At 45.5% G+C, this 144,179-nt stretch overlaps 1 protein-coding gene and 2 pseudogenes across 1 annotated transcript; all 3 read right to left on the reverse strand.

Moving 5' to 3' along the window:
• Nucleotides 1-21,528: 21,528 nt before the first annotated feature.
• On the reverse strand, nt 21,529-83,962 carry LOC123038231 (WAT1-related protein At5g64700-like; annotated as a pseudogene).
• A 5,615-nt stretch (nt 83,963-89,577) lies between these two features.
• LOC123038232 (WAT1-related protein At5g64700-like) lies at nt 89,578-95,298 on the reverse strand (annotated as a pseudogene).
• Nucleotides 95,299-141,816: 46,518 nt separating this feature from the next.
• Nucleotides 141,817-143,119, reverse strand: LOC123186529 (uncharacterized). Its single transcript, XM_044598281.1, has one exon. It carries the CDS (start codon nt 143,005-143,007, stop codon nt 142,060-142,062), a length of 948 nt encoding a protein of 315 aa, XP_044454216.1. The 5' UTR covers nt 143,008-143,119; the 3' UTR covers nt 141,817-142,059.
• Nucleotides 143,120-144,179: the final 1,060 nt, after the last annotated feature.

The raw sequence follows: 144,179 nt of genomic DNA on the forward strand, positions 1-144,179 counted from the left end.
GCCAGAGGGCATCCAAACAACCAGGCCAGCCGTTTTCAGCCTGTCCTCTCTCCTCATGCAAAATGGGCCCCTTTTCCCAGGCCCGAGCTATGCAGCACAGGCCACCCCTTCTACCCCATTTAGTGGGAGATGAGCTGGACTTGCTCGTGGACAGAAGTTGGGGCACATCCTCAAAAAAGAAGAAGGACAGAAGTTGGCGCATGACACCAAGCGCTAAATCCGATGAGATATGGAAGTTGTTTGACTTTTGAACAAGCCCTTAGAGCAAGTACAATAGAGCTAAGTCAGCAGGCTATAAGGAATAAACTAGTATATTTGTGCTTAATTGAAGGAAAGAGAAGAGGAGAGATAAGGTAAGCGGGCTCTTTGTGAAGAGCCAGCTCTACCACGTGTGCTCCTAGGCACATTGTGAGAATGAAAAGTGGGCCACATAACAAAAAAGTAGTACACTCTTTTAATCTACTATTGTACATGTTGGCTATAAGATGGACTATAGATGACATGGCACTGGCTTATAGCCAGCAGCTGGCTATACTATTAACCATGCTTTTATGTGATAGAGGATTTATAGCATGCATAGATGGGGGCACGCGGGTTGTAGGCCGCACAATTGCGTCAAGTTCCGAAAATGGTAAATGTGTTCAGGCACTAGTAGAAAAGAGGGCGTTGGTTCAGGCCGGGTCAGCCCATTAGTCCCGATTCAGTCCAGAACCAGGACCCATGGGGGCATTGGTCCCGGTTCGTGAGCCCAGGGGCCTGCCGGGCCTCGTGGGGGCATTGGTCCTGGTTCGTCTGGCCTCTTTGGTCCCGGTTGGTGGGACGAACCGGGACCAATGGGCCTCGCTCCTAGCCCACCACCATTGGTCCCGGTTGGTGGCTTGAACCGGGACCACAGGCTTCCCTTTAGTCCCGGTTCATGCCACGAACCGGGACCAATGAGGTGCCTATATATACCCCTCACCCGCGAGCAGAGCACTCCAGTGCTCTGTTTTTCTCTGGCCGGTGAGGGGAGGGCTTTGTGGTGCTCTAGATCACCTCCTATGCAAATGAGGTGTTCGATGAAATGCCCGAGCCACACTAGTTAAGCTTTCTCCTCTTGAATCTCGATCTCAAAGCTTCATTTTTATCGAGATTTGTTTAGGTTTAGCGGCCCGTCACATCCCATTCCCGTCTTCACCGCCGTCGATCGCCCACGCCGATCTCGTCGCCGGCACCACCGTAGTGAGCCTCTTGTTCTTATCTTCTTTCTGAAAGAAAAAAAAATTCTTACTTCAGATAGATACTTGTCTGATTTTCTTACTTTTATTATTGCTTTTTATTATATAGTGCGATGGTTTTGGTATCCAACCCCGTCGGCCCTCGTCCTGGCTATGATTCGGATGTGGTATATATTATCTTTTTATAACTATTTGGTTCATTTATTGTTTATGACAATTATGCCGACCAACGTGACATATATTTTATTTATGTAGGAGGTAGTTGAACCGGAAATTCCAACCGACCCTATTGTCGAGAGGTTACATTTAGTTGAAGAAGAAAACAATTACTTGAAGGAAAAAAATAAAAAAATCGAGGAGGAGAATATGATATTGGAGTTGCATGTTGCGGATGTCGTCGATGATCACAAGATCAAGATGGATGCAATGCGGTTGAAGATGAGAAAGATTAGAAAATATGCCATTCATACCGAGGCTTGGTATCATTATGCCGTTGGATCAATTGTTACCTTGGTTGCGATTATGATCGCATTTGTTTTCGCATTGAAATGTTTTACATAGTTTCAATGTATGGTTTAATTAATTAGATGATCTAGAGAGCTATATGTTGTTATATGATATTAGTTTCAATATATCCACCTGCTGTCATGTTTGTGTAATAATTGCCATGTTGTAATATTTGCAGAAACAATGGAGTACGGACGAGACGAGGAAGCAGAAGAGGTGTTGGGGGACATAATCTTAGCCGAAGGTGATGTCTTCTCGTATCTTAACGACAATGATGGTCTGGAAGAACAGGGTGAAGAAGAAGTAGGCTACGGTGATCGAAGAATGGAGGAGGAAAGACATGATTATGATGGCTCTGGTGACCCAATGCTGGTGCAAGAAGGAGCCCGTGGTGACGGCTCCGGTGACCGAACAGAGTCCGGCCAGGTAAATATATTAGTTAAGCCTGTGATGACTAGCTAATTGATGCATTCATTGTTTTGGTATGTACACATATTAATTAACTCTTGTTTAATTCTTCTTTTTTCTAGCCCACCGGATCGAGCACAACTTCGGTAAAGAGATGAGGCCCGAAGAAAAAGTTGCGCTCAAATGAAAGGTTTGAGATCACAGCAATCGCGCGCGATGGCATGCCGATTGAACCCATCCGGACAAAGGAAGCATTTGCTGCTCAGTGCGGAGTTCTTGTTAGGGACAAGATCCCGATCAGCATCTAGCAATGGTATAAGCCTAAGAACGAAGACCCTGAGGTGTCTTATGTCAATGATATGCAGAAAGATGATTTTTGGACTGAGCTGAAGGCAAATTTTACCCTACCGCCAGAGGAGGATCCGGAGAAGTCAGTTAAAGAGCAATTAATCAAGTCTCATGCTCTTAAGAAGATGGCAGACCTATTCAGGAGGTGGAAGAATGAGCTGAAAACGTTTGTCGACAAAGAAGAGACACCAGAATTCATCGGCAGATATGAGAAGATCAGAGATCACTGGCCCGCATTTGTGGCCTACAAGACATCGAAAAAGAGTATGAAGATGTCGGTGACAAACAAGAAAAATGCTGCGAAGAAGAAGCTTCACCATCGCACGGGGTCAGGTGGCTACCTCAAAGCCCGGCCTAAGTGGGCCAAGGCTGAGAATGATCTGCTTGATAAAGGGATCGAACCAGAGACAATGAACTAGCCAGACCATTGCCGGACTTGGTTCTTCGGGGCTGGCGGAACCTTGGACCCTGTATCAGGGAAATGCATTTGGACGGACGAGCAAATGAACATACCAGTCAAGAGGCTTAAGCACTATATCGATGCAGCGCAGTAAGGGACGTTCGTTCCAGACAGAGAGAACGACGAGCTCACAATGGCCCTCGGGAATCCTGAGCACCCTGGACGGACAAGAGGCACGCCAGGCTCCGTTCCGTGGAAGGCTGGTTTTCCGGACGCAGGCAGTTACAAATGCCAGGAGAGGAGGAAAAAAGTGGAGCATGCCCAAATTCAGATGCTGCACGAAAGGGTTCAAGCGCTAGAGGAACGAGAAGTAGCTCGCAGCAAGCGACCTGCCGAAACTACCCCCGAAGCTACCCCGCCATCTCAACGGAGAAGCAGCGTGGCTTCCACCGAGCTGCTTCAGCTGGAGCATGTCTTGACGGCTCCTGCTAGCTACCCCGTGGATGCTATCACTGAGTCTCAACATTGCCACCTTATGACGCAATGGCAGAACTTCAAAGTTAAGGCGGCTGTCGGCTCTGTTCGACCTCCTGAACCCGGCGCAACTTTTCACTGTAGTCCGATTCCAGAAGGATGTGCCAGGGTGACGGTGGACGAAATAATGAAGGGATTTGAGGACCTCCATCTTGACTACCCTACCGATGAAGGGGAGACTCGGCTGGGTTCTTGTCTATTGACTCCATGCCTATGGCGGAAGGAGCTCATCAAGCTTCTGAACTGGACGCCTCCGCCTCCTCCTCCTCCTTCGGTGAGTCAGGGCACTCCGCCTCCTCCTCCGCCTCTTCCTCCGGCGAGTGATCAGGGCACTCAGCCTCCTTCTCCGGCGCGTGGCGGCACTCCGCCTCCTTCTCCGCCTGCGCCGGCGCGCCCGAGCAGCCAGCCTCCTCCTTCTCCGCCTCATCAACAAGGGCGGAAGAGACCCGCCGCCGCTCTGGCTGCTCCGGCACGTCGTAGTCCTTCTCCTCCGCCTCGTAAGCAAGGAAAGAAGATAGCCACAGCCGCTCCGTCTGCTCTGCCGGCGTCTAGCAGTACAACCAGAGGCGGGAGGCATACAGATTCGGTCCTTCTCTGAAGACTCCAGAGAAGTTACCATACAAGAGGACCCTGGAGGAGAACGCGAAGATTGCGCGAGCCAAAGTGACAAACTTCTTTGAAGGGGTGAAAACAAAGAAATATCCACCTCCGGAGGAGAAGGTGGATCCAGCCGGTGAAAGCGAAGTGCACTCTGGCTGCCCTGAAAAAACCAGCAAAGTCTCCGCCAAAAGGCAACTATGAGCGGATTATTGCAAAGTCATTTTTCGAAGCGGAGCGGTCGGGAAGTATTGTCAGTGATCAAAGGTTAAAAGAACGATGAGCCGGGAAAAAAATTTCCCAGCTCGGCGAACAAGTGAACCAATCGTGCCCCCCGCTCAAGGTGTACATTATGATTTCTTGGAGGTGGAGGAACACAAATATGAGTATGGGAAGCCTCTCGTCAAAGATGAAAGATCTCTAACAACGATGATGCGAAGATTCCATGATTGGTACATGAAAACCTGTAGAGAGTCTAGGGGGAGTAATACTTTGACGCTGAGAGTTAGAGAGGAGCATGACCTCGTTGGAATTAAACTGTTGAATGTTCCATTTGAGGAGTTCTTCCAGTTTTTCAATCAAAAGGCCCTCGATAAAGCAACGGTCACTTGCTACTGTCTGCAAGTAGTACTACTTCTATCATTAAGTCTCTCTCTACAGGTCAGCTCTTTCATTGCATGTATTTACAATTATCCTCACTATATTATGCAGATTGAAGATCGCCGAGTTGAAGAAAAGACAAATCACTACTAGGAAAAGGGCTATAGATAGGATTGATACTAATGGCGCACCATGGAAGCAGTGCGCCACTACTATATACTAATGGCGCACCGGTTGGTGATGCGCCATTATTGTGGAAGACACTAATGGCGCACCAGAAACAGGGTGCGCCACTAGTATTAAATTATTTTTTTCCATTTTTCCATACATACTAATGGCGCATCAGGTCGAAGTGCGCCATTACTAGTTCTAAGTAGTAATGGCGCACCAAGCAGACAGTGCGCCATTACTGTAAAAAAAATTATTCTTTTTTTTGCAAAACTACTAATGGCGCATCGTTTCACAGTGCGCCATTACTAGTTTAAACTAGTAATGGCGCACTATTACCCGGTGCGCCATTAGTATATATATATATATATATATATATATATATATATATATATATATATATATATACTTTTTTGCAAAACTACTAATGGCGCACCACCTGCAGGTGCGCCATTAGTAACCAGGGTTACTAATGGCGCATTTACTGGTGGTGCGCCATTAGTAACCTGGGACCCCAACAAGATATTTTGGACAGCCCCACACCTACCCACTCACTTTCCCCACTTCATTCCCTCCACCTCCTTCTCCAAGCTTTCGGCCATCTCCTCCTCCTCACCTCATTTCCACCATAGATTCATCAAAATTAAGTGGTGAAATTACCTTTTTTGATAGGTAAGTAAGGGGAAAGCTATCTTCATGATGTAGATCTACTTTTTTTCTCCCTAGCTCGCTCCAACAACGTGCACATGCACTTTTTGTGGCCTAGCTAGATCTATGTATGTTTGTGGTGTTGCATGTGTTTGTGGTGTTGCATATATGTTTGTGTTTGAAGGTACCGGTATTTGAAATGCGATAGTTGCCAATATTTTGCCAGAATGTTTTGATTCATTTCCGTTTCGGCGAGAATTTTGGCACTATGCATTCTTTTTGGTCCTATTTTTAGGGAAGGTCATGCCAAATTTTTTCTTGGTTCTAAAATATCGTTTTGCTCTACCCCGCAGGCGACCATGGTCCGCACGATGACTGAAGGCATCGTGAATAGGTTTTTGAGCTCCGCGAAGGCCGAGATGCTTCAAAAGAACGAGACGGAGATAAGATGTCCGTGTCGAAGATGCAAGCTGAAGAGCCTTATTGCGGACCCGGATTCCGGGCAGGTGCGGGACCACCTGCTCTTGCGTGGTTTCATGGATGGCTATCGGTGGCAAGGTGATGAAGATGACTATGAAGTCGTCCATGGGGGCCGGGCAAGAAATGAGGAAGGGCAACAAGACAAGTACCACCGCGGCGAGGGCGGGCGAGAAGACGAAGAATCTCCAGGACATGATCACGACGGTGATGCTGTACACAGTCATCATGTAGAAGATGTCGTACATGATGATGAGGAAGATCAAGACGAAGGGCATGATCATGAAGATGAAGATGCCGGAGCAGACGACGATGGAGGCTGGGTGCAGGACCCTCATATTCAAGAGCTGCTTCTCAAGCAGACGGATAACGCAAGAGCTGCCGCCCGAGAGAAAGCCAAGCTGGATCAACTGGAGATAGACGCGGTTACTCCATTGTATGAAGGATGCAGGCCCGAGGATACCCGCCTGAAAGTAACGCTCATGGCTCTGGAGATGAAGGTAAAACACAAAATGACCGACGCATGCTTCGACGAGAACATGTCATTCTGGCACGAACGTCTTCCCAAGGGGAACAAGTGCCCGACCAGTTTCGAGGAGGCGAAGAAAATCGTGTGTCCTCTGGATTTACCGCACGTGAAATACCATGTGTGCATGAACAATTGTATCATTTATCGGGACGAGCACGCGGAGTCTACCATATGTCCGGTGTGCGGCGTCACTCGATACAAGAAGAGGAAGAAAGCTCCTCGAAAATCGGTGTGGTACTTTCCGATCACTCCTCGTCTGCAGCGGTATTTCGCGGACCCTAAGGTAGCAAAGCTCCTGCGTTGGCACGCGGATAGGGAGGAGAAGAAGCGGGAAGATGACGGAAATGATCCGGAGATAAATAAAAAAGACAAGATGCTGAGTCACCCTAAGGATGCGAGCCAGTGGCAAGCGTTGAACTTCGAATACCCAGAATTTGGGAAGGATCCAAGGAACATCGTGCTGGGCGCGAGCACCGATGGAGTCAATCCGTTTGGCAGCCAGAGAAGCACACATAGCACCTGGCCTGTGTTTGTGTGGATGTACAACCTTCCCCCTGGTTGTGCATGAAGAGGAAGTACATTCACATGAGTATGCTAATTGAAGGGCCGAAACAACCAGGGAACGACATCAATCTGTATCTGGGGCTGCTGAAGGAGGAGCTAGACACGCTGTGGAAAACGCCAGCCAATACGTGGGACGCCGCAGAGAAAGAATATTTCCCTATGAGAGCCGCACTGCTCACGACGGTGCACGACTATCTCGGTTACGGATATCTCGCGGGGCAGGTAGTCCACGGATTTTCTGGATGCGTAAGGTGCATGGATGACACAACGTATCGCCAGCTAGATAGAGATCCCGGGTCTTCGAAAACCGTGTTCATGGGACATCGAAGGTGGCTTCGCGACGATGACCCGTGGAGGAAACGCAAGGATCTGTTCGATGGTGAAACCGAACCCCGAAAACGCCCGTGTACGAGGAGCGGCGAGGAAATAGACGAGCTGTTGAAAAATTGGAAAGACTGCCCACTGCCGGGAAAGAAGCAAAAGGCGCCAGAGCCGGGAAAGAAGCGAAAGGCGCCAGAGCCGCTGCTGAAGGTATGGAAAACGAGGTCTGTTTTCTGGGACTTGCCGTACTGGAAGATCCACCGTGTGCCTCACAGCCTTGATGTCATGCATATCACGAAGAACGTGTGCGAGAGTCTGCTTGGTACCCTGCTCAACATGCCAGAGAGGACCAAAGATGGGCCGAAAGCAAGGGCAGACTTGAAATCAATGGGCATCAGGCAGGAGCTTCACGCTAATGATGATGATGATGATGATGATGATGAGGCGAAGCAGGACACAGAAAGTCGTCGCAAAGGCAAAAAGGCCAAGAAGACCGGAAATGACTACCCTCCCGCGTGCTTCACTCTAAGTCAGGAGGAGATCGAGCAGTTTTTCACCTGCCTCCTAGGAGTAAAACTTCCTTACGGTTACGCGGGGAAGATAAGCAGATACCTAGACCCAGCGAAGCAGAAGTTCAGCGGGATGAAGTCTCACGACTGTCACGTGCTGATGACGCAGATACTTCCAGTTGCAATCCGTGGGATCATGGACGCGCACGTCCGTGAAACGCTATTTGGCCTATGCAACTTTTTCGACGTCATCTCTCGGAAGTCGATTGGCGTGAGGCAACTCAGAAGGCTACAGGAAGAGATCGTGGTGATACTATGCGAGCTTGAGATGTACTTCCCGCCCGCATTCTTCGATGTTATGGTGCATCTGCTGGTCCATATCGTGGAGGATATCATCCAACTCGGGCCGACGTTCCTGCACAGCATGATGCCGTTCGAAAGGATGAATGGTGTCATCAAAGGATACGTTCGCAACATGTCACGTCCAGAGGGAAGTATAGCCAGGGGCTTTCTGACCGAAGAGTGCATCTCCTACTGCACGAATTATCTAGGCATCGAGAACCCCGTTGGTCTGCCCGTCAACAGGCACCTCGGCAGGCTCGCTGGATGGGGTCACCGTGAGGGTCGCCGCGAAATGCATGTCGACTTCGAGGGTCGACTCGCCGACTTTGAAAGAGCAAACCTAGTCGCGCTACAACACATAGACGTGGTCGATCCTTGGGTGGTAGAGCACAAAACCTTTATTGAGAAGACGTACAATGACCGAGGCCAACAGAGGACGGACGGAGATATAATCAAAGAGCACAACTCATGTTTCACGCGTTGGTTCAAGCAGAAGCTTCTGTCGTACCCTTTACATGAGGATTCTTCCGCGGAAGAACAACTCATATTCGCCTTGTCACAGGGCGCCGAGCACAACCTGATGACCTATGAGGCGTACGATATCAACGGCTACACATTCTACACCGAGAACAAGGACATGAAGAGCGATGGTTATCAGAACTCCGGGGTAACGATGGAATCCTACACCGGCAACGACAAGGACAGATACTACGGAAGGATCGAGGAGATCTGGGAGCTGAGCTACGCTGGAGAGAAGGTCCCGATGTTCCGTGTCAGATGGGCCAAGAGCGTCCTAAAAGAAGACCGGTATTTCACCACCATGGTTATACCCGAAGCCAAATCCAAGACCGCGGGCGCAAACGTCACCGCGAAAAATGAGCCATGGGTACTGGCTTCCCAAGTGGACCAATGCTTCTTTATTACCGACCCGTCAAAGCCCAGTCATGTTGTCGTGAGGAGAGGAAAAAGGAAGATCATCGGAATGGATGGAGTAGCCAATGAGCAAGACTTCGACAAGTACGGCGACCCGAAGATCGAACATGACGACGACGATGAAGTAGCAGCACACACCACAAGAAGAAGCAGGACCACCCTACCTAAAGGACGTCCGTTCCACAGAAGAACTCCATTTGCGAAAAAGAAGGGCAAGAAGATTGTGAACAGATAGCTAGCTAAGATCGATTGTATTTAAATCGTAGTCTTCATTTCTCGATTGTATTTCATGGGCACTTTTTGATATCATGAATATTTTTAAATTTCATGGGCACTTTTTGAATTCATGAGGACACTTGATCTCGATCCCCCTCCATCTCGATCTCGATTCCCCCTCCATCTCGATCTCGATCCCCCTCCATCTCGATCCCACCCGCACCCTCCCCCGCTAGCTCCACCGCCGCCGACGACCCACCGCAACCCTCCCCCGCTCCACCGCCGCCGACGAGCACCCGGCCCCCCGCACCCTCCCCCGCTCCACCGCCGCCAACGGGCACCCCCCGCACCCTCCCCCGCTCCACCGCCGCCGCCGATGATATTTTCAAGTAACAAATTTGAACATATTTAAAAAAAATTATTACTGTTTTTATAAAAAAAATTACTATTATGATTTAAACAAGTTTGAACATATTTAAACACAAATAAATATAAAAAACAGCATTTAAAATGCATAAAAAAATATTGGGGAGCCTAGGAATCGAACCCAGGACCTCCTGGTGTGTGTGTTGCATGCTGACCAATCGAGCTAGTGGGTGGGTTCTGTTGTAGATATGGTTAGGTTGTAGATAGGGTTGGTGGGCTAGATTAAAACAAAATTCTAATAGCGCACCGAGGGGTGGTGCGCCATTAGAATAGTCATACTTATGGCGCACGAGGGGGTGGTGCGCCATTAGAAAGCTTCCCCCCACACTAAATCCCCAATCTGTCCCCTGCCTCATCGATCTCACCCGCTGCCCCCCCGTGTTCGCCGTCCCCCTCGCCGCCCCCCTCGCCTCCTTCGCCATCCCCGAGCCGAGCGCCGCCTCCCTTGCCACCTCCCTCGTCGTCCCCGAGCCGAGCGCCGCCTCCCTCGCCGTCCCCGAGCCGAGTGCCCTCGACGTCCTCCCGCCCAAGCGCCCCCTCTCACCGCGGCCCCGCCCGCGCCCTCGATGTGCTCGACGTCCAACACCACGCGGCCTGCCCAGGAGGACCGCCGCCGTCTTCCTCTTCGACTACGAGGACCCGGACGAGCTCGAACACCCAGGAAGACCGCCACCGCTCGACGCCCTCGACCGCGCGGCCTGCCCAGGAGGGCCGCCACCGCTCGACGCCGAATTCACGCCGCCTCGACTAGCTCCGGCTGCCCCGAGTCACCCTCGACCTCCCAAGTGAGCACCCGAGCCACTTCCCCCTCTTCCGCCTCTTTATTTCCTTCTGATGTGTTCTAGGGTTGGGCTTGGAGAAATTTGGACAAGGAAAGGGGGTTGGAGAATTAAGTAGCTAGGGTTTTCCAAATGTTCAAATCTCTGAGCTTGCATTTAGATGCATTTTAGAGGATACTAGTCTCAACTAAGCATCCGCCTAGAGATTCTTTCTTTAAGTAGCTAGGCTCAATTAGTGAATTTTCCAGTGAGTTTGGATTCATGCAACAATATGAAACATTAATTACTATTCTTTCTGGCCACTAATGATAGATGTAACATGTAAGAAGTCCATAATTGATTAATGGATCTGTTAGTTTGATAGTTTTTTTAGTGTTGCACCTTTTCCTTCTACAACTTGCAGATGTGCACACAGTTTTTTGTGTTCAGTTTAGGAGTTGGTCCTTGGGAAGCATAAATAAAACATTATTGGCAAGTGCAGTCTTGTTACTCCTAGGTATCTACAAATGAGTAGATGAATATTTGTTACCAGGAGGGGTTACAATATCTTTCAAACTGATGTTGTTCTCATGATCATGCTTTCTAATGGTTTGATATCACCCAAAGTTTGGCATGGAAACTACAGAGGTACTATGTAGTGTTGTATTACTTCTTCCGGATTCAGGGTGTTTAAATGTGCATTAGTTCTTCTGATAATTAATGGTTAAAGTCCTTTGACAAGAATGTGAACAATAAGAGATGTAACCAATCCCAGAAGTAGAACCATGTATCTTTTCTCTCTACAATTCTCATGCAACAATATGGAACTAATTCTTTAAGTAGTTAATGAGAACACTTGGTCCATATTCATTTGCAGTGAACATACATTTTCACTGTTCTTATAATATTTGCTTGATGTCAGATTATGCTATGAGGATATTAGTCTAAGCCCAGTCTTGGATGCATTGTTTTATCCTGCGGTGGTTAAACAGGTTCTGAAAATTATCTAGTTTGACCTGTACTTGTCCAGCTATCATAATCTATTCTTTGACCATGGCAGTAGCTGGCATTTTGTTATGATAATTTCAGTATATATCTTACTGTCCTTTGCTGATCTCGTTGTATTTTCAATTCACAGGCAACTCTCCGACGAAGTCTCCTCCAGGTAATATATGTCTCATGCTTTCTAAAGAGTACTAGTATACTGACTAAACTATCCACTTGCTATGCTTAGCTACTCTGTTGTCTGAATCGTGACACTTTGCCAGCTGAAACTTGCCTATCACACTGTTGCTGCATTGCTCAACTAAAAACTAAAAACTTAGCTGGTTTGCTGTATCTCCACCAGTTTGGGTTGGTGAATGTGGATGATTTTTTATCCTGTGAACTCATTGTACTGCTACAAGAATTTTGTATAATCATGGTGTAATTTTGTTAACATTCTGGTTTTGTTAGATAGTGGCTACACTAATCTAGAGTGATATAATTTTCCTTCCCATTTGGTATCATCATGTTCAGTGTATACAGTTATAACATCATGTGGGTTTTTTAAGTCTGTTTACAGCTCATGTGGGTTTTAACATCATGTGGGTTGGTGAATGTGGATGATTTTTTTATCCTGTGAACTTGAATGTTGCAATGCTGTTTTCTTCAGAGGCTACTGTCAAAAACTTGAGCTACTGTATTGCAAAGATGATGATCATCTTGCTAGTTTGCTGGGTTTTGTCTCCGACCATTGTGTCGTGATAAATTTGCAGGTACCCCGAGTTGCCCTTGAGTTTGCCGGAATGTCGATTAACTTCCGTTCCGGCAAATTCTGGTACTCCATATGTCCTATTTTCAGCAAAGGTCATGCTAAAATTTTCCGTGAATTTTAGCATGACTTTGCTAAAAATAGGACATATGGGGTACTTGCGACTAATGCATGGGCCGGGGTATCTTAGTACTTAGTTAAGTAGGATCAACTGCCCTGCCATTCTTGCTGCATTAAACCATAGGTGGCAATAGAGCCAAGTTATTAGGCCCAACTTAGAATTCTCCTTAGCATCGATAAACCCTAGATGATAAACCCAACATAGGTGGCAATAGAGCCAAGTGATTAGTGCCAAGTGATTAGGCCCAACCTAGGGTGCCTCGGCATCGATAAACCCTAAATGATGAAAACTTAACTTGGCTGCCCCGGATGCCTCGGTGTCGATGAGAACCTAAATGATGTACGCTTAGGCTTTTAGGGTGCCTCGGCGTCGACAAACCCTAAATGATGAAAGCTTAGGCTTTTAGGGTGCCTCGGTGTCGACAAACCCTAAATGATGAGACCATGATCTTGTTCCTTGACAATAACCAACTTTTTGACCAAACTTTTTTCCTATTTAGAGCGAAACATGGCCCACAACGATGAGGCCGGTGGTTCGGGCGGCAAGCAATTCTGGGAGCTGTCCCAGGAGATGGAGGAACAACCTCACCGCTATGAGGACGCCGCGGAAGACACCGATCCTGATTACACAACCCCTAGTGGCGTCGGGGATGACACCACTGATGGTGCCGCCGAGGATGCCACCACTGATGATGGCGGCGCACACACAGATGGCAGCCAACCGAAGAAGCAAAGGAAGGACCGGCGCCCGAATGCGCTCCGCACCGTCAAGGAGGAATTCACTCAAGTGGACTCCGACGGGAATCCAACGGAGCCCAAACATATAGTCAAGGGGTACTCGGTTCAGCTCGGGTGCATTCTCCGGAGCACCGTCTCGATCAACACCGAGAACCTTAGGCATAAGGACCGAGGGAATTTGCGCAACCTCCTCTTCACGAAGCTGCACGAACGATACAAGTTCCCCGCCGAATTTGAAAACACACGCCTCTCAGGGAATAAAGTGAACAGTGCCGCCCTCACGAAGATGAGCACGGCCCTGTCTACTTGGAAAAGCGCGGTGAAGAGAATGATTGATAAAGGTGATAGTTATGAGAAGATCAAGGCGAAATATCCTTTGATGAGCGAAGATGAGTACAAGGAGTTCAAGATCAAGTGCGAGAGCAGTGCAACCTCCGAATCAAGTCAGTGGGGGAAAGAAATGCGGGAGTTGAACTTAGGGGAACACAAACTCGGTCCCGGCGGTTACAGAGTGGCGGAGCCTATATGGGACAAGGAGGACGCGGAGCGTGCCGAGCAAGGCCTACCGCCCCGCTTCGAGAAATACAGCGGTGACAAGCAGACCAGGAACTATGTCAGGGCCCGGTACAAGGAGGACCCGATAACAAAGGAGCTTACCACGGATCCGAAGACCAGGGCGCTTGAGCTTCTTCTGGTAAGGAATACACCCCCGCGTAATTAGCTCCATATGGTTGCACTCTAATTAATCCCCAATATTTCTAAATGGTTCACGTTCCTTTCGCAGGACACTGAAAGCAGTAGCGCCGGGTCGTCTAAGAGCTCCCCTTTCGACACCCCTTTAAATAGGGCGTTGAACGTAATGAAAAACAAGGATAAGCTCACTAAGCCGACGTCAGCTGGTCGTGTGGCCGGCAAAGGCTTGTCCACAACATGGGGGTCATACTATACCGCTGGTGTGCGGAAGGAGAAAAAGACCAGCTTGGAAAGCCAGACGCGCGAGGTTGAAGAACTCAAGGCACAAGTGGCACGGATTCCGGAGCTTGTCCAAGAGCAAGTGCAACAACAACTTGGAACGACGCTCAACGCCATGGTGCCTACGTTGATTCATGGGCTGACGACGTGGATTGCGGGCGGCCAACAGGGGCCTCCCCCGGTTCCCAGCTTCACGGCCAGCAACTCGCATAGCGCGCAGGCGGCTCCATTGGTGTCTCCGACGGTGGCGCCATTGGTGTCTTCGGCGGAGGCGGTATTCGTGTCTCCGGCGCCGGCACGGGCATTGGAGCTTAATGCACCCGGGTGTACGCCGGCCGGCACCTCGCCAGCAAGCGCCCCCTACGTCAGTTGCATGACCGCCGTTGGCGGTGCCTCGACATTAGCCGAGCTCGACGGCATCACGGTAACTAAGCCTCTCGGCCGATGACTTCATCTCCTTGCCTTTGACTGGGCATCCCTGACGCCCTGTACATGTTTTCGCAGGGCACCGCCGACGTTCCTTGCTCTCTTCTGCACTTCGTGGGCGCCGATTTGGTCGATGTCGCCAAGGGCAGAATCGTCAACCGGGCAACCCCATGTTCCACGGTAATCCGATGCCACCCACAATGTATAGGGTTGAAGTGGTTCGGGTGCTGCCAGGCTGCGACGAGCTGTTACCTCCGATTCGACCCGCTGGGGCCGACGAAGAACATGAGATGACCCTCAGCACCTGCGTAAACTGGCCCCTGCTTTGGCCGAAGAGCCAGATTCGTTTGGGGGCGGGGGACACCACCCCACAGACAAGACCGCCAGTCGTGCCGGTGCCAAGCCATGGCAAGAACGCCGCAACGCTACCGGACCTGCCGGACATCCCTATGGCACAGGATCCGGACAGCCCTATGGCACAGGATCCGGACGACGACGACAACGACGACGGTACATTTACCAAAGTTGATAAGTACTTTGCCGAACATGGGTACACTGACGAGTTCTGCGGGCCTCTTTCTCAAGAACCCAACCAAGACGACCGCGATCTAGCTGGTACGGCGGAGAAATCCAATTGCAACAGGCGTCGTCTGGCGTTCAGTTCTCAGGACACGCCTCCAGCTCCCGCCTTCACCGAGCCTCAGATAGCTGAGGTGCGAAATATTATCAGCCCCAACACGCTCAAGAAGGCGGTCTGTGAGCAGAACTCGGTCCCATTACAGGAGATCAAGAAGAAGGGACGGAAACGAAAGACTAACAAGGGCGCCGGTGCGAGCCAGCCGGCACCGAGTTCGATCCGTGCTCAGGACGGGCCACCTTCACCTAAGGATATCTCGAGGAGGGTGCATGTGGCGGGTAGGGCGATGCTACCGCCAAATATGCTGAATGCTGCAACCGGTGCTATGCGGAGTCTGCACGACAGTGTTCTTTCTTTGGAGAAGCGGCGTCTCAGAGAGAAGGATGTGGCATACCCGGTTTTCGTGGCCAAGGTGCCAGAGGGCAAGGGCTTTGTGGATGGCGACATCGGGGGTACGATCGTCCTGCGGTTTGATGACATCTTTGCTATGTTTAACCTTCATCCGCTGCACTACACCTTCGTTCGGCTGTTTTCGCTGAGTATGGAGATGCGGATCATTAGAGACAAGACCCCGGACATCGTGATAGTCGACCCCTTCTACATGCGTGCCAAGCACTTGAGCAGCGCTGGGGACCGCCAAGTTGCGAGTTCACACCTCGAAGGCGTCATTCTGGCAAACCCAGATAAGGATAACTTCCTTGTGGCTTACTTTCCCGAGTAAGTCATCCCTTAACCGCCCCGTAACATATGATTTCTTAGATTTCGATCGTTCTTTTTTTTCTAACATTCCGTGTTCTGTGCAGTGACACACATTGCACACTCATCCTCTTAAGCCCGAAATATTCCATGGCCACGTATTTAGACCCGAACCGTAACTCCAAGATAGACTACACAAATGTCAAGAAAGTTCTTGATGATGTTCTCCCCGCCTACGCCAAATCTGGAGGCACCTTCACCAGGGCAGTTCGTAAGTACGGCAAGCACATGTTCTCACACAATACGAAGTTCTGCTGCGTCAAGCAGCCGCCTGGCGGTCAGAAGGATGCCTACTACGCCCTCCATCACATGCGGGCGATCGTAAGGGACCATCATCAACTTCTGCTACCAGATAATCTCAAAGATTGGGCCGCGAGCTTGTCGGCAGTCCAGGACGCGGACCTCAGACAAGAATTCTTTCGCATCCAGTCGGAGTTTGCGGACATCATCCATCAAGATGTCCTTCATACCTCGGGGCAGTTCTTCCTCAGATATCAACCGTCCAACAGTGAGATAGATGAAATGCTACAAATGCAGGGTGACAACGACCGCGATTTCATGACCATCACGACAGACGGCGGCTTCATCCACGTTCCTGTCCGATGAGTCGAGTCGAAAGTAGTGATGTGTAGTTCTGAAACATTGATTGGCTCATGTTGTAATTATACTTTAATGAATTCGTATGTCTCTTTGGTTTGGACAGTCGTTCAACTTAGATGTAATCGATGCTATTTATTAGTAGGACCATGAATCGTGCTATTAATGTCTTGCTTTTCTCTTCCGATCCTTTTGTTGCATACTTACATATTGCTTATGTATTGTCTGTTGTTTGGCTTGTGCATAGAGATGCCGTCGTATGTCGTGTACAAGGGTAAGGTTCCCGGAGTCTACGACGACTGGGAGGAGTGTCGGAGACAGGTTCACCATTTCAGCGGTAACAGTTACAAAGGGTACACCACTAGGGCGGAGGCCGAATGTAGATACGCCCGCTATCTAGAGGGAGAGAGGAGGGAGCGTTGGAGGAACCGGATGAAGACCAGTTTGATCGCGATGATGCTCATCGTGATGACCACAGCTCTCTTCTATGTGATGGTAGTTTAGATGATCGATATCGACTTGTAATGTGAAGGCAAACTCGATACTCGCGGTCTTGAGACTTGTAATGTTTTATCTTTGTTCGGTCTTTTGAATTCGGAGACTAATATGATGAATTGTATTCGGAGACTAATCTTCTATTGTATTCGATGAATCTGATGTTGCTGTGTGCTGCTGTCTATATTCTGTCCAATAATATATTTTGTAACCTGTGCAAAAATTAGAAAAGCAAAAAAATAAAACCTAATATTCATACTAATGGCGCACCACACAAGACACTAATGGCGCACTGTGATCATCACACTAATGGCGCATTAACTGCTGGTGCGCCATTAGAATGCCAAAGCACATGGGTACATATGGCCCCCTGGGAGGCATTCTAATGGCGCACTGCAGGCTATACTAATAGCGCACTATGTGGTGCGCCATTAGAACACCAGATACTAATGGCGCACCGGTGGTGCGCCATTAGAATTTAATTCTAATGGCGTGATGCCAGTAGCGCACCGGTAGTGCGCCATTAGAAGGCAAATCTGGTGCGCCACTAGCATGCCTTTTCCTAGTAGTGAATCGGTGATATTGGGTTCATTAACACAAATCTCATAGATGCAACTGAGGTTAAATATCGTGTTGAAGATACCGAGGCCAACTTGCTACGATCGTTGGTAATAAATGAAAACAAAGATATAATACTCTTTCCTTACAACTTCAAGTGAGTGTTACTGTCTTGTGCATATTCGGTTTCCCTTATTAGTCCAGGTTATAGTAATGTAATTGATGAGTTATGCATGCATGCACAACTTCCACTATATTCTCCTAGAGATTAAGCTTGAGCAGGGACTAGTAACCGTCTTAGACTCGAGACAAAAAGATCCCCGAGACTATGCAGACATGACTCAAATGCTCGAGAAGTAAGTTAAATCGATCATTATCCACCATATCAGCAACTTTGTTGATTTCCTGATATCAAGTAATTGTTTTCTTTGTCTGGCAGGGTTTGGAGAAAATTCACCAAAAAAGCTCCAGGACTGCCGAAGAAGCTACAATTTAGACACCCGAAAGTAAGTACTATAGTAACATGTTCCGCGCATCTCCTAGTGATTCAAGCGCTAGTTTCATCAATACCATTTGGCATGCTTGCTTATCAGTTTGATTGACCTCTATTTCTTGTAAAGTGGTTGTGGCAGGAACACGGGAATGATTTCTGTGGATACTACGTTTGTGAGTCCATCCGCCACACGACCTGTGAACAAGGGTACTCTGACGAACAATATGAAGTGCATAAGCAATAATATTCACAATTTTATTTTATTACCATCATTTGTGTTGAGTTTCATTTATTCATATATATATATATATATATATATATATATATATATATATGTATTGACCCCCTTGTTCAAAATAGATGTTTCGGATGCGGGATGAACTCCTAGCACCAGATCGTATGCGAACAATTCAAGAGGAATTGGCAGCATTCTTCCTTGACCACGTGATTGCTGAAGACGGAGAATACTATGTGGACCCTGTGTTCATATATAATTAGGATATTATATTGTAAGAGATAATTATTGTATATATGTAGCCGGTAGTGTCAGATAGATATACGAGAACTTGTTGTTCGACCAATCTCTTGGAGAAGGAGAGGTGGTCGATATCACTTCTCTCTGTATGCATATGTTCATGACGATCTTCTGTTTCCTTCATTTGCTTACTAGCTAGCGTGTCTAGTCCTCTCTATATATATACGTATATATAGCGTCGACCAAGCACGGACATAAGAGAGGACACTTCTCTCTATTAATTATCTAGCTAACACAATATATGAAACACCTAAATTAAACCCCCCAAACCCCCACCCCCCCCCCTTCAAAAAAAAAACAAAAACCTCAGCCCCTGAAATGCTGACGCATGGATGCCTATTGGTCCCGGTTGGTGCCACCAACCGGGACCAAAGGCCCTCCTGCCTGGGCTCGTGGCACCGGCCACGTGGAGGCCCATCTGTCCCGGTTCGTGTAAGAACCGAGACTAAAGGGTTAGTGCATTAGTAACGACCCTTTAGTCCGGTTCACAAACCGGGACCAAAGGCCCTTATCAACCGGGATGAATGGGGGTTTTCTACTGGTGAGGGCTTAATTACTCTATGCATGTAATTTTCATGCAACGTTTGGTAGAGACTGCATGCCCATCGACCCCACCTCCCATGATTTTTCTTTTGACTTCTATATTTGAATCTATTATATCTGAACCAAAAGTTCAATCTATAAGGTTATATATATTACTCCCTCCGTAAACTGATATAAGAGCATTTAGATTACTATTTTAGTTATCTAAACACTCTTATATTAGTTTACAGAGGGAGTATAATATATGAATACTTCTCGCATATGTTGTTTCCAACATCTATAAGGTTATAATCTGACAAGAACTTGTTTGAAAATGTGGTGTAGATGCTTAGGCATCTCTAACACCGACCCGTAAACAACCTCCATCCGTCTGGACTCAGCACTTTGGACCCCAGAGGTCATCCAACGCTCACCCGCATCTGCCCATGGTGCAGTTTGGATCATGATTTCCCCGCAAACTGGACCCAAAATGCGGGGGGTTTGCGGGAGTCTAGACACGAGCAACGTCAGACTCTCACCCCCTGGCCCATCCAAAACGAAGATGGAGCCCGCGCTTTTGTGGCTACCCGGACTGCTTCCACGCTGAAATCCCCAACTATTTTTTCCATCCCCCGTCGCTCTCCACTCAATTCCCACCCTTTTTTCCCACCCTCTCATTCCTTCCACTGTCGATGCATGGAACTAGAGAAGAAACTGTCTGAAATGGGGGTGGCAGATGTGCGAGAAGATCCGAGCATCACGCTCACCCGGAAGATCAGCTCGGCTACGCGACAAATTCACCGCGTCAAAGCGATGTCCGCAAAAGAGGAGAAGCTATGAAGCAGTTGGGCGCCATTGGGCGTGGTGGCTGTGGACGTTGTGGAGGTCACGGCCTTGGACGCGGTGCCCCGATGAGTGAGCCCGTCGTAGAAACGGCACCATGGCCGGAGCATTAGAAGCCTCCGTACTTCTACACCGCCAAGCACCTCGGAACCGCCGCCGGGAAGGTGCCTTACATCATGGATGTAACCGCGGCGCTGCTCTTCTCAGTGTTCTTCATCGCAGCTCGTCCGAGCGTGGACGGGTGCCCGCACGCTGTTCGCTGCAATGCCTAGAGGCGAGGAGCCGCCATATGATGACCCGGACTGGGAGATGCTTGACATCATCCACGAGGGAGGCAGAAGAGGTGGAGGTGGCTATGAGTATGGGCAGGTGGAATCCTCGGATCCCACCTAGTTTGATAACTATACGCAGCAGGAGTCCTATACCAATACGGGAACGCAATAGTCCTACACCCAGAGCAGCGTGGGCACACAACAATAGCATCATTGGACTACAGGACATCAGCAGGTTGAGGAGGTGGATGGTGAGGACGATGATCCAGATGGTACTGCCGACAATCTGAAGAAGAAGGGTAGAGGAGAAAGGTTCAACATGCGGGCGGACGAGTTGTTGTGCGATGCATGGTTAGCCAGTAGCCTCGATTCAATACATGGCATGGAGCAAAAAGGGCACAACTTTTTGGAACAACATTCACACTTGTTTCATGAACACATGCATGTCGTCTCCTACTCTGACGCGGTCATCCGCAACCATGAATCAAAGTCCCTCAACCATCGATGGTATACCATCCAAGAGGGCGTGTCCAAGTATTGTGGGAACTTGAAACATCTCATCGCACGGTGACCTACCGGCGCACAAATCACCGAGCAAGTAAGTTGTTCACTAGCCGGATATGCATAGTATTGTTGATCACTAGTCGGAGATACATACTTTTGTAGCTGGATATGCAAAGTTTATTGATCAATAGCGGGATATGCATAGTTTAGCTGAATATGCATAATTTTGTTGATAAGTAGCCAGATATGCATAGTTTTGTAGCCGAATCACTAGCCAGATATACATAGTTTTGGTGCTCACTACCAAGATATACATTGTTGACAATGTTTAACTTTGTAGCCTTCTCGTGCTTGTTTGGTGTTGAAGAAGTTGGAGAAGAAAACTTTCACTGTCATGCATTGTTGGTTGAAGTTGAATGGGCAACTGAAGTGAAACATTTTTATATCCAAGACCACCACCCAAGTCAGTGAGGAACAAACTAGTGACCCTACCGACTCAGTCCAAGAACCACCGAAGAAGGTTATAAGATGGTTTCGGGAAAAGAAGTGGGAGGAGGCTGCCTATGCGGTGGCGACGACAACTTGATTGGGGAGGAAGGATGGGATTGCCGGTCAGGCTGATGTTCTTTTGGATTCGGGCATGGGAAAACTAAGCATAATTGCCTCTTTTTGGTTGTGATCGGCCATGTGATTCGGTGATGGTATGATCTGTCGCGCTGTGTGGATTGGACTATATTTGAATTTCGAATTTCCCTTTACCAGAGGGCATATACATGATAGTATTGGATGGCCACCTCCCGTATCCTTAAATGTCGGGGAGAATTTGCGGGTCGGCGTTGGAGATGCCCTTAGACACTCGTTTTACAAGCAAAACAAATGAACTTGAAAGTTTTGACTTCTGATCCCTTATTGGGTTGGTCTTTCCATATAAGGTAAGAAATGAAGAAAATACAATAACAAACGCAGCTTGCTGCAACAACATGAAAAACAAAAATGCATCACCGAGAGATACAAATTTTTACCAATAATTACCAATAATGTCATTGTATGACAACATACAAAGTATTATCTTAACAAAACACTAACACCTTGCGCGTCGGTGGGTCCTACTAATACATTGAGCGAACGTTTCATGATGTAGACACATAAGACCAAAATCACCAATTTGTGTGCATGTATTGTGATGTTGAAGATATTGTCCTATATGGTATCACAATTGTACAATCCAATAAGAAAGATACCCTATAAACTAGTGGTTTACTTCACTCGAAAATACTAATGCACCATCACACATCTTAGGATTGGTCAAATCATTTTTTACTACCTCACGTGCTAACCATAAGTGGTATCAACTTCTAATATAAAGCTCACTCGAGACTAGCATCCCAAAAAATCAAGGAACAAATTTTGGAACCTCAAACTTTGAGTCATGGGTAGATTGCGCCTGAAGCTTTTCATTGCTTGGCCCTGATGTCATCTTTGCACGGAGTTCTCTGGCCTTTCCATAGAGGTACATATACAAACCACTGAAAACCAATGCACTGCCTAACAAGCTGCCATGTAATAGCAAAATGTATTACTTATGGAACAAAAGAGTATGCAAGTGTAAATGTTAAAACAATAAATGGTCAAGCTATTGTATTCGATGTATTTCTATTGAAAATGTTAAACTAAGGGCCAATTCGTTTGGGTGGCTTAAAAATAAGTTGCCTCTTCCCAGCTTAAAAAAACAGTCGCCTCCAAAATTTGTTGAGACATATAATTAGTTTAGAAGCCCCAATAAATAAGAGAGATGGCTTATGGGCATATTTGGGAAGCAGGTGGCTTATTTTTTAAGCTGCCAAAAGAACTGATCCCAAATCACAACATTTGTTAAGGTAAATTTTTTACTCTCTTTATTTCAAACCACTAGATGGCTATAGGGTTGCTACTGAGGGAGTCCTGGACTAAGGGGTCATCGGTCTTCCGGCCTATTATCCACGGGCCGGACTGATGGGCTGTGAAGACATAAAGACCGAAGATTGTACCCGTGTCCACATTGGACTCTCCTTGGCGTGGAAGGCAAGCTTGGCGACCAACGATGAAGATTCCTTTTTATGTAATCGACTCTATGTAACCCTAGATCCCTCTGGTGTCTATATAAACTAGAGGGCGTAGTCCGAATAGGACACATTCATTACCATAGTCATACAGGCTAGACTTCTAGGGTTTAGCCATTACGATCTCGTGGTAGATCAACTCTTGTAATATTATATTCATCAAGATTAATCAAGCAGGAAGTAGGGTATTACCTCCATAGAGAGGGCCCGAACCTGGGTAAACATTGTGTCCCTTGTCTCGTGTTACCATCAATCCTAGACGCACATTTGGGACCCCCTACCCAAGATCCGCCGGTTTTGACACCGACATTGGTGCTTTCATTGAGAGTTCCACTATGCCGTCGACGAAAGGTTCGATGGCCCCTTCAATCGTCTATAGTGACGCTGTCCAAGGAGAAACCTTCCTCATAGGACAGATTTTCGTATTCGGCGGCTTCGTACTGCGGGCTAACTCGCTTGGCCATCTGGAGCATATTGATAGATACACCCCTGGCCATCAGGTCAGGTTTGGAAGCTTGAACTACATCGCGGATACCCGTGGAGACTTGATCTTCAATGGATTTGACACCGCGGCGATCGCTCCCCCTCGCCCCGATGAACATGACTTAAATTTGTCATCGGGTCACATCCAGGAGATGGTTCCTATTGCTGGAACGACCTTAGAGCCAGAACAAACTGTGCCATCCGAGGCCATAGAGTCTGCAGCGTTGGAGCCACACACAGACTTGACACCCTGCAATATTTGCATCTACGGAACTCCGGACTCGTCTCCGGCTATAAGTTCCAGACCATGTACGCCTCCGGACACCGAGCTGGATTGGTTATCGATTTTCCAATTCAGCGCCGCAGACATCTTCCAGCACTCACCTTTGGGTGATTTGCTAAACTCTTTTAAAAAAATTCCTTGGAGAAGGGCTCATAGCCGAACTATGTTCGTTCGATCTAGAGGCTGATGATGGGGAATTTTGCTTCCCACCCGCCACCCATTTCATAGCCACTGTCGAGGACTTAACCGACACGCCTGATAATGGCTCCGAAGACATTGACGGTATAGACGACGATGCCGACAAGGAGCAAGGCCAAGACCCGCTAGTCACCAGACGCGGGACAGCCACCCCTTCGTACGATGTGTACATGGTTGATACACTTAAAAAGGCTCGCGACGATGACAAAGGAGATCCAATCGAGAATAAACCTCCTGAGCTATAGTCTAAGTACCGGCGCCCTAAACGCCGCCCCATGTCACATCGCAGCAATGATGGCACTGGAGAAAATAATACCCCGGATGATGCCGAAAACAATGAAGACCCTGTTGGAGCAAGATCTGAACAGGAGGAACAGGAAAATGGGCAAGCCAGCCCCGATGAACAGGCCCTGCCCAGCGACAATTTGGAGGATGAAAACTACCTTCCGCTCTCCGAAGATGAGGTATGCCTCGGCGACGAAGACTTCACCGTACCCGAAGAGCCCCTCGAGCAGGAGTGCTTCAAGCGCAGGCTAATAGCTACTGCAAGGAGCCTGAAAAAGAAGCAGCAGCAGCTTCAAGCTGACCAAGACTTACTCAACGATAGATGGACCGAAGTCCTGGTCACCGAAGAATACAGCCTTAGTGGCTTAGCCAAAATCTACCCGAAGCATAGATTGCTACATCAGTTCGACGATGAGGCATTGGAGCCCGTACCACCATCACACAATGCGGCAGGTCGCTGACAACTCTGTCCAGATAAAGAGGCAACTCAAGCCGAACACCAGACCGCCCACCTCGCCGCAAGGCAGGAATAACGCAGCTCATGATTTTCCAGATGACCTGCAACGGGACTTGGACAATAGAGCAAGACACACAAGACCGATCTACGGATCACAAAGGCATGCCTCGATACGCGACGATGGCTACCTATTCGGACGTGGCAATCCTAGCCACGCCCGATCCGAAAACAGCAAATGGACTCCTTCGGAGTTACGATGCAGTGTGGCCCAACATAGAGGCGCCGCACACCCGCTTTGCTTCACCGACGAAGTAATGGATCATGAATTCCCTGAAGGATTCAAACCCATCAATATCGAATCATACGACGAAACAACCGATCCCGCGGTATGGATTGAAGATTTTATCCTCCACATCCATATGGCCCATGGGGATGACCTCCACACCATTAAATACCTCCCACTAAAGCTAAAAGGGTCAGCTTGGCACTGGTTAAACAGCTTTCTTGAAAATTCCATAGGCAGCTGGGAGGACTTGGAAGAGGCCTTCCTCGATAACTTCCGAGGAACATATGTCCGGCCACCGGATGCTGATGACCTAAGTCACATTGTCCAGCAGCCTGGAGAGTCAGCCAGGAAGCTCTGGACTCGGTTCTTAGTCAAAAAGAACTAAATCGTCGACTGTCCGGACGCGGAAGCCCTTGCGGCTTTCCGACACAGTGTCCGGGACAAATGGCTTGCACGCCACGTCGGCCAAGAAGGACCTAAATCCATGACAGCCTTCACTGCTCTGATGACCCGCTTTTGCGCGGGAGAAGACAGCTGGCTCGCTCATAGAAGCAACAGCGCCAGTGACCCGGGCACTTCCGAAATCCGAGACGGCAACGGCAAGCCATCACGAAGCAAATACAACAGTCGCAATGATAATGAAAGATCATGCAACACAACGGTCAACGCCGGATTCAGCAATACCAAGCCCGGCCAATGGAAGAAGCCATTCAAGGCGAAGCGGGACGAACCATCCAACCTAGACAGGATATTGGACCGACCCTGCCAGATTCACGGCCACCCCAATAAACCAGCTAATCATACAAATAGAAACTGCTGGGTCTTTAAACAGGCCGGCAAGCTCAATGCCGACAACAAGGGGAGGAGGTCGCCAGGCGACAGGGATGACGGAGAGGTTCACCAACGAAATACCGGGGGTCAGAAGCAATTTCCACCCGAGGATCAACTACTCCCGGAGCGAAAATAGCAGTCTGACTTCCGCCACCCACCTCGTACACCTGCAAAATCTGTGCCGCGCATACATCACTACGCACTCAAAACACCATGGGCATTGGCGAAAGCACACTACGGACACGCTTGCAAGCATCCCCGTAAGATTTTTTATCCATTTTCTTTTTATTTCTTCCTTCACTATCTCTTAGAAAAAGGTGACGAACAGGACAAACATCTAAAACTGGCTCTATCGGAGTTCGGATCCGTACACTCACCTAAGGGGCTATTTCCGTCAAGGATTCCCCCCGCCGAGGACTGGCAGCGCAGACGTGCGACAGGAGGTCAAAAATAACTTTTTGTAGACCACACTCCATATTTCGAGCCTGTACTATGCCTGTTCCTCCGCCTCCGACCCCAAGCATGTAAAATAGCCGGGAGGATGGCTTTATATATATATATAATAAATAATCATTGGCATATCGCTTAGCTCTGAGTATCTGAATTAATCATCCATGGTTGATTCACAGACATACCTTGGCATAACCTGCCAGGGGCTCGGTATGGGAATAAATGAGTTGCCAGCAGAAGCCCGAACATCTCTACAGCGTACTTCAGCGTCGCAAGTTTGGCCTTATATGCATCAGCTCCGAATCATTGTCTTGGGTCAATAGTTGGGTTGCTCGGCTCCTGTGCTTGCTACCCTACGTTCTGCTCTATCGGCTAGGGTAGTAAAGGGAGAACTACTGCAATTGTGCTTCCGGTTCATCTGGTTAAGTACCTCAGTAGAGAAAGCCGAAAACTGACTGCCGTGATGCGGCGAGAGCTGGTCAACCACTTGACGACTTATTGGAATCTTTAGCGATTCTCCATGTCACACGAGGAATCTTTTTCAGATCAAATATGTGAGGCACCATATGCCGCATACATACCAGGGGCTATGTCGTAGTCCCACCATAAAACTCCTATGGCTAAGTGAAAGTGTCAACGCCCTATAGTCCGATTGCCTGATTCGCCGCATTATCACCTCCTTCATGGACCTCCGAACACCCCCGTACTTCCTACGAGGGGGGGTGAAGCCGACGACGGGAAAACTTTCAGTTATATTAAAACAGCCGCACATGAGGAATTCAAGCTTTCGAGCAAAACATAAATTAACTATAAAAATTGTCTTTTACAATTATCATACACCTCACTCGAACATTATGTCTTTCGAGCATTGACCCTTTATTAAGCGAGCGGCCTCTAGGACGTCTTCAAAATAATGCTCCAGTTCAGGACGGTCCTTGCCCTTGGGTGGACTCTTAGCCACGACATCGATGGCCTTCATCTTTCCCCAGAATGTCTTGACTCGGGCGAAGGCCATCCGTGCACCTTCAATGCATGCCGATCGCTTCACATCACCGATTCGCGGCACCGCGTCAACAAGTCTTTGTACCAGACCGAAGTAGCTATCTGGAATAGGCTCAGCTAGCCACAACCGGATTATGACATCCTTCATGGCAACGCCGGAGATCCTATGAAGTTCGGCCCATTGGGACATCTGCTCATTGAGCAACAGAGGGCGCTTTGATGCGCCAAACTGCGACCAAAAAAGCTTCTCCGTTGCATACCCATCTTGCGCTTGGTAATACTGCGCCGCATCGGAAGAACTCTTCGGCAAGTTCAAGAACTCGTCCAGAGAACTCCACACTTGGTTAAGCTGAGCATAGTTCGGGTCACCGAACTTAGTTTGCAGTAGAAAGGGCTTTCCAGCCGCAATCTCCCTAGCCTGTCGAACCTCCTCACGGGCTGCTCTGGATTCCGACCGCGCTTCTCTCGCCTCTTGTAAAGCCTTGTCGAGTTCAGCCATTAAGGCTTTATTCTCCTTCTCCAGAAGTTCATAGCGGCCAGTGGCATTTTCCAGTTCGAGCAGCATCGTGGATATCTTCTCCTTGTCCGGGTGCCGTACAGCTTGTTCGGCTTTTAGCTCAGCCGGTGCCTTTTCGGCAGGAGCATTGCAACACCGGGCCTGTTCCTTGGCCCGGGCCAGCTCCGCTCGAAGAACTTCAACGACGACATCACCATCTGCAGCCATGCATATTCCAGCGTCTAAATCTCAGCATCATGCTTATACCACAAAAAAGTATGGGGATTGCCCCGAATACATACCTTGTGACTCGTCAAGACGCATACTGATTAATGCAAGATCATCCCCTGCCACATCAATCTTCCGTTGCAGCTCGGCAATTTCCATAGTCTAGGAAGTGGCCAAGGGGGAACCAACATGTGTTCAAGTTCATCAGGTTAGTCCTCAAATGATCCTTTTCGATCCTTCGTTTGCTTCCTAGTGGAAGACAACCCGAGTCTCAGGGGCTACTACCTATACACAGGCGCATCTTCGCAAATGAAACATAGCTGAAAACATTATGTCACAAACCTCGAAGCCCTTCAGTAGGCTCATGAAGGCTTCATTTAATCCGCTTTTCGTGGACAAAATCTTCTCAATCACTGTACCCATCAAGGTACGATGTTCCCTCGAGACGGATGCTTTTTGCAACATTTCCCGCAATATATCTGGAGTCTCCAGGTCTCCGGAAGCCGCTCTAGGAGCACAACCATCCTTTGGAGGAATCTGTTCACCCGTCTCCAGAATCACTGTTGGCCGCGAGCCAGACAGTCCGGGGCCTTTGTTATCATTAGCCCCAGAATCCCGGATGGTCGGAGATCCACCCTCGGGTACTGCCTCTTTTGTCCCTTGCGTAACTTGTTGATTAAGAGGGACCCTCCACAATGACACTTCAGAGTCATCCGCCTTATTGGGAGAAGAGGTTGGAGGAGGTGTTTCTCTCTCCATCATCTCTGGGAGGAGACTTCCCGAAGAAGAGGATCGCCCAGAAAAACTCTGTGCCGACCTGTAAAAATGCATGAACGCGTTACGCATATCTTCGATAACAGCAACGGAGTGGGACGCTATCAAAGTACTCCAGATTCACTTACGGTTTGGCCGAGGGCTTGTCCCCTTGTTGGAGCTATTCAACGGCGTCACTTTCCAAACCCAAGCCGCTCGACGGTGGCATCTTGCCCTTCTTGGAAGACCGCCCCTCCCAATCTTCGGAGGCGGCCCTTTTCCTCCTGCTTGGAGAAGGGATACTGGATCCTCTCCTGCCTCTGTCCCCAGGCGAGGAAAGGTCAATTTCTCCGGATTCATTGTCCGACTTACCTCCGGAACCAAGGTCATCTTGGGCCTTCTCACTCTCCTCTTTAACCTCCCTTACCGGCGCCTGGTATGGTGCCGAGGCCAGCATCCTTGTTAGCACATGAGTAGCTGAGTCTTCGGGAAGGGGAGCTGGACACCTAATCCATTCCACCTTCTTTATCCAGCCCTGAAAAAGGATGTTTCTATCAGTACCTTGCCACTGGGTATCTGATTATGAGGTATTCAGCAAACAGGTACTTACCGGGGTATCCGGATGGTTATAGTCTAGGTCGACATCTTTGGTGGTGTCCGGCCATTACCTTCGTTTCCCGAAGAATAATCTCCACATTCCTTTGTGCATAGTGCCGAAGAAGTGCTGAAGAGTCTGCGACCCTTCTGAATTGAACTCCCATAGGCGGAGAGGCCGTCGCTGGCATGGCAGGGTCCGGCGAACTAGCATTACTTGAACGACATTGACGATATTGATGTCCCTCTCAATGAAGCTGCGGATGCGACTTTGCAGAGTTCGCACCTCGTTTGTTGATCCCCAGTCCAACCCCTTATTAATCCACGACGCAAGCTGAATTGGGGGGCTGGATCGAAATGCAGGCGCAGCTGCCCACTTGGAGCCACGGGGTTCCGTAATATAGAACCACCCCCGCTGCCTTAAATCAGAAGTTTTGGCGAAGGATCCTTTCAGGCAAACAGTTCTAGTAAGCTTGCTCACTGTAGCACCACCGCACTCAGATTGCTCCCCCTCTATCACTTGCGGCTTCACATCGAAGGTCTTGAGCCACAAGCCGAAGTGCGGAGGAGTGCGTAGGATGGCTTCACACGTGACGATAAACGCCGAGATAAGAAGAATAGAGTCCGGGCCAGATCGTGGAAATCTAGCCCGTAATAGAACATAAGCCCTCGGACGAAGGGGGTAACTGCAAACCGTAACCCGCGGAGGAAGTGGGACACGAAAATGACCCTCTCGCCGGATCTGGGGTGGGAATAACCTGCCCCTCGGCAGGAAGCCGATGATGTATTTCCGCGGTCAGATACCTCACCGCCCGAAGCTTTGTAATATCTCCCTCCATGACAGAAGAAGCTACCCATCGGCTGGATCCGGACATGATTGGGGCTTGTGGCAACCGAAACCGGGGTGTTGGAACTCGGGATAGCAGGGGTTGAGGAAGAAGCAAGCATGAAAGAAAAAGACGGGTTTGTACCCCTATATAAAGGCTGCGAATATCAAACGTCTCCTCCCAGGCCTCAAAAACTTGCATGTTTCCTAGGAGTTATACCCAAGCGACGGTTGGGTTACCCATGTCCGGGTTGACAGGAATCCCTTAAAAAAGTGGAGACATGATCTCCGCTTGGATAAGGCATGCCAATAAAGCCACGTGTTGAGACGTGGGACGGCGGGCCAGCTAAAACGGTTCGAAAATGGTGGCCGAGCAGGCGTAATGTCATATTACCCAAAAGTTGTCAGCGGAGTGAGCTCGTGTAAAACTACATTTTCTCTGCGGTTGTGTATGGAATATGTGACATGTCCGAATACTATCATTACGTCTGAAGAGTATCCTGGAGTTCGGAAAGAAGGGAGCCCGCCTTGCAATGCCGAAGACAATCTGCATGCCGGACTCCTCGTCATTGAAGCCAGGTTCAGGGGCTACTGAGGGAGTCCTAGACTAAGGGGTCCTCGGGCGTCCGGCCTGTTATCCGTGGGCCGGACTGATGGGCTGTAAAGACATGAAGGCCGAAGATTGTACCCGTGTCCGGATTGGACTCTCCTTGGCATGGAAGGCAAGCTTGGCAACCAACGATGAAGATTCCTTTTTATGTAACCAACTCTATGTAACAATAGAACCCTCCGGTGTCTATATAAACCAGAGGGCGTAATCCGGATAGGACACATTCATTACCATAGTCATACAGGCTAGACTTCTATGGTTTATCCATTACGATCTCGTGGTAGATCAACTCTTGTAATACTTATATTCATCAAGATCAATCAAGCAGGAAGTAGGGTATTACTGATACGTCTCCAACGTATCTATAATTTTTTATTGTTCCATGCTATATTATATCCTGTTTTGAACATTATAGGGCTTTATTATACACTTTTATATTATTTTCGAGACTAACCTATTAACCGGAGGCCCAACCCAGAATTGCTATTTTTTTGCCTATTTTAGGGTGTCGCAAGGAAAGAATATCAAACGGATTCCAAACGGAACGAAACCTTTGGGAACGTGATTTTCGGAACGAACATGATCCACGAGACTTGGACCCTACGTCAGGCAACCAACAGGGAAGCCACGAGGTAGGGGGCGCGCCTACCCCCCCCCCCAGGCGCGTCCTCCACCCTCGTGGGCCCCCAGTTGCTCCACCGACGTACTCCTTCCTCCTATATATACCTACGTACCCCCAAACTACCAGATACGGAGCCAAAACCCTAATTCCACTGCCGTAACTTTCTGTATCCATGAGATCCCATCTTGGGGCCTGTTCTGGAGCTCCGCCGGAGGGGGCATCGATCATGCAGGGCTTCTACATCAACACCATAGCCCCTCCGATGAAGCGTGAGTAGTTTACTTCAAACCTACGAGTCCATAGTTATTAGCTAGATGGGTTCTTCTCTCTTTTTGGATCTCAATACAATGTTCTCCGCCTCTCTCGTGGAGATCTATTCGATGTAATCTTGTTTTGCGGTGTGTTTGTTGAGACCGATGAATTGTGGGTTTATGGTAAAGTTTATCTATGAACAATATTTGAATCTTCTCTGAATTCTTTTATGTATGATGGGTTATCTTTGCAAGTCTCTTCGAATTATCAGTTTGGTTTGGCCTAATAGATTGATCTTACTTGCAATGGGAGAAGTGCTTAGCTTTGGGTTCAATCTTGCGGTGTCCTTTCCCAGTGACAGTAGGGGCAACAAGGCACGTATTCTATTGTTGCCATCGAGGATAACAAGATGGGGTTTATATCATATTGCATGAGTTTATCCCTCTACATCATGTCATCTTACTTAAAGCGTTACTCTGTTCTTATGAACTTAATACTCTAGATGCATGTTGGATAGCAGTCGATGTGTGGAGTAATAGTAGTAGATGCAGGCAGGAGTCGGTCTACTTGTCTCGGACGTGATGCCTATATACATGATCATACCTAGATATTCTCATAACTATTCTCAATTCTTTCAATTGCTCAACAGTAATTTGTTCACCAGCCGTAATACTTATGCTCTCGAGAGAAGCCACTAGTGAAACCTGTTGGGGAATGTAGTAATTTCAAGAAATTTCCTACGCACACACAAGATCATGGTGATGCATAGCAACGAGAGGGGAGAGTGTTTTCTACGTACCCTCGTAGACCGGCAACGGAAGTGTTGACACAATGTAGAGGAAGTAGTCGTACGTCTTCCCGATCCAAGTACCGAACGTACGGCACCTCCGAGTTCTGCACATGTTCAGCTCGATGACGATCCCCAGACTTCGATCCATCAAAGTGTCGGGGAAGAGTTCCGTCAGCACAACGGCGTGGTGACGATCTTGATGTTCTACCGTCGCAGGGCTTCGCCTAAGCACCGCTACAATATTATCGAGGAGTATGGTGGAAGGGGGCACCGCACACGGCTAAGAAAACGATCACGTGGATCAACTTGTGTGTCTAGAGGTGCCCCCTGCCCCCGTATATAAAGGAGCAAGGGGGGGGGGGTGCGGCCGGCCCTAGGAGGAGGCGCGCAGGAGGAGTCCTACTCCTACCGGGAGTAGGACTCCCCCCCTTTCCCTAGTTGGATTAGGACTTGGGGGGAAGGAAGAGAGGGGGGAAAGGAAAGGGGGGGGGGCGCCGCCCCCCTCCTTGTCCAATTCGGACTTGGGGGGGAGGGGCGCGCGGCAGCCCCTATGCCTCCTCTCCTCTTTCTCCACTTGGCCCATTAAGGCCCATTAGGTTACCGGGGGGTTCCGGTAACCTCCCGGTACTCCGGTAAAATGCCGTTTTCACTCGGAACACTTCCGATGTCTAAACATAGGCTTCCAATATATCAATCTTTATGTCTCGACCATTTTGAGACTCCTCCTCATGTCCGTGATCACATCCAGGACTCCTAACGAACTTCGGTACATCAAAATATATAAACTCATAATGAAACTGTCATCGTAACGTTAAGCGTGCGGACCCTACGGGTTCGAGAACAATGTAGACATGACCGACACATGTCTCCGGTCAATAACCAATAGCGGAACCTGGATGCTCATATTGGCTCCTACATATTCTACGAAGAACTTTATCGGTCAGACCGCATAACAACATACGTTGTTCCCTTTGTCATCGGTATGTTACTTGCCCGAGATTCGATCGTCGGTATCTCAATACCTAGTTCAATCTCATTACCGGCAAGTCTCTTTACTCGTTTCGTAATACATCATCTCGCAACTAACTCATTAGTTGCAATGCTTGCAAGGCTTATGTGATGTGCATTACCGAGAGGGCCAGAGATACCTTTCCGACAATCGGAGTGACAAATCCTAATCTCGAAATACGCCAACCCAACATGTACCTTTGGAGACACCTGTAGATCTCCTTTATAATCACCCAGTTACGTTGTGACATTTGGTAGCACACAAAGGGTTCCTCCGGCAAACGGGGGTTGCATAATCTCATAGTCATAGGAACATGTATAAGTCATGAAGAAAGCAATAGCAACATACTAAACGATCGGGTGCTAAGCTAATGGAATGGGTCATGTCAATCACATCATTCTCTAATGATGTGATCCCATTAATCAAATGACAACACATGTCTATGGTTAGGAAACATAACCATCTTTGATTAACGAGCTAGTCAAGTAGAGGCATACTAGTGACGTTTAGTTTGTCTATGTATTCACACAAGTATTATGTTTCTGGTTAATACAATTCTAGCATGAATAATAAACATTTATCATGATATAAGGAAATAAATAATAACTTTATTATTGCCTCTAGGGCATATTTCCTTTAGTCTCCCACTTGCACTAGAGTCAATAATCTAGATTACACAGTAATGATTCTAACACCCATGGAGCTTTGGTGCTGATCATGTTTTGCTCGTGGAAGAAGCTTAGTCAAGGGGTCTGCTACATTCAGATCCGTATGTATCTTGCAAATCTCTATGTCTCCCACCTGGACTAGATCCCGGATGGAATTGAAGCGTCTTTTGATGTGCTTGGTTCTCTTGGGAAATCCGGATTCCTTTGCCAAGGCAATTGCACCAGTATTGTCACAAAATATTCTCATTGGACCCGATGCACTAGGTACGACACCTAGATCGGATATGAACTCCTTCATCCAGACTTCTTCGTTTGCTGCTTCTAAAGCAGCTATGTATTCCGCTTCACATATAGATCCCGCCACAACGCTTTATTTAGAACTGCACCAACTGACAGGTCCACCGTTTAATGTAAACACGTATCCGGTTTGTGATTTAGAATCGTCCGGATCAGTGTCAAAGCTTGCATCAATGTAACCATTTATGATGAGCTCTTTGTCACCTCCATATACGAGAAACATATCCTTAGTTCTTTTCAGGTATTTCAGGATGTTCTTGACCGCTGTCCAGTGATCCACTCCTGGATAACTTTGGTATCCCCCTCCTAGACTTATAGCAAGACATACATCAGGTATGGTACACAGCATTGCATACATGATAGAGCCTATGGCTGAAGCATAGGGAACATCTTTCATTTTCTCTCTATCTTCTGCAGTGCTCGGGCATTGAGTCTTACTCAATTTCACACCTTGTAACACAGGCAAGAATCCTTTCTTTGCTTGATCCATTTTGAAATTCTTCAAAATTTTGTCAAGGTATGTGCTTTGTGAAAGTCCAGCTAAGTGTCTTGATCTATCTCTATAGATCTTAATGCCCAATATGTAAGAACCTTCACCGAGGTCTTTCATTGAAAAACTCTTATTCAAGTATCCCTTTATGCTATAGAAATTCTATATCATTTCCGATTAGTAATATGTCATGTACATATAATATCAGAAATGCTACAGAGCTCCCACTCACTTTTTTGTAAATACAGGCTTCTCCAAAAGTCTGTACAAAACCAAATGCTTTGATCACACTATCAAAGCGTTTATTCCAACTCCGAGAGGCTTGCACCAGTCCATAAATGGATCGCTGGAGCTTGCACACTTTGGTAGCTCCCTTTGGATCGACAAAACCTTCTGGCTGCATCATATACAGCTCTTCTTCCAGAAATCCATTCAGGAATGCAGTTTTGACATCCATCTACCAAATTTCATAATCATAAGATGCGGCAATTGCTAACATGATTCGGACAGACTTAAGCATCGCTATGGGTGAGAAGGTCTCATCGTAGTCAATCCCTTGAACTTGTCGAAAACCTTTTGCGACAAGTCGAGCTTTGTAAACAGTAACATTACCGTCAGCGTCAGTCTTCTTCTTGAAGATCCATTTATTCTCAATTGCTTGCCGATCTATGGGCAAGTCAACCAAAGTCCATACTTTGTTCTTATACATGGATCCCATCTCAGATTTCATGGCTTCAAGCCATTTTGCGGAATCTGGGCTCACCATCGCTTCTCCATAGCTCGTAGGTTCATCATGATCTAGTAGCATGACTTCCAGAACAGGATTACCGTACCACTCTGGTGAGGATCTTACTCTAGTTGATCTACGAGGTTCAGTAGTATCTTGTTCTGAAGTTTCATGATCATCATCATTAGCTTCCTCACTAATTGGTGTAGGTGTCACAGAAACCAGTTTCTGTGATGTACTACTTTCCAATAAGGGAGCAGGTACAGTTACCTCATCAAGTTCTACTTTCCTCCCACTCACTTCTTTCGAGAGAAACTCCTTCTCTAGAAAGTTTCCGAATTTAGCAACAAAAGTCTTGCCTTCGGATCTGTGATAGAAGGTGTATCCAATAGTTTCCTTTGGATATCCTATGAAGACACATTTCTCCGATTTGGGTTCGAGCTTATCAGGTTGAAGATTTTTCACATAAGCATCGCAGCCCCAAACATTCAGAAACGACAACTTTGTTTTCTTGCCAAACCACATTTCATAAGGCGTCGTCTCAACAGATTTTGATGGTGCCCTATTTAACGTGAATGCGGCTGTCTCTAAAGCATAACCCCAAAATGATAGCGGTAAATCAGTAAGAGACATCATAGATCGCACCATATCTAGTAAAGTACGATTACGATGTTCGGACACACCATTATGCTGTGGTGTTCCGGGTGGCGTGAGTTGCGAAACTATTCCGCATTGTTTCAAATGTACACCAAACTAGTAACTCAAATATTCCCCTCCATGATCGGATCGTAGGAATTTTATTTCCTTGTTACGACGATTTTCAACTTCACTCTGAAATTCTTTGAACTTTTCAAATGTTTCAGACTTATATTTCATTAAGTAGATATACCCATATCTGCTTAAGTCATCTGTGAAGGTGAGAAAATAACGATGTCCTCCACGAGCCTCAATATTCATCGGACCACATACATCTGTATGTATGATTTCCAACAAATCTGTTGCTCTCTCCATAGTACCGGAGAACGGTGTTTTAGTCATCTTGCCCATGAGGCACGGTTCGCAAGTACCAAGTGATTCATAATCAAGTGGTTCCAAAAGTCCATCAGTATGGAGTTTCTTCATGCGCTTTATACCAATATGACCTAAACGGCAGTGCCACAAATAAGTTGCACTATCATTATCAACTCTGCATCTTTTGGCTTCAACATTATGATATGTGTGTCACTACTATCGAGATTTAATAAGAATAGACCACTCTTCAAGGGTGCATGACCATAAAAGATATTACTCTTATAAATAGAACAACCATTATTCTCTGATTTAAATGAATAACCATCTCGCATCAAACAAGATCTAGATATAATGTTCATGCTTAACGCTGGCACCAAATAACAATTATTTAGGTCTAATACTAATCCCGAAGGTAGATGTAGAGGTAGCGTGCCGACCGCGATCACATCGACTTCGGAACCATTTCCCACGCGCATCGTCACCTCGTCCTTAGCCAATCTTCGCTTAATTCGTAGTCCTTGTTTCGAGTTGCAAATATTAGCAACATAATCAGTATCAAATACCCAGGTGCTACTGCGAGCATTAGTAAGGTACACATCAATAACATGTATATCACATATACCTTTGTTCACCTTGCCATCCTTCTTATCCGCCAAATACTTGGGGCAGTTCCGCTTCCAATGACTAGTCTGCTTGTAGTAGAAGCACTCAGTTTCAGGCTTAGGTCCAGATTTGGGTTTCTTCTCCTGAGTAGCAACTTTCTTGCTGTTCTTTTTGAAGTTCCCCTTCTTCTTCCCTTTGCCCTTTTTCTTGAAACTAGTGGTCCTGTTGACCATCAACACTTGATGCTCCTTTTTGATTTCTACCTCCGCAGCTTTCAGCATCGCGAAGAGCTCGGGAATTGTCTTATTCATCCCTTGCATATTATAGTTCATCACGAAGCTCTTGTAGCTAGCTGGAAGTGATTGGAGAATTCTGTCAACAATGCAATCATCTGGAAGATTAACTCCCAATTAAATCAAGTGATTATTATACCCGGACATTTTGAGTATATGCTCACTGACAGAACTGTTCTCCTCCATCTTGCAGCTATAGAACTTATTGGAGACTTCATATCTCTCAATCCGGGCATTTGCTTGAAATATTAACTTCAACTCCTGGAACATCTCATATGCTCCATGACGTTCAAAACGTCGTTGAAGTCCCGATTCTAAGCCGTAAAGCATGGCACACTGAACTATCGAGTAGTCATCAGCTTTGCTCTGGCAGACATTCATAACATCTGGTGTTGCTCCAGCAGCAGGCCTGGCACCCAGCGGTGCTTCCAGGACGTAATTCTTCTGTGCAGCAATGAGGATAATCCTCAAGTTACGGACCCAGTCCGTGTAATTGCTACCATCATCTTTCAACTTTGCTTTCTCAAGGAACGCATTAAAATTCAACGGAACAACAACACGGGCCATCTATCTACAATCAAACATAAACAAGCAACATACTATCAGGTACTAAGTTCATGATAAATTTAAGTTCAATTAATCATATTACTAAAGAACTCCCACTTAGATAGACATCCCTCTAATCCTCTAAGTGATCACGTGATCCAAATCAACTAAACCATGTCCGGTCATCACGTGAGATGGAGTAGTTTCATTGGTGAACATCACTATGTCGATCATATCTACTATATGATTCACGCTCGACCTTTCGGTCTCCGTGTTCCGAGGCCATATCTGTATATGCTTGGCTCGTCAAGTATAACCGAAGTATTCCGCGTGTGCAACTGTTTTGCACCCGTTATATTTGAACGTAGAGCCTATCACACCCGATCATCACGTGGTGTCTCAGCACGAAGAACTTTCGCAACGGTGCATACTCAGGGAGAACACTTCTTCATAATTAGTGAGAGATCATCTTAAAATGCTACCATCAAAAAAAGCAAGATAAGATGCTTAAAAGATAAACATCACATGCAGTCAATATAAGTGATATGATATGGCCATCATCATCTTGTACTTGTGATCTCCATCTCCGAAGTACCGTCATGATCACCATCGTCACCGGCGCGACACCTTGATCTCCATCATAGCATCGTTGTCGTCTCGCCAATCTTATGCTTCCACGACTATCGCTACCGCTTAGTGATAAAGTAAAGCATTACAACGCGATTGCATTGCATACAATAAAGCGACAACCATATGGCTCCTGCCAGTTGCCGATAACTCGGTTAAAAAACATGATCATCTCATACAATAAAATTTAGCATCATGTCTTGACCATATCACATCACAACATGCCCTGCAAAAACAAGTTAGACGTCCTCTACTTTGTTGTTGCAAGTTTTACGTGGCTTCTATGGGCTTAAGCAAGAAACAATCTTACCTACGCATCAAAACCATCATGATAGTTTGTCAAGTTGGTGCTGTTTTAACCTTCGCAAGGACCGGGCGTAGCCACACTTGGTTCAACTAAAGTTGGAGAAACTGACACCCGCCAGCTACCTGTGTGCAAAGCACGTCCGTAAACCAGTCCCGTGTAAGCATACGCATAATGTCGGTCCAGGCCGCTACATCCAAAAATACCGCCGAACCAAAGTATGACATGCTGGTAAGCAGTATGACTTATGTCACCCACAAATCACTTGTGTTCTACTCATGCATATAACATCAACACATAAAACCTGGCTCGGATGCCACTGTTGGGGAACGTAGTAATTTCAAAAAATTTCCTACGCACACGCAAGATCATGGTGATGCATAGCAACGAGAGGGGAGAGTGTTGTCTACGTACCCTCATTGACCGGCAACGGAAGTGTTGACACAACATAGAGGAAGTAGTCGTACGTATTCCTGATCCGACCGATCCAAGTACCGAACGTACCGCACCTCCAAGTTCAGCACACGTTCAGCTCGATGACGATCCCCGGACTCCGATCCAGGAAAGTGTCGGGGAAGAGTTCCGTCAGCACGACGGCGGGGTGACAATCTTGATGTTCTACCGGCGCAGGGCTTCGCCTAAGCACCGCTACAATATTATCGAGGAGTATGGTGGAAGGGGGCACCGCACACGGCTAAGAAAATGATCACGTGGATCAACTTGTGTGTCTAGAGGTGCCCCCTGGCCCCGTATATAAAGGAGCAAGGGGGGTGCGGCCGGCCCAAGGAGGAGGCGCGCAGGAGGAGTCCTACTCCTACCGGGAGTAGGACTCCCCCCCTTTCCCTAGTTGGATTAGGACTTGGGGGGAAGGAAGAGAGGGGGAAAAGGAAAGGGGGTGCGCCGCCCCCCTCCTTGTCCAATTCGGACTTGGGGGGAAGGGGCGCGCGGCAGACCCTAGGCCTCCTCTTCTCTTTCTCCACTAGGCCCATTAAGGCCCATTAGGTTACCGGGGGGTTCCGGTAACCTCCCGGTACTCCGGTAAAATGCCGTTTTCACTCGGAACACTTCCGATGTCCAAACATAGGCTTCCAATATATCAATCATTATGTCTCAACCATTTCGAGACTCCTCGTCATGTCCGTGATCACATCCGGGACTCCGAACGAACTTTGGTACATCAAAATATATAAACTCATAATGAAACTGTCATCGTAACGTTAAGCGTGCGGACCCTACGGGTTCGAGAATAATGTAGACATGACTGAGACATGTTTCTGGTCAATAACCAATAGCAGAACCTGGATGCTCATATTGGCTCCTACATATTCTACGAAGATCTTTATCGGTCAGACCGCATAACAACATACGTTGTTCCCTTTGTCATCGGTATGTTACTTGCCCGAGATTCGACCGTCGGTATCTCAATACCTAGTTCAGTCTCGTTACCGGCAAGTCTCTTTACTCGTTTCGTAATACATCATCTCGCAACTAACTCATTAGTTGCAATGCTTGCAAGGCTTATGTGATGTGCATTACCGAGAGGGCCCAGAGATACCTTTCTGACAATCGGAGTGACAAATCCTAATCTCGAAATACGCCAACTCAACATGTACCTTTGGAGACACCTGTAGAGCTCCTTTATAATCACCCAGTTACGTTGTGACGTTTGGTAGCACACAAAGTGTTCCTCCGGCAAACGGGGGTTGCATAATATCATAGTCATAGGAACATGTATAAGTCATGAAGAAAGCAATAGCAACATACTAAACGATCGGGTGCTAAGCTAATGGAATGGGTCATGTCAATCACATCATTCTCTAATGATGTGATCCCGTTAATCAAATGACAACACATGTCTATGGTTAGGAAACATAACCATCTTTGATTAACGAGCTAGTCAAGTAGAGGCATACTAGTGACGTTTAGATTGTCTATGTATTCACACAAGTATTATGTTTCTGGTTAATACAATTCTAGCAGGAATAATAAACATTTATAATGATATAATTAAGGAAATAAATAATAACTTTATTATTGCCTCTAGGGCATATTTCCTTCAAAACCTATGGCCCCCGGGTCTATTCTCCATTATATCAATCTTCCAATACTTAGTTATTTTTATTGCTTTCTATTATACTTTGCATCTTTATGATAAAATACCAAAAAAATTATCTTATCATATCTATCAGATCTCACTATCGTAAGTGACCGTGTAGGGATTGACAACCCCTTACCACGTTGGTTGCGAGGATTTATTTGTTTGTGTAGGTGCGAGGGACTCGTGCGTGGCCTGCTACTGGATTGATACCTTGGTTCTGAAAAACTAAGGGAAATACTTATGCTGCTTTACTGCATCACCATTTCCTCTTCAAGGGAAAAGCAATGCAGTGCTCAAGAGGTAGCAAGAAGGATTTCTGGCGCCGTTGCCGGGGAGTCTACACAAAAGTCAACATACCAAGTACCCATCACAAATCCTTATCTCCCGCATTACATTATTTGCCACTTGCCTCTCGTTTTCCTCTCCCCCACTTCACCTGGCTGTTTTATTCGCCCTCTCTCTCTCTATCCTCCCTCTCTTTCTCTATTTGCCTCTTTTTGCTCGTCTCTTGTTTGCTTGTGTGTTGGATTGTGATACGTCTCCAGCGTATCTATAATTTTTGATTGTTCCATGCTATTATATTATCAACCTTGGATGTTTTATATGCATTTATATGCTATTTTATATGATTTTTGGGACTAACCTATTAACCTAGAGCCCAGTGCCAGTTTCTGTTTTTCCCTTGTTTTAGAGTATCGCAGAAAAGGAAAATCAAATAGAGTCCAATTGACCTGAAACTTCACGGAACTTATTTTTGGAAGGAAAGCAACATGGGAGACTTGGAGTTCACGTAAGGGAAGCAACCCCCCTGGGCGCGGCCTCCACCCTCATGGGCCCCTCGTGGCTCCCCTGACGTACTTCTTCCGCCTATATATCTCCATATACCCTAAAACGATCGGGGAGCACAGTAGATCAGGAGTTCCGCCGCCAGAAGCCTCTGTAGCTAGTGAAAGCCAATCTAGACCCGTTCCAGCACCCTGCCGGAGGGGGCAATCCCTCTCCGGTGGCCATCTTCATCATTCCGGCGCTCTCCATGACGAGAAGGGAGTAGTTCTCCCTTGGGGCTGAGGGTATGTACCAGTAGCTATGTGTTTGATCTCTCTCTCTCTCTTGTGTTCTTGAGGTGATACGATCTTGATGTATCGCGAGCTTTGCTATTATAGTTGGATTCTATGATGTTTCTCCCCCTCTATTATCTTGTAATGAATTGAGTTTCCCCTTTGAAGTTATCTTATCGGATTGAGTCTTTAAAGATTTGAGAACACTTGATGTATGTCTTGCCATGGGTATCTGTGGTGACAATGGGATATCACGTGATTTACTTGATGTATGTTTTGGTGATCAACTTGCGGGTTCCACCCATGAACCTATGCATAGGGGTTGGCACACGTTTTCGTCGTGATTCTCCGATAGAAACTTTGGGGCACTCTTTGAGGTCCTATGTGTTGGTTGAATAAATGAATCTGAGATTGTGTGATGCATATCGTATAATCATACCCACGGATACTTGAGGTGACATTGGATTATCTAGGTGAAATTAGGGTTTTGGTTGATTTCTGTCTTAAGGTGTTATTCTAGTATGAACTCTTGGGCTGTTTGTGACACTTATAGGAATAGCCCAACGGATTGATTGGAAAGAATAACTTTGAGGTGGTTTCGTACCCTACCATAATCTCTTCGTTCGTTCTCCGCTATTAGTGACTTCGGAGTGACTCTTTATTGCATGTTGAGAGATAGTTATGTGATCCAATTATGTTATTATTGTTGAGGGAACTTGGACTAGTGAAAGTATGAACCCTAGGCCTTGTTTCAACACATTGCAATACCGTTTACGCTCACTTCTACCATTAGTTACCTTGCTGTTTTTATAATTTCAGATTACAAATACCTTTATCTACCATCCATATTGCACTTGTATCACCATCTCTTCACCGAACTAGTGCACCTATACAATTTACCATTGTATTGGGTGTGTTGGGGACACAAGAGACTCTTTGTTATTTGGCTGCAGGGTTGCTTGAGAGAGACCATCTTCATCCTACGCCTCCTACGGATTGATAAACCTTAGGTCATCCACTTGAGGGAAATTTGCTACTGTCCTACAAACCTCTGCACTTGGAGGACCAACAACGTCTACAAGAAGAAGGTTGTGTAGTAGACATCAGATTGCTTGCTTGTCACGATGGCTCAAGATAACACCAAATTGTGGGACTTCACTAATACCAACAACAATGATTTTATTAGCACTCCCATTGCTCCTCTTACCGACGCTGAATCTTGTGAAATTAATGCTGCTTTGTTGAATCTTGTCATGAAAGATCAATTCGCCGGCCTTCCCAGCGAAGATGCCGCTACCTATCTAAATAGCTTCGTTGATTTATGTGATATGCAAAATAATAAATATGTGGACAATGATATTGTTAAATTGAAGCTATTTCCTTTTTCGCTTAGAGATCGTGCTAAAGCTTGGTTTTCGTCTTTGCCTAAAAATAGTATTGATTCATGGAATAAGTGCAAAGATGCTTTTATCGCTAAGTATTTTCCTCCCGCTAAAATCATCTCTCTTAGAAACGATATCATGAATTTTAAGCAACTTTATCATGAACATGTTGCACAAGCTTGGGAGAGGATGAAAATAATGATATGTAATTGCCCTACACATAGTTTGAATTTGTGGATGATTATACAAAATTTTTATGCCGGATTGAATTTTGCTTCTAGAAATCTTTTAGAATCGGCCGCGGGAGGCACTTTTATGGAAATCACTTTAGGAGAAGCTACTAAACTCCTAGATAATATTATGGTTAATTATTCTCAATGGCACACTAAAAGATCTACTAATAAGAAAGTGCACGCGATAGAAGAAATCAATGTTTTGAGTGGAAAGATGGATGAACTTATGAAATTATTTGCTAATAAAAGTGTTTCTTCTGATCCTAATGATATGCCTTTGTCTACTTTGATTGAGAATAATAATGAATCTATGGATGTGAATTTTTTGGTAGGAATAATTTTGGTAACAACATGTATAGAGGAAACTTTAATCCTAGGTCGTATCCTAGTAATTCCTATAATAATTATGGTAATTCCTACAACAATTTTTATGGAAATTTTAATAAGATACTCTCTGATTTTGAATCTAATATTAAAGAATCTATTACTTCGCAAAAGAATTTCAATGCTTTGATTGAAGAAAAAATGCTTAAGATTGATGAGTTGGCTAGGAACGTTGATAGAATTTCTCTTGATGTTGATTCTTTGAAACTTTGATATATTACACCTAAGCATGATATCAATGAGTCTCTCAAAGCCATGAGAATTTCCATTGATGAGTGCAAATAAAGAACCGCTAGGATGCGTGCTAAGAAAGATTGCTTTATAAAATCGTGGTCTTCTAGTTTCCATGATAATAAAGATGAAGATATAAAAGTTATTGATGTGTCCCCTATTAAACCTTTGTTTTGCAATATGAATCTTGATAATGATGGGACTGAATGTGATCCACCTTTACCTAGAAGACGTTCCAAAAATTCGGAGTCTTTAGATCTTGACGCTAAAATTGTTAAAAGTGGGATTGAAGAAGTCAAAACACTAGATATAGATGAACCCACTATTTTGGATTTCAAGGAATTTAATTATGATAACTGCTCTTTGATAGATTATATTTCCTTGTTGCAATCCGTGCTAAATTCTCCTCATGCTTATAGCCAAAATAAAGCCTTTACCAAACATATCATTGATGCTTTGATGCAATCTTATAAAGAAAAACTTCAGTTGGAAGTTTCTATTCCTACAAAATGAGTGGGAACCTACTATTAAAATTAAAATTAAAGATCATGAATGCCATGCTTTGTGTGATTTGGGCGCTAGTGCTTCCATGATTCCTAAGACTTTGTGTGATTTGCTAGGTTCCCGTGATTTTGATGATTGCTCTTTAAACTTGCATCTTGCAGATTCCACTATTAAGAAACCTATGGGAAGAATTAATGATGTTCTTATTGTTGAAAATAGGAATTATGTGCCCATGGATTTTATTGTTCTTCACATAGATTGCAATCCTTTATGTCCTATTATTCTTGGTAGACCTTTTCTTAGAACGATTGGTGCCATTATTGATATGAAGGAAAGGAATATTAGATTCCAATTTCCATTAAGGAAAGTCATGGAACACTTCCCTAGAAATAAAATTAAATTACCTTATTAATCTATTATGAGAGCCACTTATGGATTTCCTTCCAAAGATGGCAATACCTAGATCTATCTTCGCTTTTATGCCTAGCTAGGGGCGTTAAACGATAGCGCTTGTTGGGAGGCAAACCAATTTTATTTTTATTCCTTGCTTTTTGCACCTTTTTAGTAATAAATAATTTATCTAGACTCTGTTTTTGTTGTGTTTTGTGTGTGTTTAATTAGTGTTTGTGCCAAGTAGAACCGTTGGGAAGACATGGGGAAAGTCTTTTTAATCTTGCTGTAAAAAACAGAAACTTTAGCGCTCATGAGAACTGATGTCATTTTTATTTGGAAAGTGCTATTTAGTTAATTATTTTTGAAGATGAATAATAGGTAAATTCCTCACGTCCAACAATTTATTTTAGAATTTTTGGGGTTCCAGATCTTGCGTTAGCTACAGATTACTACAGACTGTTCTGTTTTTGACAGATTCTGTTTTTCTTGTGTTGTTTGCTTATTTTGATGAATCTATGGCTAGTAAAATAGTTTATAGACCATAGAGAAGTTGGAATACAGTAGGTTTAACACCAATATAAATAAAGAATGAGCTCATTACAGTACCTTGAAGTGGTGTTTTGTTTTCTTTCGCTAACGGAGCTCACGAGATTTTCTAATTTATGTTTTCTGTTGTGAAGTTTTCAAGTTTTGGGTAAAGATTTGATGGATTATGTAACAAGGAGTGGCAAGAGCCTATTCTTGGGGATGCCCATGGAATCCCCAAGATAATCTAAGGACACCTAAAAGCCAAAGCTTGGGGATGCCCCGGAAGGCATCCCCTCTTTCGTCTACTTCTATCGGTAACTTTAATTGGAGCTATATTTTTATTTACCAGATGATATGTGTTTTGCTTGGAGCGTCTTGTATTATTTGAGTCTTTATTTGTTAGTTTTCCACAATCATCCTTGCTGAACACAGATTTTTGAGAGAGACACTCATGATTCTGAGATTGTTAGAATACTCTATGTGCTTCACTTATATCTTTTGAGTTATATAGTTTTTGCTCTAGTGCTTCACTTATATTTTTTAGAGCATGTTGGTAGATTTGTTTTTTAGAAACCATTGTTCTCTCATGCTTCACTTAGATTATTTTGAGAGTCCTACAAAACAACGTGGTAATTTGCTTTAATTATTTAGGCATTCAAGATTAATAATAAAATTTTCTTATGAGTGTGTTGAATACTATGAGAAGTTTGAAACTTGATAATTGTTTTGAGATATGGAGATGGTGATATTAGAGTCATGCTAGTTGAGTAGTTGTGAATTTGAGAAATACTTGTGTTAAAGTTTGTGATTCCCGTAGCATGAACATATGGTGAACCGTTATGTGATGAAGTCGGAGCATGATTTATTTATTGATTGTCTTCCTTATGAGTGGCGGTCGGGACGAGCGATGGTCTTTTCCTACCAATCTATCCCCCTAGGAGCATGCGCGTAATACTTTGATTTGATAACTTGTAGATTTTTGCAGTAAGTATATGAGTTCTTTATGACTAATGTTGAGTCCATGGATCATACACACTCCCACCCTTCCACCGTTGCTAGCCTCTCTAATACCGCACACCTTTCGCCGGTATCATACACCCACCATATACCTTCCTCAAAACAGCCACCATACCTACCTATCATGGCATTTCCATAGCCATTCCGAGATATATTGCCATGCAACTTTCCACCGTTCCGTTTACTATGACACGCTCCATCATTGTCATATTGCTTTGCATGATCATGTAGTTGACATTGTATTTGTGGCAAAGCCGCCATTCATAATTCTTTCATACATGTCCCTCTTGATTCATTGCATATCCCGGTACACCGCCGGAGGCATTCACATAGAGTCATATTTTGTTCTAAGTATTGAGTTGTAATTGTTGAGTTATAAGTAAATAAAAGTGTGATGATCATCATTTTTTAGAGCATTGTCCCAAGTGAGGAAAGAAGATGGAGACTATGATTCCCCCACAAGTCGGGATGAGACTCCGGACGAAAAAAAGAGGCCATAAAAAAGAAGAGAAAAGGCCCAAATAAAAAAATGAGAGAAAAAGAGAGAAGGGACAATGCTACTATCCTTTTACCACACTTGTGCTTCAAAGTAGCACCATGATCTTCATGATAGAGAGTCTTCTATGTTATCACTTTCATATACTAGTGGGAATTTTTCATTATAGAAATTGTCTTGTATATTCCAATGATGGGCTTCCTCAAAATGCCCTAGGTCTTCGTGAGCAAGCGAGTTGGATGCACACCCACTTAGTTCATTTTGTTGAGCTTTTCATACACTTATAGATCTAGTGCATCCGTTGCATGGCAATCCCTACTCACTCACATTAATATCTATTGATGGGCATATCCATAGCCCGTTGATACACCTAGTTGATGTGAGACCATCTTCTCCTTCCTTTTGTCTTCTCCACAACCACCATTCTATTCCACCTATAGTGCTATGTCCATGGCTCACGCTCATGTATTGCGTGAAGATTGAAAAAGTATGAGAACACCAAAAGTATGAAACAATTGCTTGGCTTGTCATTGGGGTTGTGCATGATTTAAATACTTTGTGTAGTGAAGATGGAGCATAGCCAGACTATATGATTTTGTAGGGATAACTTTCTTTGGTCATGTTATTTTGAGAAGACATAATTGCTAGTTAGTATGCTTGAAGTATTATTATTTCTATGTCAATATTAAACTTTTGTCTTGAATCTTTCGGATCTGAATATTCATACCACAATTAAGAGAATTACAGTGAAATTACGCCAAGTAGCATTCCACATCAAAAAATCTGTTTTTATCATTTACCTACTCGAGGACGAGCAGGAATTAAGCTTGGGGATGCTTGATACGTCTCCAACGTATCTATAATTTTTTATTGTTCCATGCTATATTATATCCTGTTTTGAACATCATTGGGCTTTATTATACACTTTTATATTAGTTTTGGGACTAACCTATTAACCGGAGGCCCAGCCTAGAATTGCTGTTTTTCTTTGCCTATTTTAGGGTTTCGCAAGAAAAGAATATCAAATGGAGTCCAAATGGAATGAAACCTTCGGGAACGTGATTTTTGGAATGAACATGATCCAGGATACTTGGACCCTATGTCAAGCAACCAACAAGGAAGCCACGAGGTAGGGGGCGCGCCTACCCCCCAGGCACGCCATCCACCCTCGTGGGCCCTGTTACTCCACCAACGTACTCCTTCCTCCTATATATACCTACGTACCCCCAAACTACCAGATACGGAGCCAAAAACCTAATTCCACCTCCGTAACTTTCCGTATCCATGAGATCCCATCTTGGGGCCTGCTCCGGAGCTCCGCCGAAGCGGGCATCGATCACGGAGGGCTTCTACATCAACACCATACCCCCTCCGATGAAGTGTGAGTAGTTTACTTCAGACCTATGGGTCCATAGTTATTAGCTAGATGGCTTCTTCTCTCTTTTTGGATCTCAATACAATGTTCTCCCCCTCTCTCGTGGAGATCTATTCGATGTAATCTTCTTTTGCGGTGTGTTTGTTGAGACGATGAATTGTGGGTTTATGGTCAAGCTTATCTATGAACAATATTTGAATCTTCTCTGAATTCTTTTATGTATGATTGGTTATCTTTGCAAGTCTCTTCGAATTATCAGTTTGGTTTGGCCTACTAGATTGATCTTTCTTGCAATGGGAGAAGTGCTTAGCTTTGGGTTCAATCTTGCGGTGTCCTTTCCCAGTGACAGTAGGGGCAACAAGGCACGTATTGTATTGTTGCCATCGAGGATAACAAGATGGGGTTTATATCATATTGCATGAGTTTATCCCTCTACATCATGTCATCTTGCTTAAAGCGTTACTCTGTTCTTATGAACTTAATACTCTAGATGCATGCTGGATAGAGGTCGATGTGTGGAGTAATAGTAGCAGATGCAGGCAGGAGTCGGTCTAGTTGTCTCGGACGAGATGCCTATATACATGATCATACCTAGATATTCTCATAACTATGCTCAATTCTGTCAATTGCTCAACAGTAATTTGTTCATCCACCGTCATACTTATGCTCTCGAGAGAAGCCACTAGTGAAACCTATGGCCCCCGGGTCTATTCTCCATTATATCAATCTTCCAATACTTAGTTATTTTTATTGCTTTCTATTATACTTTGCATATTTATCATAAAAATACCAAAAATATTATCTTATCATATCTATCAGATCTCACTCTCGTAAGTGGCCGTGTAGGGATTGACAACCCCTTATCGCGTTGGTTGCGAGGATTTATTTGTTTGTGTAGGTGCGAGGGACTCGCGCATGGCCTCCTACTGGATTGATACCTTGATTCTCAAAAATTGAGGGAAATACTTGCGCTGCTTTACCTCCATAGAGAGGGCCCTAACCTGGGTAAACATCATGTCCCCTGTCTCCTGTTACCATCGATCCTGGACGCACAGTTCGGGACCCCCTACCCGAGATCCACCAGTTTTGACACCGATAGCTACATTTACACAACTCATCAATTATACATAGGGACAGAGCCAGGGAGCATGTTGAGGCCATGCCCCCTTAGCTTTTTCTCTCAAACAACCTCCTATTTATTATCTCAAAATAATTTAATTTCTTGTGTTTGCCCCCTCCAAAAATTTATATATTCCCATTGCCACCCCTTGTATCACATTCCTAGCTTCCTCGTGATTATGCATTCACTAATCATATTGATCACAAGACACGATTACATGTGCATACATCATGATAAGCACAAATATATTTAAGCACCATTTTATTGTAATTTAATAAAGGCACTTTTATATTTGTCACAAGAATGAGCTCGCCCTAGGCTATTGTGTCTTCAGGTCACACTTAATAATTTTGTGTAACTTTTTTTAGATAATGGTAAGTACATTTAGAATACACACACCCCAGGGCAGGGACATTATGTCCGATTACAATACATGCATACATGCATATATACATATAAGAAAAAGAATATGATTTCGAGTATTAGAACGAAATACACGTACCTCACAACCGTGATGGTTTCTCCTAGTAATAATGCCCCAAGAACCATGGTGAAGACAATCGATAATGTGTTGAACATTGGAGGAAAAATAGGGCCACGCTTTTCCACAGCGTATAGATTCAACCAATAATTGGCGGCTGTGCCAAGTGCAGCCTGAAGGAAATATGCCCTAGAGGCAATAATAAAGTTATTATTTATTTCCTTATAATCATGATAAATGTTTATTATTCATGCTAGAATTGTATTTACCGGAAACATAATACATGTGTGAATACATAGACAAACATAGTGTCACTAGTATGCCTCTACTTGACTAGCTCGTTAATCAAAGATGGTTATGTTTCCTAACCATGAACAAAGAGTTGTTATTTGATTAACGAGGTCACATCATTAGTAGAATGATCTGATTGACATGACCCATTCCATTAGCTTAGCACCCGATCGTTTAGTATGTTGCTATTGCTTTCTTCATGACTTATACATGTTCCTATGACTATGAGATTATGCAACTCCCGTTTACCGGAGGAACACTTTGGGTACTACCAAACGTCACAACGTAACTGGGTGATTATAAAGGAGTACTACAGGTGTCTCCAATGGTCGATGTTGGGTTGGCGTATTTCGAGATTAGGATTTGTCACTCCGATTGTCGGAGAGGTATCTCTGGGCCCTCTCGGTAATACACATCACATAAGCCTTGCAAGCATTACAACTAATATGTTAGTTGTGAGATGATGTATTACGGAACGAGTAAAGAGACTTGCCGGTAACGAGATTGAACTAGGTATTGGATACCGACGATCGAATCTCGGGCAAGTAACATACCGATGACAAAGGGAACAACGTATGTTGTTATGCGGTCTGACCGATAAAGATCTTCGTAGAATATGTAGGAGCCAATATGGGCATCCAGGTCCCGCTATTGGTTATTGACCAGAGACATGTCTCGGTCATGTCTACATTGTTCTCGAACCCGTAGGGTCCGCACGCTTAAGGTTACGATGACAGTTATATTATGAGTTTATGCATTTTGATGAACCGAAGGTTGTTCGGAGTCCCGGATGTGATCACGGACATGACGAGGAGTCTCGAAATGGTCGAGACATAAAGATTGATATATTGGAAGCCTATGTTTGGACATCGGAAGTGTTCCGGGTGAAATCGGGATTTTACCGGGTTACCGGGAGGTTACCGGAACCCCCCGGGAACCACATGGGCCTTCATGGGCCTTAGTGGAAAGGAGAAAGGGGCAGCCCAAGGGGGCTGCGCGCCTCCCCCCTTCCCCTAGTCCTATTAGGACTAGGAGAGGTGGCCGGCCACCCCTCTCCCTCTTTCCCCCTTGGGAATCCTAGTTGGAATAGGATTGGAGGGGAGTCCTACTCCCGGTAGGAGTAGGACTCCTCCTGCGCCTCCTCCTCCTGGCCGGCGCACCCTCCCCCCTTGGCTCCTTTATATACTGAGGCAGGGGCACCTCTAAACACACAAGTTAACACAAGTTGATCCACGTGATCGATTCCTTAGCCGTGTGCGGTGCCCCCTGCCACCATATTCCTCGATAATACTGTAGCGGAGTTTAGGCGAAGCCCTGCTGCTGTAGTTCATCAAGATCGTCACCACGCCGTCGTGCTGACGAAACTCTTCCCCGACACTTTGCTGGATCGGAGTCCGGGGATCGTCATCGGGCTGAACGTGTGCTCGAACTCGGAGGTGCCGTAGTTTCGGTGCTTGATCGGTTGGATCGTGAAGACGTACGACTACTTCCTCTACGTCGTGTCATCGCTTCCGCAGTCGGTCTGCGTTGGGTACGTAGACAACACTCTCCCCTCGTTGCTATGCATCACATGATCCTGTGTGCGCGTAGGAAAATTTTTGAAATTACTACGAAACCCTACAGTGGCATCCGAGCCTAGGTTAATGATGTTGATGTTATATGCACGAGTAGAACACAAGTGAGTTGTGGACGATACAAGTCATACTGCCTACCAGCATGTCATATTTTGGTTCGGCGGTATTGTTGGACGAGACGACCCGGACCAACCTTACGCGTACGCTTACGCGAGACCGGTTCCCTCGACGTGCTTTGCACAGAGATGGCTTGCGGGCGACTGCCTCTCCAACTTTAGTTGAACCAAGTATGGCTACGCCCGATCCTTGAGAAGGTTAAAACGGAGTCTATTTGACAAACTACCGTTGTGGTTTTAATGCGTAGGTGAGATTGGTTCTTGCTTAAGCCCTTAGCAGCCACGTAAAACTTGCAACAACAAAGTAGAGGACGTCTAACTTGTTTTTGCAGGGCATGTTGTGATGTGATATGGTCAAAACGTGATGAGATATAAGTTGTTGTATGAGATGATCATGTTTTGTTGAAGTTATCGGCGACTGGCAGAAGCTCTATGGTTGTCTCTTTGTTGCATAAGATGCAAGTGCCAAATAATTGCTTTACTTTATCGCTATGCGATAGCAATAGTTGCAAGAGCAATAGTTGGTGAGACGACCATGTGATGACACATTGATATAGATCAAGATGATGAAGATCATGGTGTCGTGCCGGTGACGATAGAGATCATGACAGTACTTTGGAGATGGAGATCAAAGGCGCAAGATGATCATGGCCATATCATGTCACATATTTTGATTGCATATGATGTTTATCTGTTATGCATCTTATCTTGCTTTGATTGACGGTAGCATTATAAGATGATTTCTCACTAAATTATCAAGAAGTGTTCTCCCTGAGTATGCACCGTTGCCAAAGTTCGTCGTGCCCAGACACCACGTGATGATCGGGTGTGATAAGCTCTACGTCCATCTACAACGGGTGCAAACCAGTTTGCACACGCAGAATACTCAGGTTAAACTTGACGAGCCTAGCATATGCAGATATGGCCTCGGAACACGGAGACCGAAAGGTCGAGCGTGAATCATATAGTAGATATGATCAACATAATGATGTTCACCATTGAAACTACTCCATCTCACGTGATGATCGGACATGGTTTAGTTGATTTGGATCACGTGATCACTTAGAGGATTAGAGGGATGTCTATCTAAGTGGGAGTTCTTAAGTAATATGATTAATTGAACTTAAATTTATCATGAACTTAGTCCTGGTAGTATTTTGCAAATCATGTTGTAGATCAATAGCTCGCGTTGTTGCTTCCCTGTGTTTATTTTGATATGTTCCTAGAGAAAATTGTGTTGAAAAATGTTAGTAGCAATGTTGCGGACTTGATCCGTGATCTGAGGTTAAATCCTCATTGCTGCACAGAAGAATTATGTCCTTAATGCACCGCTAGGTGACGGACCTATTGCCGGAGCAAATGCAGACGTTATGAACGTTTGGCTAGCTCAATATGATGACTACTTGATAGTTTAAGTGCACCATGCTTAACGGCTTAGAATCGGGACTTCAAAGACGTTTTGAACGTCATGGACCATATGAGATGTTCCAGGAATTGAAGTTAATATTTCAAGCAAATACCCGAGTTGAGAGATATGAAGTCTCCAACAAGTTCTATAGCTAAAAGATGGAGGAGAATCGCTCAACTAGTGAGCATGTGCTCAGATTGTCTGGGTACTTCAATCGCTTGAATCAAGTGGGAGTTAATCTTCCAGATAAGATAGTGATTGACAGAATTCTCTAGTCACCATCACCAAGTTAGTAGAACTTCGTGATGAACTATAGTATGCAAGGGATGATGAAAATGATTCCCGAGCTCTTCGTGATGTTGAAATCAATGAAGGTAGAAATCAAGAAAGAGCATCAAGTGTTGATGGTTGACAAGATCACTAGTTTCAAGAAAAGGGAAAGAAAGGGGAACTTCAAGTAGATTGACAAGCAAGTTGTCACTCCCACGAAGAAGCCCAAAGCTGAACCAAAGCCTGAAACTGAGTGCTTACACTGCAAAGGAAATGGTCACTGGAAGCGGAACTACCCTAAATATTTGCTGGATAAGAACGATGGCAAAGTGAAAAAGGGTATATTTGATATACAGGTGTTTGATGTGTGCTTTACTAGTGTTTATAGCAACCCCTCGGTATTTGGTACTGGTTCAGTTGCTAAGAGTAGTAACTCGAAACGGGAGTTGCTGAATAAACAGAAACTAGTTAAGGGTGAAGTGATGATGTGTGTTGAAAGTAGTTTCAAGATTGATATGATCATCATCGCACACTCCCTATTCTTTCGGGATTAGTGTTGAACCTAAATAAATGTTATTTGGTGTTTGCGTTGAGCATGAATATGATTTGATCATGTTTATTGCAATACGGTTATTGATTTAAGTAAGAGAATAAACTGTTGTTCTATTTACATGAATAAAACCTTATATGGTTACACACCCAATGAAAATGGTTCATTGGATCTCGATCGTAGTGATACACATATTCATAATATTGATGCCAAAAGATGCAAAGTTAATAATGATAGTGCAACTTATTTGTGGCACTGCCGTTTGGGTCATATCGGTGTAAAGCGCATGAAGAAACTCCATAAAGATGGATTTTCGGAATCACTTGGTTATGAATCATTTGATGCTTGCGAACCGTGCCTTTTGGGCAAGATGACTAAAACTCCGTTCTTCGGAACAATGGAACGAGTTACTGACTTGTTGGAAATAATACATACCGATGTATGCGATCCAATGAGTGCTGTTGCTCGTGGCAAGCATCGTTGTTTTCTGACCTTCACAAGATGATTTGAGCAGATATGGGTATATCTACTTGATGAAACATAAGTCTGAAATAGTTGAAAGGTTCAAAGAATTTCAGAGTGAAGTGGAAAAATCATCGTAACAAGAAAATAAAGTTTCTGCGATCTGATCGCGGAGACAAATATTTGAGTTACGAGTTTGGTCTTCAATTAAAACAATGTGGAATAGTTTCACAGCTCACGCCACGTGGAACACCACATCGTTATGGTGTGTCCGAACGTCGTAACCGCACTTTATTTGATATGGTGCGATCTATGATATCTCTTTACCACTATCGTTTTGGGGTTATGCATTAGAGACAGCTGCATTCACGTTTTAAAATAGGGCACCATCTAAATCCGTTGAGACGACACTGTATGAACTATGGTTTAGCAGTAAACCTAAGCTGTTGTTTATTAAAGTTTGGGGCTGCGATGCTTATGTGGAAAAGTTTCATCCTGATAAGCTCGAACCCAAATCGGAGAAGTGTGTCTTCATAGAATACCCAAAGGAAATTGTTGGGTACACCTTCTATCACAGATCCGAAAGGCAAGACATTCGTTGCTAAAATGGATCCTTTCCAGAGAAGGAGTTTCTCTCGAAAGAAGTGAGTGGGAGGAGAGTAGAACTTGATGAGGTAATTATACCTTCTCCCTTATTGGAAAGTAGTTCATCACAGAAATCAGTTCCAGTGATTCCTATACCAATAAGTGAGGAAGTTAATGATGATGATCATCAAATTTCAGATCAAGTTACTACCAAACCTCGTAGGTCTTCCAGAGTAAGATCCGCACCAGAGTGGTACGGTAATCATGTTCTGGAAGTCATGTTACTAGACCATGATGAACCTACGAACTATGAAGAAGCGATGGTGAGCCCAGATTCCGCAAAGTGGCTTGAAGCCATGAAATCCGAGATGGGATCCATGTATGAGAACAAAGTATGGACTTTGGTTGACTTGCCCGATGATCGGCAAGCAATTGAGAGTAAATGGATCTTCAAGAGGAAGACGGACGCTGATAGTAGTGTTACTATCTACAAAGCTAGAATTGTCGCAAAAAGGTTTTCGACAAGTTCAAGGTGTTGACTACGATGAGATTTTCTCACTCGTATCTATGCTTAAGTCTGTCCGAATCATGTTAGCAATTGCCGCATTTTATGAAATCTGGCAAATGGATAAACAGAACTGCATTCCTTAATGGATTTATTAAAGAAGAGTTGTATATGATGCAACCAGAAGGTTTTGTCAATCCTAAAGGTACTAACAAAAATGTGCAAGCTCCAGCGATCCATCTATGGACTGGTGCAAGCCTCTCGGAGTTGGAATATACGCTTTGATGAGTTGATCAAAGCATATGGTTTTATACAGACTTTTTGAGAAGCCTGTATTTACAATAAAGTGAGTGGGAGCACTACAGCCTTTTTGATTAGTATATGTGAGTGACATATTGTTGATCAGAAATGATGTAGAATTTTTCTGCAAAGCATAAAGGAGTGTTTTAAAGGAGTTCTTTAAAAGGAAAAGACCTCAGTAAAAGCTACTTACATATTAAGCATCAAGATCTATTGAGATAGATCAAGACGCTTGATAAGATTTTCAATGAGTACATACCTTGGCAAGATTTTGAAATAGTTCAAAATGGAACAGTCAAAGAAAGAGTTCTTGCCTGTGTTGCAAAGATATGAAATTGAGTAAGACTCAAATCCCGACCACAGCAGAAAATAGAAAAAATGAAAAGTCATTCCCTGTGCCTCAGTCATAGGTTCTATAAAGTATGCTATGCTATGTACCAGACCTATTGTATACCTTACTCTGAATATTGGCAAGAGAGTACAATAGTGATCTAGGAGTAGATCACTGGACATTGGTCAAGAATATCCTTAGTAAGGACTAAGGAGATGTTTCTCGATTATGGAGGTGATAAAAGAGTTTGTTGTAAAAGTTACACTAAGTCTCAACCTGGATACATATTGAAAGTGGGAGCAATTAGCTAGAGTAGCTCCGTGCAGAGCATTGTTGACATAAATATTTGCAAAATACTAACGGATCTGAATGTGACAGACCCGTTGACTAAGATTCTCTCACAAGCAAAAACATGATCGCACCTTAGTACTCCTTGGGTGTTAATCACATAGCGATGTGAACTAGATGACTGAATCTATTAAAACCCTTTGGGTGTTGATCACATATCGATGTGAACTATGGGTGTTAATCACATGGTGATGTGAACTATTGCTGTTAAATCACATGGCGATGTGAACTAGATTATTGACTCTAGTGCAAGTGGGAGACTGAAGGAAATATGCCCTAGAGGCAATAATAAAGTTATTATTTATTTCCTTATAATCATGATAAATGTTTATTATTCATGCTAGAATTGTATTTACCGGAAACATAATACATGTGTGAATACATAGACAAACATAGTGTCACTAGTATGCCTCTACTTGACTAGCTCGTTAATCAAAGATGGTTATGTTTCCTAACCATGAACAAAGAGTTGTTATTTGATTAACGAGGTCACATCATTAGTAGAATGATCTGATTGACATGACCCATTCCATTAGCTTAGCACCCGATCGTTTAGTATGTTGCTATTGCTTTCTTCATGACTTATACATGTTCCTATGACTATGAGATTATGCAACTCCCGTTTACCGGAGGAACACTTTGGGTACTACCAAACGTCACAACGTAACTGGGTGATTATAAAGGAGTACTACAGGTGTCTCCAATGGTCGATGTTGGGTTGGCGTATTTCGAGATTAGGATTTGTCACTCCGATTGTTGGAGAGGTATCTCTGGGCCCTCTCGGTAATACACATCACATAAGCCTTGCAAGCATTACAACTAATATGTTAGTTGTGAGATGATGTATTATGGAACGAGTAAAGAGACTTGCCGGTAACGAGATTGAACTAGGTATTGGATACCGACGATCGAATCTCGGGCAAGTAACATACCGATGACAAAGGGAACAACGTATGTTGTTATGCGGTCTGACCGATAAAGATCTTCGTAGAATATGTAGGAGCCAATATGGGCATCCAGGTCCCGCTATTGGTTATTGACCAGAGACATGTCTCGGTCATGTCTACATTGTTCTCGAACCCGTAGGGTCCGCACGCTTAAGGTTACGATGACAGTTATATTATGAGTTTATGCATTTTGATGAACCGAAGGTTGTTCGGAGTCCCGGATGTGATCACGGACATGACGAGGAGTCTCGAAATGGTCGAGACATAAAGATTGATATATTGGAAGCCTATGTTTGGACATCGGAAGTGTTCCGGGTGAAATCGGGATTTTACCGGGTTACCGGGAGGTTACCGGAACCCCCCGGGAACCACATGGGCCTTCATGGGCCTTAGTGGAAAGGAGAAAGGGGCAGCCCAAGGGGGCTGCGCGCCTCCCCCCTTCCCCTAGTCCTATTAGGACTAGGAGAGGTGGCCGGCCACCCCTCTCCCTCTTTCCCCCTTGGGAATCCTAGTTGGAATAGGATTGGAGGGGAGTCCTACTCCCGGTAGGAGTAGGACTCCTCCTGCGCCTCCTCCTCCTGGCCGGCGCACCCTCCCCCCTTGGCTCCTTTATATACTGAGGCAGGGGCACCTCTAAACACACAAGTTAACACAAGTTGATCCACGTGATCGATTCCTTAGCCGTGTGCGGTGCCCCCTGCCACCATATTCCTCGATAATACTGTAGCGGAGTTTAGGCGAAGCCCTGCTGCTGTAGTTCGTCAAGATCGTCACCACGCCGTCGTGCTGACGAAACTCTTCCCCGACACTTTGCTGGATCAGAGTCCGGGGATCGTCATCAGGCTGAACGTGTGCTCGAACTCGGAGGTGCCGTAGTTTCGGTGCTTGATCGGTTGGATCGTGAAGACGTACGACTACTTCCTCTACGTCGTGTCATCGCTTCCGCAGTCGGTCTTTGTTGGGTACGTAGACAACACTCTCCCCTCGTTGCTATGCATCACATGATCCTGTGTGCGCGTAGGAAATTTTTTGAAATTACTACGAAACCCTACACAGCCTACGTTCCAAATCAAGTATGGACACATTATTTTCTATTGGTTTTAACTATCAAGTTAAGATAAAATATAGAAACAAATGCTTTTAATATTCAACATCATGAAGCAGTTGGATCTCAAACCATATAGGAAGTCCTTGCAAGCAAGTTTTACTACTTCGAACTGAGTTAACTTTTAACGGCGATATGCCCATTGGAATCCTCTGAATCAAAGGATTTTCATAGGAAATTTGGAGGATTAGAATCCATAATATTTCCTATGTTCGTTATTTATTCATAGGATTGGATCCTAGTTCTGAATTATTTCTTTGCACCACTTCCCATATGATTTCTAGCATACACTCAAACCTCTTTGAAATAATACTTTGTTTTTCTATGATCTAATAAAACCGAAATCCTATAGGATTGAGATGGTCTTGACATTCCAATACTACATCTTTCCTATTCCCATGTTCTTACAATCCCGTGAATCAAACATTCCCTGATTCTGGTAGCTAGAGTAAAGGTTGAATACAGCACAACTCTAACCAATCTTGTCCTTGAAAGTCTCCTATGACTACAATCAGAACCTATCTTGCTTGTGTCCTTGATTTTTGCTTGGTAAACTAAGATTAGCATCTACATATACTGGACTTACCAGTTAGATTGAACAAAAGTAATGAAAATTCAGGCAATAGCAAGGAATTTTCTAAAATTTAATGTATTCTGGAAAAGACTTACCGAGTAGACAATTGTGAATAGTTGAATGTTCCATCCTACTTGCCAAGAAAGTTTGTCCCTCCTCAAAAATATTCCTATGACACATGTTTGCAATCCACCTAGAACACAGGTCAACATTGATGACCAATGTTTCCATGGGTACACCTTTAAAACTTTCACATGCATTATTATAAATTCTTCATTGTTACCGGTCAAGAACAAGGATAAAAAACTCAAATCCTGTTATGCCTATTACGGGAAATCTGAAGGAAATATGCGCTAGAGGCAATAATAAAGTAGTTATTTTATATTATATTTCCTTATTCATGATAAAGGTTTATTATTCATGCTAGAATAGTATTGATTGGAAACTTAAATACATGTGTGAATACATAAACAAATATCGTGTCCCTAGTAAGCCTCTACTAGACTAGCTCGTTGATCAAAGATGGTTAAGGTTTCCTAACCATAGACATATGTTGTTATTTGATAGCGAGATCACATCATTAGGAGAATGATGTGATGGACAAGACCCATCCGTTAGATTAGCATAATGATCGTTCAGTTTATTGCTATTGCTTTCTTCATGTCAAATACATATTCCTTCGACTATGAGATTATGAAACTCCCGGATACCGGAGGAATACCTTGTGTGCTATCAAACATCACAGCATAACTAGGTGATCATAAAGATGCTCTACAGGTATCTCCGAAGGTGTTTGTTGAGTTGGCAGAGATCGAGATTAGGATTTGTCACTCTGAGTGTCGGAGAGGTATCTCTGGGTCCTCTCGGTAATACCCATCATAAGAAGCCTTGCAAGAAAATAGACTAATGATTTAGTTGCAGGATGATGAATGATGAAACGAGTAAAGAGACTTGCCGGTAACGAGATTGAACTAGGTATGAAGATACAGACGATCGAATCTCGGGCAAGTAACATACCGGCAGACAAAGGGAATAATGTATGTTGTCATAACGGTTCAACCGATAAAGATCTTCATAGAATATGTAGGAGCCAATATGGTCATCCAGGTTTCGCTATTGGTTATTGACCAGAGAGGTGTCTCGGCCATGTCTACATAGTTCTCGAACCCGTAGGGTCCGCACGCTTAACGTTCGATGACGATATTGTATTATATGAGTTATGTGATTTGGTGACCGAATGTTGTTCGGAGTCCCGTATGACATCACTACATTACGCGGAGTCTTGAAATGGTCGAGAGCTAAAGATTGATATATAGGACTATAGTATTCGGACACCGGAAGCATTTCGGAAGGTATCGGTATTTATGGTAGTACCGGAGGGGTTACAGGACACCCCCCGGGGGAATATATGGGCCATATGGGCCATGAGAGGGGAGCACACCAGCCCACAAGGGGTGGCGCGCCCCCCTATGGAAGGAGGCCGATTGGGATAAGGAAAAAGGTGGTTTGGCCCCCCTTCCTTCTCTCTTCCCCATTCCCTTTCTCTTCGGTGAATTATGGAAGGGGGCACCACTTGGGGAAACCCCAAGTAGGATTCAGATCCTACTTGGGGCGCACCCTGGCTGCCTCCCCTCTCCCTCCCACCTATATATATGTGGGGGGCGCCCCTAGCATACCCAAGACAATTGCCTAGCCGAGTGCGGCGCCCCCTCCATCGTTTACACCCTCGGGCATATCTTCATAGTGCCTAGGCGAAGCCCTGCGAGGATCACTTCACCATCACCGTCACCACGCTGTCGTGTTGTCGGAACTCATCTACTACCTCGACAACTTGTTGTAACAAGAAGGCGAGGGACATCACCGAGCTGAACGTGTGCAGAATACGGAGGTGACATGCGTTCGGTACTTGATCGGTTGAAGTACGAAGAAGTTCAACTACATCAACTGTGTTGTTTATCTCTTACGCTTATGGTCTACAAGGGTACGTAGACACACTCTCCCCGTCGTTGCTATGCATCTCCATGGATAGATCATTGCGTGTGCATAGAAAGTTTTGTTTTCCATGCAATGTTTCCCAAACAGTGGTATCAGAGCCAAGTTTATGCGTAGATGATATGCACGAGTAGAACACAAAGAGTTGTGGGCGGTGATAGTCATACTGCTTACCAGCAATGCCTTATTTTGATTCGGCAGTATTGTGTGATGAAGCGGCCCAGACCAACCTTACATGTCCACGCACATGAGACCGGTTCCACTGACAGACATGCAACTAGTTTTGCATAAAGGTGGCTGGCGGGTGTTTGTTTCTCCTACTTTAGTTGAATCAAATTTGACTGTGGCCGGTCCGTGAAGAAGGTTAAACAACAAACATGATGAAATACCGTTGTGGTTTGATGCATAGGTAAGAACAGTTCTTACTAGAAGCCCGTAGCAGCCACGTAAAACTTATAACAACAAAGTAGAGGACGTGTAACTTGTTTTTGCAGGGCATGTTGTGATGTGATATGGTTAAGACATGATGTGATATACGTTATTGCATGAGATGATCATGTTTTGTAAAAGTTATCAGCAACCGACAGGAGCCTTATGGTTGTCTCTTTATTGTATAAAATGTAAACGTCATGTAATTGCTTTACTTTATCACTATGCATTAGCGATAGTTGTAGAAGCAATAGTTGGTGGGACGACCATGACACAACGATGGAGATCAAGGTGTCGAGCCGGTGACGATGGAGATTGATACGTCTCCAACGTATCTATAATTTTTATTGTTCCACGCTATTATATTATCTGTTTTGGATGTTCAATGGGCTTTATTATACACTTCTATATTATTTTGGGGACAAACCTATTAACCGGAGGCCCAGCCCAAATTCCTGTTTTTTTGCCTATTTCAGTGTTTCACAGAAAAAGAATATCAAGTGGAGTCCAAACGGAATGAAACCTTTAGGAGCGTGATTTTTGGAACAAACGTGATCCAGAGGACTTGGAGTGGACGTCAAGAAACTTACGAGGAAACCACGAGGCAGGGGGGCGTGCCCTCCACCCTCGTGGGCCCCTCGTGGCTCCACCGACCTACTTCTTCCTCCTATATATACCTACGTACCCCAAAACCATCGAGGAGCACCACGAAAACCTAATTCCACCACCGCAACCTTCTGTACCCATGAGATCCCATCTTGGGGCCTTTTCCGACGCTCCACCGGAGGGGACATTGATCACGGAGGGCTTCTACATCAACACCATAGCCTCTCCGATGGTGTGTGAGTAGTTTACCTCAGACCTTCGGGTCCATATTTATTAGCTAGATGGCTTCTTCTCTCTCTTTGGATCTCAATACAAAGTTCTCCCCGATTCTCTTGGAGATCTATTCGTCGAGATCCGATGAATTGTGGGTTTATGATCAAGATTATCTATGAACAATATTTGAATCTTCTCTGAATTCTTTTATCTATGATTGGTTATCTTTGCAAGTCTCTTCGAATTATCAGTTTGGTTTGGCCTACTAGATTGATCTTTCTTGCAATGGGAGAAGTGCTTAGCTTTGGGCTCGATCTTGCGGTGCTCGATCCCAGTGACAGTAGGGGAAACGACACGTATTGTATTGTTGCCATCAAGGATAAAAATATGGGGTTTATATCATATTGCATGAGTTTATCCCTCTACATCATGTCATATTGCTTAAAGCGTTACTCCGTTCTTATGAACTTAATACTCTAGATGCATGCTGGATAGCGGTCGATGTGTGGAGTAATAGTAGTAGATGCAGGCAGGAGTCGGTCTACTTGTCACGGACGTAATGCCTATATACATGATCATACCTAGATGTTCTCATAACTATGCTCAAGTTTATCAATTGATCGACAGTAATTTGTTCACCCATCGTAATAATTATGCTATCTTGAGAAAGCCACTAGTGAAACCTATGGCCCCCGGGTCTATTTTCCATCATACAAGTTTCCAATCTATTTTATTTTGCAATCTTTACTTTCAATCTATATCATAAAAATACCAAAAATATTTATCTTATTATTATTATCTCTATCAGATCTCACTCTCGTAAGTGACCGTGAAGGGATTGACAACCCCTTTATCGCGTTGGTTGCTAGGTTCTTATTTGTTTGTGTAGGTACGAGGTGACTCGTGCGTGGTGTCCTACTGGATTGATACCTTGGTTCTCAAAAACCGAGGGAAATACTTACGCTGCTTTGCTGCATCACCCTTTCCTCTTCAAGGGAAAAGCAACGCATGCTCAAGAGGTAGCAGAGATCATGACGATGCCTTGGAGATGGAGATCGAAATCACAAGATAATGATGGCCATATCATGTCACATATTTTGATTGCACGTGATGTTTATCTTTTATGCATCTTATTTTGCTTAGTACGGCGGTAACATTATAAGATGATCCCTTCACTCAATTTTAAGGTAAAAGTGTTCTCCCTGAGTATGCAGCATTGCTATAGTTCATCGTGTTGAGACACCACATGATGATCGGGTGTGATAGACTCTATGTTCACATACAACGGGTGCAAGACAGTTTTGCACATGCAGAATACTTGGGTTAAACTTGATGAGCCTAGCATGTACATACATAGCCTCAGAACACTTGAGACCGAAAGGTCAAACGTGAATCTTATAGTACATATGATGAACATAGAGATGTTCACCATTGATGAATACCCCATCTCATGTGATGATCGGACATGGGTTAGTTGATTTGGATCACGTATCACTTAGATGACTTGAGGGATGTCTATTTAAGTGGGAGTTCTTAAGTAATTTGATTAATTGAACTTAATTTATCATGAACTTAGTCTTGATAATTTTGCATGTCTATGTTGTAGATCAATAGCTCGTAATATAGCTCCATATATTTTTGATATGTTCCTATAGAAAACTAAGTTGAAAGATGATAGTAGCAATGATGCGGACTCGGTCCCTGATATGAGGATTATCCTCATTGCTGCACAGAAGATTTATGTCCTTGATGCACCGCTAGGTGAAAAATCTATTACAGGAGTAGATGCAGACGTCATGAATGTTTTGCAAGCTCAATATGATGACTACTTGATAGTTTAGTGTGCCATGCTTTACGGCTTAGAATCAGGACTTCAAAAACGTTTTGAACACCACAGAGCATATGAGATGTTCCAAGAGCTGAAAATTGGTATTTCAGTTCATGCCCGTGTCGAGAGGTATGAGACCTCTGACAAGTACTTTGCCTACAAGATGAAGGAGAATAGCTCAGCAAGTGAGCATGTGCTCAGAATGTCCGAGTACTACAATTGCTTGAATCAACTGGGAGTTAATCTTCCAGATAAGATAGTGATTGACATAGTTCTCTAGTCACTATCACCAAGCTACTAGAACTTTGTGATGAACTATAATATGCAAGGGATGACGAAAACGATTCCCGAGCTCTTCACGATGATAAAATCAGCGAAGGTAGAAATCAAGAAAAAGCATCAATTGTTGATGGTTAACAAGACCACTAGTTTCAAGAAAAAGGGCAAGGGAAAGAAAGGGAACTTCAAGAAGAATGGCAAGCAAGTTGCCACTCCCATGAATAAGCCCAAAGCTAGACCCAAGCCTGAAACTAAGTGCTTCTACTGCAAAGGAAATGGTCATAGAAGCGGAACCGCCCCAAATACTTGGCGGATAAGAAGGATGGGAAAGTTAACAAAGGTATATATGATATACATATTATTGATGTGCAATTTACTAGTGTTCATAGCAACCCCTAGGTATTTTATACCGGTTCAGTTGTTGAGATTAGTAACTCGAAACAGGAGTTGCAGAATGAACAGAGACTAGTAAAGGGCGAAGTGACGATGTGTGTTGGAAGTGATTCCAAGGTTGATACGATCACCATCGTGAAGTAAATATGCCCTAGAGGCAATAATAAAGTTATTATTTATTTCCTAATATCATGATAAATGTTTATTATTCATGCTAGAATTGTATTAACCGGAAACATAATACTTGTGTGAATACATAGACAAACTAAACGTCACTAGTATGCCTCTACTTGACTAGCTCGTTGATCGAAGATGGTTATGTTTCCTAACCATAGACATGTGTTGTCATTTGATTAACGGGATCACATCATTAGGAGAATGATGTGATTGACATGACCCATTCCATTAGCTTAGCACCCGATCATTTAGTATGTTGCTATTCCTTTCTTCATGACTTATACATGTTCTATGACTATGAGATTATGCAACTCCCGTTTGCCGGAGGAACACTTTGTGTGCAACCAAACGTCACAACGTAACTGGGTGATTATAAAGGAGCTCTACAGGTGTCTCCAAAGGTACATGTTGGGTTGGCATATTTCGAGATTAGGATTTGTCACTCCGATTGTCGGAGAGGTATCTCTGGGCCCTCTCAGTAATGCACATCACATAAGCCTTGCAAGCATTGCAACTAATGAGTTAGTTGCGAGATGATGTATTACGGAACGAGTAAAGAGACTTGACGGTAACGAGATTGAACTAGGTATTGAGATACCGACGATCGAATCTCGGGCAAGTAACATACCGATGACAAAGGGAACAACGTATGTTGTTATGCGGTCTGACCGATAAAGATCTTCGTAGAATATGTGCGAGCCAATATGAGCATCCAGGTCCCGCTATTGGTTATTGACTGGAGACGTGTCTCGGTCATGTCTACGTTGTTCTCGAACCCGTAGGGTCCGCATGCTTAAGGTTTCGATGATAGTTATATCATGAGTTTATGAGTTTTGATGTACCGAAGGAGTTCGGAGTCCCGGATGAGATCGGGGACATGACGAGGAGTCTCGAAATGGTTGAGACGTAAAGATCGATATATTGGACGACTATATTCGGACATCGGAAAGGTTCCGAGTGATTTGGGTATTTTCGGAGGTACCGGGGAGTTACGGGAATACGAGGAAGAAGCAATGGGCCTTAATGGGCCTTAGTGGGAAGGACCAGGAGGTGGCGCGCGCCCCTCCCAAGCCCAGTCCGAATTGGACAAGGGGTTTGGGGCGCGGCCCCTCTCTCCCTTCCTTCCCCTCTTCCCCCCTTTCCCCCTTCTCCTAGTTGGACTAGGAAAGGAGGAAACCTACTCCAACTAGGAGTAGGAATCGTACTCCCCTGGCGCGCCCCTCCTAGGGCCGGCCTCCTCCCCCCTTGCTCCTTTATATACGGGGGCAGGGGGCACCTCTAGACACACAAGTTGATCTTCGTGATCGTTCTCTTAGCCATGTGCGGTGCCCCCCTCCACCATAATCCTCGATAATATTGTAGCGGTGCTTAGGCGAAGCCCTGCGACGGAAGAACATCGAGATCGTCACCACGCCGTCATGCTGACAGAACTCTTCCCCGACACTTTGCTGGATCGGAGTCCGGGGATCGTCATCGAGCTGAACGTGTGCTAGAACTCGGAGGTGTCGTAGTTTCAGTGCTTGATCGGTCGGGCCGTGAAGACGTACGACTACATCAACCGCATTGTCATAACGCTTCCGCTTCCGGTCTACGAGGGTACGTAGACAACACTCTCCCCTCTCGTTGCTATGCATCACCATGATCTTGCGTGTGTGTAGGAATTTTTTTTGAAATTACTACGTTCCCCAACAGTGGTATCCGAGCCTAGGTTTTATGTGTTGATGTTATATGCACGAATAGAACACAAGTGAGTTGTGGGCGATATAAGTCATACTACTTACCAGCATGTCATACTTTGGTTCGGCGGTATTGTTGGATGAAGCGGCCCAGACCGACATTACGTGTACGCTTACGCGAGACTGGTTCTACCGACGTGCTTTGCACACAGGTGGCTGGTGGGTGTCAGTTTCTCCAACTTTAGTTGAACCGAGTGTGGCTACGCCCGGTCCTTGCGAAGGTTAAAATAGCATCAACTTGACAAACTATCGTTGTGGTTTTTATGCGTAGGTAAGAACGGTTCTTGCTAAGCCCGTAGCAGCCACGTAAAATTTGCAACAACAAAGTAGAGGACGTCTAACTTGTTTTTGCAGGGCATGTTGTGATGTGATATGGTCAAGACGTGATGAGTTATAAGTTTTCGTATAAGATGATCATGTTTTGTTGAAGTTATCGGCAACTGGCAAAAGCCTTATGGTCGTCTCTTTATTGCATAAGATGCAAGCGCCAAATAATTTCTTTACTTTATCGCTATGCGATAGCAATAGTTGCAAGAGCAATAGTTGGCGAGACGCCCACGTGACGACACATTGATATAGATCAAGATGATGAAGATCATGGTGTCATGCCAGTGACGATAGAGATCATGATAGTACTTTGGAGATGGAGATCAAAGGCGCAAGATGATGATGGCAATATCATGTCACATATTTTGATTGCATATGATGTTTATCTTTTATACATCTTATTTTGCTTAGTTTGACGGTAGCATTTTAAGATGATCTCTCACCAATTATCAAGAAGTGTTCTCCCTGAGTATGCACCGTTGCGAAAGTTCTTCGTGCTGAGAGACCACGTGATGATCGGGTGTGATAGGCCCTACGTTCAAATACAACGGGTGCAAAACAGTTGCACACGCGGAATACTAAGGTTAAACTTGACGAGCCTAGCATATACAGATATGGCCTCGGAACACGGAGACCGAAAGGTCGAACGTGAATCATATAGTAGATATGATCAACATAGTGATGTTCACCATTGAAAACTACTCCATCTCACGTGATGATCGGACATGGTTTAGTTGATTTGGATCACGTGATCACTTAGATGACTAGAGAGATGTCTGTCTAAGTGGGAGTTCTTAATTAATATGATTAATTGAACTTTAATTTATCATGAACTTAGTCCTGGTAGTATTAGCATATCTATGTTGTAGATCAATAGCTCGCGTTGTTGCTTTTGTATGTTTATTTTGATATGTTCCTAGAGAAAATTGTGTTGAAAGATGTTAGTAGCAATGATGCGGATTGGATCCGTGATCTGAGGTTTATCCTCATTGCTGCACAGAAGAATTATGTCCTTGATGCACCGCTAGGTGACAGACCTATTGCAGGAGCAAATGCAGATTTTATGAATGTTTGGCTAGCTCAATATGATGCCTACTTGATAGTTTAGTGCACCATGCTTAACAGCTTAGAATCGGGATTTCAAAGACGTTTTGAACGTCATGGACTATATGAGATGTTCCAGGAGTTGAAATTAATATTTCAAGCAAATACCCGAGTTGAGAGATATGAAGTCTCCAACAAGTTCTATAGCTAAAAGATGGAGGAGAATCGCTCAACTAGTGAGCATGTGCTCAGATTGTCTAGGTACTACAATCGCTTGAATCAAGTGGGAGTTAATCTTCCAGATAAGATAGTGATTGACAGAATTCTCTAGTCATCATCACCAAGTTAGTAGAACTTCGTGATGAACTATAGTATGCAAGGGATGATGAAAACGAATCCTGAGCTTTTCATGATGATAAAATCGATGAAGGTAGAAATCAAGAAAGAGCATCAAGTGTTGATGGTTGACAAGATCACTAGTTTCAAGAAAAGGGCAAAGGGAAAAGGGGGAACTTCAAGAAAAACAGTAAGCAAGTTGCTGCTCAAGTGAAGAAGCCCAAGTCTGGTCCTAAGCCTGAGACTAAGTGCTTCTACTGCAAAGGGACTGGTCACTGGAAGCAGAACTACCCCAAGTGATTGGCAGATAAGAAGGATGGCAAAGTGAACATAAGTATATTTGATATACATGTTATTGATGTGTACTTTACTAGTGTTTATAGCAACCCCTCAGTATTTGATACTAATTTAGTTGCTTAGATTAGTAACTCGAAACGGGAGTTGCAGAATAAATAGAGACTAGTTAAGGATGAAGTGACGATGTGTATTGTAAGTGGTTCCAAGATTGATATGATCATCATCGCACACTCCCTATACTTTCGGGATTAGTGTTGAACCTAAATAAGTGTTATTTGGTGTTTGCGTTGAGCATGAATATGATTTGATCATGTTTATTGCAATACAGTTATTCATTTAAGTAAGAGAATAAATTGTTGTTCTGTTTACATGAATAAAACCTTATATGGTTACACACCCAATGAAAATGGTTCGTTGGATCTCGATCGTAGTGATACACATATTCATAATATTGAAACCAAAAGATGCGAAGTTAATAATGATAGTGCAACTTATTTGTGGCACTGTCGTTTAGTTCATATTGGTGTAAAGCGCATGAAGAAACTCCATGCTGATGGGATTTTGGAATCACTTGATTATGAATCACTTGGTGCTTGCGAACCATGCCTTATGGGCAAGATGACTAAAGACTCCATTCTCCAGAACAATGGAGCGAGCAACTGACTTATTGGAAATAATACATACTGATGTATGAGATCCGATGAGTGTTGAAGCTCGTGGCGGGTATCGTTATTTTCCGACCTTCACATATGATTTGAGCAGATATGGGTATATCTACTTGATGAAACATAAGTCTAAAACATTTGAAAAGTTCAAAGAATTTCAGAGTGAAGTGGAAAATCATCGTAAAAAGAAAAATATGGTTTCTACGATCTGATCGCAGAGACAAATATTTGAGTTACGAGTTTGGTCTTCAATTAAAACTATGTGGAATACTTTCACAAATTCGTGCCACCTGGAACACCACAGCATAATGGTGCGTCCGAACGTCATAACCGTATAGTGCAATCTATGATGTTTCTTACAGATTTACCAACATCGTTTTGGGGTTATGCATTAAAGACAGCTGCATTCACGTTTAAAATGGCACCATCTAAGTCCGTTGAGACGACACAATCTGAACTGTGGTTTGGCAAGAAACCAAAGTTGTCGTTTCTTAAAGTTTGGGGTTGTGATGCATATATGAAAAAGTTTCATCCTGATAAGCTCAAACCCAAATCGGAGAAATATGTCTTCATAGGATACCCAAAGGAGAATGTTGGGTACACCTTCTATCACAGATCCGAAGGCAAGTTATTCATTGCTGAGAATGGATCCACTCTAGAGAAGGAGTTTCTCTCGAAAGAAGTGGATGGGAGGAAAGTAGAACTTGATGACGTAACTGTACCTGCTCCCTTATTGGAAAATAGTTCATCACAAGAAATCTGTTCAAGTGACTACTAGACCGATTAGTGAGGAAGCTAATGATGATGATCATGTAACTTCAGATCAAGTTACTACCGAACCTCGTAGGTAAAACCAGAGTGAGATCCGCACCAGAGTGGTACGGTAATCTAGTTCTGGAGGTCATGTTACTTGACCATGACGAGCCTACGAACTATGAGGAAGCGATGATGAGCCCAGATTCCACGAAATGGCTTGAGGCCATGAAATCTGAGATGAGATCCATGTATGAGAACAAAGTATGGACTTTGATTGACTTGCCCAATGATAGGCGAGCCATTGAGATTAAATGGATCTTCAAGAGGAAGATGGACGCTAATATTTGTGTTACTATCTACAAAGCTAGAATTGTCGCAAAAAGGTTTTCGACAAGTTCAAGGTGTTGACTACGATGAGAGTTTCTCACTCGTATCTATGCTTAAGTCTGTCCGAATCATGTTAGCAATTGCCGCATTTTATGAAATCCGGCAAATGGATAAACAAAACTGCATTCCTTAATGGATTTATTAAAGAAGAGTTGTATATGATACAACCAGAAGGTTTTGTCAATCCTAAAGGTGCTAACAAAATATGCAAGCTCCAGCGATCCATCTATGGACTGGTGCAAGCATCTTGGAGTTGGAATATACGCTTTGATAAGTTGATCAAAGCATATAGTTTTATATAGACTTGCGGTGAAGCCTGTATTTACAAGAAAGTGAGTGGGAGCACTGCAGCATTTCTGATAAGTATATGTGAATGACATACTGTTGATCGAAAATAATGTAGAATTATTCTGCAAAGCAGAAAGGAGTGTTTTGAAAGAAGTTTTTCAAAGAAAGACCTCGATGAAGCTGCTTACATATTAACCATCAAGATCTATAGAGATAGATCAAGACGCTTGATAAGTTTTTTTTCAATGAGTACATACCTTGACAATATTTTGAAGTAGTTCAAAAATTGGAACAGTCAAAGAAAGAGTTCTTGGCTGTGTTACAAGGTGTGAAATTGAGTAATACTCAAAACCCGACCACGGCAGAAGATAGAGAGAGAATGAAATTCATTCCCTATGCCTTAGCCATAGGTTCTATAAAGTATGCCATGATGTGTACCAGACCTATTGTATACCCTGCCCTGAGTTTGGCAAGGGAGTACAATAGTGATCTAGGAGTAGATCACTTGACATTGGTCAAAATTATCCTTAGTGGAATAAGGATATGTTTCTCGATTATGGAAGTGACAAAAGGTTCGTCGTAAAGGGTTACGTCGATGCAAGTTTTGACACTGATCCAGATGACTCAAAGTCTCAATCTGGATATATATTAAAAGTGGGAGCAATTAGCTAGAGTAGCTTAGTGCAGAGCATTGTTGACATAGAAATTTGCGAAATACTTACGGATCTGAATGTGGCAGACCCGTTGACTAAACTTCTCTCACAAGCAAAACATGATCACACCTTAGTACTCTTTGGGTGTTAATCACATAAACGATGTGAACTAGATTACTGACTCTAGTAAACCCTTTGGGTATAGGTCACATGACGATGTGAACTATGGGTGTTAATCACATGGTGATGTGAACTCTTAGTGTTGAATCACATGGCGATGTTAACTAGATTATTGACTCTAGTGCAAGTGGGAGACTGAAGGAAATATGCCCTAGAGGCAATGATAAAGTTATTATTTATTTCCTTATATCATGATAAATGTTTATTATTCATGCTAGAATTGTATTAACTGGAAACATAATACTTGTGTGAATACATAGACAAACTAAACGTCACTAATATGCCTCTACTTGACTAGCTCGTTGATCGAAGATGGTTATGTTTCCTAACCATAGACATGTGTTGTCATTTGATTAACGGGATCACATCATTAGGAGAATGATGTGATTGACATGACCCATTCCATTAGCTTAGCACCCGATCGTTTAGTATGTTGCTATTGCTTTCTTCATGACGTATACATGTTCTATGACTATGAGATTATGCAACTCCCATTTGCCGGAGGAACACTTTGTGTGCTACCAAACGTCACAACGTAACTGGGTGATTATAAAGGAGCTCTACAGGTGTCTCCAAAGGTACATGTTGGGTTGGCGTATTTCGAGATTAAGATTTGTCACTCCGATTGTCGGAGAGGTATCTCTGGGCCCTCTCGGTAATGCACATCACATAAGCCTTGCAAGCATTGCAACTAATGAGTTAGTTGCGAGATGATGTATTACAGAACGAGTAAAGAGACTTGCCGGTAACGAGATTGAACTAGGTATTGAGATACCGACGATCGAATCTCAGGCAAGTAACATACCGATGACAAAGGGAACAACGTATGTTGTTATGCGGTCTGACCGATAAAGATCTTCGTAGAATATGTGGGAGCCAATATGAGCATCCAGGTTCCGCTATTGGTTATTGACCGGAGACGTGTCTCGGTCATGTCTACATTGTTCTCGAACCCGTAGGGTCCGCACGCTTAAGGGTTTGATGACAGTTATATTATGAGTTTATGAGTTTTGATGTACCGAAGGAGTTCGGAGTCCCGGATGAGATCGGGGACATGACGAGGAGTCTCGAAATGGTCGAGACGTAAAGATCGATATATTGGACGACTATATTCGGACATCGGAAAGGTTCCGAGTGATTCGGGTATTTTCGGAGGTACCGGGGAGTTACGGGAATACGAGGAAGAAGCAATGGGCCTTAATGGGCCTTAGTGGGAAGGACCAGGAGGTGGCGCGCGCCCCTCCCAAGCCCAGTCCGAATTGGACAAGGGGTTTGGGGCGCAGCCCCACTCTCCCTTCCTTCCCCTCTTCCCCCCTTTCCCCCCTTCTCCTAGTTGGACTAGGAAAGGAGGAAACCTACTCCAACTAGGAGTAGAAATCGTATTCCCCTAGCACGCCCCTCCTAGGGCCGGCCTCCTCCCCCCTTGCTCCTTTATATACGGGGGCAGGGGGGCACCTCTAGACACACAAGTTGATCTTCGTGATCGTTCTCTTAGCCGTGTGCGGTGCCCCCCTCCACCATAATCCTCGATAATATTGTAGCGGTGCTTAGGCGAAGCCCTGCGACGGTAGAACATCAAGATCGTCACCACGCCGTCGTGCTGACGGAACTCTTCCCCGACACTTTGCTGGATCGGAGTCCGGGGATCGTCATCGAGCTGAACGTGTGCTAGAACTCAGAGGTGCCGTAGTTTCGGTGCTTGATCGGTCGGGCCGTGAAGACGTACGACTACATGAACCGCGTTGTCATAACGCTTCTGCTTCCGGTCTACGAGGGTACGTAGACAACACTCTCCCCTCTCGTTGCTATGCATCACCATGATCTTGCGTGTGCGTAGGAATTTTTTTTAAATTACTACGTTCCCCAACACATCACACACTCCCTCTACCTTCGGGATTAGTGTTAAACCTAAAATAAATGTTATTTGGTGTTTGCGTTGAGCGCGAATATGATTAGATCATGTTTATTGAATTGTGATTATTCATTTAAGTCAGAGAATAATTATTGTTCTATTTACATGAATAAAACCTTCTATGGTCATACACCCAAGGTGAATGGTTTACTGAATCTCGATCGTAGTAATACACATTTTCATAATATTGATGCCAAAAGATGAAAAGTTGATAATGATAATGCAACATATTTGTGGCACTGCCGTTTAGGTCATATTGGTATAAAGCGCATGAAGAAACTCCATGCAGATGGGCTTTTGGAATCACTTGATTATGAATCATTTGATACTTGCGAACCATGCCTCATGAGCAAGATGACTAAAACTCCGTTCTCCGGAACAATGGAGCGAGCCAATGACTTACTGGAAATAATACATACCGATGTATGCGGTCCGATGAGTGTTGAGGCACGTGGCGGGTATCGTTATTTTCTGACCTTCACAGATGATTTGAGAAGATATGGGTATATCTACTTAATGAAACACAAGTCTGAAACATTTGAAAAGTTCAAAGAATTTAAGAGTGAAGTAGAGAATCATCGTAGCAAGAAAATAAAGTTTCTACGATCTGATCGCGGAGGCGAATATTTGAGTTACAAGTCTGGCCTTCATTTAAAACAATGTGGAATAGTTTCACAACTCACGCCACCTGGAACACCACAGCGTAATGGTGTGTCCAAACGTCATAACTGTACTTTATTATATACGGTATGTTCTATGATGTCTCTTACCGATTTACCACTATCGTTTTGGAGTTATGCATTAGTGATAGCTGCATTCACGTTAAATAGGGCACCGTCTAAATCTGTTGAGACGACACCGCATGAACTGTGATTTGGCAAGAAACCTAAGTTGTCATTTCTTAAAGTTTGGGGTTGCGACACTTATGTCAAAAGGCTTCAGCTTGATAAGCTTGAACCCAAATCGGAGAAGTGCGTCTTCATAGGATACCCTAAGGAAAAAATTGGGTACACCTTCTGCCACAGATCCAAAGGTAAGATCTTTGTTCCCAAGAATGGAACCTTTCTAGAGAAGGAGTTTCTCTCGAAAGAAGTGAGTGGGAGGAAAGTAGAACTTGATGAGGTAATTGTACCTTCTCTCGAATTGGAAAGTAGCACCTCAGAGAAAACCGTTCCGGTGATGCCTACACCAACTAGAGAGGAAGCTAATGATAATGATCATGAAACTCCATATCAAGTTACTACTGAACCTCGTAGGTTGAACAGAACGCGTACCGCACCAGAGTTATAAGGTAACCTTGTCCTGGAAGTCATGTTGTTAGACAACGACGAACCTACGAACTATGAAGAAGCTATGATGAGCCCAGATTCTGATAAATGGTTTGAGGCCATGAAATCTAAGATAGCATCCATGTATGAGAACAAAGTGTGGACTTTGGTGGACTTGCCCGATGATCAGCAAGCCATTGAGAATAAATGGATCTTCAAGAAGAATACAGATGTTGATGGTAATGTCACCATCTACAAAGCTTGACTTGTCGCGAAAGGTTTTCGGCAAGTTCAAGGAGTTGAATACGATGATACCTTCTCACCCGTAGTGATGCTTAAGTTAGTCTGAATCATGTTAGCAATTGCCGTATTTTCTAATTATGAAATTTGGCAAATGGACATCAAAACTGCATTCCTTAATGGATTTCTTAAAGAAGAGTTGTATATGATGCAACCAGAAGGTTTTGTCGATCCTAAAGGTGCTACTAAAGTGTGCAAGATCCAGTGATCCATTTATGGACTGGTGCAAGCATCTCGGAGTTGGAATACATGCTTTGATGAGGTGATCAAAGCATATGGTTTTATAGAGACTTATGGTGAAGCCTGTATTTACAAGAAAGTGAGTGGGAGCTCTGTAGCATTTCTGATATTATATGTGGATGGCATATTGGTGATTGGAAATGATATAAAATTTCTAGATAGCATAAAAGGATACTTGAATAAGAATTTTTCAATGAAAGACCTCGGTGAAGCTACTTACATATTGGGCATCAAAATCTATAGAGATAGATCAAGACGCTTAATAGGACTTTCACAAAGCACATACCTTGACAAAGTTTTGAAGGAGTTCAAAATGGACTAGTCAAATAAAGGGTTCTTACCTGTATTGTAAGGTGTGAAGTTGAGTAAGACTCAAAGCCCGACCACGGCAGAAGATAGAGAGAGAATGAAAGTCATTCCCTATGCCTCAGCCATAGGTTCTATAAAGTATGCCATGATGTGTACCAAACCTGTTGTGTACCTTTCCATGAGTTTGGCAAGGGGGTAAAATAGTGATCTAGGAGTAGATCACTGGACAACGATCAAAATTTATCCTTAGTTACCTAAGAGGACTAAGGAAATATTTCTCGGTTATGGAGGTGATAAAGAGTTCGTCGTAAAGGGTTACGCTGATGCAAGCTTTGACACCAATTAAGATGACTCAGAGTCTCAATCCGGATACATGTTGATAGTGGGAGCAATTATTTTTTTGCACCGAAAAGAGAGCTTTATTCAGCGAAGTAGCATACGATTACAATCTGCACGAAGGCAGCTGTGCAGAAAATCAGGGCTCTGAACTAACCAGCTCTCCGTCCCATCAAGAGAACACGCACGACGCGCACACTCATGAGCCGGAAAATTAAACTCCCTACTAATGTGCTGAACTGAAAAAGAAGTAAAACTAGGTAAAATAGCTTCCAATTCTCTTAAGATAGGCGCCGCTACTGATCATGTGGATGAGCGTGTATTCCAGAGGTTGATAAGCTCCTCGCAATCAACCTGTATAATCACATGTGAGTATCCTCGGAGCTGAGCAAAGATTACTCCCTCCCGAAACGCCAGGAGCTCATAGATGAAACGGTCTAAACCTCCTAGCAGAGGCTTGCACCATGCTCCCAAGAACGCAAGATGCGAGCGAGCAACTCCACTCGCTCCCGCGGAGAGGGCATCGGGCAGAACTGAGCCGTCAGTGTTGATAGTAATCCACCCCGCATCTGGTGGACACCAGGCTTGTGTTGATATGGGTCTTGAGCGTTTAGCCGGAAGCTCCAAGAGGGAGAGGGTCTCATGGACCCACTTGATAGCTTCGGCTGGGTTATACCCTTCTTTGTCATGAGTCCATCTATTGCGAGATGACCAAATGGAGTGCATGATAGTGATGATTTTGCACCTATCTTCTGCTGAAAATTGCTTATCTAGCAATATGTCGCGCGCCCAAGTGTAGGGATTCAATCTGGGGAGGTTCAGGTCGAATCGGTCCTTGGCTGCGATCCAGAACGCTTTAGCATGAGTACACGAGACGAGTGCATGCATTAGCGTTTCATCCATGGCCTGGCAGATATCGCATCGGCCTAGAGGTTTAATATGTCTGTACTTCAACGTTTCTGCGTCCGGGAGGATACCTCGAAGAGCCCTCCACCAGAACACTTGCACCTTGGGTACGACATGTAGTTTCCACAAAGCAGACCATAACTGTTTATTTGAGGATTAAGTATCCGTAGTCGTACCTTCCTCTAGAGTGCTAAGCTCGTTGCGAGTCATTAGAGAGCGATACGCTGATTTAACAGTGTACTGACCTGATTTTTCCAAAGCCCACGCCAAAGTATCATCACCCCCTGCCGGATTCAAAGGGATATTCAGAATTGCCTCCGCGTCTGGGTGAAGAAAATTTTGACGGACCAAGTCCACATTCCAGTTTCTTGTGTAGTCATCAATCAAGTCCGAGACCATTTGCAATGGTGCAGAACCAATTCGGCCCATAGTTTTCAGACTTATTGTGTTGGGGATCCAGTGATCGGCCCATATGGAAATAGAGGAACCGTCTCCAATCCTATGAATCAGACCAACATCCAGTGCTTTCCGCCCTGCCACAATCGCTCTCCATGTAGAGGAAGCTCGAGCGGGAACCGTAGAATGCAGAAAATCAGTGTCTGGGTAATATTTTCCTTTGAGTACCCGAGCACATAAACTGTTGGGGTGTGTCAACAGTCTCCAACCTTGCTTGCCAAGCATGGCAAGGTTAAAAAGTTCAGGATCTTTAAAGCCCATCCCTCCTTTGATTTTTGGCTCAGTAAGTTTCTTCCATGAGAGCCAGTGGAGGGATCGCCTGTCAATGGAGCTACCCCACCAATATTGAGCCATTGGTGAAGTAATCTGCTTGCATACTTTCTTTGTCAGCAAGAAGCAACTCATACTGTATGTCGGTATTGATTGGGCAATGGACTTCAATAAGACCTCTCGCCCAGCACAAGCTAGGTTCCTTTCCGACAAGCCACTGATCTTGCCGCGCACACGCTCCACAATATGAGAGAAGGTGCCGCTGGTTATTCTTCCAACAGCGGTTGGTAATCCTAGGTAGCGTTCTGAAAACGCTTCCTTGGAAATTCCAAGAGAAGTTTTTAATTCTTCTCTAAGTGATTGTCCTGTATTTGCACTAAAGAAGATAGAGCTCTTCTCCCGGTTCACGGCTTGGCCCGAGCACTCAGCATAGATCCGGAGAACTTCATTTAGCCGTTCTGCACTTTGGGTCTTAGCATTGAGGAAGATGAGACTGTCGTCAGCAAAGAGTAGATGATTAACCCATGGTGCATGAACACTTACCCGTATGCCTCTATCAATATAAGCCCCTCCATAGCTGTTTAGGAGTGAGGTTAGGCCTTGTGCACATATGAGAAAAAGGTACGGCGACCAAGGGTCACCTTTCCTTAAACCCCTGGTAGGAGAGAAATAAGGTAATAGCTCTCCATTTACTTTGATTGTAAATCTCACAGACGATACACACTTCATGACCAGTCTGATGAAACGATCTCCAAAGCCTAATCTCGTCAACATGGCCTCGAGGTAGTGCCACTCGACTCTATCATAGGCTTTGAGCATATCTAACTTCACCGCACAGCAAGAGTTCTTTCCCTTTTTCCTTCTTCTGATAGCGTGAATAGTTTCGTACGCGACTAGCACATTATCTGTGATTAGCCGGCCCGGTACGAAAGCGCTTTGTTCCTCTCCTATGACCTCGTCAAGGATAAGTCGAGTCCTGTTGGCTGCGACTTTTACTGCAATTTTATACAAGACAAGGCATAGAGCAATCAGTCTAAACTGAGAGATCTTTTGAGGGTTGCAGACCTTGGGAATAAGTGTTATTGCAGTGTCATTCAGACCCAAGGGAAGTTCACCTCCATTCAGATATCCCAAAACAGCTGTGGTGACATCATCACCCACGACATCCCAGTGCCGTTGATAGAATCCTGCTGTGAAACCGTCAACCCCCGGGGCCTTCGACGGTGCCATCTCAAAAAGCGCGGCCTTCACCTCCTGAGCAACAAAGTCTTTCTCTAACGTCTCGTTCATAGCTTCGGTCACTCGAGGTTGGACACAATTCAATAGCTCATCCATCGGAGTGTATCCTTGTGAATGGTACAGCTCCTCATAGAAGCTCAAAATTTTAGTCTTCACTTCATCTGGTGCCGTGCACACATGTCCATCAGATTTTTCCAATGAAGTGATCCTATTAATTCTCTTTCTTTGGGTGGCCTGAGCCTGGAAATATCCAGTGTTTCGGTCCCCTTCTCGCAGCTAAGAGACCCGCGATCTTTGTTTGAGCCAGATTTCCTCTTGTCGCAATGCCTCATGTAGCTGGTTTGCTACTGCAACCTCTTCCTCCGATGGGTCGCGACCCACCGAGGCACATCTCAACCTTTCAAGTCATTTCTGCAATTTCCGCACTTTCTTCTCCATGTTACCAAACTCTTGATCGCCCCATGAGCCGAGCTGAGTCTGAACAATTGCAAGGGCATACACAACCCCCTGCAAACCTCTTTTCCCGGCACCTGATTGCCACATGGCCCGGACTTTTGCATCGTAGTCTGCATGTGTCTGCCACACATTCTCGTATCTAAACGAACGCGGAGCGCGCGTCCAACCTGACACCATAACTGAACGTAGCTCCGTCAATACAAAGCAGTGGTCTGACTCCACACTGCTTATGTGCTTCACGGACGTAAACTCAAACAACCCCAGGAAGCTAGGATTAGCTAGTGCACGGTCTAGCCTCGCTTTTACATTCGTGTTACCTAGTTGTCTATTATCCCATGTGAATGGGACTCCTCGCCACCCCACATCTTGGAGTGCGCAATCTGTTACTGCATCCCTGAATGCCGATAGTGGGAGCAGTTAGCTAGAGTAGCTCCATGCAGAGCATTGTAGACATAGAAATTTGCAAAATACATACGGATCTGAATTTGACAGACCCGTTGACTAAACTTTTCTCACAAGCAAAACATGATCACTCCTTATATTCTTTGGGTGTTAATCACATGGTGATGTGAACTAGATTATTGACTCTAGTAAACTTTTTGGGTGCTGGTCACATGGCAATGTGAACTATGGGGTTAAATCACATGGTGATGTGAACTAGATTATTGACTCTAGTGCAAGTGGGAGACTTTAGGAAATATGCCCTAGAGGCAATAATAAAGTTGTTATTTTGTATAATATTTCCTTATTCATGATAAAGGTTTATTATTCACGCTAGAATTGTATTGATCGGAAACATAAATAATGTGTGAATACATAAACAAATATCATGTCCCTAGTAAGCCTCTACTACACTAGCTCGTTGATCAAAGATGGTTAAGGTTTCCTAACCATAGACATGTGTTATCAATTGATAGCGGGATCACATGATTAGGAGAATGATGTGATGGACAAGACCCATCCGTTAGCTTAGCATAATGACCGTTCAGTTTATTGCTATTGCTTTCTTCATGTCAAATACATATTCCTTCGACTATGAGATTATGCAACTCCCGGATACCGGAGGAATACCTTGTGTGCTATCAAACGTCACAACGTAACTGGGTGATCATAAATATTCTCTACAGGTATCTCCGAAGGTGTTTGTTGAGTTGGCATAGATCGGGACTAGGATTTGTCACTCCGAGTATCGGAGAGGTATCTCTGGGCCCTCTCGGTAATACACATCATAAGAAGCCTTGCAAGCAAAGTGACTAATGAGTTAGTTGCAGGATGATGTATTACGGAGCGAGTAAAGAGACTTGCCGATAATGAGATTGAACTAGGTATGAAGATACCGCCTATCGAATCTCGGGCAAGTAACGTAATGATAGACAAAGGGAATAACGTATGTTGTCATAACGGTTCGACCGATAAAGATCTTCGTAGAATATGTAGGAGCCAATGTGGGCATCCAGGTTCCGCTATTGGTTATTGACCGGAGAGGTGTCTCGGTCATGTCTACATAGTTCAAGAACCCGTAGGGTTCGCACGCTTAACGTTCGATGACGATATTGTATTGTATGAGTTATGTGATTTGGTGACCGAATGTTGTTTGGAGTCTCAGATGAGATCACAGACATGACGGGGAGTCTCTAAATGGTTGGGAGGTAAAGATGGATATATAGGACAATAGTATTCGGACACCGGAAGCGTTGCGGAAGGTATCAGGTATTTATCGGGGTACCGGAGGGGTTACCGGACACACCCAGGGAATATATGGGCCATATTGGCCATGAGAGGGGAGCACACTAGCCCAAAAGGGGTGGCGTGTGCCCGCTATTGCAGGAGGCCAATTGGGAGAAGGAAAAGAGGGGGTTCGCCCCCCCTTCCTTCTCTCTTCCCCCTTCCCTTTTCTCTCGCGTGAATTATCGAAGGGGGGGCCACTTGGGGAAACATCAAGTAGGATTCAGATCCTACTTTGGGCGCACCCTGGCTGCCTCCCCTCTCCCTCCCACCTATATATATGTGGGGGGCGCCCCTAGCACACCCAAGACAATTGCCTAGCCGTGTGCGGCGCCCCGCTCCATCGTTTACACCCTCGATCATATCTTCGTGGTGCTTATACGAAGCCCTGCGAGGATCACTTCACCACACCGTCGTGCTGACGGAACTCATCTAGTACCTCGACAACTTTCTGGATCAAGAAGGCGAGGGATGTCACCGAGCTGAACATGTGCAGAATGCGGAGGTGTCGTGCGTTCGGTACTTGATCGGTTGAAGCACGAAGAAGTGTGACTACATCAACCGTGTTGTTTAACGCTTCTGCTTACGGTCTACGAGGGTACGTAGACACACTCCCCCCCTCGTTGCTATGCATCTCCATGGATAGATCATTGCGTGTGCGTAGAAATTTTTTGTTTTCCATGCAACGTTTCCCAACAAAAGCATAGATACAAGCCTTAGTATGAAAACTCCGTATCATAATTTGACATACCTGTATGGGATACCAAAATGCATAACATATGCAATCACCCAACAAAAGCAAGGTTCCCCTCACATGATGTTGTCCTCCGGCTACTCCATTAGAACTCTTAGTGATGCCTTTTATAACCGGGGTAAAGATTGTACAGGCTAATCAGCAAAGCCCCACCAAAACATAACAATGCACCAACCACCTTCGCGCTGCCCTCTTTGGATTTGAGGCGCAAGCTCTCCATACTGCAAAATATATCTTGAGAGTTGCATTTTTAATATCCTGTAATTAAGGTAAGTAACTAAGTTATTTATACATATGTCCGAGGAGGATTTAAAAAAGTGTTAGCATATGGGGGGTTAGAGAATCATTCGGGTCCAGTTTAAGCTTTGTACTTGTGTCGAGTGAATTAGTTGGCTAATGTATGCTTGGTCATCTTCAGACCAACGTAAAACCATTTCCCCAATTCGGTTGGTTGATTTTTTATGACAAGATACACATATATAAACATTGAACAAAACATAGAGTTTAGAAGATAAAAAACAAACAAACTACAAAACTAATTATATTATGTTAGTGCAAAGGTATATAAGATAGTTCATCGAGCGTATATACCCGACAAAAGCATTGATGAAGAGCCAACCAAGAGCCTTCTTATCCAATTCTTTCCACTTCCCACTGCAGATTTGTCAAACATATTATTGAGGCAATGGTTAAAAATTATATTATTATTTTCCATGAAAATAATAGGTTTTATTAGAAATAATAAAGATAAACAAAACTCCTCACATTTCGAGGAGCAGGGCAAATGGCAAGATAAAAATGGCACCCAGAATGCTTCTATAACAAAGCAATGAGAATACAACCGCTATCAACTGCTACCTTGCCTAGTAGTATAGTTCCTGTGTTGAAGAGCTCCACAAGGACCACACAAACAGTTGGTTTCCACTTGCTTCCTGTGCGGAAATTGCAATCACAATATTAAAAAGTAGAACTTGTCAATCTCTATTTCATGCCAGAACCACATATGAGCTACATATAGTTGCACCTACTAGATAAATACTCGTATTACGTTGTGAAGCACAAACACAGATAAGATTGCGTATCCCATGAAGGACGCGCCCGGTACATAGATACATGGGGCATACACTCAACCTAAGTATGTATTTTTTTTCATTGACATAAACATTAAGATAATCGGCCATAGGTTTTCACAAGTATGAGCACAAAAGAGCACTGAGTTTTCCACTCTATATTTAGTAGAGGTTGCAGATATTGCAATGTACTTTCCCACTTTACTTAGGTTATCAAGCTGAGCTTCGCAGAATGGATGAGATTTCAAAATGTGCGGACGACTAAGAGCATCTATAGCCGGGCGCCCCAAATCGGCCTCAAATCTCGGGGTGCCCGCCCGGTCACTGACAAGTCACGATTTTTTGACCCAGATGGGTGCCTCAAACGTCCGGGCTGTCCGGCACCACTCATATCCAGCCAAATATGGGGGATCCGGGCGCGTCTGCCACATCAGCCCGGCCCACCACGACCCCACACTCGTCCTCACATTTACCCCCAATCCGGAAACCCTAGCTCACTCCGCTCTCGCTCCATCCCTTCTTCTCCCCTCCAATTCGACCCATCCGACAGCTCCGGCGACCATGTCGAGTGCCGGCAGCCGCTCCGACTCCGGCATGGACATCGACGAGGAGCTTGCCCTCCGCATTGCCGTCAAGAGGTCCAAGGTGGACATAAGGGGCAGTTTCAGATTTGTAGTGTCGCCTCTCCCCCACCGGCGCAGCGAGGACACCAGCGCTAGCTCTTCTTGGCCCGCACGCAGCTCTGTGAGGATTGCACACTCCACCTCGACCCCATGCCGTCCCCTGCCCCCTCCCCCCACCCTGGCTACTGCTCTCTCGCATGGGCAGCGTTGGGTGCTTGTGCCCGCCCCGCCAGCACGGACGCGCGCCGCCTGCCGCGAGAGGCAGCGGGCAAGGGAGAGGGGCGACGGTGAAGAGCTCTGCCCGCCGCCGCCGTGGGTTACCGGCGGAGCCCGACGAGGACGAGCAGCTCCTCACATGGGTCTACTGCCGGTCGCTTACAACGGTGGAGACGAACGCTCGGTGGCTCCGCCGGAAGAACGCAAAGGCTCTCTGGCTTTCCATCGAGCAGTCCGAGCGGGAGGCGAAGGAGAAGGCAAAGGAGGTGGCTCGGCTGGCCAAGCTCAGGCGCCAGCAGGACCGGGCCGTCTAGCGCCTGAAGGGCCTCATCATCGTCTCCTCCTCCTCGTCCGAGGACCACGGCTCCTCGTCTGACAAATCAGACGATCCTCCACCAGCCGCCGACGGCCACAGCTGCGCCGGCGACCGGAAGGGCAAAGGGTCGTCCCGAAAGTGGCGAAGTTCAATTTCATTTCAAGTTTTAAATGTAGTATAAAGTTGTCCGTCGTTTATGTGAATTTTGGTGGACCTTTGAACAACCGTTCGTCATCTTTTGGTGAACTATTGTGCTATCCTATGTCTGATTCTATGTCCGGTCAGCTGATCTACGTAGTTTCATCGACGTTGCATGATTTAGTATGGATATAGGGGTTCGGATATGAGATACATGGATGTGGACGATGGGATTTGATGGGTGCTCGGTCAGTGCTTGCGGACGCGTCCGCGGACGTTTGAGAGGCCGAATTTGCCAAGTCTGATTGTAGATGCTCTAGCTTCTCAAGGACTGAATTCCAGCTGCTTTCAAGCAAAACAACATAAACTTTGCACCAAACAAAGTACGGCTAGTACTTTCGAAGTTGATAGAATAACAACTTTTAAGCTATAGCTGCTACGCACATGGTACACTTTACACACTCAAAGGAAACAGTGGGTGCATGCATATACCTTGGACTTGGATGGTGGCGTCCTGGCCGTGGACGGCAGTAGCACACACCACGGTCGTGCCACGGCCAACGCCCTTCGAAGTCCAGCTCAAGCCCATATCAGCTCCAGCGCCGACGCCGCCTCCGGGTGAAGGGATGGGGAGCGCAGCTGGCCGGACGGCGAGCGAGAGGTGGCGAGGGCGAGGGAAGAGACGGGCAAGGTGGGGGTAAGCTTGGACGCTGCCATGGCAATGGTGCGAGAAGGGAAGATGGCTGGCGGGGCATACATATCGAGTGACAAGTTCGGTTCACTGGCCAGTGGATACATGGGTCGAATTAGTAGTCATGGACGGGAGACCTCGGTTTTGGGACCGTTTGTGAGCTGCATGTGCGTGCATGAGCACGTTTTTCGTCCAGGAACCGAAGCCCGATGAGCAGGCAGGTGGTGGGCGTACTTAATTGCCACCGAATCGTTGATCGTATCAGGCGCGGTCGTCGCTTACCGACACTTGGTCCACGCATGCACCCGACGACGAGGCGAGTCGTCGGGGCGGGGGAGAAGATGCGGCGATCGATCGCACAGTGCTAGTGGCCACCGGCGAATGGCGATTGCAGTATGTACAGCCGCCGAGAGACAGATAGTCTCTGCCAGCACGTCGATCGACCGGCCCCAATAATTGATAACTTGGCCCATTCGAAGCTCAAAGGAACCGAAATACTGTACTCCCTCCATTTTTATTTAGTCCGCATATTAGCTTTGGTCAAAGTCAAGCTTTCTAAACTTTGACAAAGTTTATAGACAAAAATATTAACATATACAATAACAAATCAATGCCATTAGATTTATTATTGAATATAATTCCACAGCATATAAATTTGTTATGGTAAATATTTATATTATTTTCTATAAACTTGATCAAATTTTAGAAAATTTGACTTCAGTCAACTCTAATATGCGGAGTAAATAAAAATGAAGTGAGTACATGCACCGGTGTAATTCATTGGAGTTGGATTGGATGTCATGTCATGGACGACCTCGATCTGAGAGCTTTTTTGGTCCAAGAACCGAACCCGATGCACAGACAAAGTGCTAGACTAATTATAGGTACTGTAGGTTCTTCTAATTAGTACCTCCAGATCGTTAATCGTATCAGCGCGCGATCTCTGCTTCCCGGCAACGTGTTCCAAACTGCGGGCGGGCTGGACGCGACGACCATTCCATACATCACATAGATCTATTCTCTCTGTCTTAAAATATAAGAGCAATTTTAAAACTAAATTAGTGTCAAAAACCGTTTTTATATTATGGAACGAAGGGAGTAGTTGCAATCGGTGCTACAAGGTGAAGCTGATGTAAAATGGACTTTTTTCTATTGGGGGGAGATGTAAATTAAATTTTGTGCCTTAACACACGTTATGACAACATAACAAATTTTAACAAATATAGCGTGACTGTTTTGAAAGTTTGAAATTCACATGAAGTGCAGCCGTTGTGGAACTTGGGATGGGGCAGGCTGGGTGACGGCGTTTTGATCCCCTCCGCCGTGAGCACGGACGCGAGAACCCCATCGAAGAGCAGCGAATAGGGGGGAGGAATAGAGCACGTAACATGCAACCCAGATCCGATCTCGCCGGCCGCGGAGGCAGCCGGAGCACAGACAATAGGGCGGTCGCCGCTGCCAACGCTGCATACATCGTGGTCGCGAGAGTGGTCTTCATGTTCGCATCACAAAGCAAAAAATTTATGTTCCTTTTGTGAGGACTGGGCTTTGGATCCCTGTAGGCACCCCACTCACATCTCCCTTGCGTACATGGGCTTTGATGCGCGTCAAATTATTTGCTTGGCTAGCGATTCAAGACCGATGTTGGACGGCTGCATGTCTCTCTCTCGTCAAGGGCCGCCTCACGCTCCGAGCTGTGTACTGTGCGATCAGGCTCCTGAGATTATGCATCACTTGCTCATCGGTTGTTCTTTTCGGCGCGTGTTCTGGCATGGAACTCTCTCCGCCTACATGTTAGCAATGTCCCTCTCGGCTGGAGATGATGAGTTCCTTGACTGGTGGGCGTCATCTACGGTGGCTGCTGCAGTCGGTCTCTGGAGAGGCCTTGCCTCGCTGGTTATTCTCGTTGCTTGGTGCATCCGGAAGCACTGAAACGCCATCCACCTTCGACAAGGAGCGTCCGACTACTGTGCGCCGGCTCCAACTCATCTGCGATGAGGTGCATGCCTGGGCTTCTGCCGGAGCCAAGCGCCTAAGAGCATCTCCAGCCATTGGCCTCCCAGAAGGGGCTAAAAATTGCCCTCGAGGCGCATCGGCGCTAAACCGCACACTGGGGGCGTGATGCCCCCCAGTCGCGGCGCCCACGTTTTTTTGAAAAAGTCAAACACAGCGCAAACACAGCTCAAATTTAACGCAAACATCAACGAGTTCGTTCAAATTTAAACATATTTTACAAAAAAAAGAAAAAAACTAGCACGGGCTGCCACTGCCGTCTCCATCGCCGCTCACCGCCCGCCTCTGCAGTTCTACATGCCGAGGAGGCGGGAGAACCGCGTGTAGTCGCCGCCGCCGCCGCCGCCGCCGTCGTCGTCGTCTCCGCCGCCGCCGTCCCTGCTGCATCCCTCCCCCGGTTGGCGCGGCGGGTTGGACGGTCCGGGGGTGTCGTCGTCGTCGTCGCTGTTGAGGACCACGATGCCGTGCTCGTCCTCGCGCCCACGCTTGCGGACGGCGATCTCCTCCAGGGCCCGGGTCTGCCGGGTCATCTCCGTCCGGAGGTAGTCGTCCCGCGCCCACCGCAGGGCGCCCTCGTCGGAGAAGTCGCGCCGGGCTATCTCCTCGTACTCCGCGGGGAGGCCGGGCTCCGGCTTGGGCTCGACGAGGACGAAGCGGCCGGGGGGGGGGGGGGGGGCGGAGTCGCCGATGCGGACGCCGGAGCTGCGGGTGCGCGCGCTGACAGGTGTGTCCTGGGGCTCCGGCTTGACGGGGCGGAGGCAGGGAGAGCCCGACGAGCGGCCGGACGAGGAGGAGGACGCCCCGGGCAGCTCCATGCGCCTCGGCGTCCAGGAGCTTCCACGACGGCGTGAGAAGGACGGGGGAGCGGGGTACTCGAGGCGCGGCGTGTTGCCTCCTTTGATGTAATCGAGGACGGCCTCCAACGTGCGGCCAAGCACGCCCCACCATCGGCGCCGGCCATCGGAGTTGAGCCCGCCGGAGGGCACGACGCTGTTGGTGGCCTCGAGCTGCTCGGCGTGACGACGGCAGAAGTAGGGCTCCCAGAGCGGGCCGTCGGGGACGTAACGTGGCCCCTCCCTCGCCGCCCGCGGCAGGGACGCGCGGATACGTGCGATCTCCGCACGCCGCGCCGCCCGGGTGGGTGGTGGTGGCACCGGCACGCGGCCGGCGCTGAGCCTCCAAGCCACGGGCACCCGCATGTCCGGTGGGACCGGGTACTCGGCCTCGAAAAGGAGGCGAGCCTCGTCCTCGTGAAGATGGCGGCGCCCGAAGCCATTCGCCACCGCGCCGTCGCCTGGAAAGCGCTCGCCCATTCTTCTGAACTGGAGACGGCGAGAGGAGGAAGGGGGAAGAAATGGGCGCGTCGGCGGTGGAGTGTCTGTGCGTGCCTCCGGTGCGCTGGTGGTCGGCTTATATAGGCGGAGGCGCCGCGTGGTAGGCTTGGCCGGTGCGTTACGCGTGGCTTGATGGCGTGGCGGCCGAGGGGACGCGCGTCGCCCGGCCTTCACTGCGCCGCCCGTGAGGCATCAATGGAGGCTGACCGGCGCGGCAGCGCGCGCAGCGTGCAACTTTGGCATTGATTCGCCGCGGGAAACGAGGCGATGAGGACGACGAAGCGGCGAGAAGAGAATCGAGTCGCTGACGCGGCTGGCCCGCGGCTCTTCGCGCCCAAGACGATTCGCCCGGCGTCCCCGAGCGACCCCCAGCGCGCCGCGTTCGGGTTAGGTCCGCCGGCGTCAATTTTGATCCAAACCGCCGAAAACTGGGCACTTGGGGACGTGACTGGACCGATTTTTTGGCACCGGCGACCGAAAAATCGCCTGAAGGGCCTTCTTGGGGGCGCGGCTGGAGATGCTCTAACTGCTATACTTCCGGAAAGACATCCCTCACATCCCTAAACGCTTATTGGGGCTAAACAACCCCTTATTTCCTCTGCTCGCTTAGGTCTAGTTACGCATGTGTAATCAGGCCCTATCTATGAATGAAATGATACGGAATTGCGTATTCGTGGAAAAATATGTCGGAGATGCTTAGGCATTGGGCGTCCAATGAGGCACTAAGGCAGTAGTTTCGCAAGCAAAGCAAATGGAACCTTGGGAGGTTTCGATCCATTGGTTGGATTGAGTTTTCCATCAAAGGTAAAAAAATATATAAAGATGATAACAAACACAGCTTGCGGCAACCACTTGAGAAACAAGAATGCAACACCGAGACACGAAATTCAGCAAATAATGTTATTGCATCGTTACATCAAAAATATTAGTACAAAAAAAATTACGCCTTGCCCATCGACATGTCCTACTAATATATTCACACGTTTCGTGATGGAGACACCATCACCCAAATCACCACTTTGTGCAATTTCGTGCATTTTCTCAAGTTGAAGATATTGTCCTAGCGAGCATTATAACTACATAATATGATAAGATAGATACCCTGTAAACTAGTCCTTTTCCTCGCTAGAAAACGTCGATAAACCATGACACATATTAGGATTGGTAAACCCATTTTAGCTTACTACCTCACATATTAACCTGAGTTGGTGTCTAAATGCTAATTCTCAAAGCTCACAAGACTAGTTTCCCCAAAATTAAGGGCGAGATGATGGATCCTCACACTTTGAGTTATGGGTAGGTTGCACCTGAAGCTTTTCATTGCTTGAACCTGATGTCATCGTCACGCGTAGTTCTTTGGCCTTTCCATAGAGATACATATACAGACCACTGAAAACCACTGCACTACCCAGCAAGCTGCCATATAACAGTAAGATGTATCAGTTGTGGAATATAAGTGTTTGTAAGTGTAAATACTAAAAGAACCAACAGTCAAACTATAATATTTGATGTACTTCTAGTGCAAAATTGTACACCCAAGTCACAACACATTTGCTAAGGTACATTGCCCGGTATTTCTTTTTCGCAATACATTAAGCAAATTTCTTTTTCAATATATACATTCAAAACCACTAGATGGCCACAGGGGCCACATCATGAACAGAACACATCAATTACACTGGCTATATCACTCATAAGACTCGCTTCACACGTAGGACATACATCATGATAAACACAAAATATTTAAGCATCATTTTCTTAAAATTAAATAAAGGCACTTTTATATAGGTCACAAGAATGATTTCTCCCTAGGCTATTTTGCCTTCAATCATGCTTTATTATATAATGGTAACTACGTGAGAATACCCACCCTCTAGTCACAAAAATTGTACAACTATAATACACAAATATGTGTAAGAAAAACTAAAATATTTGAATATAAGTGCAAATATGAGACAAGGTACACGTACCTCCCAACCGTGAGGCTTTCTCCTAGTAATAATGCTCCAAGAACCATGGTGAAGACAACCGATAATGTGTTGAACATTGGTGGGAAAACGGGGCCTCGCTTTTCCACGGCATAGAGGTTTAACCAATACTTGGCTGATGTGCCAAGTGCAGCCTACATTCCAAATCAAGTATGTGCCACATTACTGCCTATTTTTTTCAACTATCATGTGACGAAAAAAACTCAAAACACATGTTTTTAATATTCAACTTCATGAAGCAATTAGATCTCGAACAATATAGGAATTCCTCATAAGAAGGTTTTGCCAATTTTGAACTAAGCTAAAATTTAACTTTCAACAATGATATGCCCATTGATTTTGATAGCTAGAATAAAGGTTGAATACACTGCAAAATAATATCTAACAAATACTTTCCTCATAAATTCTTCTATATCTACAAATGAAAACCTATCTTGCTCGGCTTGCTTGCTTTTTGCTTGATAAACTAAGATTAGTTTATAGATATAGTGGAATATCAATTAGATCTGACAATGTGGAAAGTAATGAAAATTCATTCAATAATAAGGGATTTTGAAATTTGAGTCATTCTGGAAAAGACTTACCGAGTAGACAATTGTTAATAGTTGAATGTTCCATCCCACTTGCCAAGCCAGTTTGTCCCTTCTCAAAATTATTCCTATGGCACATGTTTGGAAACCACCTAGAACACATGTCAACACTGATGACCAATGTTTCCATGGGTAAACCTTTAAAACTTTTACCTTCATTATTAGAAACCCTTAGTTTTTAGCGGTCAAAAACGAGAAAAAATTGAAATCATGTTATGCCACTTGGGGGTAATATAGATCCAAGCGTTAGTTAAAAATACCATATCAAAACTGGACATACCAGTACAGGGTATGAAAATGCATAACATATGCATTCACCCAACAAAAGCAAGGTACCCCTCAAATGGTGGTGTCCTCCGACAACTGCATTGGAACTCTTAGTGATACCTTGCATAACCGGGGACCAGAGATGCAGTTCCTTTCCATTGTACAAGCTAATCAACAAAGCCCCACCAAAGCATACCAATGCACCAACCACTTCGCACTACCCTCCTTGGATTTGAGGTGCAAGTTCTCCATGCTGCAAAATATATATTGAGATTTCTAATTTTTTTTTCTAAACCTCTATTGATTAAGAAGTTGTTTATTTGTAGGGACGAAGTTGCTAGTATCGTGTGGTAGCACCCCCTAGTTGTTGTATTCTACATTGGAAGAAAGGAGTTATGGTGTTCTCAGTTGGAGGTTGGAGGAACGGATTGTTTACCCAAGCAATATTGACAGGACAAAAGTGAAGAGCGGAGTCAAACTTGAGGAGATCACGCCATAGGAGGCGGTTGTGTCATGTAGCCCATTGTAGTACAAGGCCATAGGCAATGAGTATCTATACGAAGTAAAGATATATCATTGTCAGTATCAATATACATGATTCCTTAATCATATACTCAAATAAAAAGTAACTATATCACACTTAACATTTGATCAATATAATGCGCTATGAAATTAATTAAACTGTAGTTGTGCAACTTAACCTCTTAATTTCTTTTGTGGTTATGAAGAAACAAAAGGAATAAGATATTTGAAGAATCTGGCAGAAAAGTTTTCCATTTATTTTGAGGATTTGAAAAAAATGTTAGCATATGGGGGTTGGAGAATCAGTCGGGTTCAGTTTAAGTTTTGACATGGAGCCAATGTGTTGATTGAATTAGTTGGCTAATGCATGCTTTGTCATCATCAGACCAACATATAACCACATCTCCAAATTGGCTGATTGATTTTGACGGGAACATAGGACAAAATGCACATATATAAGCATTGAAAAAAACATAGAGTTTAGAGGAGCAAAACTACAAAACTAATTATTTTATGTTAGTAAAAAGTATATAAGGTTGTTCGACGGTGTATATACCCGACAAAAGCATTGATGAAGAGCCAGCCAAGAGCATGCTTATCCAATTCTTTCCACTTCCCACTGTATATATTTGTCATGCATATTCTTGAGTCAATGGTTAAAACTTACAATATTACTTTCCATGAAAATAATAGATTGTTTCAAAATAATCTCACCTTTCGAGGAGTAGGGAAAATGGCAACATGAAAACGGCACCTAGAATGCTTCTATAGCACAATAATGAGAACACAAACATGCCACCATCAACTACTACCTTGCCTAGCAGTATATTTCCTGTTTTAAAGAGCTCCACAAGGACAACACACACAATGGGTTTCCACCTGCTTCCTGTGCGGCAGTTTCAATCACAATATTAGAATAGAATTCCTATTCCCACGCAAGAGTTTTACTTAAATCTTATATACTGTGAGAGAATGAATAACTACGTTGAGCAAAACATGCTAATACCGTCGCCCAAGTGAACTATGTAGTAGGATTTAAGTAAACATATTACATAACAATACCATTACTCATGTTAGAAGTAACACACATCACCCCTCCCCCAAAGTATTACCTCGTCAATCTCTAAATTCATACCAAAACCTCATGTGAGGCCCATATACTTGCACCTACCAGATAAATAATTCGCTCTGAAGCATGAACATAGATAAGATTGTGTTGTATCCCATGAAGAACACGTCTAGTGCATGCATGCATGGGGTATACGTGCAACAAAGGTATCAATTTTTCATTGGCATAAACTTCAAAGTAATTGTTTTCATAAATATGAGCACAAAAAAGAATGAACTTTCCGTTGTATATTTAGCTTGCAGATGTGGCAACGAACTTTCCCACTTTATTTAGGTGATCGAGATGAGCTTCTAAGAATGGATGAGATTTTGAAATGTGAGGATTAACTTCTCAAGAGCTGAAATCCACCGTCTTTCAAGCAAGAAAACACAAAATTTGTGACAAGCAAAGTATGTATGGTACTTTCGAATTTGATAGAATAACAACTTTTAAACTATAGGTACCACATAGACGACACAATTTACACATCCAAAAGGATTGGGTGCACACATATGTAATACTCCCTCTGTTTCGAACTAATTGAAATTCCAGATTTGTCCTATGTCAAACTTAAATAAGTTTACCAAGTGTATATAAAAACATATCAACATCTCCAAAACCAAATTGATATTATAAATCTTAGTAGATTGTTCTATCGATTTGTTGATTTAGGACAATCCTAAAACTTATATTATTTTGGAAGGAAGGGAGCACCTGCTTGGACATGCTGGTGTCCTGCTCATGGACAGAAGCAGTGCACACCATGGCCGTCCCATGACAACGCCCTACGAAGTCTAGCTCAAGCCCATGTCAGTTCTAGTCAATGATGTCGGGCAAACGGCTGGGGCGGACAACTGGCTGAGCGAGTGGCAGGTAGCGAGGGCGAGGAAAGTGTAAAAGGATTAGAAATGAGAGGATTGGCGTAATGTGTTGTGTGTTGTATTAAGCCTTGAAAGAACAAGACTTGGATGGCAAGAAGCCTCGTAGCCATAGCATTGCAAACTACAGTGTTGCGGATGGTCAGACTGGAGAGAAATCAAAGGTAGAAGACGATAGGCTGACATCCGCCCATAGTCGTAGCGGGAGTATTGTGGACAGTGTCGCGTTACGGCTCATTGACTAGAGAGGAGGCCGAGGAGTTGTTCAAGCAAGGTCATAACCATTTGTTCCGATGTCAAGGTAATCGAGAGCTTAGGATAGTGTAGCCATGGTAGATGTAGACATGTGAGAGATGTTGTGGTCGATCTCAAGTCGGGGTTGCCGATGTTTGGATAGTCGCGGGCGCAAGGAAGCGCCATTTAATCAGAGACGCGGTAGTGCCCCAGGAAGAAAACGATGATACGATCAATGCAGTCGTCAAGGAGGGTGTTGATGTTGAAGATGATTGTCTGAGCCATTGTAGACGACGCACCACGCAGGGTTTTTTCAAGCCCGAGGACGAAGGCATGCGTTGGTGTTGCCAACCCCCAGGCATGCATAGACAAGGACCAGCAAGAATTGTATGCCATGTCGGGGGGAGCAGCAGAGATCATCCAGGACGGTTGCAAGTTGCGGGGCAAAACAGTATAGTGTCGAATGTTGCCCGCGGTTGCCGAAGTACACGAAGTGGTCGAGAAGATGATGACGACGTTTGTGATGAGCAAGTGCCAGACAAAGACGAAGAATTGGTCAGTGGAACCAAAGATAGCTTGCACCATGGTAGATGTGATGCAACGGTGAGGAGGACTTCGTGGCAATGATGGTGCGGCCCAAAGGACAATGTAACGGCAGCCCATTGCTGGATTGATGAAGATGCAGACATGCTCGATGATGATCTTCACATGATCCAAGGAGATGCGCACGCCCTGTTGATCAGATCGGACATGCGACAGACGACCGGCCGTGACAGGACCATGCATTCGGCCCAGAAAGAACACGCATCAGGTGCGAAGGCCGATCCAATCACGTACAACTGTGCAAACAGCGAATCGCGCGTGCTCGTAGCCAACACCTACGGGGAACGCGAGAGTAACCTGGGCCACGCAGCGTGGATTGACTGACCGGCACAAGCGGCTGACGCAGCACTGGCACCCAGGATGCTGTGTCCTGTAAGGAGCGGCGTCCTGCAGATCGGGTCCAGCTCCAGACGTCCAGAACGTCCCGTCCAGCAGTTGCATCGGCGCATGCAAGATGCACAAGACATGTGCATGTATGTGAGGTCATTAGATCATCTCCAACAGGCGCCGATCACGCCGCGCGCAAAAAACACGTATGCCGCGCACGCATTGCCTGGTTTGGCGCGGCGCGCAGCGCTGGCTCCAGCAGCCGCGCTAAAATGCAGCGCGCGCGCCGCTCTAACAGCGCGCAAAAATGCAGCACGCGCGACTCGCACAAACAACATGTGCATTCAAAAACAAAAACAAAAAAATCAAAAACAAACAAAAATAAATAATTCAATTTCATTTATTACAACTCAAACAAACAGTTTATCGTTCAATACAACAAATAGTGCAATTAAACACAACAAATAGTTCAACAATACAATAACGAACGCACAAATCATGATGCTCTTTGTCGTTCATTTCATGCCCACCACTCCTCAATGAGATCCTTCTGAAGATCATTATGCGCTGCAGGACGTCGACTGACATGATAGGAGGCAACAAAACGGGCCACCCTTTCAGCCCTCCGTCGCACTCGCACGGGATATCCCAAGAGCTCATACTGAGAGTAGTCTACATCTTGGCCACGCTCATTCTCGATGATCATGTTGTGCATGATCACACAAGCGTGCATTATGTACCAAAGCATCTTTTGATCCCAAAATCTAGCTGGTCCTCTCACAATAGCAAATTGGGCTTGCAAAATCCCAAAAGCTCTTTCCACATCTTTTCTAGCCGCCGCCTGAGCATTGTGGAAATCAAGATTTTTCTTACCTTCTGGCTTTTTCTTTTTTTTATCTGGAACACCTCGCATTCCAATTACTCAGGACCAACCAAATCGGCGGTCACAGCACGACGAACATCGTCAGGGATGTCCGAGTACCAAATATGTTGGCCATCGGTAGAACCCCTTGAACCAAGAGAGGCCAGCACATGCGCTGGGAAATTACAGGTCCTAGGAGAGAAAACAACATGATGGTCTATGAAGCCAGTGTTAAGCTGGAACTTTGCTTCCCGAAACAAAACACCGAGAGGTCCACGATCGGCAGCTTCAGTAGCAATATTCTGCTGCAGGGCCAAACAATCAGTCTCAAAAATAGCACGACCCATACCATGTTGCTCGGCCAGACGGATCGCGTGCAGCAATGCTTGGGCTTCAGCCTGCAGTGCGGATCCGATATGGGTCAGTGGCCCTGAAGCGGCCAGCGCCACATCTCCCTGAGCATCTCTTGCGATGACTCCCCATCCCCCCTGCCGTGATGAAGCATCAAAAGCAGCATCGAAATTTAGTTTAACGAAGTCCGAGGGAGGCCGAGACCATTTCTGCAGCACCGTTGCTTTACCAACTCTTTCCGGACTCAAAAACACACACCATTCAGCAGTGGTGCAGCCAACCTTCGCTTCAAAAGCATCCGTTGACAACCTTTGCTGCTTATGATTAGCTTTATTGCGTTCAGACCACCATGCCCATAGAAGACAGATTGTACGCAATTGTACCACTTCAGGTAGCCGAAACACAGCCTGTAGTAAGTCCCTCGCCGATTCACAGCCCAGCAACTTCTGTCTAGTGTTCTCCAGGGAACAACTTCTCCACATTCTCTTAACCTCCTTGCACTTAAGAAAAAGATGCGCGCCATCCTCCGGTAACCGACGACACACAACACACTTGTTGTCTAACTCCACACCGATCCGCTCCACATTCCGAAGTAATGGATGGCTGTTATGGGCGAACCGCCACAGGAAGTGGTGAACTTTCGGAGGACATTTGACTTTCCAGAGCTGCTGCCAAAACTTCTGCCCCTCTGAGTTGCTTAGAGAATTCTCTCCCCGCTGCCTGGTTCTTTGGTTCTCTAGGAGATTCATTAAAACCCGATAAGCCGACTTGACGGAGAATCTTCCTTTACTATCAAAGTGCCAAGCCACGAAATCATCATATTGTTCAAAAATAGGGATCGACAGGATCGCAGCCGCATCATTTGGAGAGAAAGTCCGACGAACAAGTTGGGCATCCCACTCGGGCCTCTCCGGGTCGATGAGCTCGTTCACAGTAGTGAGCAGGTGGCTCCCTCGGAGAGTACCAGGGCGCCTAGTATCATCCGAAGGGATCCAGGGGTCCTCCCAGATTTTGATGTTAGTTCCTGAGCCCACACACCATATCATGCCAGCCTTAACCACATCCACTCCTTGCAGGATACTCCGCCATACATAGCTCATACCTGGCCAAGCGGAAGCTTTCAGAACCTCACCATCCGGGTAATATTTGGCTTGCAGGACGCGAGCACACAATTATTCCGGCGCCTGTATTAGCCTCCACACCTGTCTGGCAAGCATTGCAATATTAAATACGTGTGGATCTCTGAACCCAACTCCTCCCTGGTCCTTTGGCAACATCATCTTTTCACAACTTATCCAATGGTGTTTATGCTCGTCCTCCTGATTTTCCCACCAAAATCGGCATACCATTTTGCTGATACTATCACAAAGCGCCTTAGTAAGGTCAAAACAGGCCATTGCATATGTGGGCACTGCCTGGATGACAGCCTTGATAAGAACCTCCTTCGCCGCCATAGATAACAGCTTAATCTTCCAACCTTTCAATATCTCCCAAATTCTCTCCCTCAAGTACTCAAAGCATCTTTGACGTGATTTCCCCACATAGCTTGGCAACCCTAGATACTTTCCTTGCAAACATTCGGCCTGAAGCCCAAGGAGCCCCAACAAAACTTGCTTCTTCTGATTCGAAGTGTTCTTGCTAAATAAGACTGCAGATTTCGCCCGGTTGATCACTTGGCCTGAACCCCTTTCATAAACTTGCAGAATATTATTAATAACAGCAATACTTTTCGGTGTCGCCTCCAACAGAAGTAACGAGTCATCCGCAAAAAGGAGGTGGCTCACAGTAGGTGCATTAGGGACAACTTGGATACCTCTAATCTGGCCAGATGACTCGGCATGGTGTAGGAGTGCGGACAAACCCTCTGCACATATGAGAAAAAGGTACGGTGATATTGGATCCCCTTGGCGGAGTCCCCGGCCCGGAATTATTTCATCAGTACAAGACCCATTCACCTTAAAGCGAAACCTCATCATCCTAATGCACTTACTAATCAGCTGCACAAAGGCATCAGCAAAGCCCAACTGTCTCATCACCTTCTCAAGAAAGTTTCATTCAACCCTGTCGTACGCTTTACTCATATCAAGCTTCAACGCTGCAAAGCTTGTGCTGCCCGATCTCTTCCTCTTTAAATAATGAGTCATCTCGTAAGCTAGGATAGTATTTGTTGGAAATATGCCCTAGAGGCAATAATAAATTGATTATTATTATATTTCCTTGTTTATGATAATCGTTTATTATCCATGCTAGATTTGTATTGATAGGAAACTCAGATACATGTGTGGATACATAGACAACACCATGTCCCTAGTAAGCCTCTAGTTGACTAGCTCGTCAATAGATGGTTACGGTTTCCTGACCATGGACATTGGATGTCATTGATAACGGGATCACATCATTAGGAGAATGATGTGATGGACAAAGACCCAATCCTAAGCCTAGCACAAGATCATGTAGTTCGTATGCTAAAGCTTTTCTAATGTCAAGTATCGTTTCCTTAGACCATGAGATTGTGCAACTCCCGGATACTGTAGGAGTGCTTTGGGTGTGCCAAACGTCACAACGTAACTGGGTGGCTATAAAGGTACACTAAAGGTATCTCCGAAAGTGTCTGTTGGGTTGGCACGAATCGAGACTGGGATTTGTCACTCCGTGTAAACGGAGAGGTATCTCTGGGCCCACTCGGTAGGACATCATCATAATGTGCACAATGTGATCAAGGAGTTGATCACGGGATGATGTGTTACGGAACGAGTAAAGAGATTTGCCGGTAACGAGATTGAACAAGGTATCGGGAAACCGACGATCGAATCTCGGGCAAGTATCGTACCGCTAGACAAAGGGAATTGTATACGGGATTGATTAAGTCCTTGACATCGTGGTTCATCCGATGAGATCATCGTGGAACATGTGGGAGCCAACATGGGTATCCAAATCCCGCTATTGGTTATTGACCGGAGAGTCATCTCGGTCATGTCTGCATGTCTCCCGAACCCGTAGGGTCTACACACTTAAGGTTCGGTGACGCTAGGGTTATAGAGATATTAGTATGCGGTAACCCGAAAGTTGTTCAGAGTCTCGGATGAGATCCCGGACATCACGAGGAGTTCCGGAATGGTCCGGAGGTAAAGAATTATATATAGGAAGTGCTATTTTGGCCATCGGGACAAGTTTCGGGGTCACTGGTATTGTACCGGGACCACCGGAAGGGTCCCGGGGGTCCACCGGGTGGGGCCACCTGCCCCGGGGGGCCGCATGGGCTGTAAGGGGTGCGCCTTGGCCTATATGGGCCAAGGGCACCAGCCCCAAGAGGCCCATGCGCCAAGAGAAGAGGGAAAGGAAGAGTCCTAAAGGGGGAAGGCACCTCCGAGGTGCCTTGGGGAGGAGGGACTCCTCCCTGGCCGCACCCTTCCTTGGAGGAAGGGCCAAGGCTGCGCCCCCCCCCCTCTCCCTTGGCCCTATATATAGTGGGGGGAAGGGAGGGCAGCACCACCCCAAGCCCTAGCGCCTCCCTCTCCCTCCCATGACACATCTCCCTCCTCCCGCAGTGCTTGGCGAAGCCCTGTTGGAATCCCGCTACTTCCACCACCACACCGTCGTGCTGCTGGATCTCCATCAACCTCTCCTTCCCCTTGCTGGATCAAGAAGGAGGAGACGTCGCTGCTCCTTACGTGTGTTGAACGCGGAGGTGTCGTCCGTTCGGCGCTAGGATCATCGGTGATTTGGATCACGACGAGTACGACTCCATCAACCCCCTTCTCTTGAACGCTTCCGCGCGCGATCTACAAGGGTATGTAGATCCACTCCTCCCTCGTTGCTAGATGACTCCATAGATTGATCTTGGTGACACGTAGGAAAATTTTGAATTATTGCTACATTCCCCAACAGTGGCATCATGAGCTAGGTCTATGCGTAGTTTCTATGCACGAGTAGAACACAAAGTAGTTGTGGGCGTTGATTTTGTTCAATATGCTTACTGTTACTAGTCCAATCTTGATTCGGTGGCATTGTGGGATGAAGCGGCCCGGACCGACCTTACACGTACTCTTACGTGAGACTGGTTCCACCGACTGACATGCACTAGTTGCATAAGGTGGCTAGCGGGTGTCTGTCTCTCCCACTTTAGTCGGATCGGATTCGATGAAAAGGGTCCTTATGAAGGGTAAATAGCAATTGGCATATCACGTTGTGGTTTTTGCGTAGGTAAGAAACGTTCTTGCTAGAAACCCATAGCAGCCACGTAAAACATGCAAACAACAATTAGAGGACGTCTAACTTGTTTTTGCAGGGTATGCTATGTGATGTGATATGGCCAAAAGGATGTGATGAATGATATATGTGATGTATGAGATTGATCATGTTCTTGTAATAGGAATCACGACTTGCATGTCGATGAGTATGACAACCGGCAAGAGCCATAGGAGTTGTCTTAATTTATTTATGACCTGCGTGTCAACATAAACGTCATGTAATTACTTTACTTTATTGCTAACCATTAGCTGTAGTAGTAGAAGTAATAGTTGACGAGACAACTTCATGAAGACACGATGATAGAGATCATGATGATGGAGATCATGGTGTCATGCCGGTGACGATGATGATCATGGAGCCCCGAAGATGGAGATCAAAAGGAGCAAAGTGATATTGGCCATATCATGTCACTATTTGATTGCATGTGATGTTTATCATGTTTATACATCTTATTTGCTTAGAATGACGGTAGTAAATAAGATGATCCCTCATAATAATTTCAAGAAAGTGTTCCCCCTAACTGTGCACCATTGCGACAGTTCGTTGTTTCGAAGCACCACGTGATGATCGGGTGTGATAGATTCTAACGTTCACATACAACGGGTGTAAGACAGATTTACACACGCGAAACACTTAGGTTGAATTGACGAGCCTAGCATGTACAGACATGGCCTCGGAACACAAGAGACCGAAAGGTCGAGCATGAGTCGTATAGAAGATACGATCAACATGAAGATGTTCACCGATGTTGACTAGTCCGTCTCACGTGATGATCGGACACGGCCTAGTTGACTCGGATCATGTAATCACTTAGATGACTAGAGGGATGTCTATCTGAGTGGGAGTTCATAAGATGAACTTAATTATCCTGAACATAGTCAAAAGGTCTTCGCAAATTATGTCGTAGCTCGCGCTTCAGTTCTACTGTTTAGATATGTTCCTAGAGAAAATTTAGTTGAAAGATGATAGTAGCAATTATGCGGACTAGGTCCGTAAACTGAGGATTGTCCTCATTGCTTCATAGAAGGCTTATGTTCTTAATGCACCGCTCAGTGTGCCGAACCTCGAACGTTGTCTGTGGATGTTGCGAACATCTGACATACACATTTTGATAACTACGTGATAGTTCAGTTAAACGGCTTAGAGTTGAGGCACCGAAGACGTTTTGAAACGTCGCGAAACATATGAGATGTTTCGAGGGCTGAAATTGGGATTTCAGGCTCGTGCCCACGTCAAGAGGTATAAGACCTCCGACGATTTTCTTAGCCTACAAACTAAGGAGAAAAGCTCAATTGTTGAGCTTGTGCTCAGATTGTCTGAGTACAACAATCATTTGAATCGAGTGGGAGTTGATCTTCCAGATGAGATAGTGATGTTTCTCCGAAGTCATTACCACCAAGCTCCTAGAGCTTCGTGATGAACTATAATGTATCAGGGACATATATGATGATCCTTGAGATATTCACGATGTTTGACACCACAAAAGTAGAAATCAAGAAGGAGCATCAATTGTTGATGGTTGGTGAAACCACTAGTTTCAAGAAGGGCAAGGGCAAAAAAGGATGCTTCATGAAACGGCAAATCAGCTGCTGCTCTAGTGAAGAAACCCAAGGATGAACCCAAACCCAAGACTAAGTCCTTCTGTAATAAAGGGAACAGCCACTGGAGCAGAATTACCCTAGATACTTGGTAGATAATAAGGCTGGCAAGGTCGATAGAAGTATATTGGATATACATTGTGTTAATGTGTACTTTATAGTACTCCTAGTAGCACCATGGTATTAGATACCGGTTCGGTTGCTAAATGTTAGTAAACTCGAAATAAAAGCTACGGAATAAATGGAGACTAGCTAAAGGTGAGCTGACGATATGTGTTGGAAGTGTTTCCAATATTGATATGATCAAGCATCGCACGCTCCCTCTACCATCGAGATTGGTGTTTGCGTTGAGCATAGACATGATTGGATTATGTCTATCGCAATACGGTTATTCATTTAAGGAGAATAACGGTTACTCTGTTTATTTGAATAATACATTCAATGGTCTTGCACCTAAAATGAATGGTTCGTTGAATCTCGATCATAGTGATACACATGTTCATGCCAAAAGATATAAGATAGTAATGATAGTACCACCTACTTGTGGCACTGCCACTTAAGTCATATCGGTATAAAACGCATGAAGAAGCTCCATGTTGATGGATCTTTGGACTCACTCATTTTTGAAAGGATTGAGACATGCGAACCATGTTTGTTGGTAGATATGCATGAAGAAACTCTATGCAAATGGACCGTTTGGACTCACTTGATTTTGAATCACTTGAGACATGCAAATCATACCACATGGGCAAGATGACTGAAAGCCTCGTTTTCAGTAAAATGGAACTAGAAAGCAACTTGTTGGAAGTAATACATTTTGATGTGTGCAGTCCAATGAGTGCTGAGGCGTGTAGTGGATATCGTTATGTTCTTACTTCACAGATGATTTGAGTAGATGTTGAGTTTATTTACTTGATGAATCACGAGTCTGAATTATTGAAAGGTTCAAGTAATTTCAGGGTGAAGTTGAAAGATCGTCGTGACAAGAGGATAAAATATCTATGATATGATCATAGAGATGAATATTTGAATTACGAGTTTGGCACAGAATTAAGACATTGTGGAAATTGTTTCACAACTAATACAGCCTGGAACACCATAGTGTGATGGTGTGTCCGAACATCATAACTGCACCCTATTGGATATGATGCATACCATGATGTCTCTTATCGAATTACCATGATAGTTTATGGGTTAGGCATTAGAGACAACCACATTCACTTTAAATAGGGCACCACGTAATTCCGATGAGATGACACTATGGTTTAGAGAAACCTAAGCTGTCATTTCTTAAAAGTTTGGGGCTGCGACGCTTATGTGAAAAAGTTTCAGGCTGATAAGCTCGAACCCAAAGCGGATAAATGCATCTTCATAGGACACCCAAAACAGTTGGGTATACCTCCTGTCTCAGATCCGAAAGCAATAAGGGATTGTTTCTAGAATCGGGTCCTTTCTCGAGGAAAAGTTTCTCTCGAAAGAATTGAGTGGGAGGATGGTGGAGACTTGATGAGGTTATTGAACCGTCTCTTCAACTAGTGTGTGGCAGGGCACAGGAAGTTGTTCCTGTGGCACCTACACCAATTGAAGTGGAAGCTTATGATAGTGATCATGAAACTTCAGATCAAGTCACTACCAAACCTCGTGGGATGACAAGGATGCGTACTACTTCAGAGTGGTACGTAATCCTGTCTTGGAAGTCATGTTGCTAGACAACAATGAACCTACGAGCTATGGAGAAGCGATGGTGGGCCCGGATTCTGATAAACGGCTCGAGGCCATAAAATCCGAGAGAGGATCCATGTATGGAAACAAAGTGTAGACTTTGACAGAACAGCTCGATGGTCGTGAGGCTGTTGAGTACAGATGGATTTTAAAAGGAAGACGGACAATGATGGTAGGTATCACCATTAAGAAAGCTCGACTTGTCGTTAAGATGTTTTCCGACAAGTTCAAGGAGTTGACTGCGATGAGACTTTCTCACTCGTAGCGATGCTAAGAGTCTGTTGGAATTATATTAGCAATTACTGCATTATTTGTGAAATCTTGCAGATAGGATGAAAAAAACCATTGTTTCCTCGACGATTTTTGAGGAAAGGTTGTATGTGATACAACCGGAAGGTTTTGTTAATCCTGAAAGATGCTAATAAGTATGCAAAGCTCCAGCAATCCTTCTAAGGACTGGAGTAAGCATCTCGGAGTTGGAATGTATGCTTTGATAAGATGATCAAAGTTTTGGGTTTATACAAAGTTTATGAGAAACTTGTATTTCCAACGAAGTGAGTGGGAGCACTATAGGATTTCTGATGAATATATGTAGTTGACATATTGTTGATCAGAAATGACGTAGAATTTCTGGAAAGCATATAGGGTTATTTGGAAAGTGTTTTTCAATGGATAGCCTGGATTAAGCTACTTGAACATTGAGCATCAAGATCTATAAGGATAGATCAAAACGCTTAATGGTACTTTCAAATGAGCACATACCTTGACATGATCTTGAAGGTGTTCAAGATGGATCAGTCAAAGAAGGAGTTCTTGCCTGAGTTGTAAGGTATGAAGTTAAGACTTAAAGCTCGACCACGGCAGAAGAAAGAGGAAGGACGAAGGTCGTCCCCTATGCTTTTGTCATAGGCTCTACAGTATGCTATGCTGTATACCGCACCTGAAGTGTGCCTTGCCATGAGTCAGTCAAGGGGTACAAGAGTGATCCAAGAATGGATCACAGGACAGCGGTCAAAGTTATCCTTAGTAACTAGTGGACTAAGGAATTTTCTCGATTATGGAGGTGGTAAAAGAGTTCGTCGTAAAGGGTTACGCTGATGCAAACTTTGACACTAATCCAGATTATTCTGAGTAGTAAACTGGATTCGTATAGTAGAACAGTTATTTGGAATAGCTCCAAATAGAACGTGGTAGCTGCATCTAGGAGATGACATAGAGATTTGTAAAGCACACACGGATCTGAAAGGTTTAGACCCGTTGACTATAACATCTCTCACAAGCATAACATGATCAAACCCAGAACTCATCGAGTGTTAATCACATGGTAATGTGAACTAGATTATTGACTCTAGTAAACTCTTTGGGTGTTAGTCACATGGGGATGTGACCTTGAGTGTTAATCACATATCGATGTGAACTGGATTATTGACTCTAGTGCAAGTGGGAGACTGTTGGAAATATGCCCTAGAGGCAATAATAAATTGATTATTATTATATTTCCTTGTTCATGATAATCGTTTATTATCCATGCTAGAATTGTATTGATAGGAAACTCAGATACATGTGTGGATACATAGACAACACCATGTCCCTAGTAAGCCTCTAGTTGACTAGCTCGTCAATAGATGGTTACGGTTTCCTGACCATGGACATTGGATGTCATTGATAACGGGATCACATCATTAGGAGAATGATGTGATGGACAAAGACCCAATCCTAAGCCTAGCACAAGATCATGTAGTTCGTATGCTAAAGCTTTTCTAATGTCAAGTATCGTTTCCTTAGACCATGAGATTGTGCAACTCCCGGATACTGTAGGAGTGCTTTGGGTGTGCCAAACGTCACAACGTAACTGGGTGGCTATAAAGGTACACTAAAGGTATCTCCGAAAGTGTCTGTTGGGTTGGCACGAATCGAGACTGGGATTTGTCACTCCGTGTAAACGGAGAGGTATCTCTGGGCCCACTCGGTAGGACATCATCATAATGTGCACAATGTGATCAAGGAGTTGATCACGGGATGATGTGTTACGGAACGAGTAAAGAGACTTGCCGGTAACGAGATTGAACAAGGTATCGGGAAACCGACGATCGAATCTCGGGCAAGTATCGTACCGCTAGACAAAGGGAATTGTATACGGGATTGATTAAGTCCTTGACATCGTGGTTCATCCGATGAGATCATCGTGGAACATGTGGGAGCCAACATGGGTATCCAAATCCCGCTGTTGGTTATTGACCGGAGAGTCATCTCGGTCATGTCTGCATGTCTCCCGAACCCGTAGGGTCTACACACTTAAGGTTCGGTGACGCTAGGGTTATATAGATATTAGTATGCGGTAACCCGAAAGTTGTTAGGAGTCCCGGATGAGATCCCGGACATCACGAGGAGTTCCGGAATGGTCCGGAGGTAAAGAATTATATATAGGAAGTGCTATTTCGGCCATCGGGACAAGTTTCGGGGTCACCGGTATTGTACCGGGACCACCGGAAGGGTCCCGGGGGTCCACCGGGTGGGGCCACCTGCCCCGGGGGGCCACATGGGCTGTAGGGGGTGTGCCTTGGCCTATATGGGCCAAGGGCACCAGCCCCAAGAGGCCCATGCGCCAAGAGAAGAGGGAAAGGAAGAGTCCTAAAGGGGGAAGGCACCTCCGAGGTGCCTTGGGGAGGAGGGACTCCTCCCTGGCCGCACCCTTCCTTGGAGGAAGGGCCAAGGCTGTGCCCCCCCCCCCTCTCCCTTGGCCCTATATATAGTGGGGGGAAGGGAGGGCAGCACCACCCCAAGCCCTGGCGCCTCCCTCTCCCTCCCATGACACATCTCCCTCCTCCCGCAGCGCTTGGCGAAGCCCTGTTGGAATCCCGCTACTTCCACCACCACGCCGTCGTGCTGCTGGATCTCCATCAACCTCTCCTTCCCCCTTCCTGGATCAAGAAGGAGGAGACGTCGCTGCTCCGTATGTGTGTTGAACGCGGAGGTGCCGTCCGTTCGGCGCTAGGATCATCGGTGATTTGGATCACGACGAGTACGACTCCATCAACCCCGTTCTCTTGAACGCTTCCGCGCGCGATCTACAAGGGTATGTAGATCCACTCCTCCCTCATTGCTAGATGACTCCATAGATTGATCTTGGTGACACGTAGGAAAATTTTGAATTATTGCTACGTTCCCCAACAGTATTATCCGAGATCAACCTCCCCGGGACAAAGGCACTCTGGTTCGGAGAAATAACCTCACTCAAGATGTTCTTGAGGCGGTTCGCCAAGACCTTGGACACAAGTTTGTACACCACGTTGCAAAGGCTAATAGCGTAGATCCTTTAGAGTTTCAGGATTTTGGACCTTTGGGATAAGCACTACGAGAGTGTTGTTCCATCCCTCCGGCATTCTGCCGCCTCGCAACACATGCAAAACCTCCTGTACCACGGTTTCTCCAACTAGCTACCAATAGTGCTTGTAGAAGATCGCTGGTAGACCATCCAAACCCGGTGCCTTTAAATCACCCATGCTATCAAGGGCCTTCTTGACTTCATCTGCCGTGAACTCAGCCATAAGGAAATCATTCATTAGGGCCGTCACCTTCGGGGTAATATGATTCAGAATTCCACTTGTATCCTCACCTGCTACGGACGTGAAAAGACAAGAAAAATAGTTAGTTACATGGTCCTTCAGGGCCTCCTCACTAGCCACCTCCACACCATCCTCCCTTTTCAACTTCTGTATCATATTCTTCTTCTTCCTCTCAGATGCAAAGGCTTGGAAATATTTAGTATTCCGATCACCATGAATCAGCCAGTTCACATGAGCTATTTGTCTCCAAACTAAGTCCTCTTGTTCCTCCAGTCGTTCCAGTTTAAAACATAAAGTTTGCTCTTTCCTTACTTGACCATCTGAAATTGGCTCCTTCCTAACCACCTCCAATTCTGCCTTGAGCTTCTTTATACGCTTCCGGAGGTCACCAAGGACATCCCAGCTCCATGCATTTAACTTGCCCAACACCGCAGCTAATTTCGAGCTCACTCCTCTACCACTTCCCTCCTCCCATGCCTCCTTCACAATGCTATCACAGTTCTCCTCCAGGAGCCACCTCGCTTCGAAGCGCACCAGCCGTACCCCAGAGCCAGAAAACTGTACACGAGGGTTACCATCCCGCATAAGAATCACTGGTCTATGATCTGACTTCTGGGGATCCCCATTAACAATTTTATATGCTGGAAACCTGGTACACCAATCAGGCGTAGCCACCCCACGGTCCAATCTCTCACGAACGTAACCATCAACCCGATAATTTTTATTCCTCCAGGTGAAAACGTCACCCTCAAAACCAAGGTCGTGCAAATTACAATAATCAAGTGCATCACGAAAATTCTGCATACACCTATGCGCTCTAGGAACACCACCTTGCTTCTCATGACTAAACAAGATTTTGTTAAAATCGCCTAGACAGACCCAAGGTAGCTGGACCTGATGATGGAGAGTACGCAACAGCCGCCATGTTTCCACCTTCCTGTCTGCATGAGATTTGCCGTAAATTCCCGTCAAGCGCCACTTAAAGCCATCTTCTTCTTCCACAATTGCATTAATGTGCATCCTCCTAGACCACCTAACAGACACATTTATTCCACGCCGCCAGAACAAAGCTAAACCTCCGCTCTTGCCATTATTATTCTGCACCTTCATATGGTGAAGTCCTAACAGATCACGAAACCTACACATCCTCCTCTCGTCAAGTCTGGTCTCAGACAAGAACAGGATGTCGGGGTCCTCCTTCCTCTGGAGCTCCAGAAGACCACGAACTGCCGGCCTATTCCCCAGTCCCCGGCAGTTCCAAGCAACTATTTTCATTGGGGCTCGCAGGACTGCATTGGCAGCCCCGCCACATCGGATAGACCGTGACACTGCACCCCAGCACCTTCGACCACCTTCTGCTTCTTTCCACCGCCCCCCTCCATCATTAGGGCATCGCCGAGCCCCCGCTTACTACCACTGCCTTTACCATCACCAACCACTGACCCATCTCCCTTACCCCTTCCATTATGCTTGCGATGCTTCAGTTTCTTGTAGCGCCCATTGGTATTTTGGCCCCTTGTAGCTTCCCGCACTGTCTGACTCCCAACCTCCGTCTCCCGTCCTTCAACAAGAGTGGCGTTGTTTACGTCGACCATAGTCAGGGGCTACATGACCTCGGTCCCAGTGTCCATGCACGACGTACTCTTCCCGCCTTCCACCTCTCTCTGCCCACTGATGTGCTTTTCCATCCCTGCCTCCCCTAATTCTGACAAACCGTGCCTCCTCCCCCCACCTTCTTCCTCCTCATGGTGCCCCAGTGGGTCCCTAGAAAAGGTCCATTGTTTATTCACCCCCCCGGAGGCACCCTTATCCGTAGCCTCTCTATCCCCCAATTTTAGAGGGTTTGTCACCCCCTGCCCCTTCTCTTCATCAACAGCAATCTCCCCCAGCTCTTCTTCCCCTTCCTCCATGACGGTGCGTCACTTGCAGAACGCGACTTACAATGGCGAGCATCCTCCCTCCAATTGCCAAAACTGCGACCGCTGGTATTTCTCTAGGCCCCATCAATTTCCCACCAGACTCACCATAACGACGTGGAATAAAAGCTCTGAGCCATGGCCCAAATTGTTGCTTCTCACCCCTCTTCAGCTTTCGAGAGCATGCTTTATCGATATGACCCAGCATACCACACAAATAGCAGAAATCAGGAAGAAACTCATATTCCAGTGGGCACCAGTTCTTTCCCTCCTCCTCCTCCACCACTGGCTTTCCCGACACCTCAACACTACTAGTCGCCTCTGCCTTCCCCCCCCCCTCAACATCCAAAGTGAGACCCCGCATCAATGGCAACTTTATATTTAGCTTAACCTTCACCCGCAGAAACTTCCCCACCGCACGCCCATCTGCCCGAGTTTCAACATCCACAACCTCACCAATCTCTGAGCCAATGGTTTCCCCCACCTCCCTATTCATCATACCGAGGGGGAGACGCAGGATCCTCACCCAGATCAGGATCGTATCGAAACGATAATCCTCAATACGTTTTTCGGATCGAAATCTTCAAGAACCAACAGATCATTGCCAAACTCCCAAGGGCCACCCTCCAAAGCCATCCTCTTCCCTGATTCCTGGCCAAAGGTAAACATGAACGTATTGTCCCCCACCTCCTTACAATCCAGGCCTTTGATCGGACACCAGATCCTACCCAGGGTCTCCGCCATCGCTTCCACGAAAACCGGTTTCTCTGACAGAAGTTTTGCCAGGGCCTGCGGCTCCACAACTCCCATCTTCCCTGCCCCCTTCCAGCCGATCTTGATGCTCTTCTTTTCCTTCTCGGACAGCTTGAGATTCTGCAGCAGACCTTCTACCTTCTCCATGGCCGCTCAACCCAAGATCAGACCAAGACAAACTAGGGTTTAAAGTGGTGTACGATCACACGCCCTAGCTCATGTGAAAGGCCTCTGATGGATGGGTTACGACAAGGGGAGACGATCACAGAACCACCCACGGCGGGGGGCGGGAAAGGACGGAGGTCGGGGACCGGATCGCGGTGGCGGACTGGCACATAGGCGGCGGCGCACGAAAAACCTAGATCGACTCTATCGCCAGACCTAAACAACCAACCGTCATCCTAGGGACGGACCTATAAAGTTTCTACACTACCTTCTGGCTTTTTCAACAGCTTGACAAAGGTTTGTCACTTTGGATAGATGTCATCCGCTAGATAATAGCCATAGTTGTATGTACGGCCATTTGCTACAAACTACACCGGTGGCAACTCCCCATTTACAATCTTACTCATCAGTGGTGACTGGTTGACAACATTGATGTCATTCAAAGATCCAGGCATTCCAAAGAATGCATGCCAAATCCAAGTCTCTTGATCGGCCACCGCTTCAAGGATTATAGTGGAACCCTTTTTTTGGCCATGGAATTGCCCATGCCATGCCTTTGGACAATTCTTCCAAGTCCAATGCATGCAATCTATTGGGCCAAGCATGCCAGGAAAGCCGGGAGCTTTGTTCATCGCTAAAAGCCTTGCGACGTCTTTGAAGGAAATATGCCCTAGAGGCAATAATAAAGTTATTATTTATTTCCTTATATCATGATAAAAGTTTATTATTCATGCTAGAATTGTATTAACCGGAAACATAATACATGTGTGAATACATAGACAAACAGAGTGTCACTAGTATGCCTCTACTTGACTAGCTCTTTAATCAAAGATGGTTATGTTTCCTAACCATGGACAAAGAGTTGTTATTTGATTAACGGGATCACATCATTAGTTGAATGATCTGATTGACATGACCCATTCCATTAGCTTAGCACCCGATCGTTTAGTATGTTGCTATTGCTTTCTTCATGACTTATACATGTTCCTATGACTATGAGATTATGCAACTCCCGTTTGTCAGAGGAACACTTTGTGTGCTACCAAACGTCACAACGTAACTGGGTGATTATAAAGGAGCTCCACAGGTGTCTCCAAAGGTACATGTTGGGTTGGCGTATTTCGAGATTAGGATTTGTCACTCCGATTGTCGGAGAGGTATCTCTGGGCCCTCTCGGTAATGCACATCACTTAAGCCTTGCAAGCATTGCAACTAATGAGTTAGTTGCGGGATGATGTATTACAGAACGAGTAAAGAGACTTGCCGGTAACGAGATTGAACTAGGTATAGGATACCGACGATCGAATCTCAGGCAAGTAACATACCAATGACAAAGGGAACAACATATGTTGTTATGCGGTCTGACCGATAAAAGATTTTCGTAGAATATGTAGGAGCCAATATGAGCATCCAGGTTCCGCTATTGGTTATTGACCGGAGACGTGTCTCGGTCATGTCTACATTGTTCTCCAACCCGTAGGGTTCGCACGCTTAAGGTTACGATGACAGTTATATTATGAGTTTATGCATTTTGATGTACCGAAGGTTGTTCGGAGTCCCGGATGTGATCACAGACATGACGAGGAGTCTCGAAATGGTCGAGACATAAAGATTGATATATTTGAAGCCTATGTTTGGATATCGGAAGTGTTCCGGGTGAAATCGGGATTTTACCGGAGTACCGGAAGCTTACCGGAACCCCCCGGGAGGTATATGGGCCTTAGTGGGCCTTAGTGGAAGAGAGGAGAGCTGGCCAGAGATGGGCCGCGCGCCCCTCCCCCCCTTGGTCCGAATAGGACAAGGAGAGGGGGCCGGCCCCCCTTCCTCCTCTCTCTCCTCTTTTCCCCCCTCCGCGAATCCTATTCCAACTAGGAAAGGGGGAGTCCTACTCCCGGAGGGAGTAGGACTCCTCCTGGCGCGCCTCTCCTGGCCGGCCAGCCCCCCTCCCTTGAGCCTTTATATACGGAGGCAGGGGCACCCCCTAGACACACAAGTTGATCCATCTGATCATATTCTTAGCCGTGTGCGGTGCCCCCTTCCACCATAGTCCTCGATAATATTGTAGTGGTGCTTAGGCGAAGCCCTGCGACAGTAGTACATCAAGATCGTCACCACACCGTCGTGCTGACGGAACTCTTCCCCGACACGTTGCTGGATCAGAGTCCGGGGATCGTCATCGAGCTGAACGTGTGCTAGAACTCGGAGGTGTCGTAGTTTCGGTGCTTGATCGGTCGGGCCGTGAAGACGTACGACTACATCAATCAAGTTAACGCTTCCGTTGTCGATCTACAAGGGTACGTAGATCACACTCTCCCCCTCTCGTTTCTATGCATCACCATGATCTTGCGTGTGCGTAGGAAAATTTTGAAATTACTACGAAACCCAACAGTGGCATCCGAGCCAGGTTTTATATGTTGATGTTATATGCACGAGTAGAACACAAGTGAGTTGTGGGCGATATAAGTCATACTGCTTACCAGCATGTCATACTTTGGTTCGGCGGTATTGTTGGACGAAGCGGCCCGGACTGACATTACGCGTACGCTTACGCGAGACCGGTTCTCCCGACGTGCTTTGCACATAGGTGGCTTGCGGGTGACAGTTTCTCCAACTTTAGTTGAACCGAGTGTGGCTACGCCCGGTCCTTGTGATGGTTAAAACAGCACCAACTTGACAAACTATCATTGTGGTTTTGATGCGTAGGTAAGATTGGTTCTTGCTTAAGCCCGTAGCAGCCACGTAAAACTTGCAACAACAAAGTAGAGGACGTCTAACTTGTTTTTGCAGGGCATGTTGTGACATGATATGGTCAAGACATGATGCTAAATTTTATTGTATGAGATGATCATGTTTTGTAACCGAGTTATCGGCAACTGGCAGGAGCCATATGGTTGTCGCTTTATTGTATGCAATGCAATCGCGCTGTAATGCTTTACTTTATCACTAAGCGGTAGCGATAGTCGTGGAAGCATAAGATTGGCGAGACGACAACGATGCTACGATGGAGATCAAGGTGTCGCGCCGGTGACGATGGTGATCATGACGGTGCTTCGGAGGTGGAGATTACAAGCACAAGATGATTATGGCCATATCATATCACTTATATTGATTGCATGTGATGTTTATCTTTTATGCATCTTATCTTGCTTTGATTGATGGTAGCATTATAAGATGATCTCTCACTAATTATCAAGAAGTGTTCTCCCTGAGTATGCACCGTTGCGAAAGTTCTTCGTGCTGAGACACCACGTGATGATTGGGTGTGATAGGCTCTACGTTCAAATACAGCGGGTGCAAAATAGTTGCACACGCGGAATACTCAGGTTATACTTGACGAGCCAAGCATATACAGATATGGCCTCGGAACACAGAGACCGAAAGGTCGAGCGTGAATCATATAGTAGATATGATCAACATAGTGATGTTCACCAATGAAACTACTCCATCTCACGTGATGATCGGACATGGTTTAGTTGATTTGGATCACGTAATCACTTAGAGGATTAGAGGGATGTCTATCTAAGTGGGAGTTCTTTAAGTAATATGATTAATTGAACTTAAATTTATCATGAACTTAGTACCTGATAGTATCTTGCTTGTTTATGTATGATTGTAGATAAATGGCCCGTGCTGTTGTTCCGTTGAATTTTAATGCGTTCCTTGAGAAAGCAAAGTTGAAAGATGATGGTAGCAATTACACGGACTGGGTCCGTAACTTGAGGATTATCCTCATTGCTGCACAGAAGAATTACGTCCTGGAAGCACCGTTGGGTGCCAGGCCTGCTGCAGGAGCAACGCCGGATGTTATTTACGTCTGGCAGAGCAAAGCTGATGACTACTCGATAGTTCAGTGTGCCATGCTTTACGGCTTAGAATCGGTACTTCAACGACGTTTTGAACGTCATGGAGCATATGAGATGTTCCAGGAGTTGAAGTTAATATTTCAAGCAAATGCCCGGATTGAGAGATATGAAGTCTCCAATAAGTTCTATAGCTGCAAGATGGAGGAGAACAGTTCTGTCAGTGAGCATATACTCAAAATGTCTGGGTATAATAATCACTTGATTCAATTGGGAGTTAATCTTCCAGATGATTGCGTCATTGACAGAATTCTTCAATCACTGCCACCAAGCTACAAGAGCTTCGTGATGAACTATAATATGCAAGGGATGAACAAGACTATTCCCGAGCTCTTCGTGATGCTGAAAGCTGCGGAGGTAGAAATCAAGAAGGAGCATCAAGTGTTGATGGTCAACAAGACCACTAGTTTCAAGAAAAAGGGCAAAGGGAAGAAGAAGGGGAACTTCAAGAAGAACAGCAAGCAAGTTGCTGCTCAAGAGAAGAAACCCAAGTCTGGACCTAAGCCTGAAACTGAGTGCTTCTACTGCAAGCAGACTGGTCACTGGAAGCGGAACTGCCCCAAGTATTTGGCGGATAAGAATGATGGCAATGTGAACAAAGGTATATGTGATATACATGTTATTGATGTGTACCTTACTAATGCTCGCAGTAGCACCTGGGTATTTGATACTGGTTCTATTGCTAATATTTGCAACTCGAAACAGGGACTACGGATTAAGCGAAGATTGGCTAAGGACGAGGTGACGATGCGCGTGGGAAACGGTTCCAAAGTCGATGTGATTGCGGTCGGCACGCTACCTCTACATCTACCTTCGGGATTAATATTAGACCTAAATAATTGTTATTTGGTGCCAGCGTTAAGCATGAACATTATATCTGGATCTTGTTTGATGCGAGATGGTTATTCATTTAAATCAGAGAATAATGGTTGTTCTATTTATATGAGTAATATCTTTTATGGTCATGCACCCTTGAAGAGTGGTCTATTCTTATTGAATCTCGATAGTAGTAACACACATATTCATAATGTTGAAGCCAAAAGATGCAGAGTTGATAATGATAGTGCAACTTATTTGTGGCACTGCCGTTTAGGTCATATCGGTGTAAAGCGCACGAAGAAACTCCATACTGACGGACTTTTGGAACCACTTGATTATGAATCACTTGGTACTTGCGAACCGTGCCTCATGGGCAAGATGACTAAAACGCCGTTCTCCGGTACTATGGAGAGAGCAACAGATTTGTTGGAAATCATACATATAGATGTATGTGGTCCAATGAATATTGAGGCTCGTGGCGGATATCGTTATTTTCTCACCTTCACAGATGACTTAAGCAGATATGGGTATATCTACTTAATGAAACATAAGTCTGAAACGTTTGAAAAGTTCAAAGAATTTCAGAGTGAAGTTGAAAATCATCGTAACAAGAAAATAAAGTTTCTACGATCTGATCGTGGAGGAGAATATTTGAGTTACGAGTTTGGTGTACATTTGAAACAATGCGGAATAGTTTCGCAACTCACGTCACCCGAAACACCACAGCGTAATGGTGTGTCCGAACGTCGTAATCGTACTTTACTAGATATGGTGCGATCTATGATCTCTCTTACTGATTTACCGCTATCGTTTTGGGGTTATGCTTTGGAGACGGCCGCATTCACGTTAAATAGGACACCATCAAAATCCGTTGAGACGACGCCTTATGAACTATGGTTTGGCAAGAAACCAAAGTTGTTGTTTCTGAAAGTTTGGGGCTGCGATACTTATGTGAAAAAGTTTCAACCTGATAAGCTCGAACCAAAATCGGAGAAATGTGTCTTCATAGGATACCCAAAGGAGACTATTGGATACACCTTCTATCACAGATCCAAAGGCAAGACTTTTGTTGCTCAGTTCGGAAACTTTCTAGAGAAGGAGTTTCTCTCGAAAGAAGTGAGTGGGAGGAAAGTAGAACTTGATGAGGTAACTGTACCTGCTCCTTATTGGAAAGTAGTGCATCACAGAAAACTGTTTCTTTGACACCTACACCAATTAGTGAGGAAGCTAATGATAATGATCATGAAACTTCAGAACAAGATACTACTGAACCTCGTAGATCAACCAGAGTGAGATCCGCGCCAGAGTGGTACGGTAATCTAGTTCTGGAAGTCATGCTACTAGATCATGATGAACCTACGAACTATGAAGAAGCGATGGTGAGCCCAGATTCTGCAAAATGGTTTGAAGCCATGAAATCTGAGATGGGATACATGTATGAGAACAAAGTGTGGACTTTGGTTGACTTGCCCAATGATCGGCAAGCAATTGAGAATAAATGGATCTTCAAGAAGAAGACTGACGCCGATGGTAATATTACTGTCTACAAAGCTCGACTTGTCGCAAAAGGGTTTCGGCAAGTTCAAGGGGTTGACTACGATGAGACCTTCTCACTCGTAGTGATGCTTAAGTCTGTCTGAATCATGTTAGCAATTGCTGTATTTTATGATTATTAAATTTGGCAGATGGATGTCAAAACTGCATTCCTGAATGGATTTTATGATTTATGGACTGGTGCAAGCCTCTCGGAGTTGGAATAAACGCTTTGATAGTGTGATCAAAGCATTTGGTTTTATACAGACTTTTGGAGAAGCCTGTATTTGCAAGAAAGTGAGTGGGAGCTCTGTAGCATTTCTGATATTATATGTGGATGACATATTACTGATTGGAAATGATATAGAATTTCTGGATAGCATAAAGGGATACTTGAATAAGAGTTTTTCAATGAAAGACCTCGGTGAAGCTGCTTACATATTAGGCATAAAGATCTATAGAGATAGATCAAGACGTTTAATTGGACTTTCACAAAGCACATACCTTGACAAGATTTTGAAGAAGTTCAAAATGGATCAAGCAAAGAAATGGTTCTTGCCTGTGTTACAAGGTGTGAAGTTGAGTCAGACTCAATGCCCGACCACTGCAGAAGATAGAGAGAAAATGAAAGATGTTCCCTATGCTTCAGCCAGAGCCTCTATCATGTATGCAATGCTGTGTACCAGACCTGATGTGTGCCTTGCTATAAGTCTAGCAGGGAGGTACCAAAGTAATCCAGGCGTGGATCACTGGATAGCGGTCAAGAACATCCTGAAATACCTGAAAAGGACTAAGGATATGTTTCTCGTATATGGAGGTGACGAAGAGCTCATCGTAAACGGTTACGTTGATGCAAGCTTTGACACTGATCCGGACGATTCTAAATCGCAAACCGGATACATGTTTACATTAAACGGTGGAGCTGTCAGTTGGTGCAGTTCTAAACAGAGCGTCGTGGCGGGATCTACGTGAAGGAAATATGCCCTACAGGCAATAATAAAGTTATTATTTATTTCCTTATAATCATGATAAAGGTTTATTATTCATGCTAGAATTGTATTAACCGGAAACATAATACATGTGTGAATACATAGACAAACAAAGTGTCACTAGTATCCCTCTACTTGACTAGCTCGTTAATCAAAGATGGTTATGTTTCCTGACCATGAACAATGAGTTGTTATTTGATTAACGGGATCACATCATTAAGAGAATGATCTGATTGACATGACCCATTCCATTAGCTTAGCACCCGATCGTTTAGTATGTTGCTATTGCTTTCTTCATGACTTATACATGTTCCTATAACTATGAGATTATGCAACTCCCGTTTACCGGAGGAACACTTTGGGTACTACCAAACATCACAACGTAACTGGGTGATTATAAAGGAGTACTACAGGTGTCTCCAAAGGTACATGTTGGGTTGGCGTATTTCGAGATTAGGTTTTGTCACTCCGATTGTCGGAGAGGTATCTTTGGGCCCTCTCGGTAATGCACATCACATAAGCCTTGCAAGCATTGCAACTAATGAGTTAGTTGCGGGATGATGTATCACAGAACGAGTAAAGAGACTTGCCGGTAACGAGATTGAACTAGGTATTGGATACCGACGATCGAATCTCGGGCAAGTAACATACCGATGACAAAGGGAACAACGTTTGTTGTTATGCGGTCTGACCGATAAAGATCTTCGTAGAATATGTAGGAGCCAATATGGGCATCCAGGTCCCGCTATTGGTTATTGACCGGAGACGTGTCTCGGTCATGTCTACATTGTTCTCGAACCCGTAGGGTCCGCACGCTTAAGGTTACGATGACAGTTATATTATGAGTTTATGCATTTTGATATACCGAAGGTTGTTCGGAGTCCCGGATGTGATCACGGACATGACGAGGAGTATCGAAATGGTCGAGACATAAAGATTGATATATTGGAAGCCTATGTTTGGATATCGGAAGTGTTCCGGGTGAAATCGGGATTTTACCGGAGTACCGGGAGGTTACCGGAACCCCCCGGGAGCTATATGGGCCTTAGTGGGATTTAGTGGAAAGGAGAAAGGAGCAGCCCAATGTGGCCGCGCGCCTCCCCCCTCCCCTAGTCCTATTAGGACTAGGAGAGGTGGCCGGCCCCCCTCTCTCTTTCCCCCCTCAAGGAGTCCTATTCCAACTAGGATTGGGGGGGTCCTACTCCAAGAGGGAGTAGGACTCTCCTGGCGCGCCACCCTTGGCCGGCCAGCCTCCCCCCCTCTAGTCATTTATATACGGAGGCAGGGGCACCCCAGAAAGACACAAGTTGATCCACGTGATCTATTCCTTAGCCGTGTGTGGCGCCCCCAGCCACCATAGTCCTCGATAATACTGTAGCGGAGTTTAGGCAAAGCCCTGCTGCTGTAGTACATCAAGATCGTCACCACGCCGTCGTGCTGACGGAACTCTTCCCCGACACTTTGCTGGATCGGAGTCCGGGGATCGTCATCGAGCTGAACGTGTGCTCGAACTCGGAGGTGCCGTAGTTTCGGTGCTTGATCGGTTGGATCGTGAAGGCGTACGACTACTTCCTCTACGTTGTGTCAACGCTTCCGCAGTCGGTCTGCGTGGGTACGTAGACAACACTCTCCCCTCTCGTTGCTATGCATCACATGATCTTGCGTGTGCGTAGGAAATTTTTTGAAATTACTACGAAACCCAACAGTGGCATCCGAGCCTAGGTTATTTATGTTGATGTTATATGCACGAGTAGAACACAAGTGAGTTGTGGGCGATATAAGTCATACTGCCTACTAGCATGTCATACTTTGGTTCGGCGGCATTGTTGGACGAGACGACCCGGACCAACATTACGCGTACGCTTACGCGAGACCGGTTCCCCTGACGTGCTTTGCACATAGGTGGCTTGCGGGCGACTGTCTCTCCAACTTTAGTTGAACCAAGTATGGCTACGCCCGGTCCTTGCGAAGGTTAAAACGGAGTCTATTTGACAAACTATCATTGTGGTTTTGATGCGTAGGTAAGATTGGTTCTTGCTTAAGCCCGTAGCAGCCACGTAAAACTTGCAACAACAAAGTAGAGGACGTCTAACTTGTTTTTGCAGGGCATGTTGTGATGTGATATGATCAAGACATGATGCTGAATTTTATTGTATGAGATGATCATGTTTTGTAACCGAGTTATCGACAACTGGCAGGAGCCTTATGGTTGTCGTTTTATTATATGCAATGCAATCGCGATGTAATGCTTTACTTTTATCACTAAGCGGTAGCGATAGTCGTAGAAGCACAAGCTTGGCGAGAAGACAACGATGCTACGATGGAGATCAAGGTGTCACGCTGGTGACGATGGTGATCATGACGGTGCTTCGGAGATGGAGATCGCAAGCACAAGATGATGATGGCCATATCATATCACTTATATTGATTGCATGTGATGTTTATCCTTTTATGCATCTTATCTTGCTTTGATTGACGATAGCATTATAAGATGATCTCTCACTAAATTATCAAGAAGTGTTCTCCCTGAGTATGCACCATTGCGAAAGTTCTTCGTGCTGAGACACCACGTGATGATCGGGTGTGATAGGTTCTACGTTCAAATACAACGGGTGCAAAACAGTTGCACACGCGGAATACTCAGGTTATACTTGACGAGCCAAGCATATACAGATATGGCCTCGGAACACGGAGACCGAAAGGTCGAGCGTGAATCATATAGTAGATATGATCAACATAACGATGTTCACCATTGAAAACTACTCCATCTCACGTGATGATCGGTTATGGTTTAGTTGATTTGGATCACGTAATCACTTAGAGGATTAGAGGGATGTCTATCTAAGTGGGAGTTCCTTAATTAATTTGATTAACTGAACTTAAATTTATCATGAAACTTAGTACCTGATTAGTATCTTGCTTGTTTATGTTTGATTGTAGATAGATGGCTCGTGTTGTTGTTCCGTTGAATTTTAATGCGTTCCTTGAGAAAGCAAAGTTGAAAGATGATGGTAGCAATTATACGGACTGGGTCCGTAACTTGAGGATTATCCTCATTGCTGCACAGAAGAATTACGTCCTGGAAGCACCGTTGGGTGCCAGGCCTGCTGCAGGAGCAACGCCGGATGTTATTTACGTCTGGCAGAGCAAAGCTGATGACTACTCGATAGTTCAGTGTGCCATGCTTTACGGCTTAGAATCGGTACTTCAACGACGTTTTGAACGTCATGGAGCATATGAGATGTTCCAGGAGTTGAAGTTAATATTTCAAGCAAATGCCCGGATTGAGAGATATGAAGTCTCCAATAAGTTCTATAGCTGCAAGATGGAGGAGAACAGTTCTGTCAGTGAGCATATACTCAAAATGTCTGGGTATAATAATCACTTGATTCAATTGGGAGTTAATCTTCCAGATGATTGCGTCATTGACAGAATTCTTCAATCACTGCCACCAAGCTACAAGAGCTTCGTGATGAACTATAATATGCAAGGGATGAACAAGACTATTCCCGAGCTCTTCGTGATGCTGAAAGCTGCGGAGGTAGAAATCAAGAAGGAGCATCAAGTGTTGATGGTCAACAAGACCACTAGTTTCAAGAAAAAGGGCAAAGGGAAGAAGAAGGGGAACTTCAAAAAGAACGGCAAGCAAGTTGCTACTCAAGAGAAGAAACCCAAACCTGGACCTAAGCCTGAAACTGAGTGCTTCTATTGCAAGCAGACTGGTCACTGGAAGCGGAACTGCCCCAAGTATTTGGCGGATAAGAAGGATGGCAAGGTGAACAAAGGTATATGTGATATACATGTTATTGATGTGTACCTTACTAATGCTCGCAGTAGCACCTGGGTATTTGATATTGGTTCTGTTGCTAATATTTGCAACTCGAAACAGGGACTATGGATCAAGCGAAGATTGGTTAAGGACGAGGTGACGATGCGCGTGGGAAACAGTTCCAAAGTCGATGTGATCGCAGTTGGCACGCTACCTCTACATCTACCTTCGGGATTAATATTAGACCTAAATAATTGTTATTTGGTGCTAGCGTTAAGCATGAACATTATATCTGGATCTTGTTTGATGCGAGACGGTTATTCATTTAAATCAGAGAATAATGGTTGTTCTATTTATATGAGTAATATCTTTTATGGTCATGCACCCTTGAAGAGTGGTCTATTCTTGTTAAATCTCGATAGTAGTAACACACATATTCATAATGTTGTAAGCCAAAAGATGCAGAGTTGATAATGAGAGTGCAACTTATTTGTGGCACTGCCGTTTAGGTCATATCAGTGTAAAGCGCATGAAGAAACTCCATTCTGATGGAATTTTGGAACCACTTGATTATAAATCACTTGGTACTTGCGAACCGTGCCTCATGGGCAAGATGACCAAAACACCGTTCTCCGGTACTATGGAGAGAGCAACAAATTTGTTGGAAATCATACATACAGATGTATGTGGTCCAATGTATATTGAGGCTCATGGCGAATATCGTTATTTTCTCACCTTCACAGATGACTTAAGCAGATATGGGTATATCTACTTAATGAAACATAAGTCTGAAACATTTGAAAAGTTCAAGGAATTTCAGAGTGAAGTTGAAAATCATCGTAACAAGAAAATAAAGTTTCTACGATCTGATCGTGGAGGAGATATTTGAGTTACGAGTTTGGTGTACATTTAAAAAATTGTGGAATAGTTTCGCAACTCACGCCACCCGGAACACCACAGCGTAATGGTGTGTCCGAACGTCGTAATCGTACTTTACTAGATATGGTGCAATCTATGATGTCTCTTACTGATTTAACGCTATCATTTTGGGGATACGCTCTAGAGACGGCCGCATTCACGTTAAATAGGGCACCATCAAAATCCGTTGAGACGACGCCTTATGAACTGTGGTTTGGCAAGAAACCAAAGTTGTTTGTTTCTAAAAGTTTGGGGCTGCGATGCTTATGTGAAAAAGCTTCAACCTGATAAGCTCGAACCCAAATCGGAGAAATGTGTCTTCATAGGATATCCAAAGGAAACTATTGGATACACCTTCTGTCACAGATCCGAAGGCAAGACTTTTGTTGCTAAATTCGGAAACTTTCTAGAGAAGGAGTTTCTCTCGAAAGAAGTGAGTGGGAGGAAAGTAGAACTTGACGAGGTAACTGTACCTGTTCCCTTACTGGAAAGTAGTACATCACAGAAAACTGTTCCAGTGACACCTACAGCAGTTAGTGAGGAAGCTAATGATAATGATCATGAAACTTCAGATCAAGATATTACTGAACCTCATAGATCAACCAGAGTGAGATCCGCGCCAGAGTAGTACGGTAATCCTGTTCTGGAAGTCATGCTACTAGATCATGATGAACCTACGAACTATGAAGAAGCGATGGTGAGCCCAGATTCCGCAAAATGGCTTGAAGCCATGAAATCTGAGATGGGATCCATGTATGAGAACAAAGTATGGACTTTGGTTGACTTGCCCGATGATCAGCAAGCAATTGAGAATAAATGGATCTTCAAGAAGAAGATTGACGCTGACGGTAATATTACTGTCTACAAAGCTCGACTTGTCATGAAAGGTTTTCGGCAAGTTCAAGGGATTGACTACGATGAGACCTTCTCACCCGTAGCGATGCTTAAGTCTGTCCGAATCATGTTAGCAATTGCCGCATTTTATGATTATGAAATTTGGCAGATGGATGTCAAAACTGCATTCCTGAATGGATTTCTGGAAGAAGAGTTGTATATGATGCAACCGGAAGGTTTTGTCGATCCAAAGGGAGATAACAAAGTGTGCAAGCTCCAGCGATCCATTTATGGACTGGTGCAAGCCTCTCGGAGTTGGAATAAACGTTTTGATAGTGTGATCAAAGCATTTGGTTTTATACAGACTTTCGGAGAAGCCTGTATTTACAAGAAAGTGAGTGGGAGCTCTGTAGCATTTCTGATATTATATGTGGATGACATATTACTAATTGGAAATGATATAGAATTTCTGAATAGCATAAAGGGATACTTGAATAAGAGTTTTTCAATGAAAGACCTCGGTGAAGTTGCTTACATATTAGGCATAAAGATCTATAGAGATAGATCAAGACGCTTAATTGGACTTTCACAAAGCACATACCTTGACAAGATTTTGAAGAAGTTCAAAATGGATCAAGCAAAGAAAGGATTCTTGCCTGTGTTACAAGGTGTGAAGTTGAGTAAGACTCAATGCCCGACCACTGCAGAAGATAGAGAGAATATGAAAGATGTTCCCTATGCATCAGCGATGGGATCTATCATGTATGCAATGATGTGTACCAGACCTGATGTGTGCCTTGCTATAAGTCTAGCAGGGAGGTACCAAAGTAATCCAGGAGTGGATCACTGGACAACGGTCAAGAACATCCTGAAATACCTGAAAAGGACTAAGGATATGTTTCTCGTATATGGAGGTGACAAAGAGCTCACCGTAAAAGGTTACGTTGATGCAAGCTTTGACACTGATCTGGACGATTCTAAATCGCGAACCGGATACGTGTTTACATTAAACGGTGGAGCTGTCAGTTGGTGCAGTTCTAAACAAAGCGTCGTAGCGGGATCTACATGTGAAGCGGAGTACATAGCTGCTTCGAAAGCAGCGAACGAAGGAGTCTGGATGAAGGAGTTCATATCCGATCTAGGTGTCATACCTAGTGCATCGGGTCCAATGAAAATCTTTTGTGACAATACTGGTGCAATTGCCTTGGCAAAGGAATCCAGATTTCACAAGAGAACCAAGCACATCAAGAGACGCTTCAATTCCATCCAGGATCTAGTCCAGGTGGGAGACATAGAGATTTGCAAGATACATACGGATCTGAATGTTGCAGACCCGTTGACTAAGCCTCTTCCACGAGCAAAACATGATCAGCACCAAGGCTCCATGGGTGTTAGAATCATTACTGTGTAATCTAGATTATTGACTCTAGTGCAAGTGGGATACTGAAGGAAATATGCCCTAGAGGCAATAATAAAGTTATTATTTATTTCCTTATATCATGATAAAAGTTTATTATTCATGCTAGAATTGTATTAACCGGAAACATAATACATGTGTGAATACATAGACAAACAAAGTGTCACTAGTATGCCTCTACTTGACTAGCTCGTTAATCATAGATGGTTATGTTTCCTAACCATGGACAAAGAGTTGTTATTTGATTAACTGGATCACATCATTAGTTGAATGATCTGATTGACATGACCCATTCCATTAGCTTAGCACCCGATCGTTTAGTATGTTGCTATTGCTTTCTTCATGACTTATACATGTTCCTATGACTATGAGATTTTGCAACTCCCGTTTGCCAGAGGAACACTTTGTGTGCTACCAAACGTCACAACGTAACTGGGTGATTATAAAGGAGCTCTACAGGTGTCTCCAAAGGTACATGTTGGGTTGGCGTATTTCGAGATTAGGATTTGTCACTCTGATTGTCGGAGAGGTATCTCTGGGCCCTCTCAGTAATGCACATCACTTAAGCCTTGCAAGCATTGCAACTAATGAGTTAGTTGCGGGATGATGTATTACAGAACGAGTAAAGAGACTTGCCGGTAACGAGATTGAACTAGGTACAGGATACCGATGATCGAATCTCGGGCAAGTAACATACCGATGACAAAGGGAACAACGTATATTGTTATGTGGTCTGACTGATAAAAGATCTTCGTAGAATATGTAGCAGCCAATATGAGCATCCAGGTTCCGCTATTGGTTATTGACCGGAGACGTGTCTCGGTCATGTCTACATTGTTCTCGAACCCGTAGGGTCCGCACTCTTAAGGTTACGATGACAGTTATATTATGAGTTTATGCATTTTGACGTATCGAAGGTTGTTCGGAGTCCCGGATGTGATCACGGACATGACGAGGAGTCTCGAAATGGCCGAGACATAAAGATAGATATATTGGAAGCCTATGTTTGGATATCGGAAGTGTTCCGGGTGAAATCGGGATTTTACCGGAGTACCGGGAGGTTACCGGAACCCCCCGGGAGGTATATGGGCCTTAGTGGGCCTTAGTGGAAGAGAGGAGAGGTGGCCAGAGATGGGCCGCGCGCCCCTCCCCCCCTTGTTCCGAATAGGACAAGGAGAGGGGGTCGGCCCCCCTTCCTCCTCTCTCTCCTCTTTTCCCCCCTCCGCGAATCCTATTCCAACTAGGAAAGCGGGGGAGTCCTACTCCCGGAGGGAGTAGGACTCCTCCTGGCACGCCTCTCCTGGCCGGCCGGCCCCCCTCCCTTGAGCCTTTATATACGGAGGCAGGGGCACCCCCTAGACACACAAGTTGATCCACGTGATCATATTCTTAGCCGTGTGCGGTGCCCCCTTCCACCATAGTCCTCGATAATATTGTAGCGGTGCTTAGGCGAAGCCCTGCGACAGTAGTACATCAAGATCGTCACCACACCGTCGTGCTGACGGAACTCTTCCCCGACACTTTGCTGGATCGGAGTCCGGGGATCGTCACCGAGCTGAACGTGTGCTAGAACTCGGAGGTGCCGTAGTTTCGGTGCTTGATCGGTCGGGCCGTGAAGACGTACGACTACATCAACCAAGTTAACGCTTCCGTTGTCGATCTACAAGAGTACGTAGATCACACTCTCCCCCTCTCGTTGCTATGCATCACCATGATCTTGCGTGTGCATAGGAAAATTTTGAAATTACTACGAAACCCAACAGTCTTCAGCGTTGGGAGATCTCAAATACTCCTCGCCAAACACTTGCACAATTCCGACAGCGAAGCGCTTGACACACATGATGGCTTGGCTCTCACCCATAGCCAAGTGATCATCAACTAGATCAGCCGGTATACCGTATGCCAACATACGCAAAGCGGCTGTCACCTTCTGAAAAGTGCTATGCCCGAGCTCTCCGGCGGCATTCCTCCTTTGCTGAAAAAAGCGGTCATGGCTCGCTAGTTTCTCTGCAATGCGCCTGAACAACTCGGTGCTCATCCTAAACCGGCGACGAAAATACGACTCGGGGTATGTGGGATTCTCCGCAAAATAATGCCTGATCAATCTGTTGTGGGCATCGACCCTATCCCTCCAAAATTTTTGCCGACCCATAACCGAACCACCGTGTTTCGGTTTTTTATTAATATGCATAGCTAGGATCATTGCAAGATCCTCCTCCACTTCCATATCAAATTCTTCTTCGAAGAATCATACGACGAACTCATCTACAATGTTGAATACTATGCTATAAATAAAAAACTACAATCAACATGCATGAAATTCATGGCTTTTGAGCAATACATACCTTCTAGGCGTTTTGTCGAACGCCTAGCGGGCGCCGAGCGGCAGCGAGCGCGCGGACGTTGTTCGTCGGCGGACTAGCACGTGCGCGGGGCGGCGGGCCTAGAGGGGGGCCGGAGAAAGCGCGCGCGGGGCAAGGATAGGCCGGGGAAGCGCCGGAACGGTCGCCGGGTGGCGCGGTCGGCGGCGGCGGCGCGGCTGGAGGGGGGTGGGAGGTGCGAGCGAGCGCGCAAGAGTCCAGCGCGCGGGAGCGGGCGCAGCAAATAAGCGGCGCGCGATTGCGTTTCGGCCCGCGCGCGCGATTTTCGCGCCCGCTGAAGCAGCTATTCCGGTTGCGCGCGTTAAAAGGGAGAATTTTGCGGCGCGGCGCTAGTTTGGCGCGCCTGTTAGAGATGCTCTTAGCAGGACACGGAAGCTCGCTGGATGTGAGTGGCGGACGGAGCACCCCCGGCCACACGCACCTACGCTGGATCGCGTTGGATGCAACGGGATGAATGAGTTGGAGGTCGGTGTAGTCGAAGCCAGTGTGGCGCACATAGGGTCCACAGACGACAGGCGGCGCAAATCTATCTTAGAATGAAAAACAAAACAAAAACGTATATCAGTCATTGGATGAGTGCCCCCCCCCTACCCCACCCCATCGACCTCCATGGGGGCCGCGCTACGCAGAAGCTAGGGTGGAGATAGATCAGGAACTTGCGACAGATACCAAGTAAAAGGATTAGAAAGAAGAATTGGCGTAATATGATGTGTGTTGTATTGAGCCTCAGTGATGAGTGTGTGTGCGTATATATATATAATTTCTATCAAAATCCGTGCAATCTAGCAAGATGGCTCGACGGAGTGGAAGCGATGAAGCTAGCGTCGGGATATACATATCAAAACTTTGAGATGCATGCTGGAGGAGCGGTCTTGTGGCGGAGTAATAGTAGTAGATGTAGTTGTATTAACGATCTACTTGCCTATATGGGATTAGTTACGCCATGAATGATCATAGTCATACTCGTTGCTATTCTTGACAATTGTCCAACCGCAATTTGTTATCATGTCGTTTGCCTTCTTTTCAAGAGAAATACCTCTAGTGAACCTATGGCCCCGGGTTCTATTCTTCGATCAATACAAACTCCCCAAAATTGCTTTTTTATATTTGTCTTTCTTTATTTGTATCACTATCTATCTGTTTGCTTTTAGTTTTGTAACTAGCAAGACGAAGGGCGTGCCACCCCCCTTGTCAAGCTGGGTGCAAGTATTATTTTTGTTTGTGTGCAAACACTATTTACCTTGCTAGCAAAATGACTTATATTTAAAAACGGAGGGACTACTAACTATTGGATTGCTACAAATGAACGGCTCGTATCAATTTGGGACCGTCTTAAAAGAAAACACAAACAAATATATCGTGGCTTTTCATAAATCATTTTTTGTTTTGCGAAAATATTACTATTTCGGATCACTATATGGTCCTTTGATAAAAAAGACGTTGAAGAACTTTCATACTTGATATTACTATACTGTTCACCAAATTGAGTACCTTGGACTTGGATGGTTGTGTCTGGGCCGTGGAGAGCACACACCGCGCTCGTGCCAGGTCCAGACAATGCCGCCGGTAGGAGGGTTGGAGGGCGCGGCTGGCTGCGGTTGGCTATGGACGCGAGCGCGCCAGAGTCAGAAGCGATGGGGTGGGAAGAGTCGAGCAAGGTGTCCGCTAGGGTGGATGCTGCCATGACAACCGTGCTAGAGAAAGATGGCTGGAAGCGATGGCTCGAATTAGTAGCATGGACGACCTTGATTGGGCAGCTGGTAGTACGTCCCCGTCGGCTAACAGTACCCACATTTACGCCACCGCCCAAACACGTGCTGGCCAGCTGGAATAATTTAACGTTGTGTCTCTACCGACATTTAATGTGTACCAAATTATTAGAAAAATAATTAACGTGTAAATAATTATGTGGATAATCTCCTCCCGTCTCTCCAAAGCGGTGGTGTCTGTTGGACACGTACCTGCAGGGTGTCCAAATCATCATCGATTTCTTTAGAAAAAGATGAAGACCTCCGGCTTTTGCATCTGGACCATGCATTGTCCAAATCATCATCGATAAAGGATGCGGTTGATTCACTCTCTCAAAGATTTCTTTATAGTATATACGAAAAGGAACACGTTGTTCTGTGCTCATAGAGAGAGGCCATCCAGGCAGTTACCCACACACAACGGCGGAAGGCCACCATTCATGGCAAGACGGGAACAAAGAATCACGGCGACAGTGCTCATCGCTTCGGCAAAGGAACAATCAATCGACACAAGAAAAAGACGAGAAGAATTGCCTCTGTGTGGTGCCATCACCCTCGGCACTGAACGCCGGAGCGAACCAGGTTTTCCACGGCAGAATGCATGGGTCCATAGAGGAATCGATCTGAAGTTTTGTTTCTTGAGGGACCTCATCACGGAGGGCAAGGTGTTTCTGCATTTCATTAAGAGAAGAGAGATGGTCTAGTTTATGAGAAAAAACAGACCCAAAAACTTAACATTCTCAATTAATTAATAAAAGGAGAAAAGGAGAAAAAAATCACTAGAGCTTGGTCAAATGCAACATCAAGGAACATTGTTAGAGCTAGACACTAGAGCACCATGGCCCAAAGCAATTAGGTGTGGCTCAAGTGCAACGGAACTAACCACGTTCCCGAAGAGAAACCATTCATGTCGTATGGCTCTTCTGTATCAGCCTAAAAGCATCATGTGCTAACATTATCAGGCGAAAAACATCCTGAAAGACCCATCTTCAACTTCCCCACGATGCCTGCAAAAGTTTGCAACGCCTCAATCACTTGCGGTGAGAGCGGTTTTTTGTGCATGTCTAGGTATGCTTTCATATTCTGCTTGCCCCCTCCGCTTTGCTCATCTCCGGAAGCTCACCAAAAGCCTTCAACAACCTATGCTCCACGTGCTTGGACATCGAAATGTTGCACAAATTGTTCTTCTTTTCTAGACGCCCACTTTTTCGCTAGTCATCCTTCTAGCTATGCTAAGGCGTCGATGTCCTAAGTAGAGGTCATGGGACCGCACAAGTAACCTTGTTAAGAAAGTCATCTGGAGATAATGGTGGTGCTTTTGCCTGCGCCGCCTTCGCAACAACACCGCTCACCTCAACCAGAGGCTCAACTAGAAAGCCAAGCTTGCGAAAGGCATTGAAACCAAGTGGTTCCTCTGAAGAATCAGACGTGCAAGGCTCCGCACATTGGAAGACATGGAGCAGCCATCGGGTCAGGACAACCAGAACTTAGCCTCCGAGCACATTGGATCAATGGATTTCTCAGTCCCCGCCGACTATCCACCAAGTGTCAACCACACATAATTGCCCCAAGCAGAGTAGCCCACAAGACAGTTGACGGCAGACAACACTTGAGTAGAAGGCACCAATGCTTCATCAAGCATAGGATTACGATGCTGCGCATCGATGCCCACCATCCAAACCGAGAGCATAGCAACAAGGAGATCATGCTCGAATTGAAAGGAGGGTGAGGGAAGATACAACAGTGCATGGCACGAGATGAGCGATCTCCAAGGAATGGCACCAAGAGAGCCTCAACGTACGAACGCATCCTAGAAGCAAGGTTGGCTAGCACGCCACAAACCAACCCCAACACCGAGTCGAGGACCGGATGGAGGCGCCGATGAGGAGAGATCCGATGAAGGGCCAGGGCACTGGCTAGGAAGATGGAAATCCTTCTAGTAGCGCCAAAACTTCAGAGGTTCCTGGTAGTCCGCCGCAAAATGCGCTCGGACGGGCTAATCACCGGACGCAGATGCGGTGGCACAACCCGCCTGCCCGTAGCAGTATCCGGGCATCCCCTACTCCCCCACACGTCAACCCAGTCTCCATAGTCTGTGGCAGCCAACAAATCCCCTATCCCAGTCGCCATTGCTTCGTCCTTGAAAACCACCGAACTGAGGCGAGGCCGCGGAGGGGAGGGTGAAGTAGCAATGACATCTTCATCTAGACTAACCCACTCACTACAGGCACCCCTCGGAAGGTCGGCAGCGACCCAAGCGGCAAGGGGCGGCCAGCAACGCACATCGCTACGGCGAGCTCCTGGACCACCACAGATTTGAGGCGAGACAGAGGGGCAAACGCAGGTGGGGAAGCCGTGTGGAAGGACGGGGAGGGTGACAGCACAACATGACTTCCCTATACACATCCACAGAATCCTTGTGGCCCTTCACCTTAACCGAACCACCTCTGTAAGTGGTAGCCGAAGCATCTCCGCGGACGACAAGGCATGCTCCCGAACCACCACCAACTTAAGGCGGTCCTTAGGGTGGAAGGGGGTTGAAGCAACAACAGTTTATCAGAGCAAAAGAGGATAACGAGGCATTCAGTACGAATAGGGAGCCAAGGCATCATGCGCGCAATAGGTGCCACCCACCGATATGTCCAAATCTAGGTGTTACGAGGACGAAGCATCAAGGGCCGGATCCGCACGACAGCCTCCCCAGACCCAACGCGGCGTCGTCTCCATTATGGGCGCACCGACACATGTCAGCAGCGCGAGCTCCGGCATGGGCCATCTCCATCCTGAACGCGTCGATTAGGATCTGGAGAGCCAGCAGCGTCTCGAGTTCCAAGAGAGGCACTTCGATGACGGCGATCAGGAGGGGGAGAGGGGAGTGGGAGATCAGGCAAGCAGGACTACTTTGGGTGGAGGGGATTGGGGTGGGGAGGGGCTTGCTGGCGGGTCACAGCTGTCGCGCAGCCGGGCTGTTTACCTGATAGGGGACAAGACATGAGTTTTTTTCCTATCTGTTCATAGGCCCGGCCAACTTTAGAGCACCATCTAGAGTTTTCATATTCGAAATGATCTTCTCATGATCGTTTAACCATTGATTTGATTGTTAATTTTCTCTTGCACGTCTCTTCACTCATGCATATCTATTCCATCCGAGCCTATACACAACGAGAAAAGAAGCACCATCGCCCGTCCATCATTCAGGGCATCACCGATGATGGCAAACGCATGCGTGACCTCGCTACGATGGCACAGAAAGTCCGCGGGGAGGCATCAAGATCGGCTGGGCGCGGTAACACCCCTAGCGGAAGCAGGCTGAAGTGTAATGATTTACGGCGTGAACTCGTCCTCTCAGACAAAGGCGGGCGCAACCCCGTCGGCGGAAGCCCTTGGTGCCAGTATGCACGATAGCCACCAATGCCGCTCACTGATCTAGCCAACGGGAACGACAGCAGTGCCTAGTGCGTGCTAGTCACGGGTTGCTAGGTACATCAGCCGTGGCAATTCTAGAGCTAGTGCGCAGTGCTTAGTGCGCCGTGGTGCATGGCATGGCACTGTTAGCCAGACCCAACAGGCTGGCGTGCACGCAACAAGGCGTTGGGGTGAAATGGCACTTGGAAGCAAGGCAGGTTGCGCAAGGATGACTGGACGTACTGTGCAACTCATCGACAAGGCTGGGGCACGGCTTACAGGGCATTGAGGTGGCCGTGGAGGTCGGTGTTGCGGCGGCATGAATGCCAAGTTTGGTGTTGGGGCTATGGGTTTGTGTGAGCGGGGCTGCTAGACTATGCGACCATGCTACGGCCGCTGGCTGCCACGGCTGTGGAAACATTCTCAGTTGGGTGAAATCACAACTTTAGTTTAAGGGTAGCCTTCTATGTGGGTGACAAGTGGTGTACTACATGTACACTTGTTATAACCTGGAATTTGTGATTTTCTTTGTATATACATTGTTTTTGAAACATTTTAATTTTTATTATTGAATTGTGCGTCCAAATTAAGTACTATTTTCACCATTGAGTTTCTTTTGTCGATAGCTTAAAAATTAGATCCCATGAAAAGAGCTGTAAAAATCGAAAAGCGAAAAAAAATCAGGAAAAATACCAAAACCGGGAAAAGGAAAAAACAATACAAGAAACTAGAAAAGAATGGAAACAAAAACCCATGGGATAATAACAGAAGTAGGAAAAATCCAAAATAGGGACGACACAAATGTGCTTTTTTTTACTTTTTAGCGGCACGTGTGCTTCATGTGAAAAGCACACTTGTTATTCACCATGAAGCACACACACAAATGTGCTTTTTTTTACTTTTTAGCGGCACGTGTGCTTCATGTGAAAAGCACACTTGTTATTCACCATGAAGCACACACACAAATGTGCTTTTTTTTACTTTTTAGCGGCACGTGTGCTTCATGTGAAAAGCACACTTGTTATTCACCATGAAGCACACTTGTGATTTTCACATCATGTGCTTCACACAAGAATTCCAGGAAAAAATATCAATGAAACCTAACAAAAGCTAAGCAAAATCCAAAAGCCCAAAAAACACCCAAAAATGTGTGCACTTTTAAAAAAATTGTGCTGCCGCTAAAGCGCCAAGCACGGGATACGTGGCAGCGTTCAAAGGCACTACATGGCATGCTGGGACGTTCCCGTGCTAGTACCAGCTAAAAAAAAGTCGGAATGGGTACCTGTCAATTAGTTGCTCCCTGCGAACCAACCTCTGGTTGAGATGGTTAGATGAACAATGGTATCCTCAGTCCACCAGGGTTCAAATCCTAGTGCTCGCATTTATATATCCTGGATTTATTTCAGGAATTCCGGCAATACGCTTTCAGTGGGAGGAGACATTCCCATCGACTACGAGGCGTCTACGGTGACATCGTAAAATCTCAAGATGATATGTCGGCCCAGTCTCTCGGAGGTGCTCATAGGGGTAGGGTGTGCGTGTGTGTGTTCATAGGAGTGAGTATATGCGCATTTATATGAGCGCTTGCGTCTATACTGTGTTCAAAAAAATTAGTTGCTCCCCGACTGAGGGAACTGAGGGTGACCATGCGGGGAAAATAGTTGATCCCTGCTATCGCTCGAGCAAGTCTAGTAGAGTCCTCAAACCCTCAAACCCCTAAACTAACTGCTTTTTTTTACAGTTTTCGTTAAAAAAAGCCGTAAACTAGAACCCTTAAACCCATAAAAAAAATAGAGGTCCAACCCTTAAACATTTTCATAACCTGTACAAGTGAGGGTTGGGAGGAAAAACTCCTCCCAACCCGCACTCCTCTTCCACCCTCGCGCGGGAGGGAAGTTTCATCCCCGCGCCGCGCCCTTCCCCGATCCCGCCGCCGCCGCCACCAGCCCGCCGCCCCTCCGCGCCCCGCCTGCCCCCCGCCCCTCCGCGCCCTGCCCCGGCCGCCCGCCCGCCGCCCCTCCGCGCCCCGCCCCGGCCGCCCGCCCGCCGCCCCTCCGTGCCCCGCCCGCGCCCCGCCCCGGCCACCCGCCCACGTCCTCGCCCCGCTCGACGCCGGCCCCCGACACGTCCCCGCCCGGCTCGACGCCGGCCCCGCCCCGCTCGACGCCGGCCTCCGGCTCCCGAAGGTGAGATTTTTTTATTTTTTTAGCTTTTAATTTTTGCTTCATTGGCACTCACATTGTTGCCACTCGGTATGTAGATGGAGGTGAACAACGACGACATGGACTCGTTGTCCGGTTCGTCGGATTGGTCGTCATCCGACGATTCGGACATTGACGAGTTGTTGCAAGACGACGACATCGAGATGATGAGCCTCCTCGTCGACGTGCAAGCGTCTGAAGACCGCGTGAAGCTTATGGATCAGAGGAGAGGGTCGAATATGGGGCGAATCACCATCTACCGGAACCGCGCTCTCGGACACGAGCATTTGATGCAAGACTACTTCCCGGAGGTACCTACATACCCTCCTCGTCTCTTTCGCAAAAGGTACCGAATGCATCGTAGTTTGTTTGTGAAGATTGTCACCGATTGTGAGGCCACCTCCGATTACTTTAAACGTCGTAGATCTGCCGCCGGTATCATGGGGTTTAGTGCATATCAAAAGATACCGGCGGCAATGCGGGTACTCGCTTATGGCATACCCGCGGATTATACCGACGAGTATCTTCGCATTGGGCAAGATACAACCACGGAGTCCGTCCGTAGGTTTGCCAAGTTGGTCATCCGGTTGTATGGTGAGCAGTATCTTCGGGCACCAAACGAGAAAGATACATGGATTTGGCATGCATTCTTTGGGTTGCCGGGAACACTCAATGATATCAATGTCCTCAATAGATCTCCTTTGTTCAAAAGATTAATTTCTGGGGATGCTCCAGCTTGCAACTACAAAATCATGGACAATGAGTACTCAATGGGATACTATCTCACCGATGGCATCTATCCCGAATGGGCAACTCTTGTGAAGTCCATCAAGGAGAAAAATGGGGTGCCCTTAACAAGAAAAGAGACTCATTTCACCAAGGCACAAGAGGCAGTCTGCAAGGACATTAAGAGAGCTTTCAGTGTTTTGCAAGCAAGGTTTGCCATAGTCGGGGTCCAGCTCGGTTTTGGAACAAAAAAACCTTGGTGAACATCATGAAATGTTGTGTGATTCTACACAAGATGATCCTAGAGGATGAGAGAGGGTTAAACCTTCCTTGTTTCTATGACAATGTTGGTACCCGTGTGGAACCGGAAAGAAACCCTTCTCGCATACACGCTTTTCTTCAAGCACATCGTGAGATTGAGGATGCAACCACTCATGATCAGCTCCAGGATGATCTAGTAGAGCACCACTGACAGTTGGATGGGCGGCGCATTGGCCCATGATGTATCTTTGTTTTACTTTTCTATGTCCTATTTGATTCGAACAATTATTGTAATTTTCTCAAACATTTGAATGATTATTATTTTATTCGGTGGTGTAATAATAACTAGAATGATTATTGTTTTATGTCAAATGTGATGGAATTTGTGATATGTCATATGATGAAATGTGTGATATGTGAAATGATAGATTTAAAGATTATGGTTGAGGCAAAGACTAGAACCCTCAAACCCAACCCTTAAAGCAGTTTAAGGGTTGGCTTTGAGGGCTCTAGTCTTTCCTCTGTTTTTCAACCCTTAAAAGTGTCAAAAACTGGCACTTCTCAACCCTTAAAACTACTTTAAGGGTTTGAGGATTTGAGGGTTCTACTAGACATGCTCTTAGGCTGGCAAGTAGCAAATGCCAGGAAGGCTAAGTCCCAGGTTGTTTTATCCCATTAGAAGATTTCGGCCCAATGGCCGAAAGGACCGAGGGCTCACGCGCTTCCTCTGATGCGTGTTTTTCTTTTGCAAGAAAACTTTTGATTTATTCATCTTCAATTATGAAGTATGATGTACACCAGAAATAATAAATATTACGTCCAGATCTATAGACTATTTAGCAACGACTACAAACACTGAAGCGAGCTAAAGGCACGCCGCCGTCATCTCCAGAGCCGGGCAAAACTTATTGTAGTGAACTGTTGGGAAGTCGTCGTGCTAAGGCCCCATAGGACCAGCGCACCGGAACAGCAACCGCCGCTGAAAAAGAGTAGCGTAGATCGGGAGAATCTAATTTGAAGACACACAAAGGTAGACGAACGACAACCAGATCTTAGCAGATCCATCAAAGACAAAATTCACCGAAGATACGCCTCTACACGCCCACCGACATCGCTAGATGCACCCGGAACGAGGGCTTGGTGGGGATAACATTATTTCATCATTAGGAAGTCGCCGTCTCACTTTCCTAAGCAGGACATAAACTTTAACAAAACTCAAAGAAACGTCTAACAACAAGGCCCTCCCCGACGGCAAGGGCCGGGATCCACCGCGACCCATGTCCCAAATGCCACCGGAGAAGAGGCGAGCTGACGTTGGTGCCGGCGGGAGGCGAAGGAACATTTTGGAGGGGGGGGGGGGAGAGGAGGCATTGGCGGATGCATGTTAAAAAAGACAAAAAAAGAGTGGCATGGGCTGCTGGTCTGGGTTGTGCAGTTTCGGCCTATGACCATTTTCTTGTTTTATTTTTTCTCTGCACTCTGCCGTGCCCGACTACACGCACATAGTTTAGATTTTAGGTGAGGTGAATCTCGCAAAGCCGATGATGGGTTGACCGGTTAAGAGCAACTCTAGTAGACCCCGTAAAACCGTGACCCGCAAAACGCGTTTGCAGTTAGACGAAAAACTATTTTGCGGGTCGAAATTGTACGCAGCAGAGTAGAACTCGTATTTGAAAAAAAACTTTCGCGGCCTACATTATCATACACACTACATTCTACTACTACTACTAGAGGGGGGGGTCTCCCGGCGGCGAGGCCAAGGTCGATATACCAAAATGGACAAGCTCGCGGCCAGGACGACACGGTGGAGGAGCTCAGTTCTCGTCGGAGCTGACGAGATCGATGAACTTCTACCTCTGCTCCTCGCGGATGCGCCTCCACTCGTTGTCCTTCTTCTTCGCGGCAAGGTTGGCCGCGACAGCCTGTTGGAGGATGAGGTCGTCCAGCTCCTCGTCGTGGCGCCGGCGCTCCACCTCCTCGCGCAAGCTCCCTTCGGCAATGGCGTCCGCGAGTCGAAATCGGCCACGAAATCTTCGGGCCCGACAACCCCTCGACGCTCGATCTCCTCCGGCTCCTACTTGACGGCGACGACCTCGATCTCCTCTAGCTCCTCCGACAACTCCCTCTTCACGGGGAGAAGCCTCGCGCCGGAAGAGGAGGAGCTCACGCCGTGGGAAGAGCTCGCAGCGGAGGACGAGACCGCTGCTGAGGAGGGCATACGCCCGTGCCGACGGTCGTACTCCTCTGTCTCGCGAATGAGGAAGCTCGGCGGCGGCTCGAGGCCCTTGTTCCTCCACTTCCTCGTCGCTTTCTTCTTAGCGCCGTTCGAGCGGACACGCCGCTCGCGCTTGGGGTCGCCGCCCCTGCCGGAGCTGCCACTGGAGCTGCGGCTGGAGCTCCACATGTGGCCCCATAAGGCGGCTGGAGGCGGAAGGGGTCTCACCGGCGGCGAGAAATGTGAGGGGGAGTGGGGAATTGCAGCAAGGCGCGGAGGCGGGAGGATAGGGTTTCGACCCGCATATGCCTCGCGAACCCATAGATATACTGCTTCGGGGGGGGGGGGGGGGGGAGGGGGTTTGCTGCCGCGGTAAAACAATTTACAGGCCGGGCGTTGGCGGATGCATGTTAAAAAAGACAAAAAAAAGAGTGGCACGGGCTGCTGGTCTGGGTTGTGCAGTTTCGGCCTATGACCATTTTCTTGTTTTATTTTTTCTCTGCACTCTGCCGTGCCCGACTACACGCACGTAGTTTAGATTTTAGGTGAGGTGAATGTCGCAAAGCCGATGATGGGTTGACCGGTTAAGAGCAACTCTAGTAGACCCCGTAAAACCATGACCCGTAAAACGCGTTTGCAGTTAGACGAAGAACTATTTTGCGGGTCGAAATTGTGCGCGGCAGAGTAGAGCTCGTATTTGGAAAAAACTTTCACGGCCTACATTATCATACACACTACATTCTACTACTACTACTACTACTAGAGGGGCGGGGGGGGGGGGGGGGCTCGCGGCGGCGAGGCCAAGGTCGATATACCAAAATGGACAAGCTCGCGGCCAGGACGACGTGGTGGAGGAGCTCAGTTCTCGTCGTGGCGCCGGCACTCCACCTCCTCGCGCAAGCTCCCTTCGGCAATGGCGTCCGCGACCACGTCGAAATCGGCCACGAAATCTTCGAGCCCGACAACCCCTCGGCGCTCGATCTCCTCCGGCTCCTACTTGACGGCGATGACCTCGATCTCCTCTGGCTCCTCCGACGACTCCCTCTTCACGGGGAGAAGCCTCGCGCCGGAAGAGGAAGAGCTCACGTCGTGGGAAGAGCTCGCAGCGGAGGACGAGACCGCTGCCGAGGGGGGCTTACGCCCGTGCCGACGGTCGTACTCCTCTGTCTCGCGAACGAGGAAGCTCGGCGGCGGCTCGAGGCCCTTGTTCCTCCATTTCCTCGCCGCTTGCTTCCTAGCGCCGTCCGAGCGGACACGCCGCTCGCGCTCGGGGTCGCCGCCCCCGCCGGAGCTGCCACCGGAGCTACGGCCGGAGCTTCACATGCAGCCCCATAAGGCGGCTGGAGGCGGAAGGGGGCTCACCGGCGGCGAGAAATGTGAGGGGAGAGTGGGGAATTGCAGCGAGACGCGGCGGCGGGAGGATAGGGTTTCGACCCGCATATGCCTCGCGAACCCATAGATATACTACTTCGGGGGGGGGGGGGGGGGGGGGGGGGGGTTTGCTGGCCGCAGTAAAACAATTTACGGGCCGGGCGAGTATACGGGCTCTGTTCTGACCAGAAAATTGGGCCGAACCCGTATACTCGTCAGAATTTTGCGGGTTTACAACATATAGGGGTTCTCTCTAGAGTTGCTCTAAGCTGTGCGCAATATGTGTGTCCTATCTTTCTTTTTTAAGCCAAGCGCATGTAAAGTCTCCGAGCTGGCAGAGCTGCAGCAAGCAAATAGACAAACCTCAAATAATAAGCAGTCACTGAATAGCTAGCAAGGAGCTCATCAGAGGGACATGGATTTTCTGCTTGCGATCTCATATGCACCATTGTGAACAGAAAAATCGAAAACTAAAATGTAAACCAATTAAAAAAAAGAATTGGTTTGGGAACAAACGAGAAATTTTGAATATGCATGCAAGTTTTCATGAAGAAACAAGATTCCAAAAATGCTCCCAATCAAAAACAAAATTGATGCTCCAAAAAGTCTGTTTTTTTAGCATCAATTTTTTTCTTTTGATGGAAGCATTTTGGAATGTTTTTTCCTCCTGAAATTTGCACACATCTTGAAAATTCGTCAATGTTTGTCTCAGAAAGATTCAGATTTTTTTTATTTGTTATATTTTTTCAATTTTACTGTTTACGAGGGTGCATATGAACTCGCGAGCAGAAGGGTACTTTAGCTGATCCGGGTCTTTGATAATGTATCGCTTATAGTGATACTTACGAGCGATCGTCTACAGCCTCGCTTACTCGGTAGCGTGGGTGGGCCAGCCCATTTGTGCGAGATATAAGACTACTCGCTCATCGGCTCGCTTTTAGTGTTTTTTTAGTTTGGTTTCCTGTCGTGGTTTTTTGGATAGTCATGAATTAAAAAAACTACTCAGTCATTTAAACAATATGCATGAATTATAAAAATAAGAACATTTTTTGAAAGTTTCTGAACAATTCTTGGAACCACAAGCATTTTTTGAATTGGTGAACAAAATTTGTAAAACATGAATATTTTTGAAAAATCCAAACAATTTAGAGAATTCGTGAACAAAATTTGAGAAAAGACCATTTTTTCATATGTATTTTTTGAAAAATAATTTTTTATAAAAAATCCAAATAATTCTGAAAATTAAATTGTCTAGAAAAATATTTGCTAAATTCAAAAATTGTTTCCAAATTAAAAATTGTTCAACAATTAAAAAATTGTTCGTAAATTTGCAAAAAGTTCATAAATCCGAAAGTACTCACAAATTTGTGAAAAATTTAAATATTTTGTAACTCTGGTCGACCAGAGTTAGATTAGATTGGAGGGCCAAGAAATTAAACTCATGTTTTTTATATATTGGTATAAATATTTTGTAACTCTGGTCTATGCATTGACATGTCAATCAAAGCCCACGTTACAACAACCTTACTTTGATTACTCTTCCTTCATGTTACAATAGTATATGGTGGACTGATTTTTCCAAGTCTTCCATTGGGTACAACATAATGATCACCATGTATATCTTCAACCCTTGTTTTTCTAGTAATGATCACTTCCTTAGTGTTGAACTATGTATGATTTATTTACATTGTTTGTCTCTGCGACGTGCATTGCCCGTCTATCTTTGCTATTCTATGAAAAAGAGAGTCTTCCTAGCTATTGGATATAAGCTACCTCTACGTCAGGCAGGAGGACTTCTAAGTCAGGAAAGAACACTTCTACAACATTCTCTATGTAGACTGCATCATTATCAGTACTGGTGGAGCTAGGAATTTGCCAAAGCCTGTAAAAATGCGACATCACATGTGTAATACAAAAGCTTACCAATATAACAACGTAAATAGCTTAATAAAGTGTTACAACATTACTTATCACTAAATATGTTAGAAATTCACAAAAAAATACAATACAAATATTGTTGGAAAGTGAAATAATCATATATGAATAAAAGATAACATGAGTAGAAAGGTGTAACACTAGCTACTTTTACGCATTCACTTTGCCATGAAAGCATTAACTATATCATCTTTGTTTACTTCCAAAACTAGAGCTCCCCCATTGAAAGTCACTAAGCAATGGCTCAATAGATTATCACCCATACGATTTCTCAACTTATTCTTCACTAGTATCATTTCTTGGAACTATATCAAGGCTCTCGATGCCCACCAATAAGATTATTCCTTTAAAAACAGAACATTTTTTAAATCCCAAACATTTTTTGTAAAATGCGAACATTTTCCGAATTTAGGAATTACTTTGGAAAATACGAATATTTTTGAAGCTTTGAATATATTTTTTAAAGCATGACCATTTTTTGATATTTCAGAACATTTTAAAACAATTAACTGTTTTTTGAAAAAATAAAAGTAAACATGAAAAAGAAAAAGAAATGAAAAGAGAAAAAAAGGGGAAATGGGAAAAGATAAGAAAAAATAAAAAGAAAGGAGAAAAAGAAAGATAAAAATGAGAGAAATAAAAAGAAAAAGTGAAAATATATAAACACGAAAAGAATAAGAAAGACCGGTAAAAGGAAAAAACGGCTGTGCTTGTATCTACGCAAATGGGACGGTCCATCGCATTGCTCGGCTGCTTGCTTGTGCGAAGCACCGGCAGTTTGACGCAGCGCACGTCAAATCGACCTCTAAAAATCAAATCGCATACCCACCATCTCATGGGCACGCGGTGCGCCTACCCACTGTTTTCAGTTTTTGTTTTTAGATTATTTATCGAAATATTCATGTTGCAGTCTTTATGAAATACTCTCGTCGTTTTTAAATATTTGTCTTTGTAGAGATTTCGACAAGTGACTATATACAGAGCAGAAGGAGTGAATCTACACTTGAAAATATGTCTATATAGATCTGTATGTGATAGTTCATTTGAAATCTCTAAAAAACAAATATTTAAAAACGGAGGAGGTATATTGCAACCGATTCTCATAGTAACCCCGTGGCGCATCATCATTTAGTAAAGAAAACATAGGAATACGGTTTTATCCACAAGCCAAAGCCAAGAGAACTAGTAGTATAGTACCCCTCTGGGCTCTGGCTACGTATAATCTTACAGAGATACTATTAGTACATTATTGCAGGATAAAGCCTCCCATGTAACTCATCAGTCTAGCGAGCGACCACTTAGAGACGAATCAGACATCTCCTTCACCGGAAGGAATCTTGGCATAAGCGTCACAAGGCACCACCTCCTTGCTCTCCATGGCTTCGTAGTAGAACACTGTGGCCGCCGCCAGATAGACCAGCTGCAGCGCACCGAACATAAAAGCATACCCAGCGAGCACGCACAGGCCCGCCGCCATGCTCCTCCTCGAGTACACAAGAGCAGCCCGGTACACCGGAGCCACGACGGTGGGCAGGAGATACGTCAGGAGCACCAGCAGGAGGCCCTCCTTCCTCCTCACCCGCGTCATGAGCCGCCACGCCTGCCTGAGCGCGCGCACGCCGCGGCGCTCCCCGTCGACCACCGACGCGGCAACGCTCACCAGCGCGAGGACGGCGAAGCATAGCTCGGCGAGGAGCGTGAGGAGGAAGACGAGGCCCTGGACGGAGAGGACCCGCGACTGCCCACCGCGCATCATCACGGCAGTACCAGCACGCATGGCGACCAGTACGGCCGTCCACGCCAGGTCGAGCGCGGTGACCACGGCGAAGGTGATAGCAGGGCCCTTCAGGGTGTTCCCCTTGCAGATCACCTTGCGGACGAGCTCGGCCAGCGAGTAGCGGTCGCCGGAGTAGGTCGTGGAGGCCGCGAAGAAGGCGAGAGCCTTCTTGACGAAGCCAAGCGCCAGCATGAGGATCACTTGGGCGATGGAGATTAGCATGATCTTTATGGCGCCCTCTTCGAGCTTGGCACCCTCTGCGCAGGAGAAGCCGGTGTTCCTCATCTCGATGAGATAGATGGACCTGACCATGTCGTCGACGAGAGGCTGGATGAACACGACATGGACTGAGCGGGCAAGGAAGGTGGCGACGGCCAACACAAGGAACACCGGCGTGAAGAGCTTAGGGTTTCGCGTGGGGAGGATCAGAGCTTCCTTTAGGAAACTAAAGCACCACGAGCTTGGGGTTTTGGCAGCCATGGCCAGTTGTTGAAGCTTCTTCAAGGTCTGGGAAGAGAGGATTATTGTGGATCGATTGGCTAGTGCTGTGGAGGGTTTATATAGTTGATTGAGGGCTAACCCCTGATGTGTGCTCGGCAGTTAGTGGAGAAATTAGAAACCTAGGGCACGTTGTTGTATTGTACCCAATGGAAGACTTGGAAAAATCAGTCCACGATATGCTATTGTAACATGAAGTGTCATCAAAGTAATTAAGGGTGTTGTAATGTGGGATTTTGATTAGTCCAACAACTCTAAAATTATGTTGAATATCTAAAAATTTGTCTTAGTGTTCCTAATTACACATTTCATCCTTTAATAACACCGTAATGATTAAGATATACATCTTTAACCTTTTTTTCTAATAAAGATTATTTCCTTAGTCATGAACCATGTATGATTTCTGTACATTATTTGTCTCTACGACGTGCATTGCCCGTCTACCTTTGCTATTCTATGAAAAAGAGAGTCTTCTAGAGATTGGATATATGCTAGTAATCATGGGGAAAGCGATACAAGGGATGACCTCTACGTTAGGCAAGAGGACTTCTAAGTCAATCAAGACCACTTCCACGACATGATCTATGTAGACTGCATCATTATCAGTAGTGGTGGAGATAAGAATTTGCCACGACCTTTAAAAAAAGAATTTGCCACAGCCTTAAAAAAAGAATTTGCCAAAGGGTGTGTTAAAAAATGTGATATCACACGTTTAATATAAATTTTATACCAACATAATAACAATGTTAATAGCTTAATAAGGTGTCACAACATTGTAGTTCACTAAATATGGCAGATATGCACAAAAAAATACAATACAAATAGTTGGCAAGAGAAGTAGTCTTATATGAATAAAAGATAACATGAAAATGCTCTTTAGAGCTCGGGCTCCATGGAGCCCGAGTTTAACTTCACTACAACAAGAACCCCCCTTTAACAACGCATAATTTGCAACGCTTTAAGGATGTGTTGTCAGGTATCTTCTATACCTACGCATATATGCGTTGGTACTCTGTTTGTTGCTAGTGGTGTGAACAACAACGGATACTATGTGATGCACGCTATGCGTTGCTACTTTAAAATGTAGTTCAATAACGATTAGACATAATTCATATGTGCACTGTGCAGATCACATGTTATCATTCCATCACATG

The sequence above is a fragment of the Triticum aestivum genome, chromosome 2A (assembly GCF_018294505.1).
Source record: "Triticum aestivum cultivar Chinese Spring chromosome 2A, IWGSC CS RefSeq v2.1, whole genome shotgun sequence".
Classification (NCBI taxonomy): domain Eukaryota; kingdom Viridiplantae; phylum Streptophyta; class Magnoliopsida; order Poales; family Poaceae; genus Triticum; species Triticum aestivum.

What these genes read in the sequence shown, in the direction of transcription:
- LOC123186529 (XM_044598281.1), bottom strand. Translation starts at nt 143,007, where the DNA reads ATGGCTGCCAAAACCCCAAGCTCGTGGTGCTTTAGTTTCCTAAAGGAA.